General features: G+C 39.9%; 4 protein-coding genes, 1 long non-coding RNA gene and 28 other non-coding genes across 34 annotated transcripts in view; 7 read left to right on the top strand and 26 right to left on the bottom strand.

Annotated features, from left to right (window-relative positions):
• The window catches only part of LOC141340670 (uncharacterized), a 5,096-nt gene extending 2,966 nt beyond the window's left edge, over positions 1–2,130 (bottom strand). Inside the window, exon 1 of the mRNA XM_073845733.1 lies at positions 1,704–2,130. Within this exon, the coding sequence (XP_073701834.1) occupies positions 1,704–1,929 (226 nt within the window). The 5' untranslated portion in view covers positions 1,930–2,130. The remainder of the gene's footprint in view (positions 1–1,703) is intronic.
• Positions 2,131–6,522: 4,392 nt separating this feature from the next.
• LOC141340937 (uncharacterized) lies at positions 6,523–8,467 on the top strand. 2 transcript variants are annotated; one of them, XR_012356608.1, is made up of 7 exons: positions 6,523–6,653; positions 6,778–6,866; positions 7,239–7,310; positions 7,401–7,449; positions 7,609–7,647; positions 8,168–8,258; positions 8,363–8,467. It is a non-coding gene; the product is annotated as an uncharacterized lncRNA (long non-coding RNA). The 2 variants fall into 2 exon arrangements; XR_012356607.1 differs by having other exon boundaries at positions 6,546–6,866.
• A 28,701-nt stretch (positions 8,468–37,168) lies between these two features.
• Positions 37,169–110,983, bottom strand: LOC141322809 (uncharacterized). Its single transcript, XM_073833445.1, has 3 exons — positions 110,848–110,983; positions 38,033–39,301; positions 37,169–37,263 (listed from the first exon to the last, which is right to left on the bottom strand). Exons 1-3 carry the CDS (start codon positions 110,945–110,947, stop codon positions 37,169–37,171), a joined length of 1,464 nt encoding a protein of 487 aa, XP_073689546.1. The 5' UTR covers positions 110,948–110,983.
• Positions 68,336–68,425, bottom strand: trnar-ucu (transfer RNA arginine (anticodon UCU)). The gene is given in 2 exon segments: positions 68,336–68,371; positions 68,389–68,425. It is a non-coding gene; the product is annotated as a tRNA-Arg (tRNA).
• On the bottom strand, positions 69,025–69,098 carry trnat-agu (transfer RNA threonine (anticodon AGU)). Its single transcript has one exon. It is a non-coding gene; the product is annotated as a tRNA-Thr (tRNA).
• Positions 69,695–69,769, bottom strand: trnat-cgu (transfer RNA threonine (anticodon CGU)). Its single transcript has one exon. It is a non-coding gene; the product is annotated as a tRNA-Thr (tRNA).
• On the bottom strand, positions 69,925–70,014 carry trnar-ucu (transfer RNA arginine (anticodon UCU)). The gene is given in 2 exon segments: positions 69,925–69,960; positions 69,978–70,014. It is a non-coding gene; the product is annotated as a tRNA-Arg (tRNA).
• On the bottom strand, positions 70,603–70,676 carry trnat-agu (transfer RNA threonine (anticodon AGU)). The gene has a single exon. It is a non-coding gene; the product is annotated as a tRNA-Thr (tRNA).
• trnat-cgu (transfer RNA threonine (anticodon CGU)) lies at positions 71,752–71,825 on the bottom strand. The gene has a single exon. It is a non-coding gene; the product is annotated as a tRNA-Thr (tRNA).
• Positions 71,981–72,070, bottom strand: trnar-ucu (transfer RNA arginine (anticodon UCU)). The gene is given in 2 exon segments: positions 71,981–72,016; positions 72,034–72,070. It is a non-coding gene; the product is annotated as a tRNA-Arg (tRNA).
• trnat-agu (transfer RNA threonine (anticodon AGU)) lies at positions 72,670–72,743 on the bottom strand. The gene has a single exon. It is a non-coding gene; the product is annotated as a tRNA-Thr (tRNA).
• trnat-cgu (transfer RNA threonine (anticodon CGU)) lies at positions 73,340–73,413 on the bottom strand. The gene has a single exon. It is a non-coding gene; the product is annotated as a tRNA-Thr (tRNA).
• On the bottom strand, positions 75,356–75,429 carry trnat-agu (transfer RNA threonine (anticodon AGU)). Its single transcript has one exon. It is a non-coding gene; the product is annotated as a tRNA-Thr (tRNA).
• On the bottom strand, positions 76,026–76,099 carry trnat-ugu (transfer RNA threonine (anticodon UGU)). Its single transcript has one exon. It is a non-coding gene; the product is annotated as a tRNA-Thr (tRNA).
• Positions 76,255–76,344, bottom strand: trnar-ucu (transfer RNA arginine (anticodon UCU)). The gene is given in 2 exon segments: positions 76,255–76,290; positions 76,308–76,344. It is a non-coding gene; the product is annotated as a tRNA-Arg (tRNA).
• On the bottom strand, positions 76,944–77,017 carry trnat-agu (transfer RNA threonine (anticodon AGU)). Its single transcript has one exon. It is a non-coding gene; the product is annotated as a tRNA-Thr (tRNA).
• Positions 77,614–77,688, bottom strand: trnat-cgu (transfer RNA threonine (anticodon CGU)). The gene has a single exon. It is a non-coding gene; the product is annotated as a tRNA-Thr (tRNA).
• trnar-ucu (transfer RNA arginine (anticodon UCU)) lies at positions 77,844–77,933 on the bottom strand. The gene is given in 2 exon segments: positions 77,844–77,879; positions 77,897–77,933. It is a non-coding gene; the product is annotated as a tRNA-Arg (tRNA).
• trnat-agu (transfer RNA threonine (anticodon AGU)) lies at positions 78,522–78,595 on the bottom strand. The gene has a single exon. It is a non-coding gene; the product is annotated as a tRNA-Thr (tRNA).
• Positions 79,192–79,265, bottom strand: trnat-cgu (transfer RNA threonine (anticodon CGU)). The gene has a single exon. It is a non-coding gene; the product is annotated as a tRNA-Thr (tRNA).
• trnar-ucu (transfer RNA arginine (anticodon UCU)) lies at positions 79,421–79,510 on the bottom strand. The gene is given in 2 exon segments: positions 79,421–79,456; positions 79,474–79,510. It is a non-coding gene; the product is annotated as a tRNA-Arg (tRNA).
• On the bottom strand, positions 80,110–80,183 carry trnat-agu (transfer RNA threonine (anticodon AGU)). The gene has a single exon. It is a non-coding gene; the product is annotated as a tRNA-Thr (tRNA).
• LOC141284957 (U4 spliceosomal RNA) lies at positions 84,540–84,680 on the bottom strand. Its single transcript, XR_012338520.1, has one exon. It is a non-coding gene; the product is annotated as a U4 spliceosomal RNA (small nuclear RNA).
• trnan-guu (transfer RNA asparagine (anticodon GUU)) lies at positions 86,200–86,273 on the bottom strand. Its single transcript has one exon. It is a non-coding gene; the product is annotated as a tRNA-Asn (tRNA).
• Positions 87,394–87,534, bottom strand: LOC141284916 (U4 spliceosomal RNA). The gene has a single exon (XR_012338514.1). It is a non-coding gene; the product is annotated as a U4 spliceosomal RNA (small nuclear RNA).
• Positions 87,998–88,079, top strand: trnas-gcu (transfer RNA serine (anticodon GCU)). Its single transcript has one exon. It is a non-coding gene; the product is annotated as a tRNA-Ser (tRNA).
• trnaw-cca (transfer RNA tryptophan (anticodon CCA)) lies at positions 89,895–89,966 on the top strand. The gene has a single exon. It is a non-coding gene; the product is annotated as a tRNA-Trp (tRNA).
• Positions 90,484–90,570, bottom strand: trnay-aua (transfer RNA tyrosine (anticodon AUA)). Its single transcript is given in 2 exon segments — positions 90,484–90,519; positions 90,534–90,570. It is a non-coding gene; the product is annotated as a tRNA-Tyr (tRNA).
• Positions 91,136–91,207, top strand: trnaw-cca (transfer RNA tryptophan (anticodon CCA)). The gene has a single exon. It is a non-coding gene; the product is annotated as a tRNA-Trp (tRNA).
• trnaw-cca (transfer RNA tryptophan (anticodon CCA)) lies at positions 93,156–93,227 on the top strand. Its single transcript has one exon. It is a non-coding gene; the product is annotated as a tRNA-Trp (tRNA).
• Positions 94,373–94,444, top strand: trnaw-cca (transfer RNA tryptophan (anticodon CCA)). The gene has a single exon. It is a non-coding gene; the product is annotated as a tRNA-Trp (tRNA).
• A 1,606-nt stretch (positions 110,984–112,589) lies between the features above and the next one.
• LOC141340791 (uncharacterized) lies at positions 112,590–115,913 on the top strand. Its single transcript, XM_073845885.1, has 2 exons — positions 112,590–112,826; positions 113,983–115,913. Exons 1-2 carry the CDS (start codon positions 112,739–112,741, stop codon positions 114,672–114,674), a joined length of 780 nt encoding a protein of 259 aa, XP_073701986.1. The 5' UTR covers positions 112,590–112,738; the 3' UTR covers positions 114,675–115,913.
• Positions 115,914–122,198: 6,285 nt separating this feature from the next.
• On the bottom strand, positions 122,199–124,337 carry LOC141326144 (uncharacterized). Its single transcript, XM_073834856.1, has 3 exons — positions 124,072–124,337; positions 123,486–123,631; positions 122,199–123,347 (listed from the first exon to the last, which is right to left on the bottom strand). Exons 2-3 carry the CDS (start codon positions 123,525–123,527, stop codon positions 122,748–122,750), a joined length of 642 nt encoding a protein of 213 aa, XP_073690957.1. The 5' UTR covers positions 123,528–123,631; positions 124,072–124,337; the 3' UTR covers positions 122,199–122,747.
• Positions 124,338–144,179: the final 19,842 nt, after the last annotated feature.

Raw genomic sequence — 144,179 nt, 5'->3', positions numbered from 1 at the left:
TATAATGAATTCATAGTGCATTATAAAAAAAATGTATAGTATGTTGTATCATAAAACTGTTTTAATGTATTGTAATTTTTATTTATTTGCGGTTATAGCTTTTAAGCGTGTGATTATCTCCTCATAGTTATAACATAAGTCTCATATATTACCATGTTACACATGTCACTTTACTGGAAGCATACAAAGAGCACTTATAAGTATTAATAATAATAACAATAATAATATCTATCAAAGAGCCAAAAGTTAATGTATCAGATGAATGGATAACATGACACGTTTGTATTATTAGTTAGATTATTTTGATGGTACCCTTTAGACAGCTTTTGATAAGTAACTATTCAACTGCATGACAGCTAGCAATAATTATTATTAGTAGTATGCTAAATATATTCTAACACTGTATTTTAATGGTTCCCCAAAAGACAAAACTGATATGTAACTTTGCAAGTTTGTGAATCTTCTACCTAGCCAAACTTAACCTAAGTCGAATAATACTACTAATAAAGGAGTGTTAGTGTAGTTGGAAAGTTGCTTCTAGTCAGTAGACCAGGGGGCCTATCATAATAAAATGAAATATAATGTAAAAAAAAAAAAAAAAAAAAAAATTGTAATAGGATATAGTCCATTAAAAATTGCATAGATTTAATTAGCCGCCCATTGTGTCTAATAAATAATCATAATCTTAAAAGTTAGAACCCCAAATACTCAAGTACTTTAGTATACTGTAATTGTTATGATTATTTATGAGAACATATTATAAGATTTTTTTTTATGATGCATTCATTACAATGCCTTAGAAATACTTTATAATGTATTATAAATAGGGGCTTCATAGAAAATGTTACCAAAAATTCTGTGCAGAATTAGGGATGCACCGATATGTATCAGCCGATCACTTGCACGTTTTGTCAGTAAAGCCGGTTCTGTAATCAGCGGTAAATGCCATCAGGTGCGTGATTTCACGTTGAGCCGTATATACTACACACAGCCGTTGTTCACTGAGGAGCTGCGCACATTCACACTGATAATGAACATTTTTCGAATTTGCGCAGCTCGTCGGTAAACAACGGCTGTGTGTAGTATATACGGCTCAACGTGAAATCACGTACCTGATGGCATTTACCGCTGATTACAGAACCGGCTTTACTGACAAAACGTGCAAGTGATCGGCCAATACATATCGATGCATCCCTATGCAGAATTTAAATGTTTCTTACTAGATCTGGAAGTGCTTTTGCTGCCCCCCCTGCTGAAAAAACCAGCTAAAACCAGCCTAGGCTGGTTGGCTGGTCTTAGCTGGCTTAAGCTGGAAATGGCTGGTTTTAGCTGGTCTCCCAGCCTGGCCAGCCTGGTCAGGCTGGTTTTAGCTGGTGGTTTCCCAGCCTGACCAGCTAAGACCAGCCTGACCAGCCTGGCCAGGCTGGAAAAATGGCCAAAACCCCTCTAAAACCAGCCTGCCTCCCAGCTTTGACCAGCTAAAACCAGGCTGGTTGACCAGCTAAAACCAGCCAACCAGCCTAGGCTGGTTTTAGCTGGTTTTTTCACCAGGGCCATCTATAATTTAACAGACTGATCTGCTTTAAATGTTGTTTCTATTACAATTAACTAAATCTAAAGCAGCTTGAAACTCAGTATTAATAAAACTTTGAAATAATGTACAACAAACAGTCATTAAAGATGAATGAAGATTAAACACCAACCTCCTTGTTCCTCATGTTTTATTCTCAAATGTTCAGGTTCCTCTTGTTTTATTCTCAAAGGTTCTGGTTCCTCCTGTTTTATTCTCAAAGGTTCTGGTTCCTCCTGTTTTATTCTCAAAGGTTCTGGTTCCTCCTGTTTTATTCTCAAATGTTCAGGTTCCTCTTGTTTTATTCTCCAGGTTTCTAGTTCACTCATGTTCTCCTCACTCTCCACTTTAATAAACATCTTCACAGCAGCAGATCTCAGATCAGCAGATACTTCTCCAGATATTCCTGCTCGCTTCCAAACCTAGTCACAGCTGTGAAGATGAGAACATTACAGATATTTACTGACTGGATTCAAAAACTGTATTTTTTTCTGTTTACAGAAACTTTCTCACAGGCTGAACTAAAACAGAATCACAACAAAACAACAGAGAGCAGTGAAACTAATCTTCTTCTTCTTAGGTTTAATGGTGTTTGTCAAACAGAAGTGTGTGTTAGTGCCACCCGCTGGACTGGAGTGTGAAGCGCCGAAAGAAGGGAAAATATTACGGGGAAATGACTTTGTGCATACACAATGTGCGCTATTTAAAAAAAAAAAAAAAAAAAAAACGATCTGCACAAATAAATGAAAATGACTTAAAATTAAGACTCACATCATGGTATTTGATCAGCATCAACAGTCTTTGTCAGTGAATATTAAAGGAGAAAAAAAGAAAAAAATATGCTTTCCTACAATATACAAAAAAGTATTTAACCCACAATGCCCCAACCTCAGTCTACAGTTTAACTGAGTCCCTACAGGATGGACAAGTACAAAAACATTTGTTTCTAACTTTAGATTGAACAGAAAAATGTGTCTACCCTTGATGTCCTTTTGCCATCCTCTCTGCCATTCCTTTATTAAACTTGATGACCTTTTCAGCATCTTTATTGGCTAAAAACCATGGCAACATATTCAGCTGTTACTCCTCATCTTCCCTTTTTAACAGTGAACAGTTCAGTTAATAAATACAAGATACAATATCTGCTTTACAAACTCAATCTCTAGAAGTGCATTCATGTTACATAAGAGTTATGATTTTAGTGAAGTTACAAGTTTTGAAACCAAAATACCAATACCTGCAACATCCAGTTAGAGCTGTAGTAAACTCAGAAGAGAAGATCAGGAGACTGAGTGAATCTTCATCAGATCTTGATTGAGATGTTTCTGTGTGTCGCTGCAGTCATCCAGACTGACTAAACACTCAATCGCTGGAGTTTTAGACAGATTTCAGGATCGTCATTAGAAGATAAAATATGCAAAGGATGTAAGCAGTTACAGGGATTTGCCCAGATTTTCAGCGACTCTAATCCAATCAGCAAAACTATAGACTCATTATCACAGAGATCAGGGAAAGTCTCACCTTCAGCCTCTGCATTCATATTTAACTCCGATATTGATCAGAAACAAAGACACCAATTAAAGAAATGAGGCAGAAACATCAACAGCCAATAAAGACAAAAGATGACACCTACAATCATTTCACATTCATATTCACACACTCCTAAAGAGTAATATATTAATCTTAAAATTCAAATGCCAATTATCTTTCTGCTGAGTTTCTATTGCTCTTTCCTGAATGTATTTTGCAGTCATTATTCTTTAGACACATCTGTTTTAAATAACTATCAGCCAAATTCTGTGGTTTCTTTAACCTAAGGTACTAGAACCGTTTGTGTTTGGTATTTTCTAAGTATTTCTGAAAAATTTCAGTCAGGTTTTAAGTCCATTCATAGCACTGAGTCACTCCTGACTCTAATGATTTTACACAACTTGTATCTTGTAAATCATGAAAATCCAAATAATGTAGAATATCAAGATTTAATAAACATGCTCAAATCTAAATAACTTCCATTCATATTTTTCATGAATAGTAATGAAGTACTATGTATACTCACAGTTGACTAAGTTTAGGTATAAATAAAGACATTCATTTTCCTTTATAAAGAAACTTGAAGAATTAGGTTTATATAATCAATATTTGTACTTTCAAATAAGAAATATTTACTTTTTAACACAGGTACATTAAGCAATTTGTTAAGGCAAATGTATGATTGGATATTTATTATTTATTATCATTTCATTGTATCAATCTACGGAGCGGGAAACGAGGAGACGAGGAAACGCAGGAGTGAACTTAAAACAGTCTTTAACGGACAAACTAAAACACAACTCAGGAGTAAAACAGGAAGACATTCACTTGAAGGACGTAAGACATCGGAGGAGAAAACCACAAACAGAACAATATTAAATACTCAACTAAATGAATGAAAGACAAGACACTCCTGAAATCAATGGAAACAGGAACAGGAAAACCAAATATAGGCATTAGAAAACATCAGGGAAAACAAGGACAAGGAGAACATGGAAACAAAAACAAACACAAGGACAGTCCATAGGTGTGACAGTCATTACTGTTAAAGACACAATTATATTGGTTGAAATGAAATTATTGCCTAGGAAATTCAGGAAAAAGGTAAATGTTCAATTTTAAATGAATCTCTTTTGCTTCAGGTGTGTGTGAAAACAAATCTGTGATGCTCTCGATGTTCCTGCCTCTTTAATTGTTGTGATTGTTAATGCTAATGAACACTTGAGTTGTGTGTGAATGTCTTTCGCTGATCTCTGTGATCATGAGAGCTATAGTTAGAGTTTAGTATAGAACTGATCACATCCCTTGAATACTGTGTTTAAGCTTGTGGTCCATGAGCTTTGTCTTCATCTGTAAGAACGGCCTCCTGAAATCTGAGTAAACTCCAGTGATTGAGTGCTTTAGTCAGTCTGGATGACTGCAGCGACACACAGGACCAGCTCAAACAAGTCTCCTGATCTTCATTTTCCTGCAGGTGTCCCTGCTGAAAAAACCAGCATATGCTGGTTTTTTCAGCAGGGGTGTTAAAGGTATTTTGTTCTTTAAACATTTAACTTCACTAAAATCATAAAACTAATACAACATGGCATTTTTTCTGATAGATGTACTTCTAGTTAAAGTTTCTAATAAACAGTTTATTGTGTCTTGTATTTATTATCCAAACGTTTCACTGTTAATAAAAGAAGATATGGAGGGAACTGAATGTGTTGGCCTATTTTTTTTTTTTTTTGCCAATTAACGAAAATGAAAAGGTAATAATCAATTCCTTTACACTACAAAATTTTTTATTTAAAACAAAATTGCTTACATGAAAGCTTACAATAACATTACCACTAAAACCTTTGTAACAGTTACACAGCAGCATTAACTAGTTTTATGTGAACTTAATGGTACATCAACATAAAACAAAGTGTTATAAATGTACATTAAAAAAGAGAATAATACATTCACGAAGTTAGTAACTTTAGAAAAGCATCATCATATGAGTACGGAATTATATTCTATATACAACATTTCTATGATATATTTGTGATTTTAGAGAGCAGTGCACCAATGATAGGTGGCGACAATGCTCCTAAGGAATTGGTCGCCTTCAAACAAGAAGAAGAAGAAGAAGAAGTGCACCAATGGGACTTTTATTTTGCTCTGGTGACGTGACGTCATAAAGCTGCGCGCTCCTGTCTGTTGTGATTCACCTGAAGAAAGGTTTGTGGTTTTAAAGTTTTTAAACCAATGGATATTGTTGCATCAATTAAAGCGTTTTTACAAGCTATGTAAAATAAATCATAACTATTAAATCTAACGTTGTAATGCTTTATTTGCTGTTACTTAAGACGTTAGTAACAGAGAACCCAGGTAGCCAGCGGAATCGGGCCGATTGCGGCTGAGTGCCGGCTCACTCGGCTGTGTTCTGGCAGCGGCTCGCCAGGAGTGAGCCGGCTCTGGCCCAGCAATGGTTGCCGGATTTGGCTAGGCTTTGGATATGCGGATCTGGCCCGATTCTGGTTGAGAAACGGCACATTTAGACACATTCAGCCTGACTATGGGCCATAAGTGTAAGTCCCAAAAATGTCAAAAATTCAGGTTTTACTCCTTGTGTAAATATTTGGTCCCCACAATACAGATTAAAACACATAAACACTTAACTTAATTACAAAATTGCTAAAATATTTTTTTTTAACAAAATGCCTGAGATGTCAAATCTTTTCCCTGTCAATGTTATTTATTTAATTGTATTACTATTTTAAATAATATTCTATTATTTTTGTCAGGCCAACCATGGACTTTGTTTATAATTTAAAAATGTTCACTTCATCTAAATTATGACACTTTCATGTTGTTCTGCACCCCAAAAATAGAACCGTATATGTCTGTAACAGAGCTAATAAAATGCTTTCAACATGTTTCCCCTTTATAACACCATTTTCAGGCTTGATAATTATAATGTGGCATAATTGCAAAAACTTTTAGCAAAATTTGATTTGAAATGTTATAACCGTGATTTTATGGCCAAACACAAATCCAAAAGCAAAATTTAATGAGTAGTATGAACCAATAATTGACCTTCAGCTGACATCTTCTGGTTATGAAATAAGTGAGTGACACTGTTATGATATTTTATTAATAACTGATATGTTATATATTTAAAAATAATTGTACATACATTTTCTCTCTCTCTCTCTCTCTCTCTCTCTCTCTCTATATATATATATATATATATATATATATATATATATATGTGTGTATATATGTGTGTGTGTGTGTGTGTGTGTGTGTGTGTGTGTGTGTGTGTGTGTGTGTGTGTGTGTTTATTTATTTATTTTTTGGGGGGCCAGGGAAATATAACAAGGTATAATTAACTAAATGTACACCTCAGATGATAAAAATTAAATTAATAAAATTATTATAAATGTAACTTTGACTATTTTACGCCTCACGTGCGAAGCCCGCGAAGGAACCAGAGGCTATATAAGCTGCGATCAGTTCACATCACGCGCACAGCCGGACTCCCTTTGATTGAGTGGACATCGCTCGACGGAAGAGCTTTCTTCAGGTAAAGTATTTTTGTGTACATAAGTGTAAAATCAACGGACTGTTATTTAAATGTACAATATCTAAAACTACTGTTCACATAAACGAGTCTTTCCGTCTTTATTTTTTTATGGCCCGCTCTTCAGCACCGTTGACCGTTAATGCCGTTATCTGTATGACATCATTTGCGCAGATCTGCTAGAATTGAGAAAACCTCACATTCATGTCGGTCAAGGTAACGTTAGTTAAAAAATATATTAATTTTACAATTATCAACAATAACATTATCAGATTTAAGTTGTGTTGTCTCAGATTTGACATACAGCGAGAGAGAGAGAGAGCGCGCGCGTTCAGTGTGCGTCAGTGTCGCGCTCTCTCTCTCTCTCTCTCGCTGTATGTGAGATAGAGCGAGCAAGAGACAGAAAGACTTAACAAGCCAATGTAGCCTATCCTTATGAGAATAATAATTCTTTTTTTTTTTTAATAACGAATTACAATAAAAGTAAAACATTAGGCTTGCATATACAGGGAATAAAAGTCATATACAAGTAAAATAATTAATTTTAATAATGAAAACTATTTATTTTTCTTTCTTTTTTTTTGTCAGATTGTCATCCGATTGTTGTAAATGATCAACTCATTCTGCATCTTGGATTTGCCATGTTCAACACACTGATGAGTAAGTAATAACCTATTAAAAATCAATACATTTCAATTTGTACAGATATATGCATACCCCCCCCCCCCCCCCTTGTTTTTGTGTCAGTAGCAGCTGAACCCCAAAGGCTCCACAGCATTGAGCGCCTTTGGCTTTGCAGGTATATTTTTTTCAGCTGACTGTCAAACTAATTCACAATATTTGTATACAGCAGTTTTTATTCATGTATTCATTAGTGTTAGTGAATAGTGAAATAGTGTGCCTTTCTGCTGTACTTCTTCTAATCTTTTTGTGATTGCTTTTTCATATTTTTTGTCAGATTTGTCAAGATCATCTGAAAAAAGTGCATCTGTGCCATGTAAGTAATTTAATGTTATATTTTGCCATGTGTAAGTATATGGTTTATTTTAGGAAATTCAAATCAGACGGTCCATAATATCTTAAGATTAATTTTGTTGTACCAAGTCAGGGTGTTGTGAGTGTTTATTTTAAGTTTTACCGAAATTTTTACATGTTACATTTTAAATACTCTTATTATTTGTATAGCTGTAAACTGCATTGTTTCACAGGCTGTGATATTTGCCAATAAGTTAATTGCCAAGTAGTGACACACAGAGTGCCAGAACTTTTATAGGACTCTTTCTTTTTGTAATTTTTAAACTGTAAAATTGTATTAGGTTAAAATTAAATAATAAATTAAATATATTAAACATACATATTATTAAACATAATAAAGTCTGAAAAAAAGTGGTCTGAATAAGATGACTGTTTAATCACATAAAGTGATTTTTTTTTTTCAAAGCTTCATGTTTAAATAGGCAAACTTGTGCCCCATATGACTGACAATTTTCTTTTAAAAATATTTTCTGTAAATATAGCAGTGTGATGCAGAGAGAAACCGAGAAGTTTATAAGAGTGCCATAGTGGAAGAAGAGAGCATGTCCTACAACAAAAGAATTTCTTCCTAAGGTAAGCTCCAAATATTGTTACCATTCACCACCGAGATCACTGAGACCTGACTGACTATGTGTCCCCTCTTTATCTCTTTCTTTCATTTATTGTCTCTCCTTTAGGAAACCTTGAGGTCCTGATCGTTCTTAAAGTTTCTATAGTGTTTTTATGCATTTGTTGATGTTTTTATTTTTTCAATAATAAATTCAATAAACGTTTCTCGTACAGTATTTATATGGTGTCATTCTTACTTGGGGGCAGGGGTGAGAGTGAGTGGCATGTGTGTGTGTGATATTTGTGGAAAGAACATTTAAAAAAAAAAAAAAAACCTGGAGGAAATCATGAATAATACATTTTTATAGTTTTTAAGGAACCATTTAATTACATGAACAGTTACACCTATCCAAGTAGGCTATATACTTTAGCAAACAAGCTAATATTGCTTAAATTTCGTTATTAATTAAATAAATAGGTCTGTATTTCATATACATTTCCATTTGGAATCCAGACTCGGGCCAGCCTGCTAACTGTATAATGTATGCCGGCGTGATTGCGGCCCGATGCCGGCAGTTCCGGTTCAGTTTCGGCAGCCGGACACGGGCCAGTACCGGCTAACTGTATAATCTCTGCTGGCGCGATTGCGGGCCGATGCCGGCAGTGTCGGCTCAGTTTCGGCACCCGGACTCGGGCCAGTGTATTCGGGCCGATTCTGGCGCGTCATTCATTACCGGAATTCACAAGAGTCCGGCAACCGGATCCGGGCCGAGTCATTTCTTCCGGATTGCCGGATTTGGGCCAGTACTGGGCCAGATGTTTTTGGCTACCTGGGAATGTGCATCTCATTTTTCTCTCCATATCGTGAATCAATCGTGTGATGATAAGAAGTGAGAGGCTGCGTCCGAAATCGCCTACTCAATGAGTAGGTACTTAATTTCAATAAGTACTTACTCAACGAGCGCTAAAAGAGTACCTACTCAACAGCCAAATCTCGTTGAGTATGGATGCGTTCCGCCATGTTGACGTTATAATGTGACCTATGACGTTATAAAAAGCGCAACATGAAATGATATGAGCGACGGATTTAATTCATCTATCTGTAAACATTTTGATGTTGATGAAATTTGCTTATTTTGGATTGATTGAAGTTTTTATATTTTTAACAATACTAAAATGACTAAAACCCCCAAATTTGTTGTCTTGAATATGTTAATGGGCAAAATTGTGCAAAACTAGCTTAGATCTGATTTGTTTTCCTTTTTCTTGCTGAATTTCTGTCCTTTCATCCCTGAAACTTAAAATAATAATAAATAAATAACAAAAACAAATGCAATTTTTAATTCATTGCGATTTTATGAATATTCAAATATATTTAATATTTTTTTCTGTATCAAATCTTGTACTATGTACGCAAACCTTTTATAGTTATGTTTTCTGTCATGATTGTTCTTTGTTAAAGATACTTAAGTCTTTCCCTGAGTTTGTATGGAATTGTAAATTCTGCAGTAATAATAATACAAAAATTGGAGCGACAGCGACACCTCATGGCATCAGTAACATGACAACCCTACCTAGTACGCTCTCCTCCATGTTTACAACATCTGCACATAAGAGACGTCGATCAGTTGTTCAAAGATCTTACCTTTGGAGAAGACTGTTGATTTTACACTCGGAAAATTTAAGTATTACTATTTAGAAATTAAAATAACTTTAGAATGCATTGCTAGCCCACTCCAACACTTACCAACAATAATGATAAATGCTGACTAATAATTAATGATATTTTTAGTTAAACAAGCATAATGTTGTTGTTTTTTTCAATGAAATAATGAATAAATGCATACGCTTATGAAAATGTTATATTTTATTTACTGACAACATCAGGAAACATGAATAAATTAGTAAAATAATAAAAGTAACCATGAACATAAATAAATACACATGGAACAAAGCTTTATTAAACATATTGGTCTTCTAGTCTTTTTGATGAAGAGACCGCAGCAACATCTGGTCCAGATGAAACAAAGGGCAGGTGGAGTGATGGAGGGTCTCATCGATGGCACTAGACCATTTCCAGGATGCTGCTGTGGATTTCTCCTTTCTTACTGCACACACCAGTCTGCAGACATTTCAGATCATACAAAGATGCACAAATATAATACAAAAACTGTCATTTTAACAGCACAGAGTCATTAGATCTCTGTATTGGAAGTTACAAAATGATCAATCTTTATATTAAGTTTCAGATTTTACTTTTCCCCAAAAATGCTGCTGTCACCTTTCCTTTCAGGTCCTGCTCCACCACAAAACATCTGCAACAAAGTCACATAAATCAAGAATCAGAAAAGTTCTGTTATAGCTCTATTTGAAATGAATTTGAAGTTCAGTTAGGCCTACTATATGTATATGTGTTTATTTACATTACTTTCATTAATGTAAAGCAGTGACAGTGAATTCTCACATAACGTCCATCACTCACTCAGATGTTTTGTGTTGTGTGTTGCTCTAGTCTAGAACATTTTCCTGTCATTTGTTAAATAGACATTTATTAAACGTCTTTAAAATGTATATGTTTTATGTAAATCCGCTTTTAAAGACGTGCGTGTGCTACCTGAAGCTTAATGTTCGCTATACGTCATAAAACATGTTTTAACAGCGAAATCACAAATATACTATAGCATACTGTATAACATCTTGGCACCTTATGCAAATCAACAGTTTACGATAAAGTAGCTCAACAAATATGATTTTTAAGACAGGGAACCGTGTTTTGGTTGTAATACTCACATTTGTAAACACCCTCGTCGTGGTTCTCAATCACGTTCGATGATGACGTTTTGGCCTCCTGTGGACTCCTGGGATTGAAAAGTATCCATCGATGAAGACTTCAGAATCTGGGCTGAAGCAGTAGGACATCCGGGGATTTCTCGCCTACTCTTTTGTGAATACTGAGGTTTCGGACGTACTTCTTTCTTCACGTACTCTTTTTTTTCCTACTATATAGTAGTTAAGTAGGCATATTCGGACGCACTTTAAGTAGACGTACACCCGAATCTCGCGAGAATTAGTGCATTCGCCTACTAATTCTCGCCTACTCTTTTATAAATACTTAGGATTCGGACATACTTATTTGCTCGCCTACTGCTTTTCCCTACTAAATAGTAGAGAAGTAGGCGATTTCGGACGCAGCCTCAGACTCAGAATCCGAATCATTTGAATCAAATCATTTGTGAAATGATTCAGTGATTCGATTCAGCGGCACGCGGACTACAAACTACAACAACAAACACAAACGAGTGAATCACAACCGAGAATGATTTCAGGAGAGTGTAATATATTAGATATGACATGCAAATCAAAAATAACCTACCTAAATATGAACCTTCTTGGTAATTTTTTATATTTTATACATTTTATAAAGAAGTCTATTAACTCTCTGACTGTCTTACTAATGCACTACTGAACTAGGAGCTGATTGAGACGCACCCAGAGATTTAGTTTTCATTGATTTATTTTTATTTTTATTATTCTCATCTTAAACAGGACAAAGTGTACAAACACAGGAAAAACTCCTGGAGAATCAACAGAGATCCACGTGACACACTATTATAAAGATGGCGTTTATTAAAGAGGAGAGTGAAGACATGAAGATTGAAGAAACATTGAAACATGAAGAAACTGAGGAACAAAGAAAGATGGCGTTTATTAAAGATGAGCATGAAGACATGAAGATTGAAGAAACATTTAGAGTCAAACATGAAGATACTGAGGAACAAAGAAAGATGGCGTTTATTAAAGAGGAGAGTGAAGACATGAAGATTGAAGAAACATTTAGAGTCAAACATGAAGATACTGAGGAACAAACAGGTTGGTTTTCATTCTCAAAGCTGAATTCACTACAGAAATGCCACACGAGTGTAGAAATGTTAAGACATTTGACAGAAGTGTTGAGATCACATGACAAATACTAACGCTTCCTTCAATATCCTGCGTTCACACTGAGCATTTGTTTTCAATGCATTATGAGATCATGCATTTAAGTTGTAACAATAATATGGAATTAGCCTAAAAAAATTATATATTTTTCTGTAACATTAAACCCAATATCTGCTTCTAATATTAAAACCATTGATTTCTAGCACAAGGCTAATTATGCAAAAGTATCTAAGAAAATTATTTATGTGAAAGTTATTTGCACAAACCTTGAAATGTAAGTTATCACATTTAGCTACTGCATGCTGACTACATTTAGTCATTTAAAGTGTTTGATAAGCAAATAAAACAGCCAGTGGACACTAAAGCTACATCTAAATTAATCCGGATACAAAATTACATCCATCAATTTAATGTGATAAATACCACAGATACCGCATGCTTATTTATGTTAGAGCTAATGAAATTGAAATGAGAATATTGCTTGTAAATAAATAACTTGAACAACAAATTAATTTTTTTATTTTTTATTACATATAACTTTTTACTGTTTTCTACAAATGGATGATTGATTTAGCTGTCTAAAGGACAAGCGCATATCAAGTCTTAATGTCAAGCTCAGGGGGCTGTTTCTAAAAAGACACTCAGAAAAGCTGGAATTAAAGTCCAAAACATGATCTGAAATAATCTAACAAATCTATTGGGGTTAAAGTAGTACCATAAATGACCATTTCATTTATACAATCTCACTCATTTGACCCAGGTTCAGTGAGTCAAGATAATTTGATGTGCACGCTTATTCTTAAAGCAGTCCTTAATGTCGATTATAGATCAGATTGATCCACCATGGCAAATATATTTGTACTGTTAAATACATTTGAGATGTTGTTTTCCTCAGTGACAGACAGAGTGCAATATAATGGTAGCTCAGTTATTCTGAGGAAAACATACATTTTGCTAAAATATTTGTTGTTGGACATTAACTGCGACATGTATTATTATAAACCGTAATGTAAGTGCATTTTTATCATAGCAGTAAATGTAAATCAAATGTAAGCAGACTAATACAGTCCTAATTATTAGCTCAAATGAGTAAATGTCTGTTCCTCTTCCCAGTTAAAATGTAGGCTGGTTTCTATTATTTCTATTTAAATTTAGTGTTTTAAAAACTAGAGATAGAAGATACAGCTGTTATAAAACCACAGGTTCAATCTGGTAAAAATGTTTTTTTAGTTTTTAGGAGTTATTATTGGTAAGATGAAACCATCTTCTTACTGTATGGACATTGTCCCTTCACACTTTTATTTCACACTAAATATTTAGAGAATTATAAATAGCAGTCTCACCTCAGGTGTTGCACCACAGAATTTGAAACATGCAATAGTGGAACCATTGATTAAAAAGGCAAATTTGGACCTGTATCAAAACTGCCATTTTTTCCCAAAGTGTTAGAGAAGGTTGTATTAATACAACTGCTGTCTTTTCTATATTTACATGGGGTTCAGGAAGTGCTCCAGTCAGGTTTTAAATCCTTGTAAAAGTTTTTACTGACCTGTTATTAGCTACTGACTTTGGTAATTATGCTTTCCTCTTGCTTTTAGATCTTACAGTGGCATTTGACACTGTAGACCATAATATCTTGGTTTCTCAATTAGAAAATTGCATTGGTTTTAAGGGTACTGCATAGGAATGGTGTCCTCTTCAGCGTCATTCTCGTGTGGAGTTCCTCAAGATTCCATTCTTGGGCCTGTTCTGTTCTCTATATATTTGCTTCCTGTAGGGTCCATCTGTAGGAAGTCTGGCATCTCGTTTCATTTTTATGTAGATGATTCTCAGCTTTATCTGCCTTTGAAAAGGAAAGATGCAAAGTCGAAAGGACCATTGTTGGACTGTTTTCAAGAAATTTAAGCCTGGTTGACTCTAAATCTTTTTTAAAGTTTAATGAAGAAAAGAAAAGTTGTGGTATTTGGATCTAGGGGTGCTCGTGACTCTTCTGAGTTGGATCTTGGTGTTTTAAGATTATATGTGAAGCCCAATGTTAAAAATGTGGGTGTTATTATGGAGTGAAAACTGGGTATACAGGTTAATTCAGTAATTAAAGCTAGTTGTTTTCAGTTGAGGCAATTATCCAAAGTGAAGTCTTTTCTATCTTTAAGTGACTTTGAAAGCGTTATACATATGTTTAGGTATTAACCAGGCTTCTCTCACACATTTGCAGTTGGTACAGAATGCTGCTGCTCTTATGTTGACAGGAACACGAATGAGAACATATTACACCAATTCTGGCACCTCTCCATTGGTTTTCTGTTCATGTTATAATGGATTTTAATCGATTTTGGTTTTATTGTTTAAATCACTAAATGGACTAGCATATTCTGACTTAATACAGCTATACACTCCAACAAGAACATTTAGATCCACTGAGCATTTACTTTTGTTTCTTCCTCACATGAGGTAACAAACCGGGGGACCTAGTCTTAAAACTCATTTTTACTCGTTGGCTTTTAACAAAGTATGAGAGTTAAGTTTTTATGATTGTGTTGGACTCTTGTCTGTTTTATAGTGGTGTGAAAAAGTGTTGGCCCCCTTCCTGATTATTAATTTTTTCTTAAAGTTTGTCACACTTTAATATTTCAGGTCATCAAACAAATTTAAATATTAATCAAAGATAACACAAGATGCAGTTTATTATATCGCAAATATTGCGATTGCGATGCGATTTTCGATTTTTGCGTTCAATACTATTAAGTGCATAAAACAAAAATTATGAATAAAATATGTTGTTACTTTTACGACACAGAGGGTTAAAAAAACTAGAGGTCGACCGATATTGGTTTTTACCGATACCGATAGCTAGGTTGGACCACACTGGCCGATACCGATTAATTAACCGATAGTTTTTGAAAATGGATACTGAAAGGAAACTAAAATAGTGCTTTACTAGTTTTTAAAAAAGTACAAAACCATACTTTGTAAATTAATAAAAATATTAATATGAATTATATATTGATCATTAAAGTTATTTTATAGTTCATTAATGTTAAGAAAATAAATCTTTACATTTTAACAATATGTAAAATAGCAGTTTCTATGCTTTTTGTTTATATTTGTAATCTCTGTATGTCAGTACTGCCATCTTAAAATTAAGGTTCAATTTAATTAGATTTTATATTAAATTTAATTCGTGCAGAATTCACTTTATTTTTTTTATATATAAGCAGGCTACTTTTTAAAACAATAGACAGTAACATATGACAGTGGCTGCTTTAACAGGCTTCAATGAATGCAGATCTATTTCGATATATCAGATGTTTTGTCCTGCTCTTTAAACAAGTTTCATATAAAAGTATTAGAAAATGCAAGTGCATTTAACCGCATCTGCAATTGAGCTTTTTAGGATGAACAAACACAAAGAGAAAGTGAAAGTGAAAGTCTGTCAGTGCGTGAGTTTTGTGCATCTAATAGTACTAGTACTGCATTACAACCGGCAGAAATGAAGGCATATCTAAAGTAAAGCACTGCGGGTGGATGCACACACTGTCAAACAATCCGCACATGTCTCATAGTGCAAACTCTGTCCAATGAAGCCCGCCGCGTCTCTAGCGCGCACACGTGCCATATGCGGGAAAAAACACAAGCTCGTTGAAAAGAGGATAGCGATGCATCGGAGAATCCATTTTTCACCCACCCTTAATGAAACCGTGCAAAAGTGCAGCGCTTCGTTGTGCGGACAACTGGCAGCGCAGGTATCACACACACACAGGATGAGTCGCGTGTAGTTCAAGGGGAAGTCTAAAGGGGAAGTTTATTTAATCACCAAACCGGCAAATGTTTACTTAAAGAAAAGCGGCAAAGATTAGTTTAAAGAGATCAAACGAAACGAGAAAGGGTGATATATATTGTTGTAGCCATTTAAGAATTTTTTTCTGTTTTACATTGTTTAAATATTATTTGTTTATTACGAAAGAAGTTTTTCCTCATCTCTCTCTAAATTTGTTGCATTTTATTCCCTATAGGAGACAAAAATGGTACAGAAACATTAAGATCAGTCTGTGTATAGATATATGTAGATCCTAAACTCTGTCATTAAATTTCCTAGATTTTTTTTATTATTAATTGTATAATGGCCTGCCTAATCTCTGTAGGGCAGGGCTATTCAATTAGATCCATTTGAGGGCCGGATTATCGAACTGGAAATTTGAAGCAGGCCAAGGGGATGGGGGCCGTCCGGATCTTTTTCTAGGGGGCCTATACAATTACATTGAAATTCATATTCACTAATATGTACAAATATTACCAAAACCAACATCTATAAAAGGTTAAGGTGCTGTCTGTCAATCAATAATAAAAATCTAATTTTTTTGTAATTAATCATGAATAATCGCATATTTATATATTTATACTGTCATAATTTCACAATGAACCTCCAAATTAAGGTAGAAATAACACAATATTTTTAAATATGTGTTTAATAGCATCTTTTTTACCAAGTAGCCTATTATTAATGAAGTATTGATATCAATATTGCTACTGGTGTCTCTATTAAATTAATTTTCTCTCAGTTTTACATATTAAGTCCATTCAACATTAAAATAGAATTGAAAGCCCAACATTTAATAGGCTCTGAAATATATAACAGCTTTTATTTTAGGTGATTTTAAAACAATCCTCACATAAACTATCAATTGTATATGCATAAAATATACAGATTATTATTGCCATATACTGGTTATAATCGTTATTTTATGTTTTTAATTTGACATAAGTGTTTGTTTGCCATCAAGATAACATTCAAATTGGATCACAAGAGCTTTAAAGTGCTTAAAATGGTTGTGCAAAATGCTTGAAAGTCATTGAAAAGTGCTTGAATTTCTCTCTCAAAAGGTTGTGCAAACCCTGAAATCAATACTGTAATAACTGTCGACTTTGCTTAAGTTGGTGTGACTTCTGGTTGTCTGACATACCTCAGCGCTGTTTATAACAGAATTCTGAGCAGAATTTGAATGATTCTCACTGATCTTTCAGCAACCTTAATTCATTATGGGTGAATTCAAACACTTTTCACTGGATCTCGCAGCACTGTGCAGTAACAGTGTCGCGAAATCAACTTTGCTTCCCGATGCTGTTCTGAGCTTGGACAAGTGTGTTTGCGTTGCGGTCCGAGCTGATAAATTGTCCGCGCTGCGCGGCTCAAACATGGCGCGCTTTGGTTTCTCTTTCGCTTCGTTCGCCGTTATAATGTTTCTTATATGAAACAGAAATAGCAGCGCTTATGAGTTGAATAACGCGGTGGTCGCGCCATTGCGACCGCTCACAAAATTTAGTCGCACTGGCAGAAAAAAATGCGACCATTTGGTCGCATTTTTTTTCTGCCGGTGCGACTAAATTTTGTGAGCGGTCGCAATGGCGTGACCACCGCGTTATACAACTCATAAGCGCTGCTATTTCTGTTTCATATAAGAAACATTATAACGGCGAACGAAGCGAAAGAGAAACCAAAGCGCGCCACGTTTGAGCCGCGCAGCGCGGACAATTTATCAGCTCGGACCGCAACGCAAACACACTTGTCCAAGCTCAGAACAGCATCGGGAACCAAAGTTGATTTCGCGACACTGTTACTGCACAGTGCTGCGAGATCCAGTGAAAAGTGTTTGAATTCGCCCATAATGAATTAAGGTTGCTGAAAGATCAGTGAGAATCATTCAAATTCTGCTCAGAATTCTGTTATAAACAGCGCTGAGGTATGTCAGACAACCAGAAGTCACACCAACTTAAGCAAAGTCGGAAGTTATTACAGTATTGATTTCAGGGTTTGCACAACCTTTTGAGAGAGAAATTCAAGCACTTTTCAATGACTTTCAAGCATTTTGCACAACCATTTTAAGCACTTTAAAGCTCTTGTGATCCAATTTGAATGTTATCTTGATGGCCAAAATATACTTTGTGGTAGTGTTAATTTCGTCAGACAAGACGAGACGAAATATGTTCGTCAACTACCTTTTTTTCAGGACTAAGACGAGACGATGACAACACTGCACCACTGTCCAAAAACGCTGACTAAGACTAAATTAACATGCATTATTGTTGACGAAAAAAGACGAGACGAAAATGTTTTGCATAAAATAAAAACTAAGATAAAATCTCTCTTCATTTTCGTCTACAATCGTCTCTGCTTTTTCATCAGCTGTTACGGTTTAAAATATTCAAACTGCGCTTTGGCGCGCTGGCTGGCGCTGTGTTTTTAACCACATAATGCTTATTTTAGGTTTCAGACATTTAAATACACATAAGTACTAGTAAAAGGAGACATTTAAAGTTTGTAAAATACACACATAGGTCTATGGAAGCAGCAAATAACAATCTATTCAAATAGAATTTGCCGATGTGTTTTATTCATATCACATACACATAGGCTAAGTAACTAAAAAGTTCACTCTATTCCTCTTCTAGTTCACCAGCCACTTACTTGCATGTATTTCGGGAGAAACGGATGAATGTATATGTGCTGTAAATACGGCTGACAGTTCATGGCATGGTAAGTAAGTGTGTGAGTATTCTGGATAAAAAAGGAAAAACAAAATAAAAGCGATCTATCTGTCATAGTGTTATTTTGTCTGTGTTGTGACACGTGACAAGCTTGATGCATCGTCATGGAAACAATAAGTACGAACGTTCTAAAATAACGGTCGCTTAAAAAAAAACTCACTCTCAGGGGTTCGGTAGAATATTTTAAACTCACCACTGAAAGGGTTAATCATTTGTGAATGTGTCTCCTAAATCAGAAATAGGCTATATGTCGAATGTCACCTGACCAACCCCGGAAAACAGGTCTCATTGCTTCCGCTTGTCGGAATAATAAATAATGGCGATATCGACGGACTTTTAAGGTAATCAGTTAAACAAGCCAGCTGTTTATTGTGGACGTTTCATTCGATATTTATATATAAATGTTAGTGAAAAGAATAAAAATTTTAAACTTTTATATATCAATCCACATATGTGATGGACATTGGTTATGATCATTTTTAGTGTCTACTTTTAATGAATCTTGAGTAAATCATGTTCATATTTAAAGAGGGATATGCAAAACGCGTGAACCGGAAGCAACGAGACCTGTTTAGCAGAAAACGGAAGCCTGTTGGGCATAACCCCCATTGAAAACCAGACACGTTTAACATTTGCATTCAACAAAAATCATTCAACAAGTGTATTTTGTCAGGTAATTATGACATTTAACCAATGTTTGAGATATGTGAAACACTTTTTTACTGAAATGTGTATCAGTAATAATCTCAGTAATAATGTGTTATCTTAAAAAAAGACTACAATTTTTTGACTAAACCTAGACTAAAATATATTGAGTTATTTTTTGACTAAAACTAGACTAAATTTAAAAGACTTTTAGTCGACTAAAACTTGACTAAGATATCTTGAGTTTTCTTTTGACTAAAACTAGACTAAAATGACGAGACTTTTAGTCGACTAAAACTTGACTAACAAAAAAAGATATGTGAATGACTAAATATGACTAAAACTAACAAGGACATTTGGCACAAAACTAAGACTAAGACTAAATTAAAAACAGGTGACGAAATTAACACTACTTTGTGGTAAACAAACACTTATGTCAAATTAAAAACATAAAATAACGATTATAACCAGTATATGGCAATAATAATCTGTATATTTTATGCATATACAATTGATAGTTTATGTGAGGATTGTTTTAAAATCACCTAAAATAAAAGCTGTTATATATTTCAGAGCCTATTAAATGTTGGGCTTTCAATTCTACTGTAATGTTGAATGGACTTAATTAATATGTAAAACTGAGAGAAAATTCATTTAATAGAGACACCAGTAGCAATATTGATATCAATACTTCATTAATAATAGGCTACTTGGTAAAAAGATGCTATTAAACACATATTTAAAAATATTGTGTTATTTCTACCTTAATTAGGAGGTTCATTGTGAAATTATGACAGTATAAATATATAAATATGCGATTATTCATGATTAATTACAAAAAAATGAGATTTTTATTATTGATTGACAGACAGCACCTTAACCTTTTATAGATGTTGGTTTTGGTAATATTTGTACATATTAGTGAATATGAATTTCAATGTGATTGTATAGGCCCCCTAGAAAAAGATCCGGACGGCCCCCATCCCCTTGGCCCGCTTCAAATTTCCAGTTTGATAATCCGGCCCTCAAATGGATCTAATTGAATAGCCCTGAACTACACCATTAACCATCCTCTACAAGAGAGAACACAGAATAACTAATTAAACTCAATTAAGAAAAAAACACAGTAAGAACAAACAGAACCTATCACTTACTCTACTACTTCCTGTTTTAGCTAGTACAGATTGAGCTACACGTTTCCCTCTAGTGGCAAGTATGAACATGTCAAACAGAAAACTCTGACAAAACCTGTGACAGACAGTGACTGTTACAGTACTGGCTGAGAAGGATCAGGTTTGGACACCCTGGTATAGGCTCTAGAATACATGCTTTACATATCTACATGTTTTGATGTTAATTGTTTTGTGCCACTAAACTGGGGTTAATTTTTATTCCTTTTTTTCCACCTTAGACCTAACAGCGCTGAAAGAGGAGAGAGAAGATCTGAATGAATCTGAAGAGAAAGATCAGGTTTTTTGTTCCTTACAGTCTGAAAAGACTTCTAAACAAAAAAGAGCTCAAACTACAGGAACTAGGAGTTATTTTTCTTGCGTTCAGTGTGGAAAAAATTTCACTCAAAAAGGAAGCCTTAAAACGCATATGAGTATTCACACTGGAGAGAAGCCGTACACTTGCCAACAGTGTGGAAAGAGTTTCATCCTAAAAGGACACCTTAACAGACACATGATGATTCACATTGGAGAGAAGCCTCTTACCTGCCAACAGTGTGGAAAGAGTTTCATTCTAAAAGGATGCCTTAACAGACACATGATGATTCACACTGGAGAGAAGCCTTACACATCCAAACAGTGTGGAAAGAGTTTCACTCTAAGTGGAAACCTTGAAGTCCACCAGAAAATTCACACCATGGAGAGCCCTTTTACCTGCCAACAGTGTGGAAAGATTTTCACTTCAAAAGGAAGCCTTAACAGACACATGATAATTCACACTGGAGAGAAGCCTTACACATGCTCTCAATGTGGAAAGAGTTTCGCTCAAAGTGGAAACCTTAAAGTCCACCAGAAAACTCACACCATGGAGAGCCCTTTTACCTGCCAGTGGTGTGAAAAGAGTTTCAATGAAAAAGGAAGCCTTAACAGACACATGATGATTCACACTGGAGAGAAGCCTTACTCATGCAAACTGTGTGGAAAGAGTTTCAATGAAAAAGGAGCCCTTAAAAGGCACATGTTTGTTCATACTGGAGAGAAGCCTCACACATGCAAACAGTGTGGAAAAAGTTTTAGTCTAAAAGGAAGCCTTGAAAGGCACATGAAAATTCATAATAGAGAGAAGCCCAACAGATCCTCTTAGTGTAGAGTGAATTTAAAACAAAATGTATAGAATGGAACTTTCTCATTCAAATGTAAAGCATTATGTTTTGTCCATAGTACACTTTTAAGCTCAGTCCAACACAATATAGCTAGTTGACACGGTAATGCATAAAAGAGCAAGGAATAATATGGATGTGTTTGCTCTGTTTACAATGTAAACACTTAACATTTGTATCATGAATTGAAAAGAGATCTCACAGAAGGTGCAGATTTTGGTTGAAGCACAATAAAGGACATTGTTAGCATTTTTAACATCTACGTTTCGGGTTACAACTACAACCCTTGTTCCCTGATAAAGGGAAGGAGACACGAGGACATACAGAGACAGGCTCCTCCCTCCGTCATCTCCACCTTGGACTCTGTTCATCATCCTCCTCCCGGATATCCACTCTCCTCCTTCTGTTGTTCCATCAGTGCAAGGATGCGCATTCCAGAAGGGGGACGATATGCCAGGAATATGGACCTGTTTTTGTTTCTTTGTGCCCTTTTTTGGTCCCGTTCCTTTCCTTTAGTCCAGTTAGTCATTCTGTGCAGCCGTGTTCCCCAGTTACCCCATATATTAAAATCAAAGTCTGTGCATTCTGTCTCTGTTGGGTCTCTATCGTCCAATACGTCTGTCTTCCCTATTTCATTGTGTGGGTTACCCTGTGTCTTTGAACTATAATAAACTCTGTTCCTTTGATCTACGTTCCTGTCGTTCCTCCCAGCACAGTATCGTGACATCAGTGTGTTCAAGTATTGGAGCAATTTTATTAATCACTGTCACACCCCCCGTCAACCACAACACACTACACCACATCCAGCATTCAGTGCACTATAGCAATGCAATGGGCCTAGTAATGAGTTCAATTTGTGGTGTCCGAGACAATTTACTACTGCTCATGAAGAACACACTGCCAGATTGAAATACACAGAATGATGTCACAATGACAGAGTCATTAGCATAAAAAAGAATGTTTGAAATCTTTGATCATCAGTTGAAGCTTCTGAATGACTCTTGTGCAGTTTTAAGCCTCAGATTTCTCTCCTAAACACTCACTCTAGTAAAAGTTTTCTTCCCACTTACGAGGAAGCACTAGGGACCAGAAATAAATTCTAGGGCCGCCAAATTTTTTGGCTGGTTGGTGGGTGCAGGAGGCCCCTTTATGCTGGGTGTGGTGGAGTGTGTTGTGTTTGGTGGAGGGTGTGACACAGTCATTGACAAAAGAGGAGCGGAGCTGTATTCTCTCCAATCAAATGAACAGTAATGGTTTATAGCAAGGGTCCCCAAACTAAGGCCCGTGGGCCACATTAGCCGTGTTTCCACTATCGGGCCAAAAGTGGGCGTGCTAGTGCGTGCCAGAGCCAGTCGCGTTTCCACTGTCACTTCCGGGGCCTGATCGTGCCTCGTCGGTGCTTCCTCAGGGCCAATGGCCCGGGTTTTTCGGCCCGACGAAAACCTTGGGCCAAAGCGGGCCAGCCGGGGCTTGAGGCGTGGTCAAAGTGAAAGGCGGAGTGTGTCTGCGGTATGCGCATTTCGCTGTATTACTAATACAGGGCTCTTCTATGTATTTGGGCCGATGACAATATACAACGCCAGTTTGACGGCGTCTGCAGAAACAAAGACGTGATAAAATACATCGTTGCTGGACTCGCAAAGCTAAATATCCAGCGCACCACAATGCAAGTTCGAGACAAGTTGAAGAAATTGCGGGCGCACGGCGTAGTACAAAGCCATAAAAACGCACAATGGACAAAGCGGTGCCCAGAGAAGACACTTGCATTAGGCAGATATTATATGGAAATGCCGTTTTGATGGGCACATTACTTAAATGGTTATCTGATGGGGCACCTTTTGTGTCCTGTGTAAATCAGGTCCTATTCAGTAATCGTTACACTATTAACTGTTGTTACAGACAACTATGTGATGAAAACATTTAAATGCCTGTCTGATTGGTATCTACTCGTATATAAATTAGGAAAAATGCAAATAAGATCCTATAAAAATGAAAAAAGTTTATTTACATCGTCCAAAAAACCCCACAGAAACTCACCAATACACCTTGATAAATTGTTAACATACACTGTACCTGTACCTAAATAAAAGCATACAAAATTATACTAGAAGTACAACTGTGTAGTTATTTTTTGCAGTAGTGTGTAGATATGCAACATTTAGTTGAATGTAATACAAAGTTAGACGAAAGACTTGTGTGTTGTCGGTCATAAAAACAAAGCTTCTTTTCAAGTGATTTATTAATGTAATATATTACAAATATTGCTGCTGCATTAACAACTGTTGCAGAGCACTTCTTGCATCAGAACAGACATCACCAACATTAGACGTTTCTGCATTCGCTGTATCTGGCTTCCATGTCGCTTTATTGTTCTTTTTCGCCTTGCAGCTAATATAAGCTTTCGCCTTAAACGCTGCTGAGCCTCCGCCTTCGCATCTTGTTTTCGCTGCCTCATCTTCCACCAAGAAAACACCGAAAGGAGCAAACAGCCGCTTCGGCTCTCTTCCTTCGATAATCACACTACGGTGACTTACTTTCAATCTCCCCGCTGAAAGGGTAGAGGTTTCATGACGTTTGATTCAAAGAGGTGTGTAAAGGTCGGGCTTTAGGTTTGCGCAGCGAGGCTTCTGGCTCGATAGTGGAAACGCAGCTTACTTTTGGTCTTGGTGCTTGCGACTTGAGGCCATTGGCCCCGCCCGGCACGCTCTTAGCACTGGCTCGCACTGGCCCGACAGTGGAAAAGCGGCTATTGGGACCGGCCCTCTGAACAATGCCAGAGACATATTTTGAAAATGAAAAATGAAAATTAGAAGTTGTAAATATATGTTTTACTTTTATCATAATGATGTTTTATTAAATAAAGTTTGGGAGGAGCACGTTAGATACTTAGCCTAATTAACACAGCTGGAACGCACTAAAGTCAATCTACATCATGCATAAATACAGCTGACTTACCTCTACCCATTTGACGGATTATCAGCATTCGGTTTGCACCTTTTGCCATGACATCACAGATCTTTCTCAGTATTGACAGGTTTCATCGCGGTCTCTGCTTGACCAGCCACACACGCTCTCAACAAAGCCCTTAAAACGTAATCTCGGCCACACCGGCGTCACTTCCAAACTTCTTCCCCGGCATCCTCTTATCATCCGGCCGGGCCAACAATTCCTCCGATCGGAAAGTGGATAGTTTTTAAGCCTGAGGCAAACGCTGATCAATTCCGACGCACCGTCCTTGCGGAGAATAAACAAAGTGAATCCGTACGATCTTAGTTATTCGTTTCCCTTCAATAAGCCAACCTCACTCCTAAATCCACTCCAGCAGGGCAGTCAATATTTCCAGCAAAACTCGCAAAGCCCCGTACTCCCCTCGTTCGATACCACCATCGCCCCGCATTAGACCCGGCTCGTGCACTGGGTCTCACCGGCAGGCCTTCAACGATCCCGGGCCGCACCCCAGATCTCATCGCAACAAAGCCACTCGCTGCCCGCTTCGGCTCAACCATTTAACGTGGCTCTCCCGGCCACAGCATCGAATGCAGCTCTCGTAGCAGACACTATAGCCTGAAGACGTCTCTGCTCGAGGCACAGGTCATGTTGCAAATAAATTTTAGAAACAGTCGCAAAAAGGTAGGTCATTTTTTGCTAAAGGCTTATAAACGATGTTGTGACATAAAATGATGTTAATAATTTTTGTAACTAGGATTGAAGAAAACACAACAAATTACTCAGTTTCTGAATTGATATTTTTATTTATTTTTCTGCATTTTAAATTACACATTTCACTCAGATAATCTGACGAAAAAGATAGATAAATCTAAGTGTTTGCCTAAATGACTAATATATAGGCACAAACCACCAACCAAACAAAATAAATAAATAAAAAATAAAAATAAATAAATAAACAGAGCAAGTGCAACTAAGCACTTGTGATTTGCATATTGCAAGCACCTCTCTCCAAGTCTCTAGCGGATGTGCCACTAGGCTAGCTTTTCAACACTTATTACTTTGCATGGTTAAGAGGAAAATGTATGTCTTTTTAGCATCTTATTTTTAAAGCATGCCTGAAGTTGCAATAAATTTTTATATTTATAGGATATTTCACTAAATATGTTGCTATGTGCTTTGGAAAACACGTTGCTAAGGTAATTTAGAAGTTGCTAAATCTGGCAACAATTTGTCCAATTGGTAACACTACCATACTGCAAACATTCAATCTACCCGCCTCCAGCTGTACAGTGACACACCACACTGCCGCCTGCTCCACGACCTGCCTCATCCGGTCAGCCGTGTCATTACATTGTGTGGCTTACACACTGGACGCCACGGGAGCATGCTTAAGTCACACGCAGCACGCTACTTAATGCACCATGAAGACCTGGCGAAGAAGACGGCATGCGGAGTGTCGTTAAGGCTGGAGGCCGTGTTTTTGGTGAAGCCAGATTTTCCTGTGCGGTTGAGTCCCCGTTTTTTTTTTTGTGAAACCTTTCCTGGACTATCTTCTGGAAAGTGTGCCATTGGTTGTTCCCTTCAAGGAGAGTGGGAACGGACGTGGACTCCGGTACGTCATGCACGCCGTCACGTCTTACCTGATTGGTGCACTTGGGAGTTTGTACATGGCCAAGGAAGGATTAGGCGGATACACGAGCAGCTGGAGAGCTTTCGAGCTGGAGCTGGCATTGGAGATGCTGTTCTACGGGAAGGTCAGGGGCAGGTTAGCTGAACAGTATGCAGCAGCGCTTGGAGTGTGTCCCACCAGCCCTGACAGCATGACCAGGATGAGGGGGTTTCTTGGTATGGCCCCCCCCGGAAGTGCCAGCGTGGGGGAGTCCCCACCCCCGCTGGAAATCTGGATCAGCGACAAAGCCCAACAGGGAAGAGTTCAGCGTATATTTTCCCTGTCGGACTTTACCCAAGCTGGAATGCTGGTGTTGGGGGAGCAGCTCCTAAAGATCGTCCTCTCCAATTTGTATCTGCGCAATGACCAGTTGCCCATACACGTCCTAAAAGGCCCAGATCGGCCTATCGGCAACCTCGTTGGCTGCAGGAGTGTAAAGGAGTTCTGCCACGAGCTGTGTACGAGGAAAGGGTTTGGGTATCCCCATACCTTTGGACGTGCCTTGGAGATCGTACGCTCATTTAGCAAGGATCCTGAACCCTGTTTGTTCCTCGCTTTGTCTTCCCTAAAGTTCTTCCCGCATGTAAGGTACTGGGATGAGAGCAGGCACCTAAAAGCATCCTGGAACTTCAAAGATTTTGTGGAGCTGCACAAGGCATCAGAATTGCCCTCTGCTGCATCCCGTGCAGCAAGTCTTCTTGGAGATGTGTGCGCCAGGATGGAGCAGATGGAGCTCACATTTTCGAGGAACCTGAAGAAATACAAGTCCCAAGGCATGCCTTGGCTTGAAAGGTGTGTGGCATGCCTTCCAAAGGGCATGCCAAAAGAGCAAATGGTGACCGGTCTGGTGTTCCTAAGTTGCGTCGGCCTCGTAATGAACGGGGATTTTATCCACTTTGAGAGGCTGAGCAACTTAATCAGCAACCTGCCGGTCACACATAGGCACCTGCAGGAGTTGGGTGTGTTGTCAAACCTGCTTCTGCTCCAAAACCCCAAGGTGTGGAGGTTTCATGAGTCTGTGCCGTATAAGGTACAGGCAGTTGTGGCAGGTCCAACGTCCGGACCAGTGCAGCGCCGGCCGCGCACTGACTCCAACGCAGAAGAGAAGGAGCACCAGGTTGAAGAGGATGTGGAGGCAGAAGAGGAGCTGGTGACGGTCCTGAAAACAGCCACAGTTCCAGCTAATGTCACCACCCGCTGGTCAGACCAGGAAACTTCTTTTGTTGACCTTAATGAGAGGCTGTCGCATTCGAAGGCGTACGAAATGTACATGAAGCGTTGTCGGGAGAGCGGGATACCGGTCCGCACCCTGGAGTCCTTCAAGAGGAAGCGACGTTGATTGCTCATTCAAGAGGATTGAAGATTTTTTTTTTTGGTCACATGATGATAAAACAATTTATTTCTAAGGTGAAGATTTCATAATTTCATAAAGCCTCATAATGCAGAAGAGGATTTTTTTTTATGAAAATATCCATTTTTTGTTGACATTCCAAGGTGAAGTATTTTTTTATTTTTTTTTGGAAAACAAAGTATTTCTTTTTTGGAAAATCATGTGCCAAGTCACAAACTTGTATATAGTTGGAGCATTAAGAAAAAAAAAAAAAAAAAAATTTTAACCTAGCCTCTAACATTACAATTAATTTTGTAATGTTAGTGCCGGTCCCAAGCCCGGATAAATAGGGAGGGTTTTGAAGTATTTTTCAGGTCTTAGGAGATGAAGGGTCAATTTGAAACCGATTTTGTCACCCAAACTACACACTAAACATAACCATCTCAGACCAAAGGCTATTTCTTTTGGAGGGAAGGTCATTAGAAAATGAGAAATGCCATAGGTAGTAATCAGGAGGGGCGGGGGATTGGTGGGGGTGGTGTTGCCTACCCGCCCCACCTTCCCACAGCACCGCGGTTTTAAATGTGCTTTTATTCTAAGTTCACAAAGCTTAAACTTAAGAATGCAGCAATTTCTCGCGCAAGATCGTGCTTCCAGTCTTATCCATTCACATATGAATGTAAGTCCATGGAGCGAAGTGGCCTCCAGCTCCTGTAGCAATCACTACTGTGATGCTGCCTCTGCTAGCAGTGCAGGCTACACGAGTTCTTCAGGACTCCCATCCTGTGGCTTGCAACACAGGCACACATATCTCAGCCTTTTTCCTGCCACTACTAATAACCCCTTTTTTCTTTTCAGTGGCCTCCAACTCCTGTAGCAGACTGTAGAGCGTCAATGAGCTGACAATTGTTTTTGCATGTCAGTCAAGTCAAGTCACCTTTATTTATATAGCACTTGTAACAATACAGATTGTGTCAAAGCAACTGCACAGTATTTAAACAGAACAATAGTGTGTAAGTAATGCATTATTGTAGATAATCAATTTGTCACCGTGCGATTTCATTTTCATTTGAATAAATCACAATCAATTGAAATGACCACTTAATCTTTAATATTTGGCCATTTCTTCACAACAGACATGTTGAAATTGCAAATCCCTGGATTGCGGACATCAAATCTGCCATTCTCCCGAATTTATCATTACATTCAGTCATTTCACAAAATAACCTTCCAACCTACCCCGCCACCCAATACCCCCCCCCCACCCCCAGCCGTAGGTAGCATGAATTAAATGAGGGTTTAACATTAGCCAATCGGAGTGGCTACTAGCATAATTCTTGGGTAAGAAATGCCCTCTAGTCTATCTGTCAGCTTCGCATAACTCTGTTTCCAAGCATTTTCGGCAAAAAATCCTCTTGACGAATTCTCTCACAATAGTAGGACATTGATCGTGCAACCAATTTGTTAAATCATGGGTCTTCACACTGGCAAAAGTCGACATCACCTCAGCTTTTAAAGCTATGCCATCCATCCAGGACCATGGCACTTACTTAGGGTACGTTAACACAAGAAGCCTTTGTCATACACCTAACTTTCAGATGCAAGCAGCGAGGGCTGTCGCGATAACCGCAATATCGCAATACGGCGCTACTGACAAGCATAACAGCAGAGGAATGGAACAACTGCGATATTTGCATGTTTCTTTTTATGTAAGGTTTTGCCCTTCTCGCTTTACTCTTAATGCATGTGTACTGAATATTAATTTAGTAATAAGTTAGTAATGGTAACATAATGTATACTTGATTTGTACAGAGGCTCAGTAGATTTGCACTTAACAAGCCTAAACTGACAGCGAATGAAAGAGAGCGAGATCGACTGGGCATGTGCGATTATCTGTGTTTGTCCTTCAGGCTGAGTCAGATATATGTGTGAAACTAGCTTGTCTTGACCAAGTAAAGCGAAATCTCTGTCTTAGCGTCGATGCTCCGCCGGTCAGCTGATTATTTAAAAGTGGTGGTTAAAGTTAAAATTATTTCAACAGCATGTTTCATTACATCTCTCTTTGAATAAATGAGAGTTTTTGAACGTGTATGTAGTTGAATGAACGGTTTAAAGACTCATTTAAAAACAGTCCCTTGCCTCCATCTTGTGGCGTAACAATAAAACTGCACTAACTGACAGCTCTATAACACGTCCATAGATAATATATATATATTATGGCAGTAATACTGCACATCGCGCTATCGAGCCACTCAAAATTACCGCAAGGGAAATTCTTTTAACCGCGACAGCCCTACAAGCAGCACCAAGATTTTCTGACGTTATCAGAAGCGGCTTTTTGGATTTGTCAAACATTTTAGGTAAAGTAATCCTCAAAGCATCTACCCCATCAAATTGAGTATTGAACTCCCTGTCAGATGATGCTAGAGCGCCCCGGTGGTGCAAATTTGTTTCTCTTTCGACTCTCAACTACCAGCAAAACTTACCTGTCTGAAGCCGCGTGTATTAAACTCATGTCAGACACTGCTAGAGCCTTTCTGCTCGTAAATGTTTTACTTCAACTACAAAAAAAAACAAAAAAAAAACTTTCCATCCCTGACCTTTTCCTTCCTACGGTCGGCGAGGCATTCCAGTCAGATACCGTGAGCCTTGGTCTCCTGTCAGACACCCCAGGAACCTCCCGACCTCACAACTTTACCATTCTGTTGTAGGTTTCGGCGGGGCCCACCTGTTCGATGCCGTGAGCATTGGTCTCCCGTCAGACGCTGCAGGGGCCCCACGGCCAGACAATCTTACCTCTTCGACTCCACAGTTGGTGGGGCCTACCCGTTCGATGCCGTGAGCATTGGTCTCCGGTCGGACGCTGCAGGGGCCCACCTGTTCGTTGCCGTGAGCATTGGTCTCCCGTCAGACGCTGCAGGGGCCCCCCGGCCAGACAATCTTACCTCTTCGACTCCACAGTTGGTGGGGCCTACCCGTTAGATGTCGTGAGCATTGGTCTCCGGTCGGACGCTGCAGGGGCCCCCCGGCCATGTCATCCTTACTTTTCCACCCTACAGTCGGCAAGGCCTACCCGTCCGATCAAGAGCCATCGGATGCCGCGAGAGCCTAACCGAACTTGCAATTTTTTCCGTTCCGTCTACGCCGTGATTATTAAACTCCTGTCAAACGCTACAACAGCCTTCCTGTCAAGCAAATCTTGGCCCCTCAGTTCCGTATACCAGTTCCGTCTACCCATCTGATGCCTTGAGTATTGAACTCTGGTCGATTGCTGCTGCAAAAAAAAACCTTTCCATCCCTGACCTTCTGATGCCGTAAGCCTTGGCCTCCCGTCAGACACCACAGGAGCCTCCTGACCCCAACTTACCTTTCCGTCCCACGTCCGACGGTGAGCCTTGGTCTCCCGTCAGATGCGCAGGGGCCCCCAGGTCAGACAATCTAACCTTTTCGACACCACAGTCGGCGGGGCCTAGCCGTCCGATGCCGGGAGCATTGGTCTCCCGTCGGACGCCGCAGGGGCCCCCGCCCAGTCAACTTCACTTTTCTTCCCTACAGTCGGCAGGGCCTACCCGTCCGATCACGAGCCTTGGTCTCCCATCGGATGCCGCGAGAGCCTAGCAGACCTTGCAATTTTTTCCGTTCTGTCCGACGGTCGGCGAGACTCAAGCGTCCGATGCCACAAGTCTCCGCCTCCCGCCGAACACTATCCGAGCCCCTTCAGGCCAACTTCACATTTTTTCCCCCCACCTGGCGAGGCTTACCCATTCGAGGTTCTGAGTCCTGATCTCCCCTCGGATGTCGGCGAGAGCCCTCCCAGTCGGGTTTTCCTTTCTGCCTCCCCGGCCGGCGAGGCTTACCCGTCCGATGCCGCGAGCCTTGGTCTCCCGTCAGACGTCGGCGAGAGTTCTCCCGGTCGGGTTACTTACTTGGCGCCTGCAAGCGAGACTCATCCATGCGATGCCGTGAGCCTTGGTCTTCCATCGGATGTCGCGAGAGTCGCCCGCACCAGGCGTCACAAAATCTTTTTACCTGCCAAACCGAGAAGACCCACTCGTCTGACGTTCTGAGTCTTGATCTCCCGTTGGAGGCTTTATGGGTCCTCTCGGTCAGCACCAATAAGGGCCGATCGACCAGTAGAGCCCTCATGCCAACATCGTAAGCTGCTCCGGCCAAGGCAACCCGGGTTCTCCTGAACGGGTCCCAACCACGCTGCTCCTCCATCGGCCGGTAGGGCTCACCCGTTCCAACGCCGTGTGCTCCCGTTGAGTATCGGTTGAGCTCTCCCGACCGGACGCCCTAAATTCCGTAATCCATACCAGCAGCCGGTAGAGCCTTTCGACCCGATACCAAAAAACCTCTCCCATCAGAGTACGAAGGCTTTCCCGGCCGGCTAACCAAACATCTTCTCCCAAACAACAGCCCCCGCCAGATCTCAGCGCTTGGGGGGGGGGGGGGGTCCTTTGTCCGTCGGCTGTCCTACACTCCATTGCTTATTGGGGGGTACTCTAGGTTCGGGCCATTCCCGAGCTCGGAGCCCTTCCCTGGACAGCACACCAAACATGCTTTACATACTCCAGCTAAGTATATGTAAGTGGGAAATGATGTTTTATTAAACAAAGTTCGGGAGGAGCACGTCAGATACTTATTAACACAGCTGGAACTCACTCAAGTCAATCTACATCATGCATAAATACAGCTGACTTACCTCTACCCATTTGACGGATTATCAGCATCCCTCCACCACCCCATCTCCTCACTCCGAGTTCCTTCTACACATATACATGGGGGCGGGGGGGTACTCTAGGTTCGGGCCATTCCCGAGCTCGGAGCCCTTCCCTGGACAGCACGCCAAACATGCTTTACATACTCCAGCTAATTATATGTAAGTGGGAACTCGTGAAATTCATATTATAAATATCATCATTTGTAAATATTTGTAAAATACCATGAAAATGTTTTATCATTTTTTTCTTTATATATACTTTAATATATATTTCACCAAGAAAAAATATGACATATTTTTTATAGTTCATCTGTGTTTCCCTGTAGATATCAATGCACTTTTTGGATTGTAGACACAGAAGCGCGTGAACAGTAGCCTGTCTAATGCCAGACCACGTTATGACTTCGTCATGATTCGTGGTCTGGAACCACATATTCATTTTCTCGCATTTGAGGCGTGGTTTACGAATGCCCAGAGCCGTTTATTGGGCGATAAGAATGTCTATCAAATGCGCCTGTGCGTAGCTCATAGCCAATCGTTTCAATTATACCAGATGACGTATGTAGAGCGAACGCCAAAAGTTGCTCTTTATTCAAAACAAACTTGTATTCTAAACAACTTAACACTATACACCGTGTCTACACCGCGACAGTTGTCGCGCCGCAACAGCTGAAGTGTAATAGCTCAAAATCGTTCTAAGGCCCAGCATATTAGCGTTAAAATACACAATGTTCTTAACAGAAGCTCTAAATATGAAATTAAATTGAAACATACCTTACTTGAACTCTTTCATTTGATCCCGCAGTCTGTCTACACTGGGCGACAAGGCGACCGTTGCAAATCATTTAAACTTTGTGTGAGCACGTCATAAATAGAAGGCGGCAGCAGATTACTGTCGGGGATTTGCTGCCCCGCGCCGCATCCAGTGTAGACAGCATAATAGGTTCTAACGTCATTTGCCGCGTCGCATCCCGCCGCTCGCGTCCGGTGTAGACACGGTGTAAGGCTGCATCGAAAGATAACTTCGCGTCTGCTGCCATGCTGGATCCATAGTTATTTACAAACTGCTAAGGTGAGTCGCATAGAAGGCGTCATCGTCTTGCTGCTCCCTCCCCGTTCTGTGATTGGTTCCCTATCTTAGGTGAAAATTAGGTCCATGGTTTCCAGACTAGACTAGCAGCGTGAATAAATTTGCGGTGCGCAAGGCAGTATGGGGAAACCAAGGCTATGTGTACAGGACTTTTATTTTGATCTGGTGGTAATGTGACGTCATAAGGCTGAGGCGCGCTCCTGCATCAGTGTGTGCTTTCAGCTGAAGAAAGGTTTGTAGACTTAATCATTTAAAGTGTTTAAATTCATACATGTTCAGTCTATTTTATATGGTTTACAGGCGATTTAAACTTTATAATTATTGCGTGTAATATTGTAATATTTTATCTACTAATGAATAATTTTGTGAGTAAAGAACATCCACAGATCAGTCTGATTTCTCTATCTGTTAGTGATTCAGATCAGAAACACGAATTACAAACTCCGAGTCTCTTGAATCGGTTGATTCACAAAATGATTCACTGTTTCGAATCTCCGCTCACTGAGAGACCTGCTGCTCAAAACAGTGGAAATACAACGAGAACAAACTCAAACATGAGTAATGACAACTTTTACAAACAATAGCAAATGTTTGGTTGTTGTAATGACAACCTTTAAATACAACTGCAATTTTTAAAGTGTGTAATCGATTACAGTTTTTCTCAATTGCTTAAACACATTTCTTGAAATTATGCCTCTTATTTGCGAAACTCTAAACACAAATCCACAACTCCTAACTCATTTCCCCAAACTTCCTATATTGAGGTCAAAATGAAGCTCTCCACTCAAAACAATTCAATCTTTCTGAAAAACCAAACTTTGTTTTCAGACATGACACACAAATCCTCAAAAACACACACACTACAACACAGTTTTACACACTGATGAGATAAATTCAAAACAATACTACAAAAACAATACAAATAAAAAACTTTTCACATGATGAACACAACAAATCTATTCCTTTGCAAGTGTTTTATTCCTTAATTTAATGTACTGTAGAGTACAGTACAAAACAGCAAAAAACAACAAAATAATTATTCTGCCCAGCATCCTGTCTTTGGTCTGGGACAGGCCAAAGAACCTCTTCAGCATCACAGGCTAAATTAGCCCTGGCCAGGCAGCAGGGGTAAAATCCTCTTGCATGCCTGATCCAACCCTGGCACTCATCAACTAAAATATATGAGACTTGTCTTCTTGCCCTTGCTCTTCCTCTGTCTCTTCCATGTTGTTGTTGTCATTGTCCTTCTTCTCCTCCTCCTCTTCCTCTTTCACCTCCTACTCTTCCTCTTCAAAATTACACATTACTGTATGTGGGATATTGATTGAAAAAGACTGGATAGGATTCACAGTTACACTTGTACTAGTGGTCTGACAAAAAAAAAAAAAAAAAGCACACAACGTCATTGTGAAACAGAAAAAAAAAGAAATATGGGCACAAAGGTGAAAATAAAAATAAGAAAGTCCACTGTCAGAATTTGTAACTCCTGTGTTGTCCTCTGTCTATATGCTTTCCAATTGAAGGTTCATGAGATGTACCTTTGATCTATTTCAGAGAACTGCTTTATCATTGGTTGATCTATATTATCTTCATTAGTGAAAGTCAAGATTCACTTAAATAATTCATGGCAAATTTACAAAAAGTCTAATAGAAATGTGTAGAATATATGATTGACAGTTTAGGACAACTAGATCAAAAATTTTGCATTTAGGTAATGATTTATACGATGAGCTAATGGCTTGATGTTTTGAGGGGTAAGACTATTGCACAGAGAACTACAGTATATAAAACATTTTGAGCAACATGACAATAGCAACTGATAATGTAGGAAACTGCAGACAAATGTATATTTCATTTCTGATCTGAGAAATGCACCAAAGTGACTGAGAAAAACTTTTATCCTTTTATCTCCATCGAAGGTTCTGATTGGTGTGTGCTAAATTTTGACTCCTAGTGTTTCCAGTTGGGTAATTGTGTGCTAATTGAGCTCAAACTTCGCAGACTTGAGTGAACAATATTGAATGCTTGTGCTTTCTTAATGACCTCATGGTGTAAGCACTGAGAAATGTAGGGATTTGTGTGTAGAGTTTTGAAGTAACAGTTCACCAAATATAACTCATGTGTCAAAGCAGGGAATAGTGTTTATAGTTTAGGGAAATGGGTGTGCTTTTTCAAAAATGGCATTATAGTTTTGAAATTTTAGTTCAAAAGACTGGTTATAGTGTTTTAGCAATTGAGAAAAACTGTAAATGTAATATACTAATAAGTAAATGTTAATCAAAACGAAATATAAAGTTAAATGATTCTATTTAACAAACACTGAAACCTTTTAAGTCCAATAACTATCACTGTGACTCCCTTATTAGTGCACTGACTATTGAACAAGAGCGGATTGAGATGCACATAGAGATTTAATTTTTTTTTTAATTTTTTTTTATTTAATTACTCTCATCTTAAACAGGGCGTTTCCAAACAGAAATAAAATCCCGGTAGAGCAACTGAGATCCATGTGACACACTATTATAAAGATGGCATTTATTAAAGATTAGAATGAGGACATGAAGATTGAAGAAACATTCAGAGTCAAACATGAAGATACTGAGGAACAAACAGGTTTGTTTTTATTCTCAAAGCTGGACTATCCTATGGACTGTCCTGTACATCTTCTCGATTCATTTGCCTTTAGCAGGTGTTTTTTTGTACTCTGTTTGTCCTCCTGCAGCTTTCTTTTTCGAAAGAATTTCAGCTTCATTTTTTTTCTTAAAGTAATTTTAGTTCTCTGATTTAAAAACAGCATTTGTAGACTTGTGTCTCATTTAATATTTAAATGTTGATGTAAAAATTTTGCATGTACAGGTAGCTCAAGAGGGAAATGTATATAAATAATTAATTTATGACTAATTATGATTGCAATTATTTATATCAGCTGCCAGTATTAACTGTAGCAGAATTAAATATCACCATTGACTAATCTATTCGTCCAGCAATCAATCAGGTTAATTTCACAACAACTCTAAGCAATTATATTTTCTTGGCCGCAAAAAAGAACATTCTTACAGTATTAATGCCTTAGAGCATGTAGCTTGATCAGAAACATAAAGGGACATTAATTTACAAGGCAGAATCAGAACCTCATGTGTCCTTAATTAATAAAACTCCTGTGCACAAACAAACATACAATCACTCATACATGGAGGAAGGGCAAGTCAGATTGGATAAATGGAGCCATTAGAGAAACATGAAAAATGATGCTATGAGAAGAGTCACTTTACCACCTGAATGAAACCATCATTGCCATTTTACAACAGGGTTTACAAATTAAACTAAACCTCAATTACTATTTTTTTTATTTTTTTGTTAAATGTACAATAATTACATTGCCTTGGTCGTTGACGAGTGTTTGGATGTAGTCTGAGATGAAAGTCTTGATGGTTTTATGGTTTTGGACTTGGAATCACGTTTTTCTGGGTTTGAAGAGCGATGAGTTCCAAAGGTGTCCTCACTCTGTGGTGATTTGGAGTTTCTGTCAAGGTGGAAAGTGAAGAAGAATGATGAGAGATAGAGACCCAGCTGAAATCCTGTGATCTTTGGGGAATGAAAACACATAGCTGCAGGGCCTGGCACAGGCTTAGGGTTCTGGAGAGTTCTAGCTCATTTTCCTCATCTTCCTAGGAGTTTAAGGCATCCCAGGCGCAGGAGCATCGACTCTGAGGCTTATCAACCAGAAGATGGCAAGGTGATGAGATACGAGACTAAAAGAGCTGAGAAAAGCCAGGAGAACCGAGGCGAGTCACTGGGTGAAGCCCTTTTCTCTTATGGGGGTCACAGTTAGGAGATAAAGGTAATTGAGAGGCCAGGCTAGAAAGCCAATGGTGACTTTTGCTTTTGGAAGGAAAGTTTACAACTCTTTGTCTGTAAGCATGGTATTTGCATATGTACTGGGATTGGTTGTTCATGCAAAAACTACTAAAGATTCTTAAAACACTAATATGTTGCATAGGTATCAAAAGATAACATACACCTTTTAAATCATCAACAAATTCAATGAGACCAAACATCTTATTTGTGATGTTATACTACATAGTGATCATAACACATGCATAAAAACATTTTACAATACAAAAGACAAAATAAATGAACAGCAATAATATACACAATGATCTGAGAATTTGTGCGTTCATTCACAGAAAGTTTTTTTTTTTTTTTAAGAATTAATGAAAGAAGTCAGTTTCTATGGCAGTATGTGTCCTTTTTAGAGTATTAGTTGGGGAAAGTACATACTTTTGAGTCGTAAAGATTATCTAGTCTGGCAGAGGAGTCCTGGATGCCATAGTAAGACCATTTGTAGACATCATGTTGTGGATTGGGTGAAGGGGGTCTGTGATCATTTATTAATCAAATGAAAAATTGATTATTTGGTAAATCTAATGAACAACTTTGTCTAATTGGTCTGGACCCTACCTTGTTTTTTTATGAGCAACAAATATGCAACAAGAATGTCGGTAATTTACAACAGCTTCAGATGTCGGTCAACCAATCAGAATCAAGGACCGGAACTGTTTTATACATTTTGGTTCAAACTCTTTCCACACTGAGGAGATCTGTCAGCCTTCTCTCTATAGTGGATCTTTATGTGCTGGTCAAGGTGTCCTGATTGGCTGAAACTCTTTCCACACTGAGGAGATCTGTCAGCCTTCTCTCTATAGTGGATCTTTATGTGCTGGTCAAGGTGTCCTGATTGGCTGAAACTCTTTCCACACTGAGGAGATCTGTCAGCCTTCTCTCTATAGTGGATCTTTATGTGCTGGTCAAGGTGTCCTGATTGGCTGAAACTCTTTCCACACTGTTTGCATGTGTAAGGCTTCTCTCCAGTGTGAATTCTCATGTGCCTGTTAAGATTTCCTTTATGAGTGAAACTCTTTCCACACTGTTGGCAGGTCAAAAGGTTATCTATAATGTAAATTTTCTGGTGGACGTCAAGTTTTCCACTATGATCAAAACTCTTTCCAGACTGAGGGGATCGGTTAGACTTCTCTCTATTGTGGATCTTCATGTGCTTGTCAAGGTGTCCTCTCTGAATGAAACTCTTTCCACACTGGTTGCATGTGTAAGGCTTTTCTCCAGTGTGAACTCTCATGTGAATGTTAAGGTATCTTCTACTAGAGAAACTCTTTCCACATTGTTGGCAGGTAAAAAGGTTTTCCAACATGTGAATTCGCCTGTGGGCATAAAGGGTTTGTTCTCGATTGAAACATTTCCCACACAGATGGCAGATGAAGGGTTTCTTTCCAGTGTGAACTTTCATGTGGTTTGTAAGTTTTAACTTTATGCGGAAACTCTTTCCACACTGATTGCAGGCGTAAGGCCTCTCCCCAGGGTGAACTCTCAGGTGGACTCTAAAGTTTCCAGGATTACTGAAACTTCTTCCACACCGTTTGCAGATGAAACACTTCTCTTCTGTGTGAATTCTCATGTGCCTTTTCAGGTTTTTATTTTCACTGAAACTTTTTCCACACTGTTGGCAGATGAAAGGCTTCTCTCCTGTGTGAATTCTCATGTGCCCTTTAAGGGTTCCTTTGTGACTGAAACTCTTTCCACACTGATGGCAGATGAAACGCCTCTCTCCAGTGTGAATTTTCTTGTGGACTTTAAATTCTCCTTGTTCATTGAAACTCTTTCCACACTGTAAGCAAGTGAAAAAACTCCTAGTTCTTTTTTGTGTAGAAGTATTTTCTGACTCTAAGGAACAAAATGATTTTTCTCCAGTTATGATATTATGAAGATTCTCAGACTGATCCTTCTCTTCAGTTTCATTCAGTACTTCTCTCTCCTCTTTCAGTGCTGTTGGGCCTAAGGTGGGAAAACAAAGAATTAAATGTTAACCCCAGTTTAATGACACAAAGCGGTTAACACCAAAACATACTGTATGTAATGCATGTATGCCAGATCTCATAGTAGGCTGGTTTAAGCTGGCTGCTATGCAATTTATTCAATCTAATAATAGTTTAGGAAACCTAGATATAGACTGATCTCAATTATGATGTACCATTATTTGTGTCTTCTATGGGATCAAATGCAACAAATATAAGAAAGGTAAGGAAAATGGACAAACTCCCCACTCAACCATCAGATGAACAATTCATCACGCAATAATTCTTTCTTAGGTTTTATTAAGGGGCAGTGATGTTAGCCAATCACAAAAATCCCAAACACGTCCCCCCCCCCCCCAACACTGCATGTTTTTCATGTTTCTCTAATTAAGTAATGAATTAACTGGCTCAGTTGTGTTTGATCTGGCTCAGAGCTAAACTTTGAAGGATGGTAAATCTTTAGGAACAGGGTTGGGCACCCCTGCACCAAGACCTAAAATGGGTGACAAATGGTCAGACAAAGGAGAGATGCAAAATGTGCAGTGTTGGGGGCCTCCAGGAACATGGTTGGGAACCACTCTAGAACTGACCAAATGGAACGCATTGATATTACTTACCACTGAGTCTCTCCAACACAATTTTTTAATTTAATTATCACTTTAAACTAGTGGTGGGTATAGATTAATTTTTTTAATCTAAATTAATCTCACTCTAATCTTGGAATTAATCTAGATTAAAATGGCTAATTTGAATTCTGCCTAAGGTATTCAGAATATGTGTGCTACCCAAATAATGACTAAAACTAAGTCTTTGAGAATGGGTTTCTCAAGCCAGGTGGTGCATTAGACCAGGGGCTCATCTCCCGTTTCCAAACTGCATCACAAACTGCTCAATAAAGCTGTTCTATATCAATTTGTTGATGAAAATAAATTATGTTCAATAAGATGTACCTGTGTTTACTAACAAACTAACAAGGAAATAATTTTTACTACCTATTAGATTGTTTTTTTAACGTCTACACCTAACCAACCCTAAACTTAGCCCTTACTGTAATAAAAAAAACAGTATTATTGTTGTACAATGTGATAAAAATATACATCTATATACAGCATACTTTTATTTTGACAGGTTGCTGTGAAGTTTCTGTGTGTACAGTATGATATGATGCTAGTTTTATCAAATGAAACGGTAAAAGTGACAGACACAGCAGTTTTGGAGAGTGAGTTTATCTGTTCTTGTGAGATGCAAATTCCAAAAATTACTAGGAGCGTCACGTGTGTTTCAGTATGCGTGTAGTAAAAACGCGTCTCCACCATTCATACATACAGCTAGGCAAACGGAACATACCGGATTCATATTAAAACGGTCTTTTTGCATTTCAGTTTTCACAGACACTAGTCCATATCGCGATTTGAATTAAGGGACAGACCAACATTTGATTTATGAATCCAAAAATCAATGAATTTACGTGGCATTTGGCGCTAGTAGATTCGTTTTTTATGAATGGAGGACGCAATCCCGTCTGTGTTTTGGAGGAGACATAAACGCCCGACCATGTGGGGTATGGGTATTCTATAGTCTTTGGTATACATCAGCATTAAACTATCAAGGTGAAAGTCATCATAGTTTGCGTAGTAAAGACCAAGCTCCCAACCCAACTTTGACAATAGATTAACGGCGATATTTTTTTTTTATCGCCCGATAAGAGTCTCACGTTAACGCAGCACGTTAACGTCAATAACGGCCCACCACTACTTTAAACATAAAAGTAAATAGGAAACTCAAATAATAAAAAAAATTAATAAAAATCATAGACTACAGACAACTGTATTTAATGTTTTGTGCCCAAGATTTAATGATGTTGTTTTAAGATATATATTAAAACACTACAAATCTAAAATGAGTCTTTAAGGCACTAAATTAAAACTGAAGTAATAGAAAACAGCCTACATTTTAATGGACTATAACGTAATATAATACCAGAAAAGCTACAGGCAGGTGAGTTTTAATTAAGGTTGGAGCTGAAATCTTCAGGACGTTGGCTCTCCAGGACCAGAGTTCGTCTTCCCTGCTCTAGAGTAAAGCTCAAAGACAGGAGCAGCCTAACAGGGAGGGGAAAAAAAACTTTTAAAACCCGATATGACTGCGCACAGAGCTCACAGAGAAGAGTCCTTAGCTCTCAAATCAAGAGAACAATGCTCCATTCGAGACTGGTAGCTTTATCAGGCATTACATGCAGACTAAATGAAAATAGCATTGAAAATTTGAAAGCTCTTGGAGACAATGTTGTGTCTACAAGGTAGGATACATTTGAAAATGTGAAATCTGCACTTAATATTACCTTTTTGTTTAACTTAGAAAATCAACATTTGAAATAATTTGGATATTCAGAGAAAACAGGATTCTTGCTCATATTTTTATAACTCACAGCATGTTTCTGTATCAAAGAGTTTCTTAAATTGATCTCGATGTACAGTCTGTCAACGGCTGTGTTTCATTTAGAAGGATTCGACCTCCGGAGTTCGAAATCCCCCGGAGAATGCATCCTCTGTAGCAGGGGTCACCAACACGGTGCCCGCGGGTAATGAAGGTCCTCAAGGACCACATGAGTCGCCCGTAAATTAATTATTAATTATTACAAATTTCATAGTTAATAATTACTATTTAATTTTAAAAACCATATAACTAATGTTTTCTCGTGACCACCGTCTTACTACTAATATTCTAATCAATAATTTCTTTTAATTTTTAGTTGTAATTCATTTTAATTGGAGTAAAATGTTAATTCAATAAGAGCCTGATTAAAGAATTAAATATGGGTCTTTTATAAATTAGGTGTTTACTATACATAATAAAGTTCTTAAAGGGACAGTTTACCCAAAAATAAAAATTGTCATCATTTACTCAACATCGTGTAATTTCAATAATTTCAATCCTGTATGAACTTTTTTCTTCTGTGTAACAAAGGAAGATACTTTGAGAAATTCAAAACTTTTTTGTCTATAGAGTAGAAATCAAGGGTAACCAAATATGTTTGGTTACATTATACAAAATATCTTTTGTGTTCCACAGAAGAAAGTAAGCCATACAGTTTTGGAACGACAGGAGGATGATGATTTTTATTAATTAATGTTTTTTTATTACATAATTTATTAGCAACAAATTTCCTGCATTCTAGCTCAAAATCAATGCTGTACTGCATGCATTTCTCTGTGACAAAAATGTAATTAAGTTTGTTGCATTTGAATTCAGCAGTATTTATCATTATTTGTTTTAATCCTGTTTTATTCATTCATGTACTCCAATTAAAGACCCTATAACCCTGCTGAAATAAACAGCTTAAACCAGCCTTGGTTGGTTGGCCAGTTTAGGCTGGTAGTAGCTGGTTTTAGCTGGTCTTTTAGTTGGTGGTTTCCGAGCCTGACCAGCTAAGACCAGCCTGGCCAAGCTGTCATAGTGGTCAAAACCCTTCTAAAACCAGCCTGCTGACCAGCTAAAACCACCCAACCAGCACAGGCTGGTTTTAGCTGGGGGGTTTTTCACCAGGAAACCCAAGAAAACTTTCATGTGGAACTTGTGGGCCGGATGGGCTGAATTTGTCCAGGGCCGAATTTTAACCCCAGTCCAGCCCTGGGTACCTGTCTGATGACGTGAAAGACCCAACTGTCAAAACAATACAAAGAGGAACTGCGCTGCAAGAGCTGTGTGTCACTAACATGCTGAAACGCATGTAGTTTCACAGACAAATTGAAAAAAAAAATGTTTTACAAGGCAATTCGTATTTAAGCATTTTATGTATTATTTATTTATGTTTGTATTAGGCCTGTATAAAGAAAAGACTAAGAGAGATTATATTTTTTACAGGGCAATACGGTTTTGATATAAGATTTAGTTCAAACAGAAAGAGAATTTAAATAAATGTGTGATTTCTAAAAGCGCCTTGGGGGGGGGGGGGGTCCTCTTTTTGGATTCTCAGAATATGGTCACCCTAGCTAACTACCCACCAGGAAGTGCACTACGGACAGAAAAGGCCCGTGAGCTAAAGGCAGCTTTGGGTAAGCAACAGTCTTTTTTCACGAGGCCGGCGAAAAAGTCACAAAAAGCAACCGAAGCCTCGTTTAGAGCTACACATTTTGTTAAAAGGGTTTGTCAGTGGCTAGTGAAAATGGGACATTTTCCCCTTTTAAAACATTGAAGAATTGTGTTCAATTTAAAAGTGTTTTAAAAATGCCACAGATTTGGTCATTAATTCAAAATGTGACAAGATTTATTTAAAAATATGTAAGTTGATTTTTCTAACATTACATAATTGATAACTTTTTGAAACAACAGTTCATGATTTGTTAAAAGGGTTTGTCAGTGGCTAGTGAAAATGGGACATTTTTCCTATGAAATGATGTAAGTGATCATCTAAAAATAACAATTACTGATATTAAATTGCTGAATATTGATATCTGTTTCCCTCCTTTATTGTCATTGTTGCTAATAATTGTGAGAAATCATTTACGTGATTAGTGTCTTCACATAGATGAGTATTATTAATCATGTATAACTAAAGGCAAACTGAGCAAATTTGTTATTTCAGAAGAGCGTATCAAACTGGTAGCCCTTCGTATGACTCAGTACCCATGAAGTAGCTCTCAGTTTCAAAAAGGTTGGTGACCCCTGCTCTGTAGGATGTGTATACGAAGTGCCCTTAACCTTTAACAAAAACGAGACGGCCTTCGTAGGACGGAAGGAAAAAAAAAAGGACAGGTGGAAAATTAAACAGGATTTATCTCGTTGATATGCAAACAAATTTGGAGCATCGTTGCACTCTCACACTACTTAAATGAAGGAAAGTTATTTTTAAATTTGTAAAGAATTTGGGGGGGGAAAGCTTTTACTTGTTTTATTTTATTCAGTGTTTTAAGAGCTGCAGCATATATGTTAGAGAAAAAAATAGGAGGATAATAAGAACAAAGTTGATCTGTTTTTACCGATTTAAATGATAAACACCACATCTTTGCTTGTGTATACATCTGCCGGTGGCGGCATTTTTCAAACTAACGACAGTTGTTTACGTAAGGAATAATTGACGACGGGCCGTAGAATTCTTAGAAAATAATGCATTATTTTCGCAGAATTCTACGCCCCGAAGTCAATTATTCCGCTTATACTACAGTTACCACAGCTCAAGACATCGATCAAGTGATATATTTCAAGACATTTGTCCCGTTTTTATCCTTAAAACCCTATTGTGAGAAGGATTCATTTCTTACGCAGCTCATTCAACAGCTTCGTTGCTAGTTCCAAAACGTCATTTTAGAACTAGTAACGACGCTTGAGCCGTTAAAATAATGCCGTTAATAATGAAGTTTAGACAGACCGAAAGACAAGCAGACAGACGGAAAGAGTGAGGGAGAGAAACTAAGTGTATGACTTTACCTCTCTCACGTCTGTGTCTCTCAAGGGTGACTGGCAGCATCGTCTCTACTAACAGTTCAACTTTAAGTTAATTTTCTTCAAGACAACGCCATTGTTACCTCGTGTGTGAGAGCTGCCATGTCGTTTTTGAGTTGTTAATCGTCAGAGCAGTGCTAACAACATTAGCGCGAATGCTAACGCGAGTGCAAACTGTAACGTTATGTGTGTGCGTCTGTGAGGTGATAGTTGTGCTTTCCGTACATAATAAAACGTAATATATTGTGGAAAAAAAACATGGAAATAATCTGTCGTTTTTATCCAGATGTTTACTGTATTTATTAGTTTGGCCAGTGTCATTGTGGGTTTTAGTTATTTTGCTGTTTTGGGCTGTAAGGACCTTTGAAATAACTGAAATCGTATGGCGAAGTGATATAGACATGCACTGCGGTCTAAAGCTGCCTGGAACTACGTTCGCCGTGCGTTTCCCTGAATATAATGCACACCTCTAGAACGTTCGTCAGCCAATCAGATTCAAGCGTTTAATGGCCCTGTAGTATAAGGCGATGCAAAGAATTGTGGGATATCTGTAGTAGCAAAGGATACACCTCATTCTTTGCATTCGAAGGTCGCATTTGAAGTGTCCTACTGGGTTTTCTGAAATGAGACAACCTCGATGACGTATGCAGCCTTCGAATGCGACCTCCGGGGGGCGCATCCTTCTAAATGAGACACAGCTAACATTTGATCTTCATGATATTAAGTGCTACAAATCTACTTTAAAGACACAATGAACAGCAGCATGATTTGCTAAAGCAGCACTCTGTGGGCATTCAATCATATGTACGCTGCTGGTGTGGATCCAGTAAGTTTTCACTGCTAAATTATGGTAGCCTAATGTCATTTGTGGTCAACAATTTTTTTTAATTCATTTATTTACTTTATTATACTGCTATTATTTGAATTATATTTGTAATTTCTTTCTCTTTATTTATTTTATATATTGCTCATTCTTCTTTCCCTTTTTCCTATTTTCCCTCCTTTTTTATATTTTTATATATACAAGAAACAGAAGTGAACAACTAATAGATTACAATCTTACACCTCACATAATTACAACTAAATGTAACTTGTTTGTGTTTTTGTTTTGGCTTTTTTTATTGTCAGACTTGCTTTATATTGAGAGCACTGTTTGTAGACAGCGTGCAGTAGCTAAATACGATTACTCACATTTCAAGGTTTGCTTTGTGCAAAATTATTTTCTTAGAGACTTTTGCATATTTACCAAAGTGCTAGAAATCAATTGTTTTAAAATTAGAAGCAAATATCAGATTTAATTTTACAGAAAAAAAAAAAATGAAAAAAGCCAACCAATTAAAACCAACCTGTTTGTTCCTCAGTATCTTCATGTTTGACTCTTAATGTTTCTTCACTCTCCTCTTTAATAAACTCCATCTTTGTTTGTTCTTCAGTTTCTTCATGTTTGACTCTAAATGTTTCTTCACTCTCCTCTTTAATAAACGCCATAATAGTGTGTCAAACGAATCTCTGTTGATTCTCCAGGAGTTTTTCTGTGTTTGAACACTTTGTCCTGTTTAAGATGAGAATAATTAATAGAAAGAAAAATCAAAGCAAACTAAATCTCTATCTGTGTCTCAATCAGCTTCTAGTTCAGTAGTCAGTGCACTAGTAAGACAGTCAGAGACTCAATAGACTATTATATAAAATTGATCAAATATATACAAATTACACAAGGTTCAAATTTAGGTAGGCTATTTTTAATTTACATTTGGTATTCGATTAATTATCATATCTAATATATTACTCTTTCATGAGAACATTCTCGGTTGTGATTCACTCGTTTGTGTTTGTTGTTGTCGTTTGTAGTCCGCGTGCCGCTGAGTCGAATCACTGAATCATTTCACAAATGATTTGATTCAAATGATTCGGATTCTCAGTTTCTCTCATCACTTCTTTTCATCACACGTGTGATTCATGATAGAGAGAGAGAAATGAGACGCACATTCTCTGTTACTAAAGGCTAACGTCTTCAGTAACACTAAAGCATTACAACATCATATTTAATAAGGATGATTTATTTAACATAGCTTGTAAAACGCTTTAATTGATGCAACAATATCCATTGGTTTAAAAACTTTAAAAGCACAAACCTTTCTTCAGGTGAATCACAACAGACGAGGATCTCAGCGCATATTTATGACGTCACATCACCAGAGCAAAATAAAAGTCCCATTGGTGCACTGCTCTCTAGAATCACAAACACATAATAGAAATGTTGATTATAGAATCTAATTTCGTACCCATATGATGATGCTTTTCTAAAGTTACTAACATTGTAAATCTATTAATATTATTCTCCTTTTTTAATTTACATTTATAACACTTTGTTTTATGTTGATATACCTTGCCAAAAATATGCCAACATATTCAGTTCACTCAATATCTTCTTTTATTAAAAGCGAAAAGTTTAGGTAATAAATACAAGACACAATAAACAGTTTATTAGAAACTTTAACTAAAAGTACATCTTCAGGAAAAAAAAATGCCATGTTGTATTATAGTGTTATGATTTTAGTGAAGTTAAATGTTTTGAAAGCAAAATACCTTTAATGCACCTGCAGGAAAATGAAGATCAGGAGACTCTTGTTTGAGCTGGTCCTGTGTGTCGCTGCGGTCATCCAGACTGACTAAAACACTCAATCACTGGAGTTTTATTCAGGTTTCAGGAGGCCGTTCAGATGAAGACAAAGCTCTCAGATCACAAGCTTAAACACAGTATTCAAGGGATGTGATCAGTTCTATACTATTCTCTAACTATAGCACTGATGATCACATAGATCAGGGAAAGACATTCACACACTACTCAAGTGTTCATTAGCATTAACATTCACAACAATTAAAGAGGCAGAAACATCGAGAGCATCACATATTTGTATTCACACACACCAAAAGCAAAAGTAATTCATTTACAATTGAACATTTACCCTTTTGCTGAATTTCCTAGGCAATAATTTCAATTCAACCAATTTAATTGTGTCTTTAACTGTAATGATTTTCACACCTATGGACTGTCCTTGTGTTTGTTTTTGTTTCCATGAGCTCCTTGTCCTTGTTTTTCCTGATGTTCTCTAATGCACATATTTGGTTTTCCTGTTCCTGTTTCCATTGATTTCAGATATGTCTTGTCTTTCCTTTCGTTTAGTTGAGTATTTAACCCTCATGTGGTGTTCAAAATCCTATTACACCTATGGTGTTCCCGGTCAAAAATGACAGGCCCATGAAAAATAGCTTATAAATCAATCATTTAACCACATTTCCCCCCAATCTTGGATTCAATCTTTTTGTCAACTTGTTTTCTGTCAATTAAGACTGGTTTTATATTTCTATTTGCATCTAATTAATTGTGGGCCTCATTTATCTGAGAGTAGGCATCTCATTTTTTAAGTAAAAAAATAATTATTTTTGGATAATTTTGGAAATATTAAAAAAATATGAAAAAATATTGGTTCTGTTGATCACACTAGTCTACTTTAATGGTTCACCAGGAAGTTTGTTTTGAAAAACTTTTATTTTGTAAAAAATGGCACATAGTCACACTTGTGGTGTTCCCGGTCAAAAATGACAGGCCTATAAAAAATAGCTAATAAATCACTCATTTAACCACATTTTCACCCAATCTTGGATTCAATCTTTGTATCAACTTGTTTTCTTTCAATTAGGACTGGTTTTATATTTAATTTTCAAACAGTTCAATTGTAGCAGTCATTTATCCGAGCTTATGCACCTCAATTTTTGAGTGAAAAAAGCATTATTTGTTAATAATTTTGGCAATATTGAGAAAAATATTTAAAAAAACTGCACTGTTGATCACACTAGTCTACTTTAATGTTTAACTGAAATGATTTTATTTTGTATAAAATGGCACAGTGTCACACTTGTGGTGTTCCTGCCCAAAAATGACCGGCCATTAAAAAGTTAATGTAGAAGATCACAAAACACAGCACTTATATTTTGCAATGCTTTTATTTTGAGAAAAGGGGTGCACAGTAACACTTGTGCTGTTCCTTGACAAATCTAACCATTGTGACATACAAGAAAGAACACAAATCAAACACTTCTTTCAGTTTTCCAAATTATGAACTAACCAAAATGACAAACACCGGGTCTCTGTGTAAACTCATGCAAATGACTAACAAAAGCATTTTTAAGGTAACTTGCAATTGGTCATTTTGTGCCACTTATGCACATGACTGACAACAGCATAATCTATGTGCCTTGCAAATGTGCGCTCTGCATTTGAAACAGACAGTGCCTGTTTGCACATATTTTGGGGCACACAAAGTGCATCTCTTCCTTTTCTTTCCTCTGCCTGTGACAGTTGAAGGACCTGGTGCTGCTGTCGGTTCTGGTGTTTGTATGTCTCTCACCAATGTAGCAGAGGGCAGTGCTCGGGGTATGTGTTGGCGCCTCTGTATCAGGGGGGTCACCATGGATTTCCCCAGCTCTTCTAGGAACAGCCTCCTCTTAAAGGTTTTCCCCTCTTTCCACCCTGGATTCACCTCCATCCATGCTACAAACGCATTGTACGCTGACACATCGAGGATGTTAAAAAACAACACCATGGGCCATCGTAGCGTTTTTCTCTTGCAGGAGTATGTGCCAGTAACCTTAAAACACACACACACACACACACACGCACGCACGCACGCACGCACGCACACACACACGCACACACCCACAACACAATAATTATATTACCATATTAGAGAATTGTAATATTACATTATAAAACAATTAGGCAATAAACAAAAATTTAAAAAATAACATACCTTATCAAGGTTATCAACTCCCCCTTTGTTTTCGTTGTAGTACAGGATGGCTTCTGGTTTCTTGTCCTCCCTGGTACTCACAAGAGCATCTTTGTGGAGAGTTGACATCAATAGGACATTTTTCCTCTTCTTCGGGCAGTATGACACAAGTGCATGTGTGTCGGTGAAGGCGAACTTGGTGGAAAAAAGATCCCTTTTATGTTGGTCACTAGTGCAGGAGGAAGCTCCGTCTTGTTACTTCTGATTGTCCCCACCATGGTGTTTTTTTTTTCAGTAGCTCTTTGCCGAGATTATAGGAAGTGAAAAAATTATCGCATACTACTGTATGTCCTTGCAGACCTTCTGTCATATCAAGAACAACTCTCTGGCCCTGGTTCTTTTCTGGAACACCACTTGACGGTTTCCCTGTATAGACCTGCATATTCCATGCGTAGCTGCTTTTAGAGTCACACGCTGTCCAGAGCTTTTTCCCGTATTTGGCAGGTTTGTTGGGGATATACTGCTTGAATCCACATCTTCCTCTGAAAGCAACTAAGCGCTCATCTACGGAGACTACTGGACCTGGATTGTAGATGAGTGGCAGCCTCTCCACCCGTCTTGTCCCAGAGCTCTCGAATTGGAGCAAGCTTGTCGTTTTGATGGCGTTGAGGTCTTGTCTCTCTGTTGTCAAATCGGATCACCCGTGACAACATGTGAAATGTCTGTTGTGACATTATGGCTCGGAAAATTGCCCGACCTGTGTCTGCCTCCCATAAACTGTCGGATTCATTTCGGGATCTGTAGACCCCAGCCAGAATCAAGAGACCCATATATGCCTGGATGTCTGTTGAATCAACCATCTTCCAGTTATCTTTGAAGACTCTTCTCCCCTCCAAATTAGTCATGGATATGACTATGTTTTCAATTGGCTCCGTCACAAACAAGCTAAAGCATGATTTTATGTAATCAATTCGGCATATGGCATATCTTGTTAGCCCTGGCGTCTTCTTCATGACATTTTCAGCAGAAAACTTGCCGTGCCTCATAGGTGGGGACGAACACCAGTACAAATTTCCATCTTTTGACCAAAATGAAACGGTATCCTCAGCTGGGCCCTCATCACCAGAAGACTACTCCTCATCAGTTTCTTCAAGCTCCGTAGCCGATTCAGTGGTGCCTTCCTCTTCTGAAACATCTTCTTCTAAAACATCTTCACTGCGAGATGCATCCTGCATTTCCGCCTCCTCACTAGTTTCTGAATCAAAAATCTGATGAATAACATCATGTGCAGAGAGCTGCTTTGCCATTGTGCTGCCACAAATGAATGACAAGCAAGGTGCTGTCAGGCATTTATATGCCTGTGCTATTACATATTTGTAAATATCGTCTGGTTCTGTGTGAGAACATCACAGTTCCAAAACAAAATGTCATAATATTTTGTCTGGAAGGTGTGATGAAACAAGAACATGAAAGAGAGATTCTTTTGAAGCAGGGTCACTGCAGTCACAGCCAGTTTGTGCGTGAGTGTGAGTTTAGGTGTGTGAGAGTGTGTTCGAATGTGGCAATGTCAGATTGATGAATGGATATTAGATTAAAAAAAATTTATCACTGTGAAAAAGAATGTTTCTTTCAGAAAATAGTTTGTGTGTGTGTGTGGCAAACATGCATGCACATGTCCAATGGCTCTATGTCTGCAAGCACACATATACATATGTGAACATGATAAACATTCACTTTCAATGACCAGGAGCTCGGATAAATGACTCCTACAATTAAACAATTTGAAAATGAAATACAAAACCAGTCCTAATTGTCCTAATTGAAAGAAAACAAGTTGATAAAAAGATTGAATCAAATTTTTGGTGATAATATAGCATAACAAGTGATTTATAAGCTATTTTGTGTAGGCTGGTCATTTTTGACCGGGAACACCACAAGTGTGACTCTGTGTTATTTTGTACAAAATAAAAGCATTTCAAAAGAAATTCCCTGGTTAAACATTAAAGTAGACTTGTGTGATCAACAGTGCAAATTATTTTCATATTTTTCTCAATGTTGCCAAAATTATTAACAAATAATGCTTTTTTCACTCAAAAACTGAGGTGCATAAGCTCGGATAAATGACTCCTACAATTAAACCGTTTGAAAATTGAATACAAAACCAGTCCTAATTAAAAGAAAACAAGTTGATAAAAGGATTGAATCCAATTTTGGGGGATCATATAGCATAACGAGGGATTTATACGCTATTTTGTGTAGGCCTGTCATTTTTGACCGGGAACACCATAGGTGTAACAAGGTGAAAAAACAACACAAAAAAAAGTAAAAAAAAAATAAATAAATATGTGGACAAGTTGTTATAGTCTCTGTGAACAAAGTCACTAAGTTTCAGTTCAATGTGATTACATTAACTAGTATTTTCAGGAAAAAGAAAATCTTCTCCAGTCAAAAATGACATGAACACCACATGAGGGTTAAGAGTGATCTGTTTGTGGTTTTCTCCTCTGATGTCTTACGTCCTTCAAGTGAATGTCTTCCTCTTGTTCTCCTGAGTTGTGTTTTAGTTTGCCTGATAAAGACTGTTTTAAGTGCACTCATGCGTTTCCTCGTCTCCTCGTTTCCCGCTCCGTAGAGTTGTGAAATATGACAATGATAATGAAATGATTATAAATAGTAAATATCCAATCATAAATTTGCCTTAACAAATTGCTTAATGTACCTGTGTTAAAAGTAAATATTTCTTATTTGAAAGTACAAATATTGATTATATAAACCTAATTCTTCAAGATTCTTTATACATAAAGGCAAATGTATACGCCTTTATTTATACCCAAACTTAGTCAACTGTAAGTAGTACTTCATTACTATTTATGAAAAAGATGAATGAAAGATATTTAGATTATTTGCACATGTTTATTAAATCTTGATTAAGACCTGACTGAAATTTTCCAGAAGTACTTAGAAAATACCAAACACAAACTGTTCTAGTACCTTAGGTTAAAGAAACCACAGAATTTGGCTGATAGTTAATTAAAACAGATGTGTCTAAAGAATAATTAATGCAAAATACATTCAGGAAAGAGCATTAGAAACTCAGCAGAAAGATAAATGGCATTTTTTTAAATAAATATATTTAGTTGTAGGAGTGTGTGTACATGAATGTGAAATCATGGTAAGTGTCATCTTTTGTCTTTATTGGCTGTTGATGTTTCTGCCTGATTTCTTTAATTGGTGTCTTTGTTTCTGATCAATATCTGAGTTAAATATGAATGCAGAGGCTGAAGGTGAGACTTTCCCTGATCTCTGTGATAATGAGTCTATAGTTCTGCTGATTGGATTAGAGTCGCTGAAAATCTGGGCAAATTCCTGTAACTGCTTACATCCTTTGCATATTTTATCTTCTAATGACGATCCTGAAATCTGTCTAAAACTACAGTTGAGTGTTTAGTCAGTCAGGAGGACTGCAGCGACGCACAGTAACATCTCAATCAAGAGTCTCCCGATCTTCTCTTCTAAGTTTACTACAGGGGCCTGTTTCAATAAGGAGGTTCAACCACCTCTGAGTTTAAACTTGAACTCTGAATTCACTTACCCTGAGATGGGAAACTCTTGAGTTTTTGGTTTCTGAACAGCTGAACGGAGTTAGTTCAATCCACTCTGAGTAGGTTTATTAATAATTAGAATTTCAAAGGTAAAAACTGGCAGAATGGTAAGTTACTGAACTATTAATTTTCATGGTATCCCACAGGCAAAAAAAATAAATAATAAAAAAATAAATAAATAAGAAGAACAATAAAACAGCTAAACATGTAAGTAAACATAATTCAACCAGGTAAAGCTTTAAGCATAAAGGGTTCATGAGTGTAGGCTACATGATTTTACAAATATTTGACATTAAAATATGTCATATAAAAATATAATTCTGTGTCTAATTTCACTTTGCAGCAGCTTTTTCCACATAGTCTAATGCTCTGTCACATAATGAAATGTTTTCTAATCCAAACGGTTACGTTTCTTAATCAGAGTAATGAAATGAACATTTGACTCCTACTCAGCCAACAGCATGAAGGCTCGCAAAATGATGAAAAACAGATGAAGAGGAGATGGAAGTATTGGAAGAATATTAAAGAATATTAAAATCCAACATGAAAAAAAATTAAAGTTGCATTTGTGCGTTTATAGGGAAAAAAAAAGATAACCTAGTAAATTTAACAGCTGTGGTGGTGGTTATATATACACTACATATATATATATATATATATAAATATATATATATATATATATATATATATATTGAACTACCTTTTCAACTGCCATCTTTCCATTCCATACAGTAATCAGCTTCATATTCAATGGGTTTGTGCTCAGTAGGTAATGACACTAAAATTCTCTGAAAGAGCATTAGAGCAAGGCATACTTTCTTTACCGCTCTGAATACAGTGTTTGTACTAATGTGCTCAGACTACCATTTAAAAATGACACCGGTCAAATAAATATGCATGTGGATATGGCTAATCAAAATAATCCTATAATAAATACCAATCTTATGTATGAAAGGACATGCTGTTTTTGTCACTTTGACAGTGTCTGCATGATGAAAATATGTGCAATAAATTAATGCACCTAAAAATGCTTTTCTTACTTAGTATTATTGTTGTTTCCAATTAAAAAAAAAAAAAAAAAAATCTAATGATTCCTAAATCAAAAAGCATTTTTAAGAAAAATGTCTTTCTTTTTTCTGTCAAAAAGGTTTTTGAGAAAAACATTCCTGGATTTTTCTCCATATTTCGATGGGAGCCAACAGGTTGAAGGTCCAAAAATGCAGCTTCAAAGGACTCTACATGATCCCAGCCAAGGAATAAGGGTCACTGGAAACTTGTTAAGCCCTTTGAAAGCTGTATTGAAACTGAAATTTGAGCCTTCAACTCATTGGCTCTCATTGTAGTCCACTATATGGAGAAAAATCCTGGAATGTTTTCCTCAAAAACTTTTTTTTTTTTTACTTGAAGAAAGAACATCTTGGATTACATGGGGGTGAGTAAATTATCAGGAAATATTTTCTCTGGAAGTGAAGTTGTCTTAAGTTGAATATATATTTAATTAAACATTCTGATAAAACTGTTCTATGTTCTTCGACAGCACTAATAAATGTAATTGGGCTGTATTTTTTTAAAAAAAAAAGCTAAAAATGTAAAATGTACTTTTTAAATGGCATTTGTACAGACTTTGTAGTTTGTCTTTTAAATAAAACTGTTAATTCTCCACTTTAAGCATGCTTTGAAACTTTATTGAAGGTTTTTTATTGTAATAATTTGTAAAATAACAGTGTTTCTCTGTAGAACATTTAGTGCTTTCATTGTAATGATCTAGGTAAAATCTGTCAAATAAGGGTTTTACACTGTAAAAAACAAAACAGTCAAACCATTGGCAGCTACAGCTGCCAAACAAAAACCACAAAGTTAAAGTAATTTTTTAAAGGTTTAAAGGGGGGCACAACCAAAAAAGTTTGAGAACCACTGTCGTAGACACAGTGGCTGCGTCCGAAATCGCCTACTCATTGAGTAGGTACTTAATTTCAATAAGTACTTACTTAGCGAGCGCTAAAAGAGTACCTACTCAACAGCCAAATCTCGTTGAGTATGGATGCGTTCCGCCATGTTGACGTTATCATGTGACCTATGACGTTATAACAAGGGCAACATGAAATGATATGAGTGACGGATTTAATTCATCTATCTGTAAACATTTTGATGTTGATGAAATTTGCTTATTTTGGATTGATTGAAGTTTTTATATTTTTAACAATACTAAAATGACTAAAACCCCCAAATTTGTTGTCTTGAATATGTTAATGGGCAAAATTGTGCAAAACTAGCTTAGATCTGATTTGTTTTCCTTTTTCTTGCTGAATTTCTCTGTCCTTTCATCCCTGAAACTTAAAATAATAATAAATAAATAACAAAAACAAATGCAATTTTTAATTCATTGCGATTTTATGAATATTCAAATATATTTAATATTTTTTTCTGTATCTAATCTTGTACTATGTACGCAAACCTTTTATAGTTATGTTTTCTGTCATGATTGTTCTTTGTTAAAGATACTTAAGTCTTTCCCTGAGTTTGTATGGAATTATAAATTCTGCAGTAATAATAATACAAAAATTTGAGCGACAGCGACACCTCATGGCATCGGTAACATGACAACCATATTCCTCCATGTTTGCAACATCTGCACAAAAGAGACGTCGATCAGTTGCTCAAAGATCTTACCTTTGGAGAAGACTGTTGATTTTACACTCTGAAAATTTAAGTATTACTATTTAGAAATTAAAATAACTTTAGAATGCATTGCTAGCCCACTCCAACACTTACCAACAATAATAAAGATAAATGCTGACTAATAATTAATGATATTTTTAGATAAACAAGCATGATGTTGTTGTTGTTTTTTTCAATGAAGTAATGAATAAATGCATACGCTTATGAAAATGTTATATTTTATTTACTGACAACATCAGGAAACATGAATAAATTAGTAAAGTAATAAAAGGCACCATGAACATAAATAAATACACATGGAACAAAGCTTTATTAAACATATTGGTCTTTTAGTCTTTTTCTACTGAGGATGAAGAGACCGCAGCAACATCTGGTCCAGATGAGCAAAAGAGCAGGTGGAGTGATGGAGGGTCTCATTTCCAGGATGCTGCTATGGATTTCTCCTTTCTTACTGCACACCAGACTGCAGACATTACAGATCATACAAAGATGCACAAATATAATACAAAAGCTTTAATTTTAACAGCACAATGTAATTAGATCTCTTTATTGGAAGTTACAAATTGATCAATCTTTATATTAAGTTTTGGAGTTTACTTTTCCCCACAAATCTGCAGTCACCTTTCCTTTCAGGGGGGTGTTCCATAAAACAAGTTTGCCAAATAAGCACGGCTTATTTCAGTTAGTCTGACTTATTGTCACTTGATTTGGCTCAAAATAAGTCAGACTAACTGAAATAAGCATGATTTATTTGGTAAACTTGTTTTATGGAACACCCCCCAGGTCCTGCTCCACCACAAAAGATCTGCAACAAATGCACATAAATCAAGAATCAGAAAAGTTCTGTTATAGCTATATTTGAAATGAATTTGAAGTTCAGTTAGGTCTATTTACATTACTTACATTAATGTAAAGCAGTGACAGTGAACTCTCACATAACACCCATCACTCACTCAGATGTTTCGTGTTGTGATGTGCTCTAGAACATTTTCCTGTCATTTGTTAAATAGACATTTATTAAACGTCTTTAAAATGTATTTGTTTTATGTAAATCCGCTTTTGAAGACGTGCGTGTGCTACCCTGGTGCTACCTGAAGCTTAATGTTCGCTATACATCATAAAACATGTTAACAGCGAAATCACAAATAGATTATTCTGTATAACACCTTGGCACCTTATGCAAATCAACAGTTTACGATAAAGTAGCTCAAGAAATATGATTTTTAAGACAGGGAACCGTGTTTTGGTTGTAATACTCACATTTGTAAACACCCTCGTTGCGGTTCTCAATCACGTTCGATGATGAAGTTTTGGCCTCCTGTGGACTGCTGAGATTGAAAAGTGTGCATTGGATGAAGACTTCAGAATCTGGGCTGAAGCAGTAGGACATCTGGGGATTTCTCGCCTACTCTTTTAGGAATACTGAGGTTTCGGACGCACTTCTTTCTTCACGTACTCTTTTTTTCCTACTATATAGTAGGTAAGTGTCATGATCGGGGCTGTGGGTTTTCCCTCAGCCACCTGAGGTCGCTGTTTGCACTCACTCCTCTGATTCTTCACGTCTGTTTTGTCATTAGCACTGATCACCCACACCTGTTCACAATTACTATCAGGACTATAAGTATCATCTCCACTCACTCTGCATTCATGTCTGCATTGTCTCGTGTTTGGTATGTTCTATGTTCTCTGGATCTTTGACCGTGCTCTTGATTTTGTTATTTTGTGTTTAAGTTTACGTCCAGTTTGTGCCGTGTTGGCCTTTTGGTTTATGTTTATTTATTTGTTTATTATTAAATACTACTCACTCTGCATTTGGACCCAGACCTCATCCTTGTTAAACGTGACAGAATGCAGACATCCACAGTGGGTCCAGCGGGTGAGAGGTCTTTCGAGGCGGCGTCAGCCGCTCGCTTCGAGACCATCTACGCCTGTTTAGCGGCGATGGATGCCCTTAATGCTGAGGCGGCGCGGACACGCCCCTACTTTATGGCGAGGGCAGAAGCGTTTTTTCGAGGGAGGGCGTCCGCTCTCTCTGTTCCGGACGCGGCGGTGACCGCTCTCTCTGTTCCGGACGCGGCGGTGACCGCTCTCTCTGTTCCGGACGCGGCGGTGACCGCTCTCTCTGTTCCGGACGCGGCGGTGACCGCTCTCTCTGTTCCGGACGCGGCGGTGACCGCTCTCTCTGCTCCGGACGCGGCGGTGACCGCTCTCTCTGTTCCGGACACGGCGGTGACCGCGCTCTCTGTTCCGGACGCGCCGGTGACCGCGCTCTCTGTTCCGGACGCGGCGGTGACCGCTCTCTCTGCTCCTGACGCGGCGGTGACCGCTCTCTCTGCTCCTGACGCGGCGGTGACCGCTCTCTCTGTTCCGGACGCGGCGGTGACCGCTCTCTCTGCTCCTGACGCGGCGGTGACCGCTCTCTATGATCCGGACGCGCCGGTGACCGCTCTCTCTGTTCCGGACGCAGCGATGACCGCTCTCTCTGCTCCTGACGCGGCGGTGACCGCTCTCTATGATCCGGACGCGGCGGTGACCGCTCTCTCTGTTCCGGACGCAGCGGTGACCGTGCTCTCTGCTCCTGACGCGGCGGTGACCGTGCTCTCTGCTCCGGACGCGGCGGTGACCGCTCTCTCTGTTCCGGACGCAGCGGTGACCGTGCTCTCTGCTCCTGACGCGGCGGTGACCGTGCTCTCTGCTCCGGACGCGGCGGTGACCGCGCTCTCTGTTCTGGACGCGACGCGGCGGTGACCGCGCTCTCTGTTCCGGACGCGGCGGTGACCGCGCTCTCTGCTCCGGACGTGGCGGTGACCGTGCTCTCTGCTCCGGACGCGGCGGTGACCGCTCTCTCTGCTCCTGACGCGGCGGTGACCGCTCTCTATGATCCGGACGCGGCGGTGACCGCTCTCTCTGTTCCGGACGCAGCGGTGACCGTGCTCTCTGCTCCTGACGCGGCGGTGACCGTGCTCTCTGCTCCGGACGCGGCGGTGACCGCGCTCTCTGTTCTGGACGCGACGCGGCGGTGACCGCGCTCTCTGTTCCGGACGCGGCGGTGACCGCGCTCTCTGCTCCGGACGTGGCGGTGACCGTGCTCTCTGCTCCGGACGCGGCGGTGACCGCACTCTCTGTTCCGGACGCGGCGGTGACCGTGCTCTCTGCTCCTGACGCGGCGGTGACCGTGCTCTCTGCTCCGGACGCGGCGGTGACCGCGCTCTCTGTTCTGGACGCGGCGGTGACCGCGCTCTCTGTTCCGGACGCGGCGGTGACCGCGCTCTCTGCTCCGGACGCGGCGGTGACCGCTCTCTCTGCTCCTGACACGGCGGTGACCGCTCTCTATGATCCGGACGCGACGGTGACCGCTCTCTCTGTTCAGGACGCGGCGGTGACCGCTCTCTCTGCTCCTGACGCGGCGTTGACCGCTCTCTCTGTTCCGGCCGCGGCGGCTTCAGCTCACGTTCCTCTGGCGGGGGCGTCAGCTCACGTTCCTCTGGCGGCGGCGTCCGCTCACGTTCCTCTGGCGGCGAGGCCAGCTCACGTTCCTCTGGCGGCGAGGCCAGCTCACGTTCCTCTGGCGGCGTCCGCTGACGTCCCTCTGGCAGCGAGGCCAGCTCACGTTCCTCAGGCGGCAGCGTCCGCTGATGTTCTGCTGGCGGCGAGGCCAGCTCGCGTTCCTCTGGCGGTGAGGTCCGCTCACGTGACTCCGCTGCATGGGCCTGGCCCGCCATCCCTCCCCCTGATGCACCTTCCACCGTTCCTCCTCCCTCCAGAATTTTGGTTTTGGGAACGTCTGGAAGCCGTTCCCTAGAGAGGGGGTAATGTCATGATCGGGGCTGTGGGTTTTCCCTCAGCCACCTGAGGTCGCTGTTTGCACTCACTCCTCTGATTCTTCACGTCTGTTTTGTCATTAGCACTGATCACCCACACCTGTTCACAATTACTATCAGGACTATAAGTATCATCTCCACTCACTCTGCATTCATGTCTGCATTGTCTCGTGTATGGTATGTTCTATGTTCTCTGGATCTTTGACCGTGCTCTTGATTTTGTTATTTTGTGTTTAAGTTTACGTCCAGTTTGTGCCGTGTTGGCCTTTTGGTTTATGTTTATTTATTTGTTTATTATTAAATACTACTCACCCTGCATTTGGACCCAGACCTCATCCTTGTTAAACGTGACAGTAAGTAGGCATATTCGGACACACTTTAAGTATACGTACGCCCGAATCTCGCGAGAATTAGTGCATTCGCCTACTTATTCTCGCCTACTCTTTTATAAATACTTAGGATTCGGACATACTACTTCACTCGCCTATTGCTTTTCCCTACTATTTAGTAGAGAAGTAGGCGATTTCAGACGCAGCCATGACACAGACAAGAGAGAAACATGGTTGGTTGAGACAACACATAACATAGAGTCCATATTGGAGTGCCCTCTAGTGGGGCTGACAGGCACTCCGTAACAACTCTATATTTATCGAATTGTATAGCCTCTTCAAATTTGGCTCCCAAACTCTGGAATAGCCTTCCTGATAACGTTCGGGGTTCAGACACACTCTCTATGTTTGATTCTAGATTAAAGACTCATCTCTTTAGCCAAGCATTCACATAATGTATCTCATAACGTTGTACTTCAGTTACATCTGATCAAATGCACATCAACTTTCTTCAGCTTGGGCTAACCACATAATTTTTGCTAGCAGCTATGCTAGTTATTTGTTTCTCTTTTTCTGCCACAGGATTTCCAACCTGTGGTAACTAGGAATTACACAAGATTCTGTCTGGATTCATAATACCCGAGAAGAGATGATGCCCTCAGAGGACCGCCGATGATGCCAGCCTTGAAACAACATACAGCAGCACTACACAAATTTTCTACAAGTTTGATTGCAACACATTATCATTGCTATTAGTGTTCAATATTTGTTTTTTATAACACCATTACTGTTTTTAACATTTATATCACATGTACATCGACTTAACATACAGTAGTCACCACTAATAAGCTACTAAATATATTGTAGTAGCCTACATTTTTATACAGCTGCGATTTGTATTGTGAAAAGCGCTGTACAAATAAACTCGAATAGATTTTAGAAAAAAAAATTGGACCAAAGTTGGTTTGGTGCAGGGTACTTAGTTTTACAAAAATAAAGGTAGCTTAACAGCGTGAACAGGTATACATCTCTTGTATGTGTAGAACAGCATTGTGTAGAACAGTAATCAAAACATTTGTACATAAATTGAAATTTTATAATATTAATAATAAATGATTGTAAATATTTAATTACAATTACAGCATGACATTGCTAAATCATTCCTTAAAGGAGAACTCCGGTGTGATATTGACCTAAAGTGTATTGAATCATGATACCGCGTGTGAACGTACCTTGCATATCTCATCTCGTCTTGTCCACTGCTGTCCGAAATCTGGGGTCAGTTAGCCGATGCTCACAACAGCTTGTCAATGAGATCAATGGGGCATCGAAGCAGTCATGTAAATAAATCACTGTTTTACGCCATTTACGAGGCACAAAGTAGCGCCACACTTCATCGGTAGACTTCCAAGGGCCTCGACATTTAAAACGAGACATTGAGAACTCAGAAAAAGCACCGGTAGTTTATTTACGAGAAGATTTATACAGACAGTAAATGCAAGATGTAAAGCGAGCGCCGCCATCTTGAATGTAGTCACATTAAGTCGAGTGACGAGCAGGAAGGAACGTATCAGGTTTTCAACTTAACAGGTTGTAGTTTCCTTCCTGCTCGTCACTCGACTTAATGTGCAGGAAGGAACGTATCAGGTTTTCAACTTATCAGGTTGTAGTTTCCTTCCTGCTCATCACTCGACTTAACGTGACTACATTCAAGATGGCGGCGCTCGTTTAACATCCGGCAGTTACTGTCTGTATAAATCTTATCGTAAATAAACTACCGGTGCTTTTTCTGAGTTCTCAATGTCTCGTTTTAAATGTGGAGGCCCTTGGAAGTCTACCGATGAAGTGTGGCGCTACTTTGTGCCTCGTAAATGGCGTAAAACAGTGATTTATTTACATGACTGCTTCGATGCCCTATTGACTCTCATTGACAAGCTGTTGTGAGCATCGGCTAACTGACTCCAGATTTCGGACAGCAGTGGACAAGACGAGATGAGATATGCAAGGTACGTTCACACTCGGTATCATGATTCAATACACTTTAGGTCAATATCACACCGGAGTTCTCCTTTAATTATTGTACAGTATTATTTACAAGGTTGATATACATTATTTACACAGTTAACAGAACAAGTGCTGTAACATTTTTGTTACAGTTTTGTTGTAAGCAGGAGGGCGTCCACCAGCAGATGGCTTCCAGGGAGTGTGGTGTTCTTCCACAAGTTGGCGAACAAGATTTTCACTGAACTTTTGGTATGTCAGGCTAGAATCCTGCTTCACCTTATAAACGATGAATGCATTGTGAACTGCAAGGTCCTCAAAATGGAAGAACAGTTTCTTGTACCATTGCTAGTATAGCCAACAAAACTGTCCATCATGTCAACCTTATCCACAGCACCCATTTTCTTGTTGTAGTCCAGCACGCATTGGGGTTTCATTTTCTCATCTCCATCAGTGTGGTCTATCTTTCCAGAGGCAGGGTGTCTACAGGTTTGACCAAGTTAAATTTAAGACATTAAGACTTTTTAATACCATTTCAAAAAAAATTTAAGACCAAATTGAAAGTCCCGCAAAAGTCTAGCACAAAACTATGAAGATATTTTAAATTATTATTTTATTTAACTGATTATTCTTGGGAATTTTCAACAGAAAACACTATTCCAGAAGAAGAAATTATTTTCTATCCCATGACAAAGTCAAGGCTCTCACACACTTTGAAGCCAATGTAACAGTGTATCAAACACGGATTTTGAGTCATGGATTGGATCATTTTTCGGATCAGCAAAAAAAAAAAAAAAGTTAGTTTTTTCCTAATTACTGAATGCTTACTTTAGGTAGGCTACTTCTCATCCACAACAAAAACTACTATCTGAACTAAAGTTCAGTAACAAAACAAGAACAATTACACAAATGACAAGTGTAAATGAATACAACATAAAGTTAGTAATAAAATCAATAACACTAGTATTCAGGAGGGAAAATTTAATAATTAATTGTAAAATAACTAGTGTTTCTCAATGCAGGTATTTATAGGACGTTGTCTCGTTAAGGCCAAATGCATGAACCGAATACTGGCATGCATCTCTTTCTAAGCTGTTTCGGTTAACTGAAGACATAAACGACTGTTAAACAGAATACCAAAACGGGTATTAAGACATGACTTGGTATGTACGTTTCCGTTCAAATAGCAGTTAAAGAGGAATCAATCTGTGTGAATTGCGCCGCGCGCCTCTCTCTCCTCTCTCTCTCTCTGCGCGTGCTCGCGTCAGGTGTGTAAAATGTAAAAACATGTGCTAATTATAAACTTTTACTCTATGATGGTTAAACTTAACAGTTAATCTGCGAATCAAATGCGTGTAGTTGGGCGGAAACCCGCTAAATCTGGCAACGCTGAGGCATTGTCAAGCAAGCGCGTGTCTAGCAACAGAACAGATTTAGAACCTGCGCAGGAGATTCTCCTCAAAACGATAAACTTTTCCTTTTCAAAGTGTAAAAAATGTAAGACCCTTGGGTTTAGATTTAAGACAAATTAAGACATTTAAAGGCCTTATTTTAGGACAACGGAATTTAAGACTTTTTAAGGATCCGCGGCCACCCTGAGAGGGTGACATCTCTGCTGAGTGGACCGTTGTCAGCATGTGGATATCTCGTTTGTCATGCCACTTCACTGCCAGCATTTCTTTACAGCTTTTGAAGATTGTCTCCCCATTGGACATCTGGTCTTGGAAGCATGGCATGCCCTTTCTGTTGGCCCCTTACCGTTCCATAACCCCCAGTTTTGGCTCTCAGCAGGTGATGGAGGATTGAAGTACTTGTGTACCAATTGTCCATGTACAGTGTGTGCCCTTTCCCCAGATATGGCTTCAGCAGTGTCAACACAACTGAGCCAGACACACCAAGTCCTGGAGTATTTGTGATGTCTGTACTGGAGCCAGTGTAAACTATCACATTGTGGACGTACCCAGTCAGACCATCGCACAGCATGAAGAGCTTGATCCCGAACCTCTTCCTCTTTGATGGAATGTACTGCCGAAATCTAAGCCGGCCTTTCCACAGCAGCAGTGACTCGTCGATGCACAAGTCCCTGTGAGGAGCGAACATCTTTTCAAAAGTAGCCATTAGAGAGGTGAAAACACTTCTAATTTTATTCAGAGGATCTCTGAGGTTTGCTGTGGCATTGTTAGCAAAGTGGAGGGCCCTCAGTAACAGTTGGAAGAGATCCAGAGAAAAGAGAGTGGAGAAAAACGGCGTCTGTATTACTGGATCAGTTGTCCAGTAATCTTTCAAGGACCTTTTTCTTACCAGGCCCATAAGAATGACTGCTGCAAGAAATGTGTAAATTTCATTTACAGTTGTTTCTGACCATTTTGCCAGCTTCCCAGGGATAGTATCTGACTCTTTAAGCTGATGTGCATACCTGTTGGTCTCCTCCACCACTTGCTCATTCATAAACAGTCTGAAACATTCTGCCTCAGAAGGATTTTTCACACAACCTTGAACACCTGCGGCAGAGTTGTCAAAGTCCAGGTCTGGTGGAGAGAATGGATCTGATGTCCAGGTTGGAAAAAAGTCCTCCACAACAGCGCCCTCACTGGCAGGGCCGGCATTGTCAGGGATCGCCGGCAACTCAGAACGATCACAGTCTGTAAGGTTTTCCGGGAGGTGAGCTTCTTCATCACTGTCTGAGAGCTGCCGGATTCAGCGTCCGAGTGGAAAAGAATGTCCAAAATCTCATCACGAGTAAGTTTTCTTTCCATTTTTACTTTGAAGTAATGTGGTCGGCATTGAGGAGAGACGTCACAACCCGCCAATCAATCCCGCAAAAAAACATCCCCGCGTACTCTGTCATAATGCATAGTGATGCCGTCAGCTGTCAAGGAAGCTATGTTTTTTTTATAGTATAGTAATATGTAAACAATAGCCTGAACTATAGTTATGTGATGCATCATGTGACAGTGTTTCATTGATATATTTGACTTATATGCCCCATAAAATAAAAAACATAAAATAAGCACATTGTGAGCGTGTAAACACTGTTTGAGTAAACGTATATGACAGCTGCTCATCAAAACAAACTGTGAGCATAGGATGCCTGTGTTTCATTAATAAATTAGCATTATTGTGCTAATATGCACTATGAACTTTTGTTGTGGTGCTTCTTAGACGGTCTGAGTGTTCGTGACAATAAGCACATTGTGAGCGTGTAACATTTACATTATTGTGGTTATATGCTCTGTAATCTTGTGTCTGGTTCTTCTGTGACGATTTGTATATGATATAAAATAAAAGCTCAAGTGCCTATAAACACTGTTTGAGTAGCTAGTTGTGCAGATATATGAACAGCCTTTATCACGCTTGCCTCTCTGTGTTGGCATAAGAGGCCGATTTGAAATTTTGAATTTGTCAGTTGCGTGACGTCACAGAACGTTCTAAATCCCATATGTAGGACCGTACTCCCAGGGGCACAGAAATTAGAATCCCGTTTGTGGGACCGTACAGCGTGACGTCACAGAACGTTCTAAATCCCATATGTAGGACCGTACTCCCAGGGGCACAGAAATTAGAATCCCGTTTGTGGGACCGTACCGCTCAAAGGGTTAAGGCTGTAGGCTCCAAGGACATTGTTTGTTGCAACCTTGCGCAACATTTTGTTCACAGACGCACCTGGGTTTATTCCCCCAAGGGACTGAAGGTAGTTATTCTGATTAAAATAAAGAAAGGAAGAAAGAAAGAAAAAGAAAGACTGTTATTTATAATAAAAGAACATGACAGCATGACAATATAGGTTTCACAGACGAGGCTTTTATTAAGCCAGGATTAAATTCAGATATTGTCTTGTGGACTATATAAACATCTGTTATGTGAAAAAGCTTTAGGGAAAAATTTAGTTCCTATTATTTTTTGCATTATTAATATTTTGCGGATTCGGTTAGGTATAAGCCTATGTTAAGGTTTCTTAGAAAACAAACAAACAACAAGAGTGCAAAATGCAGAATAGCTATTAGAGTTGAACATAACTGGATAAAAGTGGCCTATGACGGGTTGAAATGCAGGGCTATAATATGTCTTTTAAAAGTGGAACATGGATATATAACGGGTGTACTGTGAAAAAAGTTTTATATTCTTGGTATTGTTTCCTAAGGTTTCCAGGGATGTATTACCATCTTGGCCCTTTTTTCTTTGTTTTCCAATTCTCTGTCAAGGATCTGCAGTTCCTCCACAGTTTGGCACGGTCCATTTTCCAGGAATTCCACGTCTTCCTCTGTCACAGTCACAGCTACAGTAGCCAGTATTGGTCTCTGCATAGCCAGGATGTCTTGCTGGTTCTCAACAGTCTCTTGGCGCTTTTTTAAGACTTTTGTGCGATAGTCTGTTAAGTAATATTGCAGATTGCTCCTTGACTGTACAATATTATTTTAAATAATGTGAAGAACAAAACTTGACTTACTCTTTGTTGCTGAGTTAGAATATTGAGGCTCTTCAATCAGGAGCTGCAAAGCAGCTGTGGCATTAAAACTAAATTTTACTCTAACTAGAAAAATAATTACAATAAATATAATATGGTGAATTTTAGTAAAATACCTTCAAGGGGTCATGATATGCTTGGCAGTTGGGACTCCAGCAGGGATTCATCTGCTGCACAAAAAATATCCACATAGACTAGGCATTTTCCACACTGGTTTTCAAAGTCCACTCTTCTGCAGAGTTTAACTCCCTAATCTAGCACACCTGATTAAGATAATCAAGGTTGATTAACTGAATGAATGAGGGCAAATTCCAAATGGAAGTGCACATCCCTACGCCCTACTCCCTCCAAAGGGCAGATCCCTTTGAAGTGAGTTCTTTTAAGGGAGTAGGGCATTTCTGTCTCTTTTAACCGTTTGGAACTCCCTTGGCGAAGGGAATGACTGACGAAATGTTACCTTGACAACGCTGCGCAAACGTGATCACTAACGGAAATCACTTCCGTGAAGTGACCATGGAATGTTCCCTTCGCTAACGGCCTTCTGGAAGGGCCCTTCGTGAAGGGATTAAGTTGCTCACTTTCGTTTGGAACGTCCCTACAAATGGCGTCCCCTTCTAGAAGTGCCCTTGAAGGGCGCAAAATAGCCGTTTGGAATTCGCCCTGAAATTCACTGATAATTGAAGGAAGGTGAGTTTGATCAAGGTTGGAGCTAAACTGGTTTGACCCAATCTCACATTATTTGAATTGTGTGATATTGTGTCCTAAAGAAGTACATGGATGAAAGACTAGAATTTATGTCCTCTCTCTTTTACAAAATTTTGAGGATTGGATTTGAGAACCACTGTATTATATGCTTTTTTTAAACACACACACACACACACACACACACACACACAATCCCTTCTCTATCTCATTCACACACACACACACACACACACACACACACACACACACACACACACACACACACACACACACACACACACACACACACAATACCTTCTCTATCTCATTCACACACACACACACACACACACACACACACACACACACACACACACACACACACACACACTTAACCTAATTCACATTTTATAGGTTTCTGCAGTTTGGGAGCTCGTTGGAGTTGATTTAACTGCTCTGCTGAAAGAAAACTGCTGAAACCATCCTCGGCTGATTCGCTGGTTTTAGCTGGTCAACCAGCCTGGTTTTAGCCTGGTTTTGGCCACTTTCCCAGCTTGGCCAGGCTAGTCTTAGCTGGTCAGACCGGGAGACCACCAGCTAAAACCAGCCTGGGAGACCAGCTAAAACCAGCTACTTCTATCTTAAACCAGCTAAGACCAGCCAACCAGCCTAGGCTGGTTTTAGCTGTTTTTCTCAGCAGGGCGGACCATTACCTGAAACTGCGCGAGGCTTTCAATACATCTTCACAGCTACAGACTACTTCTCAAATTGGGTTGAGGCCTTTCCTTAAAAAAAAACAGCTGCTTAAGGATTAAACTGGGTTATAGCCTAAAAACGTACTACAAACAAAAAGGTATCTGTTTCTTCTGGAAGACCAGAAATTTGATCAACATCATAATATATACAAATAGATAATATATACAAATAGATGAATTAAACCTGTCGCTCATATCTTTTAAATTGTTGCTCTTGTTTTAACGTCGTAGATCACATGATAACGCCATCATGGCGGATCGCATTCATACTCGACGAGATTTGGCTGTAGAGTAGGTACTCTTTTAGTGCTTGTTAAGTACCTACTTATTGAAATTAAGTACCTACTCATTAAGTATGCGATTTCGGATGCAGCCAGTGTCTACAAATTTCTACTCCCTGAGGGCAACTCTGCACAGTATGAGAGTTACAAGAAAGCCAAAAGCCACGACTCTGGTGGGACTCGAACCCACAACCTTTGAATGGCCTCATCTGGCAGTCTAGAAGTCCAATGCACTATCCATTGCGCCACAGAGCCCTGTAGGTATGCCAGGCTGGGCCACTGAGCCCTTTTCTTACAGATTTGTGCCTGTCCAGCTCGGCTGAGTGGCACGCTGTGTGGGCAGAAAGACAGGTCCTCAGGTCTTTGCACAATTTAGGCATGGCTCAAAAACAGAGTCTCGTCGGGATCTCCCATCCAACAACGAGGCCAGAGAGAGCCACTGATGGAAAGGCACCGCTGGGATGCGCTTTGACCAGCTAAGCCACGGCGCCTCCTTGGTGGGACCAGTTAGCCTAGGATCCTATCCTTCAAAAGCAGGTGAGAGGGTAGTTTTGCAAGGGAAACCGCCCGCTGTCCTCGAGCTTCTATGTGTCTCCATTCGCCGTCCATTCGCCGTAAAGCACGACGTTGGCTGTATTGTGGCGCGCAACCAGAGGCATTGCTCGGATTCAAACCCAGGCTGACCTTCCGGGTCTGTGGCCGTCCAACGGTAAGAGAGCGCGTTCTCTCTCTGCAGGACGGACAGGCCCTCGGGTCTCTGCACAATTGCAGTGTCCAGTGTCGTTTGAAAGGCAGAGGCACTGTAAGGGCCTCAGGTCCAAGGGAGGGCAAAAAGGTCCAAGCTGCCATTTGCAAGGCACCGCTGGGATTCGAACCCAGGATCTCCTGTTTACTAGACAGGCACTTTAACCAACTAAGCCACGGCGCCAACCCGCATGTTAACTGTGGGGATGGCGTCTTAGACGATGCATGAATAAACACTTCGTACGTCCTGCTGCCTCCACTTGATGCAAGACAGTGATTGCCATACCTCACTGAATTGGTTCTTGGGCATGTTTTGCTACCTTTTAAATATGATTGACCTTTTCTTTAAATCAATTTACGCTGAGAACAAGAGGCCTCCAAATGGTTTCTGCTGTCCGATTGCAACATTGCGCATGATGGGCTTAACAAAATAGTAAAAAGCACGACTCGAGCTCCTCTGTGTCCCCATTTGCCGTCCATTTTTTTGGTAAACACAAGCTCGGCTGTACTGTGGCGCGCTACCAAAGGCATCGCTGGGATTCGAACGCAGGATCTCCTGTTTACTAGACTAGCCGGGCAGCACGTTCGCCCTCCGGGAGGGCGACTCAGACGATCCAGGCTTCCAGAGAATAGGCCAGGGGTTGGCTGACCGGGCGCTGGACAGCTTTAAGGCGTTTGCCGACAACTGAGTCGGGGTGGTTTGCAAAATTAACCACTCGCTATCCCTGTTTGCAGGTCGCTTTTGAAAAGCTTACGCTTGCTGGACTGGAAAATCGTCCAAGGCACCGCTGGGATTTGAACTCCAGGATCTCCTGTTTACGAGACAGGCACTTTAACCAACTAAGCCACGGCGCCAAACCGCATGCAAGGCTGTCGGAAGGGTTACTCCAAGGGTCAAAACATCCAGAGGCTGGCCAGGTGCTGGTACGCATAAAAGAGAATGTCTACAAATTTCTACTCCCTGAGGGCAACTCTGCACAGTATGAGAGTTACAAGAAAGCCAAAAGCCACGACTCTGGTGGGACTCGAACCCACAACCTTTGAATGGCCTCATCTGTCAGTCTAGAAGTCCAATGCGCTATCCATTGCGCCACAGAGCCCTGTAGGTATGCCAGGCTGGGCCACTGAGCCCTTTTCTTACAGATTTGTGCCTGTCCAGCTCGGCTGAGTGGCACGCTGTGTGGGCAGAAAGACAGGTCCTCAGGTCTTTGCACAATTTAGGCATGGCTCAAAAACAGAGTCTCGTCGGGATCTCCCATCCAACAACGAGGCCAGAGAGAGCCACTGATGGAAAGGCACCGCTGGGATGCGCTTTGACCAGCTAAGCCACGGCGCCTCCTTGGTGGGACCAGTTAGCCTAAAATCCTATCCTTCAAAAGCAGGTGAGAGGGTAGTTTTGCAAGGGAAACCGCCCGGTGTCCTCGAGCGTCTATGTGTCTCCATTCGCCGTAAAGCACGACGTTGGCTGTATTGTGGCGCGCAACCAGAGGCATTGCTCGGATTCAAACCCAGGCTGACCTTCCGGGTCTGTGGCCGTCCAACGGTAAGAGAGCGCGTTCTCTCTCTGCAGGACGGACAGGCCCTCGGGTCTCTGCACAATTGCAGTGTCCAGTGTCGTTTGAAAGGCAGAGGCACTGTAAGGGCCTCAGGTCCAAGGGAGGGCAAAAAGGTCCAAGCTGCCATTTGCAAGGCACCGCCGGGATTCGAACCCAGGATCTCCTGTTTACTAGACAGACGCTTTAACCAACTAAGCCACGGCGCCAACCCGCATGCTTACTGTGGGGATGGCGTCTTAGACGATGCATGAATAAACACTTCGTACGTCCTGCTGCCTCCACTTGATACAAGACAGTGATTGCCATACCTCACTGAATTGGTTCTTGGGCATGTTTTGCTACCTTTTAAATATGATTGACCTTTTCTTTAAATCAATTTACGCTGAGAACAAGAGGCCTCCAAATGGTTTCTGCTGTCCGATTGCAACATTGCGCATGATGGGCTTAACAAAATGGTAAAAAGCACGACTCGAGCTCCTCTGTGTCCCCATTTGCCGTCCATTTTTTTGGTAAACACAAGCTCGGCTGTACTGTGGCGCGCTACCAAAGGCATCGCTGGGATTCGAACGCAGGATCTCCTGTTTACTAGACTAGCCGGGCAGCACGTTCGCCCTCCGGGAGGGTGACTCAGACGATCCAGGCTTCCAGAGAATAGGCCAGGGGTTGGCTGACCGGGCGCTGGACAGCTTTAAGGCGTTTGCCGACAACTGAGTCGGGGTGGTTTGCAAAATTAACCACTCGCTATCCCTGTTTGCAGGTCGCTTTTGAAAAGCTTACGCTTGCTGGACTGGGGTCCGTTCTTCGTACCTCGCTAACTAAGTTAGCTGGATTTGATTGTTGACGATTTTGCGTGATCTTGGATCGCTCGGTTCTTCGAAGCTCATCCGGGACTTGCTGTCATAGCAACAGGTGCGCCAGTTTAAACCTGCTCTGGAGCAGGTTTATTTCATGTAAACAGGATTTAGGCTGCGGTACCTGTCGGGTTATGATTGGTTGAAATGGCGAGGTCACATCTGATTGGTTAAAGAGCACGACTATATATATATATATATATATATATATATATATATAGCCTATATATCAGAGGTTCCAAAAAATATTTGGCAGCACAACTGTTGATATTATCCAACATTGATCATTCTAATGATAAATCAGCATATTAGAATGATTTCTGAAGGATCATGTGACACTTAAGACTGGAGTAACAGCTGATAAAAATTCAGCTTTTCATCACAGGAATAAAGGTACGAAGAACGGACCCCTGGACTGGAAAATCGTCCAAGGCACCGCTGGGATTTGAACCCAGGATCTCCTGTTTACGAGACAGGCACTTTAACCAACTAAGCCACGGCGCCATACCGCATGCAATGCTGTCGGAAGGGTTACTCCAAGGGTTAAAACATCCAGAGGCTGGCCAGGTGCTGGTACGCATAAAAGAGAATGTCTACAAATTTCTACTCCCTGAGGGCAACTCTGCACAGTATGAGAGTTACAAGAAAGCCAAAAGCCACGACTCTGGTGGGACTCGAACCCACAACCTTTGAATGGCCTCATCTGGCAGTCTAGAAGTCCAATGCGCTATCCATTGCGCCACAGAGCCCTGTAGGTATGCCAGGCTGGGCCACTGAGCCCTTTTCTTACAGATTTGTGCCTGTCCAGCTCGGCTGAGTGGCACGCTGTGTGGGCAGAAAGACAGGTCCTCAGGTCTTTGCACAATTTAGGCATGGCTCAAAAACAGAGTCTCGTCGGGATCTCCCATCCAACAACGAGGCCAGAGAGAGCCACTGATGGAAAGGCACCGCTGGGATGCGCTTTGACCAGCTAAGCCACGGCGCCTCCTTGGTGGGACCAGTTAGCCTAGGATCCTATCCTTCAAAAGCAGGTGAGAGGGTAGTTTTGCAAGGGAAACCGCCCGCTGTCCTCGAGCTTCTATGTGTCTCCATTCGCCGTCCATTCGCCGTAAAGCACGACGTTGGCTGTATTGTGGCGCGCAACCAGAGGCATTGCTCGGATTCAAACCCAGGCTGACCTTCCGGGTCTGTGGCCGTCCAACGGTAAGAGAGCGCGTTCTCTCTCTGCAGGACGGACAGGCCCTCGGGTCTCTGCACAATGGCAGTGTCCAGTGTCGTTTGAAAGGCAGAGGCACTGTAAGGGCCTCAGGTCCAAGGGAGGGCAAAAAGATCCAAGCTGCCATTTGCAAGGCACCGCTGGGATTCGAACCCAGGATCTCCTGTTTACTAGACAGGCGCTTTAACCAACTAAGCCAAGGCGCCAACCCGCATACTAACTGTGGGGATGGCGTTTTAGACGATGCATGAATAAACACTTCGTACGTCCTGCTGCCTCCACTTGATGCAAGACAGTGATTGCCATACCTCACTGAATTGGTTCTTGGGCATGTTTTGCTACCTTTTAAATATGATTGACCTTTTCTTTAAATCAATTTACGCTGAGAACAAGAGGCCTCCAAATGGTTTCTGCTGTCCGATTGCAACATTGCGCATGATGGGCTTAACAAAATGGTAAAAAGCACGACTCGAGCTCCTCTGTGTCCCCATTTGCCGTCCATTTTTTTGGTAAACACAAGCTCGGCTGTACTGTGGCGCGCTACCAAAGGCATCGCTGGGATTCGAACGCAGGATCTCCTGTTTACTAGACTAGCCGGGCAGCACGTTCGCCCTCCGGGAGGGCGACTCAGACGATCCAGGCTTCCAGAGAATAGGCCAGGGGTTGGCTGACCGGGCGCTGGACAGCTTTAAGGCGTTTGCCGACAACTGAGTCGGGGTGGTTTGCAAAATTAACCACTCGCTATCCCTGTTTGCAGGTCGCTTTTGAAAAGCTTACGCTTGCTGGACTGGAAAATCGTCCAAGGCACCGCTGGGATTTGAACCCAGGATCTCCTGTTTACGAGACAGGCACTTTAACCAACTAAGCCACGGCGCCAAACCGCATGCAAGGCTGTCGGAAGGGTTACTCCAAGGGTCAAAACATCCAGAGGCTGGCCAGGTGCTGGTACGCATAAAAGAGAATGTCTACAAATTTCTACTCCCTGAGGGCAACTCTGCACAGTATGAGAGTTACAAGAAAGCCAAAAGCCACGACTCTGGTGGGACTCGAACCCACAACCTTTGAATGGCCTCATCTGGCAGTCTAGGGCCCGGTTTTTCAAAATGTTTAATCCGGACAAAATTGATCCGGATTTAGTAATCCTTTTTTTTGCGATCCGTGATCACGTAATCCAGCTTACTTTTGAGCCAGTTTTTCAAAGCAACATCGGATTGGATCAATCTGATCCGGATAGGAACTTTTCAGGATCACCAAATCTGGATAACCAGTGCTCAAACAGGATAGTAAATCACAATGTAGAACTATAGATATGTAAAGAGCAACAAGTAGAATAGCCAGTGTCGGGTCAATATAAGTTTATTTTTATTTGAAATGAAAACACACCCATTTAAAAAAAAAACTAAAAACAAGAAAAAAAACCCACCCCATCCTCTTCCAGCAGTCCGCTCATCTGAGACCTACAACACAAACACTGTACAGTGAGGATATTTATAAGTTTCAAATATAGATGTATTGAATAAAAAAAAAGACTTAATGTCAAATAATAATTTCAAAAATCAGTGATTGCCATTCTTTGCATATTTTTGGTTATTAATCATTGCATGCATCACTAATAAATATTCTAAAAACAAAAAATATTTCCGATTGTGATGAAAATATATATCAATTAGTGACAGAATAAAATTTATTGTTTTTGGTAAATTTTGACAGCTGTTTGGGGGATTATTTTATGAGGCCAAACTCTTTCTACTTTGCTGTAGGCCTATACTGAAAGGCTGAATACATTAAAGCCTACCTAATCACTGTAGCCTGACGGATGAACAAATAAAATTAAAACCTTATGAATAAATAGGATATCTTGTAAGATACTGCATGATCCAAATATAGTATTATTTCATACATTTTTAAAGTTTTCATTACATTTTGGGCATGAAATCCACGCTGAATCCACCCTTCTGATGGGATCAGTTTAATCCAGATTTTTTGGATCAAAGTGATCCAAATCCTACAAAAAAGTTCTGAAAAACCCAAACTAAAGGTTTTATCTGGATCAAAACCAAGATTGGATTACATGATCTAATCCGATTATGTAATCCATTTTTTCTTTTGAAAAACCCATTTTCAAGATTTGATCCAATCCGTTATCCAAAATCCTAGTGGATTACTTTTGAAAAACTGGGCCTAGAAGTCCAATGCGCTATCCATTGCGCCACAGAGCCCTGTAGGTATGCCAGGCTGGGCCACTGAGCCCTTTTCTTACAGATTTGTGCCTGTCCAGCTCGGCTGAGTGGCACGCTGTGTGGGCAGAAAGACAGGTCCTCAGGTCTATGCACAATTTAGGCATGGCTCAAAAACAGAGTCTCGTCGGGATCTCCCATCCAACAACGAGGCCAGAGAGAGCCACTGATGGAAAGGCACCGCTGGGATGCGCTTTGACCAGCTAAGCCACGGCGCCTCCTTGGTGGGACCAGTTAGCCTAGGATCCTATCCTTCAAAAGCAGGTGAGAGGGTAGTTTTGCAAGGGAAACCGCCCGCTGTCCTCGAGCTTCTATGTGTCTCCATTCGCCGTCCATTCGCCGTAAAGCACGACGTTGGCTGTATTGTGGCGCGCAACCAGAGGCATTGCTCGGATTCAAACCCAGGCTGACCTTCCGGGTCTGTGGCCGTCCAACGGTAAGAGAGCGCGTTCTCTCTCTGCAGGACGGACAGGCCCTCGGGTCTCTGCACAATGGCTGTGTCCAGTGTCGTTTGAAAGGCAGAGGCACTGTAAGGGCCTCAGGTCCAAGGGAGGGCAAAAAGGTCCAAGATGCCATTTGCAAGGCACCGCTGGGATTCGAACCCAGGATCTCCTGTTTACTAGACAGGCGCTTTAACCAACTAAGCCACGGCGCCAACCCGCATGCTAACTGTGGGGATGGCGTCTTAGACGATGCATGAATAAACACTTCGTACGTCCTGCTGCCTCCACTTGATGCAAGACAGTGATTGCCATACCTCACTGAATTGGTTCTTGGGCATGTTTTGCTACCTTTTAAATATGATTGACCTTTTCTTTAAATCAATTTACGCTGAGAACAAGAGGCCTCCAAATGGTTTCTGCTGTCCGATTGTAACATTGCGCATGATGGGCTTAACAAAATGGTAAAAAGCACGACTCGAGCTCCTCTTTGTCCCCATTTGCCGTCCATTTTTTTGGTAAACACAAGCTCGGCTGTACTGTGGCGCGCTACCAAAGGCATCGCTGGGATTCGAACGCAGGATCTCCTGTTTACTAGACTAGCCGGGCAGCACGTTCGCCCTCCGGGAGGGCGACTCAGACGATCCAGGCTTCCAGAGAATAGGCCAGGGGTTGGCTGACCGGGCGCTGGACAGCTTTAAGGCGTTTGCCGACAACTGAGTCGGGGTGGTTTGCAAAATTAACCACTCGCTATCCCTGTTTGCAGGTCGCTTTTGAAAAGCTTACGCTTGCTGGACTGGAAAATCGTCCAAGGTACCGCTGGGATTTGAACCCAGGATCTCCTGTTTACAAGACAGGCACTTTAACCAACTAAGCCACGGCGCCAAACCGCATGCAAGGCTGTCGGAAGGGTTACTCCAAGGGTCAAAACATCCAGAGGCTGGCCAGGTGCTGGTACGCATAAAAGAGAATGTCTACAAATTTCTACTCCCTGAGGGCAACTCTGCACAGTATGAGAGTTACAAGAAAGCCAAAAGCCACGACTCTGGTGGGACTCGAACCCACAACCTTTGAATGGCCTCATCTGGCAGTCTAGAAGTCCAATGCGCTATCCATTGCGCCACAGAGCCCTGTAGCTATGCCAGGCTGGGCCACTGAGCCCTTTTCTTACAGATTTGTGCCTGTCCAGCTCGGCTGAGTGGCACGCTGTGTGGGCAGAAAGACAGGTCCTCAGGTCTTTGCACAATTTAGGCATGGCTCAAAAACAGAGTCTCGTCGGGATCTCCCATCCAACAACGAGGCCAGAGAGAGCCACTGATGGAAAGGCACCGCTGGGATGCGCTTTGACCAGCTAAGCCACGGCGCCTCCTTGGTGGGACCAGTTAGCCTAGGATCCTATCCTTCAAAAGCAGGTGAGAGGGTAGTTTTGCAAGGGAAACCGCCCGCTGTCCTCGAGCTTCTATGTGTCTCCATTCGCCGTCCATTCGCCGTAAAGCACGACGTTGGCTGTATTGTGGCGCGCAACCAGAGGCATTGCTCGGATTCAAACCCAGGCTGACCTTCCGGGTCTGTGGCCGTCCAACGGTAAGAGAGCGCGTTCTCTCTCTGCAGGACGGACAGGCCCTCGGGTCTCTGCACAATTGCAGTGTCCAGTGTCGTTTGAAAGGCAGAGGCACTGTAAGGGCCTCAGGTCCAAGGGAGGGCAAAAAGGTCCAAGCTGCCATTTGCAAGGCACCGCTGGGATTCGAACCCAGGATCTCCTGTTTACTAGACAGGCACTTTAACCAACTAAGCCACGGCGCCAACCCGCATGTTAACTGTGGGGATGGCGTCTTAGACGATGCATGAATAAACACTTCGTACGTCCTGCTGCCTCCACTTGATGCAAGACAGTGATTGCCATACCTCACTGAATTGGTTCTTGGGCATGTTTTGCTACCTTTTAAATATGATTGACCTTTTCTTTAAATCAATTTACGCTGAGAACAAGAGGCCTCCAAATGGTTTCTGCTGTCCGATTGCAACATTGCGCATGATGGGCTTAACAAAATGGTAAAAAGCACGACTCGAGCTCCTCTGTGTCCCCATTTGCCGTCCATTTTTTTGGTAAACACAAGCTCGGCTGTACTGTGGCGCGCTACCAAAGGCATCGCTGGGATTCGAACGCAGGATCTCCTGTTTACTAGACTAGCCGGGCAGCACGTTCGCCCTCCGGGAGGGCGACTCAGACGATCCAGGCTTCCAGAGAATAGGCCAGGGGTTGGCTGACCGGGCGCTGGACAGCTTTAAGGCGTTTGCCGACAACTGAGTCGGGGTGGTTTGCAAAATTAACCACTCGCTATCCCTGTTTGCAGGTCGCTTTTGAAAAGCTTACGCTTGCTGGACTGGAAAATCGTCCAAGGCACCGCTGGGATTTGAACTCCAGGATCTCCTGTTTACGAGACAGGCACTTTAACCAACTAAGCCACGGCGCCAAACCGCATGCAAGGCTGTCGGAAGGGTTACTCCAAGGGTCAAAACATCCAGAGGCTGGCCAGGTGCTGGTACGCATAAAAGAGAATGTCTACAAATTTCTACTCCCTGAGGGCAACTCTGCACAGTATGAGAGTTACAAGAAAGCCAAAAGCCACGACTCTGGTGGGACTCGAACCCACAACCTTTGCATGGCCTCATCTGGCAGTCTAGAAGTCCAATGCGCTATCCATTGCGCCACAGAGCCCTGTAGGTATGCCAGGCTGGGCCACTGAGCCCTTTTCTTACAGATTTGTGCCTGTCCAGCTCGGCTGAGTGGCACGCTGTGTGGGCAGAAAGACAGGTCCTCAGGTCTTTGCACAATTTAGGCATGGCTCAAAAACAGAGTCTCGTCGGGATCTCCCATCCAACAACGAGGCCAGAGAGAGCCACTGATGGAAAGGCACCGCTGGGATGCGCTTTGACCAGCTAAGCCACGGCGCCTCCTTGGTGGGACCAGTTAGCCTAGGATCCTATCCTTCAAAAGCAGGTGAGAGGGTAGTTTTGCAAGGGAAACCGCCCGGTGTCCTCGAGCGTCTATGTGTCTCCATTCGCCGTAAAGCACGACGTTGGCTGTATTGTGGCGCGCAACCAGAGGCATTGCTCGGATTCAAACCCAGGCTGACCTTCCGGGTCTGTGGCCGTCCAACGGTAAGAGAGCGCGTTCTCTCTCTGCAGGACGGACAGGCCCTCGGGTCTCTGCACAATTGCAGTGTCCAGTGTCGTTTGAAAGGCAGAGGCACTGTAAGGGCCTCAGGTCCAAGGGAGGGCAAAAAGGTCCAAGCTGCCATTTGCAAGGCACCGCCGGGATTCAAACCCAGGATCTCCTGTTTACTAGACAGGCGCTTTAACCAACTAAGCCACGGCGCCAACCCGCATGCTTACTGTGGGGATGGCGTCTTAGACGATGCATGAATAAACACTTCGTACGTCCTGCTGCCTCCACTTGATACAAGACAGTGATTGCCATACCTCACTGAATTGGTTCTTGGGCATGTTTTGCTACCTTTTAAATATGATTGACCTTTTCTTTAAATCAATTTACGCTGAGAACAAGAGGCCTCCAAATGGTTTCTGCTGTCCGATTGCAACATTGCGCAAGATGGGCTTAACAAAATGGTAAAAAGCACGACTCGAGCTCCTCTGTGTCCCCATTTGCCGTCCATTTTTTTGGTAAACACAAGCTCGGCTGTACTGTGGCGCGCTACCAAAGGCATCACTGGGATTCGAACGCAGGATCTCCTGTTTACTAGACTAGCCGGGCAGCACGTTCGCCCTCCGGGAGGGCGACTCAGACGATCCAGGCTTCCAGAGAATAGGCCAGGGGTTGGCTGACCGGGCGCTGGACAGCTTTAAGGCGTTTGCCGACAACTGAGTCGGGGTGGTTTGCAAAATTAACCACTCGCTATCCCTGTTTGCAGGTCGCTTTTGAAAAGCTTACGCTTGCTGGACTGGAAAATCGTCCAAGGCACCGCTGGGATTTGAACCCAGGATCTCCTGTTTACGAGACAGGCACTTTAACCAACTAAGCCACGGCGCCAAACCGCATGCAAGGCTGTCGGAAGGGTTACTCCAAGGGTCAAAACATCCAGAGGCTGGCCAGGTGCTGGTACGCATAAAAGAGAATGTCTACAAATTTCTACTCCCTGAGGGCAACTCTGCACAGTATGAGAGTTACAAGAAAGCCAAAAGCTACGACTCTGGTGGGACTCGAACCCACAACCTTTGAATGGCCTCATCTGTCAGTCTAGAAGTCCAATGCGCTATCCATTGCGCCACAGAGCCCTGTAGGTATGCCAGGCTGGGCCACTGAGCCCTTTTCTTACAGATTTGTGCCTGTCCAGCTCGGCTGAGTGGCACGCTGTGTGGGCAGAAAGACAGGTCCTCAGGTCTTTGCACAATTTAGGCATGGCTCAAAAACAGAGTCTTGTCGGGATCTCCCATCCAACAACGAGGCCAGAGAGAGCCACTGATGGAAAGGCACCGCTGGGATGCGCTTTGACCAGCTAAGCCACGGCGCCTCCTTGGTGGGACCAGTTAGCCTAGGATCCTATCCTTCAAAAGCAGGTGAGAGGGTAGTTTTGCAAGGGAAACCGCCCGCTGTCCTCGAGCTTCTATGTGTCTCCATTCGCCGTCCATTCGCCGTAAAGCACGACGTTGGCTGTATTGTGGCGCGCAACCAGAGGCATTGCTCGGATTCAAACCCAGGCTGACCTTCCGGGTCTGTGGCCGTCCAACGGTAAGAGAGCGCGTTCTCTCTCTGCAGGACGGACAGGCCCTCGGGTCTCTGCACAATTGCAGTGTCCAGTGTCGTTTGAAAGGCAGAGGCACTGTAAGGGCCTCAGGTCCAAGGGAGGGCAAAAAGGTCCAAGCTGCCATTTGCAAGGCACCGCTGGGATTCGAACCCAGGATCTCCTGTTTACTAGACAGGCGCTTTAACCAACTAAGCCACGGCGCCAACCCGCATGCTAACTGTGGGGATGGTGTCTTAGACGATGCATGAATAAACACTTCGTACGTCCTGCTGCCTCCACTTGATGCAAGACAGTGATTGCCATACCTCACTGAATTGGTTCTTGGGCATGTTTTGCTACCTTTTAAATATGATTGACCTTTTCTTTAAATCAATTTACGCTGAGAACAAGAGGCCTCCAAATGGTTTCTGCTGTCCGATTGCAACATTGCGCATGATGGAAGCTGGGGAACAATAGTCTGTTAAGGGGGGGGGGGAGAAAAGGAAGGGGGGGGGAGAAAAGGAAGGAGGGGGGAGAAGAGGGGGAAAAGAGAAAAAGAAAGAAAAGAGAGAGAGAAAAGGAAAAAATGAGGAGAAAAGAAGTGAAAGGGAATTTTATCTCTTTGTCCTTTATAGCAATGTTTTTGGAGTGTATATTTACAATAAATTATCTGAAAAAAAAATGTTTTCTCTATTTTCCTGTACATTTATATGGGGGTAAGGATGATCACAAGCTTCCCAGTTCATATTACAGTGTTGCCATACATTGAAGTGTTTACTGAATGTTTTATTTATCAGTAATTATCACATAAATAATGTCCAAATGAATGAAATCAATTTTGAAATGACAAATTAATATTTTATTAGATTTATATTACTGATTATTGATATTTTATTCAAAGTTTTTGCACTTTAAATATATTTTCGGCTGTAGTTATGTTCTAAAACTTACAGTACAAAAAATTGTACATTTATGTATTAAATCATCCCCAAATTTATCAACATTTTTAAAAGGGCGTATAACTGTTTAATGATACTGTAACAATGACAAACAAAAAGAGTTATTTGATCATGACCAAACTTTTATTTTTCAATCAGTCAAAGCCAATTATTCATTATTCTTTTTTTTTTTTTTTTACATTTTTATTCTTGTAGTTATGTTGCATGTGCAGAAAACAGAATATTACCTCTTAATAATAATTTGCAAGTGCAAAAGAACAGAAAACAGAACTATACATATAAACAAAACCGTCCAATGTCCATGGCTCTTGTGCATTAACTGCAAGTGAAAAGAACAGAAAGCACAAAACAATACAAATGAATAAAACTTTAAAATATTAATGACTCCTGTCCTGTGCATGTTTTGCAAGTACTAAAGAACAGAAAACCAAACTATACTATTAAATAAAACTGTCTTAATGTCCATGGCACTAGTGCATTCATTGCAAGTTCAAAAGAACAGAAAGCAGAAAACAATGCACATAAATAAAACTTTATCCCCTTTCTTTTTTGGACTCTTATGGATGGCACAGAGCTTGAAATGGTCTCTATCAGGAGACAACAATCTGGCCACTGGGCACGTGGGGCAGTGGTGGTGGATGTATGCCTCTTCACGCTCTCCACCCCCGAAATCCAGCAGGTTCTGCCAACTATATTGCTCACCTAAGCAGAGAGAGCATATAATACATGGCAAATGAGAAAACAAAACAAGTGGTAGTGTTAACATATGACAGGTCAAGAAGAGAAACTGACCTGATGGTTGGTGAGAGCCAGAGATGGCTGATTCCTGAGCTCCACAAGATACTCTGCAAGGCCGTCCACTTTGTCCAGCACACCAGCACTAGCCAAAGCCTGTGAGAAAAATACAACAAAAAGAAAAAAAATTAAATCAACAACATTATGAGTACAGTGAAGTGGGACAAAAAACCCAAAACAAATAAATATATATATTTTTCTAGATGTTTTTTTTTTTGTCAACTTCAGACAAAAAGCAACAGGTCAGCACAAATTATTATGTTTTCCCTAGAAATTTTACAGTATTACATAAAACATAATTACATACATACATTAAACGAGACATTTACATACCACAGACTCGTCAGGGGATGCTGAGGCACCTGGCGTGAAGGAGGCATCAGGCTGAGTGGAGGACAGAGAGAAGCTTGGGTCATCAGTAAGACTCGACTCAGTAATGTCAAGTGTTTGGTCCACCCTGAAGCCCTCGTCTTCTTCATCCTCACCTTAATCCACATCCTCCAGCATGTTCTCTGTCTCTTCTGAGTCAGGGTCCACTACCAGGGGCTGTCCAGTCTGACGCAGGAGGTAGTCAACACCAAGCAGCTCTCCTATGAAAAAAATAATAATAAAAGAAAACACACAAATACAGGATCAGTCAAAAGTTTGGACACATTACTATTTTTAAAGTTTTTGAAAGAAGTGTCTTATGCTCATCAGTCCTGCATTTATTAAATAAAAAATATAAAAAACATTAATAATATTATAAAATGTTAATACAGTTTAAATTTACAGTTACATGTACTTTAAATTTTTTTTGTCATCAACGCTGAATAAATTTAGCAATCATTTTAGAAATCAGTAAAAAGTTATATTAAGAACAGCATTAGAAATCAAATATGAAATCTTCTGTAACGATACACAGTACTGTTCAAAAAAATTTTTTTTAAAGAAATTAATTCTGTTGTTTTTAACTTTTTATTCATCAATGAATTCTGCAAAACGTATCACAGTTTTCATTAAAAAATAAATACAAATATGCAGTACAAATTATATTGCTGTTTTTTCTGTATTTTGGATCAAATAAATGCAGGCTGAATGAGCAAAAGACACTTCTTTCAAAAACATTAAACACAGTCATGTGTAAATATGTTTGACAAATAATGTACACATTCATATTCTACAATGAGATACAGGTAACTTTACCTTCTGGCAGAGGTTGTACAACTTCTGCTGCCGTGGTGCTGGTCTGTTGCCTCCAGAAGGACAAAACCCCAGAGCTGGCAAAAGTCCTCAACCTGGCCATCCACTCGCCATCACCCATGACCTTGTGGCAATTATGCATAATTTACTGTTATTACTATAGTAAATACATATAGCATGTATTAATCACAATGTGAAATAAAGTGCATTGTTAGTTAATCACATTAAATGTTAATTAGAAATGATAATGTCTACAACTACACATATTTTTTAAATCCAAATCAAACTTTAAATAGAATAGATGTGTTTACTATGCAAAACTACAGGCAAATGGTGTTTTATATATGTAAGATTATAGGTTAATCATGGAAACAAAACATGATTACTACACTTTCACTAAAGTAAAAGCATGGTAAATTACTTGATTATTTATATTAAGACTGTGTTTACACTTAAAGAACGGGTAAACTGAGTTTAATAAGTACGATTACAGGCACAATTATGTTTAATATGTGAGATTTTAGGCAAGTCATGAAAAGAAAACATGATTACTATACTTTCACTATAGTAAAACCATGGTAAATGACGACAAACACAAGCACAACGTTTTTTGTTGTTGCTGTTCATTCAGATTTTCATTCATAGTAAGACTGTGTTCATACAGTTGTAATCGATCAGCCAAAAACACAACATGGTTACTACGATTCACTATAGTAAAAACAAGGTAAATTGTCATAAGGGATGACTGCACTTACAGCTGAAACGCGTTTTTTCCCCCATTTAAATCGAACTTAAGAACGTGTAAATAGATTTTAGAAAGTTAGATTTCATTTAAACTGTTTCATTATGGGCAATTCGCGAGTCAAAAGTTTGTGAACGCCAAACACGGATGAACGACGGACGGAAACGTAACGAGTTACCAATTGAGAACATTGTAAACAGAGAGGAAGAAAGTAGAAAACATGTATTACTTACTTTGAAAAGTTATCCTATATTCCGTTCGTCTGATTTTTGCCTCCAATGCTTTGGACAGCGTATGGTTGAGATGTGATTTTCCACCAATTTGGGGCACCTTTCTTAAGGAATTCTAGGATGATTTCATGGGAAATGGCAAACTGCTGTAGCGTTTGGCTAACCGGCCAAAGCTACAAAGGATGTACCGGTGCCCCGTCGTCCGAGCAGAATCCACATTCGGTCGTAATCGGAGGTTACTACTAACGTTCGATTGTGTCTCATAGGGAGTTTGACGCAGGGCCTCAGTGGAAAACAGGCCCCCACGGCGGCTGAAACAAAAGACGAAGAAGGCATCCACATGCACATGGTTCAGGAGTGTTAAACAAAGAAACCACGCAAGATGACGAGGTGGTCCAGCGGGTAAGGCGGTGGAAGGCTAATACATTGTGCTCGACATGCACTGGAAGCTTTAGCGCCACTGAGAGCCCACCGGACCAGACAGGCCCAACCTGTTTACGATGGGTAACGGTGAGCTGTAATTGCGCTGCAGTTTAATGATACCCGTCTTGAGGACATATTTACAAAACAACAAGCCTTCTGGCTCTGGTGCTCAATCATCAGCAGACACCTTTTCGACGAGAAACAAAACCTAAACGAAACAAGGCTATTTTTTCTCAACAATACTCTAAGCCTCCAGAGAGGCTAGCAAAAATTGCCAAAGCTGACTGTATTTCAAGTCATCCTGGCGGGGTATTGGGTAAAGCTTTCAACCAGCAATGATCGCGCCTCGGATAAACCTCATAGGCTACAATATTGCCTCTGCGAAAGAATGCCGGCAACGGTCGTGACCTTTGCAGGCACCTACGTGGATGTGAACCGACAAGGTGGTAGCAAGCTTTAAACTGCCGCACAAACAGTCTCCTGGCACGGGTTGCTGCACCGTGTTTCTACGGAACAGATTAGAGGTGTGTAAAAGACGGCTCATTCACTATTCCCTCTGTGCTCAAAACAGCCTGCTGAAAGCACAGCAGCAGCAGCTGAAAAGGTCCGCAGCATGGCCTCTCTCAGTCAGCAAGGGGGCGGGGAGGCCGAGTGGTTAAGGCGATGGACTGCTAATCCCATCCTTGTCGTTCGGTTCCTTTAGCACTGGACCATAATCTAGGTCCTGGGGACCCCATGCTGAACTTTTTGTGTGTCCTCCTTATCTAACACACTCAGTTCAGTTCTTTGAGTTCTCTACTAATGAGCTGATGATCTCAATCGCGAGTGCTAAATAAAAGACGCCACGTAGGCGATGGACTGCTAATCCATTGTGCTCTGCACGCGTGGGTTCGAATCCCATCCTCGTCGTTCGGTACATTTAGCAGTGATCCTCGGTCCTGGGGACCCCACTCTGCAATTTTTGTGTGTCTTCCCTATCTGACACACTCAGTTCAGTTCACTGAGCGCTCTACTGATGAGCTGGTGGTCTGAATCGGGAGGGTTAAACAAAAGGACCGCGCAAAACGAAAGGTGGTCGAGTGGTTAAGGCGATGCAAGGCTAGCCCGTTGTGCTCGGCACGCCTTGGTTTGTGTGGGTTCGAATCCCATCCTCTTCATTTGATGCTTTAGCACCACTGAGAGCCCACCGGAACAGACAGGCCCAACCTGTTTACGATGGGTAGCGGCGAGCTGTGATTGTGCTGTAGTTTATTGATACCTGCCGCAAAGTCTTGAGAACATATTGACAAAACAACGAGTCTTCTGGCTCCGGCACGCTATGATCGGTGGACACCTCTTTGACGAGGACCAACAACCAGCCACGCCAATAAAAGGAAACAAAACGAAGCAAGACTATCTTTCTCAACAAGCCTCCAGAGAGACTGGCAAAAATTGCCGATGCTGACTGTATTTCAAGTCATCCCGGTGGGGTATTGGGTATTGACTTTGTGGCAACATGGAACTTTTGCATCTACATTAATATTAGTCTGTTTCTTCTTATTCTGAGGTCACCGTAGCCACCAGATCCATTCTGTATTCCGATCTGATGGTCACTACAGTCCCCCGGTTCCAGTCCGTACCAAGAGCAGATGGTGGATCAGCACCTTCAGCCGAATTTTAGCGGATACTATGTCAACTAGATGAGCCCCAGAGACAGATCATCAGTAAAGAAGGCATCCACATGCCACAGCAAACTACTCGAGCTGGTGAAAATGTTCACCAAATGCCCGCCGCTGAGTTCTTTTAAAACAAGCCAGCTTATTGAAGGTGCACAAGATAAACGCCCTGAGAAAGCTGTGCCTCGCAACCCTAAGAATGGCATAGGCGTTAGTGGACACCTGACGCGCGTGCAAAACTCCAGCATTTCACACGTCCCTGGGTGGGCTCGAACCACCAACCTTTCGGTTAACAGCCGAACGCGCTAACCGATTGCGCCACAGAGACAGCCGCTGTTGCTTGCTGCCGCCGGATCACCGGTGTAAAAGCAAGGGTTAGGGTTAGTGATAGGGATTAATATTGCTCGCACTAACAGCGACATCTGTTTTGAAAGATGTTTCCGGAGCTCGCAAAATCCACTCAGCCTGCGCGGCGAATGGGCACGCTGGAGCCCGCCACCCTTTTGGGAAGAAAGAGAGTCAACAGAGCGGCTCGAACCCACGACTCTGAGATTAAGAGTCTCATGTTCTACCGACTGAGCTAGCCGGGCTGGTCGTTGGCTTCTTCACCGGGTCGGACCCAGTTTTCATCAGCCCCCAAATTACACAGGCGAAACGGAGGCTCTCGCGTTGTGCGAGACTGTCGAGCCCTCCCCTTGGGTAGGGCTTAGAGCAGGCTTAGAGTTTTCTTCTGTCGGTTTTGACCCAATCTGTTTTTGGGAAGCGCAGTTTGACCCAGCAGTGCGGGCCAACAACACGTTCTGTTTTGCCGCGTGAAGGCGGGTCAATGCTTTGGACAGCGTATGGTTGAGATGTGATTTTCCACCAATTTGGGGAACCTTTCTTAAGGAAATCAAGGATGATTTCATGGGAAATGGCAAACTGCTGTAGCGTTTGGCTAACAAGCCAAAGCTACAAAGGATGTACCGGTGCCCCGTCGTCCGAGCAGAATCCACATTCGGCCATAATCGGAGGTTACTACTAACGTTCAATTGTGTCTCATAGGGAGTTTGACGCAGGGCCTCAGTGGAAAACAGGCCCTCGGCGGCTGAAACAAAAGACGAAGAAGGCATCCACATGCACATGGTTCAGGAGTGTTAAACAAAGAAACCACGCAAGATGACGAGGTGGTCCAGCGGGTAAGGCGGTGGAAGGCTAATACATTGTGCTCGACATGCACTGGAAGCTTTAGCGCCACTGAGAGCCCACCGGACCAGACAGGCCCAACCTGTTTACGATGGGTAACGGTGAGCTGTAATTGCGCTGCAGTTAAATGATACCCGTCTTGAGGACATATTTACAAAACAACAAGCCTTCTGGCTCTGGCGCTCAATCATCAGCAGACACCTTTTCGACGAGAAACAAAACCTAAACGAAACAAGGCTATTTTTTCTCAACAATACTCTAAGCCTCCAGAGAGGCTAGCAAAAATTGCCAAAGCTGACTGTATTTCAAGTCATCCTGGCGGGGTATTGGGTAAAGTTTTCAACCAGCAATGATCGCGCCTCGGATAAACCTCATAGGCTACAATATTGCCTCTGTGAAAGAATGCCGGCGACGGTCGTGACCTTTGCAGGCACCTACGTGGATGTGAACCGACAAGGTGGTAGCAAGCTTTAAACTGCCGCACAAACAGTCTCCTGGCACGGGTTGCTGCACCGTGTTTCTACGGAACAGATTAGAGGTGTGTAAAAGACGGCTCATTCACTATTCCCTCTGTGCTCAAAACAGCCTGCTGAAAGCACAGCAGCAGCAGCTGAAAAGGTCCGCAGCATGGCCTCTCTCAGTCAGCAAGGGGGCGGGGAGGCCGAGTGGTTAAGGCGATGGACTGCTAATCCCATCCTTGTCGTTCGGTTCCTTTAGCACTGGACCATAATCTAGGTCCTGGGGACCCCATGCTGAACTTTTTGTGTGTCCTCCTTATCTAACACACTCAGTTCAGTTCTTTGAGTTCTCTACTAATGAGCTGATGATCTCAATCGGGAGTGCTAAATAAAAGACGCCACATAATGCGACGAGGTGGCCGAGTGGTTAAGGCGATGGACTGCTAATCCATTGTGCTCTGCACGCGTGGGTTCGAATCCCATCCTCGTCGTTCGGTACATTTAGCAGTGGTCCTGGGGACCCCACTCTGCAATTTTTGTGTGTCTTCCCTATCTGACACACTCAGTTCAGTTCACTGAGCGCTCTACTGATGAGCTGGTGGTCTGAATCGGGAGTGTTAAACAAAAGGACCGCGCAAAACGAAAGGTGGTCGAGTGGTTAAGGCGATGCAAGGCTAGCCCGTTGTGCTCGGCACGCATTGGTTTGTGTGGGTTCGAATCCCATCCTCTTCATTTGATGCTTTAGCACCACTGAGAGCCCACCGGAACAGACAGGCCCAACCTGTTTACGATGGGTAGCGGCGAGCTGTGATTGTGCTGTAGTTTATTGATACCTGCCGCAAAGTCTTGAGAACATATTGACAAAACAACGAGTCTTCTGGCTCCGGCACGCTATGATCGGTGGACACCTCTTTGACGAGGACCAACAACCAGCCACGCCAATAAAAGGAAACAAAACGAAGCAAGACTATCTTTCTCAACAAGCCTCCAGAGAGACTGGCAAAAATTGCCGATGCTGACTGTATTTCAAGTCATCCCGGTGGGGTATTGGGTATTGACTTTGTGGCAACATGGAACTTTTGCATCTACATTAATATTAGTCTGTTTCTTCTTATTCTGAGGTCACCGTAGCCACCAGATCCATTCTGTATTCCGATCTGATGGTCACTACAGTCCCCCGGTTCCAGTCCGTACCAAGAGCAGATGGTGGATCAGCACCTTCAGCCGAATGTCAGTGGATACTATGTCAACTAGATGAGCCCCAGAGACAGATCATCAGTAAAGAAGGCATCCACATGCCACAGCAAACTACTCGAGCTGGTGAAAATGTTCACCAAATGCCCGCCGCTGAGTTCTTTTAAAACAAGCCAGCTTATTGAAGGTGCACAAGATAAACGCCCTGAGAAAGCTGTGCCTCGCAACCCTAAGAATGGCATAGGCGTTAGTGGACACATGACGCGCGTGCAAAACTCCGGCATTTCACACGTCCCTGGGTGGGCTCGAACCTAAGGATAACCAATGTATCATCTACAGTCCTCCGCTCTACCAGCTGAGCTATCGAAGGCAGGATGACAAAAGGTGGCTTAAGCAGGAAACACCAGATAGGTTTGTGGTGTCTTGGGGTACAACGGTAGCTTGGCTGAATCCAGATCAGACGGTTGCATGTTCCAATCACATCAGTTGATCTCTTCTTGACATCCATAGTATAAAGTCTACAGCCCTTTACCGTGACTGATTTGCAAATTGAATCAAAGCAATTAAGCAAGGAACGCCAACTTGTTTTCTCGACCTCGTGGCCGCGACAGAGTGCGCCTGACCCCGGATCGGGAGGTTGCGTGTTCCAATTATGTTGAGGTCAAGCGAACTGTTCTTGACTTTGTGAGTGTAAAGACTAGCGGATTTGCATAGTTTATCAAAGTGCTTTAGCATGAAACACTAAATAATTTTTCCGCTATCTTGTAGTGCAACGGTAGAGTGTCTGGCTCCAAATCACCTTGAGGTCAGACGATCTGTTTTTGATCTCCTGAGTATGAAGTCCAACATCAAGAGTGTTCCTTGAGCACCGTATATTTACTGATTTGCATTCTGTGTCAAGGCGGTTAAGCAAAATACATCACCTCTGGGTTCAGGACCTCGTGGCGCAACGGTAGCGCGTCTGGCCCCAAATCACCTTGAGGTCAGACGATCTGTTTTTGATCTCCTGAGTATGAAGTCAAACATCAAGAATGTTCCTTGAGCACCGTATATTTACTGATTTGCATTCTGTGTCAAGGTGGTTAAGCAAAATACATCACCTCTGGGTTCAGGACCTCGTGGCGCAACGGTAGCGCGTCTGACTCCAGATCAGAAGGTTGCGTGTTCAAATCACGTCGGGGTCATGTGATTTCTTGTTGACTTCTAATGTGAAAAGAAGTCCTGTCGTTGTGTGCTGCAGTGGTTTCCAATCCCACCACTCTGTATGTCTCCCTTATTAAACACACCTGATTAAGATCATTAGCTAGTTAGGAGAGAGCTCCATGAGCTCATCTGGGTGTGTCAGAAAAAGGAGACAGACAAAAATGCAGGGCCGCGTCTTCCAGAGTCATCGTAAACTTAAGTTGATTGCAACTCTATTGGTTTCAATACGTCTACGTTGTATGAAGGATTGCAACGCTTTTGGGAAACACAGCCCAGAGCAGGGGGTCCCCAGGATCAGGATTGAAAATCACCAGTGTACTGTGATAGATTTGTGTCTTGACCTGTTATTTTTATTAAGCCTGAGATCTCATGTAATAACCATTCCTGTCATTGTGTACTGTGACAGATCTGCCTCTTGACGTGTTGCTTTTGCATATCTTGCCCTGCAATCTCTGAAGAAATCATGGAAACATCTACATGCCGAATTCAAAAGCCAACTCCTTCGAGCCGGAATTGAACCAGCGACCTAAGGATAGCCAATGTATCATCTATAGTCCTCCACTCTACCAGCTGAGCTATCGAAAGCAGGATGACAAAAGGTGGCTTAAGCAGAAAACACCAGATAGGTTTGTGGTGTCTTGGGGTACAACGGTAGCTTGGCTGAATCCAGATCAGACGGTTGCATGTTCCAATCACATCAGTTGATCTCTTCTTGACATCCATAGTATAAAGTCTACAGCCCTTTACCGTGACTGATTTGCAAATTGAATCAAAGCAATTAAGCAAGGAACGCCGACTTGTTTTCTCGACCTCGTGGCCGCGACAGAGTGCGCCTGACCCCGGATCGGGAGGTTGCGTGTTCCAATTATGTTGAGGTCAAGCGAACTGTTCTTGACTTTGTGAGTGTAAAGACTAGCGGATTTGCATAGTTTATCAAAGTGCTTTAGCATGAAACACTAAATAATTTTTCCGCTATCTTGTAGTGCAACGGTAGAGTGTCTGGCTCCAAATCACCTTGAGGTCAGACGATCTGTTTTTTATCTCCTGAGTATAAAGTCCAACATCAAGAGTGTTCCTTGAGCACCGTATATTTACTGATTTGCATTCTGTGTCAAAGGGGTTAAGCAAAATACATCACCTCTGGGTTCAGGACCTCGTGGCGCAAAGGTAGCGTGTCTGACTCCAGATCAGAAGGTTGCGTGTTCAAATCACGTCGGGGTCATGCGATTTCTTGTTGACTTCTAATGTGAAAAGAGGTCCTGTCATTGTGTGCTGCAGTGGTTTCCAATCCCACCACTCTCTATGTCTCCCTTATTAAACACACCTGATTCAGATCATTAGCTCGTTAGGAGAGAGCTCCACGAACTCATCTGGTTGTGTCAGAAAAAGGAGACAGACAAAATATGCAGGGCCGCGTTTTCCAGAGTCATCGTAACCCTAAGTTGATTGTAACTCTATTGGTTTCAATGCGTCTACGTTGTATTAAGGATTGCAATGCTTTTGGGAAACACAGCCCAGAGCAGGGGGTCACCTGCGGTGATGCACTTAAAAAAAAAAAGCCCCTTAATTAATAGCGTTTTCATTGTGTTAGAATGACCATAAAACTGATATGACAGCTTGGATATGTTTTGTTTTTTAAAAATATTTATTCATTAGATTCATTTACATAATAATTGTTATGAAATACTTAAAAGTAAAGCACACAAATGTTCACTCTAAAAAAGTTAATGTCAGTCAAAATGTCTGGTATGATCAAGTTTACCAGACAAAATTTCATATAATTTTGGTGTTTATTATGCACTGTAACATGCATGCAAATTTTTGAGCTACATATATAGGCTAATAGGCTAGTTGACACTAGTTGATAAAATGTGTTGTTGTTGTTATTATTATTATTATTATTATTATTTTGGTCAAACATTGGGAAATAAATTTGCGATATTATGTTTAATCGATAAGCAATTAGGAGATATATTTTGCTGAGTATGCTATTGTCCTGGAATCATGGCTGGTTTTGTCCTGTCTAAAACCGCCAGTAGGTGGGAGCCCAACCCTGTCATAAATGAAAGATTAATTTAAAACACAGATTCATAAAATGTCGCCTGTTTTTTTTTTTTTTTTACTGGATAAATTTTTGAGCCCTCAATTTTACCGGAAATACTATGTGTAGACTGCGTGCTGAGTTTTTAACTAAACCGTCCAGTCCAGTAGAAGGCAGAATATCGTCTTTTACGTTGAATACCCATTTACGAAATGGAAGCACTAGCCGTAGTCAATGCAGTGAGAAGAAAAGTTTTATCAATCAAACGCAATTTTCATCGTGGAAACTGTAATTCTTATCATTTGAGTGTGATTGACTCATTGCTTAACAATGTCCAAAGAATCGGTCAAGATAACCCAGAGAAAAACAGTGAACTCCTTGAAAGCCTAAGGATACTACAGACAGCCATGACTTCGAGGCATCAGTAAGCGCCTTCCACCGCTGCTCCGCTCATACGAACAGGTTTATTATTGATATACTATATAGTGCACAACTTGTTTTAAAGAATACGCATGGATTTCTAAAGTAATACTTTACTGTAGAACCTAGAAGATAAATTAATTTATGTATAAAGGAGAGTAATACATCCAGTGGTCGAAATGGCTACAATTCACATGGGAAACTTTTGCTTTTGATGTGGGTGGTGGGGGGTGGGGACAAAGAAGTTCATCAAAGTTGTTCTAAGACATCACGGGGTATTGTTTTGGTTTTAGGACAACTTTGATCCACTTCAAATGTTTATATATGTATGTGTGTGTCTGTGTGTGTGTGTGTGTGTGTGTGTGTGTGTGTGTATATATATATATATTTATATAAAATAACTACGTAATGATAACTTGTGTTCCTAATTTAAAATGTAGGAGCATGGTCAAAAATATAAAAGCACATTCTGAGCAATGACAAAAACTATTATGAGGCAATATTTGATTCCTTTAAGTGATCTTTAGGGACACCTTTGTAAAGACATTTTTTTAACCTGTTAGCATTTAAAACACAAGACCTGCCATCCTTCAGAGCACTCTCCAAAACTGTGCCTCCTCTAAAACACCCAAATACAGCGGCTGAGAGCTTTACTGATTTGCATTCTGTGTCAAGGTGGTTAAGCAAAATACATCACCTCTGGGTTCAGGACCTCGTGGCGCAACGGTAGCGCGTCTGACTCCAGATCAGAAGGTTGCGTGTTCAAATCACGTCGGGGTCATGTGATTTCTTGTTGACTTCTAATGTGAAAAGAAGTCCTGTCGTTGTGTGCTGCAGTGGTTTCCAATCCCACCACTCTGTATGTCTCCCTTATTAAACACACCTGATTAAGATCATTAGCTAGTTAGGAGAGAGCTCCATGAGCTCATCTGGGTGTGTCAGAAAAAGGAGACAGACAAAAATGCAGGGCCGCGTCTTCCAGAGTCATCGTAAACTTAAGTTGATTGCAACTCTATTGGTTTCAATACGTCTACGTTGTATGAAGGATTGCAACGCTTTTGGGAAACACAGCCCAGAGCAGGGGGTCCCCAGGATCAGGATTGAAAATCACCAGTGTACTGTGATAGATTTGTGTCTTGACCTGTTATTTTTATTAAGCCTGAGATCTCATGATCTCATGTGATCTGCCTCTTGACGTGTTGCTTTTGCATATCTTGCCCTGCAATCTCTGAAGAAATCATGGAAACATCTACGTGCCGAATTCAAAAGCCAGCTCCTTCGAGCCGGAATCGAACCAGTGACCTAAGGATAGCCAATGTATCATCTACAGTCCTCCACTCTACCAGCTGAGCTATCGAAGGCAGGATGACAAAAGGTGGCTTAAGCAGAAAACACCAGATAGGTTTGTGGTGTCTTGGGGTACAACGGTAGCTTGGCTGAATCCAGATCAGACGGTTGCATGTTCCAATCACATCAGTTGATCTCTTCTTGACATCCATAGTATAAAGTCTACAGCCCTTTACCGTGACTGATTTGCAAATTGAATCAAAGCAATTAAGCAAGGAACGCCGACTTGTTTTCTCGACCTCGTGGCCGCGACAGAGTGCGCCTGACCCCGGATCGGGAGGTTGCGTGTTCCAATTATGTTGAGGTCAAGCGAACTGTTCTTGACTTTGTGAGTGTAAAGACTAGCGGATTTGCATAGTTTATCAAAGTGCTTTAGCATGAAACACTAAATAATTTTTCCGCTATCTTGTAGTGCAACGGTAGAGTGTCTGGCTCCAAATCACCTTGAGGTCAGACGATCTGTTTTTTATCTCCTGAGTATAAAGTCCAACATCAAGAGTGTTCCTTGAGCACCGTATATTTACTGATTTGCATTCTGTGTCAAAGGGGTTAAGCAAAATACATCACCTCTGGGTTCAGGACCTCGTGGCGCAAAGGTAGCGCGTCTGACTCCAGATCAGAAGGTTGCGTGTTCAAATCACGTCGGGGTCATGCGATTTCTTGTTGACTTCTAATGTGAAAAGAGGTCCTGTCATTGTGTGCTGCAGTGGTTTCCAATCCCACCACTCTCTATGTCTCCCTTATTAAACACACCTGATTCAGATCATTAGCTCGTTAGGAGAGAGCTCCACGAACTCATCTGGTTGTGTCAGAAAAAGGAGACAGACAAAATATGCAGGGCCGCGTTTTCCAGAGTCATCGTAACCCTAAGTTGATTGTAACTCTATTGGTTTCAATGCGTCTACGTTGTATTAAGGATTGCAATGCTTTTGGGAAACACAGCCCAGAGCAGGGGGTCACCTGCGGTGATGCACTTAAAAAAAAAAGCCCCTTAATTAATAGCGTTTTCATTGTGTTAGAATGACCATAAAACTGATATGACAGCTTGGATATGTTTTGTTTTTTAAAAATATTTATTCATTAGATTCATTTACATAATAATTGTTATGAAATACTTAAAAGTAAAGCACACAAATGTTCACTCTAAAAAAGTTAATGTCAGTCAAAATGTCTGGTATGATCAAGTTTACCAGACAAAATTTCATATAATTTTGGTGTTTATTATGCACTGTAACATGCATGCAAATTTTTGAGCTACATATATAGGCTAATAGGCTAGTTGACACTAGTTGATAAAATGTGTTGTTGTTGTTATTATTATTATTATTATTATTATTTTGGTCAAACATTGGGAAATAAATTTGCGATATTATGTTTAATCGATAAGCAATTAGGAGATATATTTTGCTGAGTATGCTATTGTCCTGGAATCATGGCTGGTTTTGTCCTGTCTAAAACCGCCAGTAGGTGGGAGCCCAACCCTGTCATAAATGAAAGATTAATTTAAAACACAGATTCATAAAATGTCGCCTGTTTTTTTTTTTTTTTTACTGGATAAATTTTTGAGCCCTCAATTTTACCGGAAATACTATGTGTAGACTGCGTGCTGAGTTTTTAACTAAACCGTCCAGTCCAGTAGAAGGCGGAATATCGTCTTTTACGTTGAATACCCATTTACGAAATGGAAGCACTAGCCGTAGTCAATGCAGTGAGAAGAAAAGTTTTATCAATCAAACGCAATTTTCATCGTGGAAACTGTAATTCTTATCATTTGAGTGTGATTGACTCATTGCTTAACAATGTCCAAAGAATCGGTCAAGATAACCCAGAGAAAAACAGTGAACTCCTTGAAAGCCTAAGGATACTACAGACAGCCATGACTTCGAGGCATCAGTAAGCGCCTTCCACCGCTGCTCCGCTCATACGAACAGGTTTATTATTGATATACTATATAGTGCACAACTTGTTTTAAAGAATACGCATGGATTTCTAAAGTAATACTTTACTGTAGAACCTAGAAGATAAATTAATTTATGTATAAAGGAGAGTAATACATCCAGTGGTCGAAATGGCTACAATTCACATGGGAAACTTTTGCTTTTGATGTGGGTGGTGGGGGGTGGGGACAAAGAAGTTCATCAAAGTTGTTCTAAGACAACACGGGGTATTGTTTTGGTTTTAGGACAACTTTGATCCACTTCAAATGTTTATATATGTATGTGTGTGTCTGTGTGTGTGTGTGTGTGTGTGTGTGTGTGTGTGTATATATATATATATATATATATATATATATATATAAAATAACTACGTAATGATAACTTGTGTTCCTAATTTAAAATGTAGGAGCATGGTCAAAAATATAAAAGCACATTCTGAGCAATGACAAAAACTATTATGAGGCAATATTTGATTCCTTTAAGTGATCTTTAGGGACACCTTTGTAAAGACATTTTTTTAACCTGTTAGCATTTAAAACACAAGACCTGCCATCCTTCAGAGCACTCTCCAAAACTATGCCTCCTCTAAAACACCCAAATACAGCGGCTGAGAGCTTACCATACTACAACAAATGCAGATAGTAAAAACACCAGCAAATCACTGTTCAATGTTACAAATCAATGTTACAAATCACGGAAACGCTTTCCATCACTTCTTTAGTTATGTCTTGAATACAGCATTAGCTCATGGTTTGAGTAAAGATAAGTCAGTCTTACACCTTCCAAAAGTCGTATTCAAATAAAATATATTCTAGATAAGCTTTACCGAATGATTGTTGTTAAAATGGGAAGAGACTTTTAATTAGCATAAAATGTGTTTCTGGATTAATTCACCAAACATATTGATATAAAAATCAAGATGTAAATAAACAGTTTTAGAACATTTAGCCTTATTTCTGAATATGTAGATCTAAACACAAAACATGTTACATATACAGGTCCTTTTCCAAAAATTAGCATATTGTGATAAAGTTCATTATTTTCTGTAATGTACTGATAAACATTAGACTTTCATATATTTTAGATTCATTACACACAACTGAAGTAGTTCAAGCCTTTTATTGTTTTAATATTGATGATTTTGGGCATACAGCTCATGAAAACCCAAAATTCCTATCTCAAAAAATTAGCATATCATGAAAAGGTTCTCTAAACAAGCTATTAACCTAATCATCTGAATCAACTAATTAACTCTAAACACCTGCAAAAGATTCCTGAGGCTTTTAAAAACTCCCAGCCTGGTTCATTACTCAAAACCGCAATCATGGGTAAGACATCCGACCTGACTGCTGTCCAGAAGGCCATCATTGACAACCTCAAGCAAGAGGGTAAGACACAGAAAGAAATTTCTGAACGAATAGGCTGTTCCCAGAGTGCTGTATCAAGGCACCTCAGTGGGAAGTCTGTGGGAAGGAAAAAGTGTGGCAGAAAACGCTGCACAACGAGAAGAGGTGACCGGACTCTGAGGAAGATTGTGGAGAAGGACCGATTCCAGACCTTGGGGGACCTGTGGAAGCAGTGGACTGAGTCTGGAGTAGAAACATCCAGAGCCACCGTGTACAGGCGTGTTCAGGAAATGGGCTACAGGTGCCGCATTCCCCAGGTCAAGCCACTTTTGAACCAGAAACAGCGGCAGAAGCGCCTGACCTGGGCTACAGAGAATCAGCACTGTACTGTTGCTCAAATTTTGCATGTCATTCGGAAATCAAGGTGCCAGAGTCTGGAGGAAGACTGGGGAGAGGGAAATGCCAAAATGCCTGAAGTCCAGTGTCAAGTACCCACAGTCAGTGATGGTCTGGGGTGCCATGTCAGCTGCTGGTGTTGGTCCACTGTGTTTTATCAAGGGCAGGGTCAATGCAGCTAGCTATCAGGAGATTTTGGAGCACTTCATGCTTCCATCTGCTGAAAAGCTTTATGGAGATGAAGATTTCATTTTTCAGCACGACCTGGCACCTGCTCACAGTGCCAAAACCACTGGTAAATGGTTTACTGACCATGGTATTACTGTGCTCAATTGGCCTGCCAACTCTCCTGACCTGAACCCCATAGAGAATCTGTGGGATATTGTGAAGAGAAAGTTGAGAGACGCAAGACCCAACACTCTGGATGAGCTTAAGGCCGCTATTGAAGCATCCTGGGCCTCCATAACACCTCAGCAGTGTCACAGGCTGATAGCCTCCATGCCACGCCGCATTGAAGCAGTCATTTCTGCAAAAGGATTCCCGACCAAGTATTGAGTGCATTACTGAACATAATTATTTGAAGGTTGAATTTTTTGAGATAGGAATTTTGGGTTTTCATGAGCTGTATGCCCAAAATCATCATTATTAAAACAATAAAAGGCTTGAACTACTTCAGTTGTGTGTAATGAATCTAAAATATATGAAAGTCTAATGTTTATCAGTACATTACAGAAAATAATGAACTTTATCACAATATGCTAATTTTTGGAAAAGGACCTGTAGTTATATTTTAATAAAAATCAGTCATTTGCCATCTTTACGTGAAATATTTAGCATTTTTCCTGGTATCATGCTGTGATTTTTCTAAACCTATACAACCAATAAAGTACAAGATTCAACTCAAGACGTGAAACAACACATCAGACAAACTTTATTTCAAGGTTAGTCTTTTTCTTTAAAAAAACAAAACAAAAAAACAATTACTTTAACACACACATTTAATAAATATATACAAACTATATATTGTCCAATGTCAAATACTTTCAAACCTTTTAATTAAAAAAAATCTAGTACTTGTTTGATTCTCCATAAGCTGAGCAACAGCTGCGCTAAATTAAAGTGTTTGAATTTAGCTATTATATATAATATATAATATATTATTGATTTATTCATATAGTTTACAAGTGTTTTAATGCATTTTGTCTCTTTAAAGATGTTCCTCTGTTTCGAACAAAGTCCCTGATGTTCTGAGGCGTTCGACTATGCAAGATACGTCTCTCTGCTTTTTTGCAGGAATGACATTCCTTCAGTGTGGCGAGATGGCCCTTCAGTATATGGGTTTTGAAGTGCCTGAATACTGCTTGCTCCTCCAGTTTGGTCCAAGGCCTTTTTACAAAGCCTGTCCTGATACACGCTGAAAAGAACCAAACAAAAACAAGATCAAATGTCGAAAAAAGATATGAGAATATGAAAAATGTCATTATAGACTTCTTATCTGGATCTAGCCAATTATGGGTTTTGAAAAATAAACAAAATTGTTTAGTGTCATTTCAAACGGTTAAAACTTCACTACATACCAGAAGTGTCATCTTGCTCAGGCTCATCTTCACACGAGTCTTCACTGTCACTACTGTTGTTCATTTCTGCAAATTCTACATGAGGGAGACAAATGCCATAAAATATGAAATCAGAGGCTGAATTTTATTTTGGAAAATGGGTGAACTTACCCCCAATTTTTTTAGGGTATGTCTAAAAACTCCCAACTCATTTTCTTCTCCAACATCGCTGTTTCCCCCCATTTTTTTGTAAAGGGAGTTTGATCTTCTTTGCATGTTCACTTTGTAAACAATGGGTCTGTACTTTTGTAGCAGTGTAGGGTGATTTTGAAGTTGGAGGAGAAAATAAGATGGGAATTTTTCGACATCATGAGTGCACAGTGCACGGCAGAGATAGACAAGACGAACATTTGATGTTAAAAAGTACATAAATGTTAATTTTTTTAGGAAATGACAGATCCTTCTTTCTCAGCTGGGATTGTTTAGAGTCATTTGAAGCTGCATTTGAAATGCATTTTGGACACACACAGACACCATTGAAGACCACTATATGGAGATAATTCCTGAAATGTTTTCCTCAAAAAACATAATTTCTTCACGACTAAAGAAAGAAAGACATGAACATCTTGGATGACAACGGGGTGAGTAAATTATCTGTAAATATTTGTTCTGGAAGTGAACTACTCCTTTAAATATTATAAAAATGTAAATACCTTGGATTTCATCGAGAGATCGTCCTTGAAGTTCTGTAATGTTGCCTCTTTCTAATGCTAGGAGCATTGTAGACATTTTTGCGGTTGGAAGGGTTGCAGCTGGCAGTCTATAAAACTTTCGATGAACTCTTATATCATGCCCCAAATAATCAGCAAGCTGGTCCATTTCATTATTTTTCAGATTTAGTATCTGTGATGTTGTCGCCACTTGTTTTCGTAGTTGAGTTGACCTCAGGTATTCGGGATGCCTGGCTCCAGATTCCTGTGCAAACTTTCGAATACAGTCATGACCTCTGAAAAATGACAGACTTTTTGGTACTGCAAACAAGAATCCATTGTCATCAAAGACCTTGCAATCTTTTCTCTTTTCTACAAGCAGCTGGAGTGCTTTTACAAGATCTGATGTCAACAAAACAGCAACTTTTCTGTCTTTTTTCCCCTTGAATTCAACCCTACTTAAGTAGGAACATAGTCGTTTTTCAAAGTTTGACAGTCCGAATTCAGGAAGAACTGGTGAGGCATCTCTTTCAAGAAAATGTTTCAACTGCATTTTGGAAACTTCTCCAGGCTGTCGTCGATTGAAAAGAATGACTCTAGTGAGAGTGACTCTGGCAAGGTCAGAATAGTTCTGAATTGTAGAAGATTTTTCTAGGTTTTTGTAGGCTGAATCCGAAGCACTTTCAAGATGTTTAATCAACTTTTGCATGTCTTTGGTCAGCGGCAGATTCACTTTCTTCTTGTATTTCTTTTCTTTTGCAGACATCCTTGCAGTGCAAGACACACACTCTGTCCACTTTGCCCGGTACAGTGTTTGGAATTGTTCTGTACAGTCGCTGAGCTCCTTATTTCCAGCAATGATTGCATTGCCCCGGATGATGGAGCTGACTTGCAGTAAGTGCCGTCCGATCTTTAATGCTAAACTTGGTGCTCTAAATGTCTTTTCATCCTTGCTAAATCCTGCTAGCTCTTTTGCAGCTTGAACAGCAGCCATAAAATTCTCTGGCTTTATGGCATCCTCCAAGGTAGTAATGGAAGTGTTCTTTCGAATGCTTATCAAAAATCTGCCAAGGTCACAAATGTTTTGGCGTATATATCCATGCCTTGATAAGTCACGTCCATGTTTATTGTAGAGAGATTGGGCAAACTGTAAAAGACATGGGTCATGTTGAACCACACTTACAATTTCATCATCTCTCATTCTTCTGATGAGTTTTAAGACGTCATCCGATACGGTACCTGAAAATGCAGCCTTGGCCACTGCAGCAAGACCCAGTACTCTCTTTGTGCATTGATCATTTTCGTGACGTTCTCTTTTGGCTGAGCATGTTTTCATGTGCCTCCAGAGTTCCTCACGAACAAACATCCCATGGCAATAAAGACAGTACTCATACTTGTTGGAGTCCTGTTTTACAGAAAAACGTTTTACTTTCAGGACACCCGTTCCTTTCTTCAGGACATCGTTGTTGTGCATGAAGTTGCCTTTGTTTCGCAATGCCTGGAGCAATTCCTTTCTTTTTCTGGAGTGAGCTGGGAAACTGAGTGCTTGTGCAATTTCGGCGTCTTCATTTTCATGCACTTTAAAATGTCGAGCTATTTTGTTTTGTGCTTTTCCACAAAGAAAACAAAAATTTTGACCACCTTTGGATACAGTGGTTATGTCATGCGAAAACGAGACTGAATCACTTGGTGTATCCCTTGCTTCAGTAACACTATTGGGGCTTGAGTCATTCGAAGAGGACAGATTTTGAATAAATGAATCTTCTGGTGTACCATTTAGGCTAGATGAATCCAGAGAGCTCTCTGTAATGTTGCTGACAGGGATTTCTAAATCAATTTCTATGTCTGAGTTCAAGTCAGATCCTGATTCAGGCACAAACTCTTCACCTGACATCATTTCTTCTTTACTGCTTTCAGGTAAATCCTGTAAAAAAATAAATTGCAGGCAGCATTATTAGTTTAATCTTTTACTATTAGTGATGGACTGTGTACAGGTGCGAGTACTTTTCAGAAATTTAGTTTAGAAACGCATTTAAAATCCATTTTCTTTAAAGTGAAAATTGGGTCATGTTGAACCACACTTACAATTTCATCATCTCTCATACTTCTGATGAGTTTTAAGACGCCATCCGATACGGTACCTGAAAATGCAGTCTTGGCCACTGCAGCAAGACCCAGTACTCTCTTTGTGTATTGATCATTTTCGTGACGTTCTCTTTTGGCTGAGCATCTTTTCATGTGCCTCCAGAGTTCCTCACGAACAAACATCCCATGGCAATAAAGACAGTACTCATACTTGTTGGAGTCCTGTTTTACAGAAAAACGTTTTACTTTCAGGACACCCGTTCCTTTCTTCAGGACATCGTTGTTGTGCATGAAGTTGCCTTTGTTTCGCAATGCCTGAAGCAATTCCTTTCTTTTTCTGGAGTGAGCTGGGAAACTGAGTGCTTGTGCAATTTCGGCGTCTTCATTTTCATGCACTTTAAGATGTCGAGCTATTTTGTTTTGTGCTTTTCCACAAACAAAACAAAAATTTTGACCACCTTTGGATACAGTGGTTATGTCATGCGAAAACGAGACTGAATCACTTGGTGTATCCCTTGCTTCAGTAACACTATTGGGGCTTGAGTCGTTCGAAGAGGACAGATTCTGAATAAATGAATCTTCTGGTGTACCATTTAGGCTGGATGAATCCAGAGAGCTCTCTGTAATGTTGTCTGAGTTCAAGTCAGATCCTGATTCAGGCACAAACTCTTCACCTGACATCAATTCTTCTTTACTGCTTTCAGGTAAGTCCTGTAAAAAATAAATTGCAGGCATTATTATTAGTTTAATCTTTTACTATTGGTGACAGACTGTGTACAGGTGCGAGTACTTTTCAGAAATTTAGTTTAGAATTTTTTTTTTAAATATTCCACAGGTAGGTGCCTAAATAATTGTAAAATTTTTTCCTGAAAAAATATCCTGGATTCTACCAATCAAAATAATGACCGTTTATGCTGAAGTCTTGAAAGCACTAATCTGTCATGTCTGTCTAATCCAGGGGTGCTCAACCCTGTTCCTGGAGATCTACCTTCCTGCAGAGTTTAGTTCCAACCCTGATCAAACACACCTGTCTGTAATTATCAAGTGCTCCTTCAGATCCTAATTATTTGGTTCAGGTGTGTTTGATCAGGGTTGGAGCTGAACTCTGCAGGAAAGTCCTATTAGTTTTACTTTAACATTTTAACATTTACTTCAGAGAAGTCATTAAATGTCCAGCTAATTAGACAAATAGTAAAAATAGCTCACTAAAAGTTAATTATGTTAATTTACGCATATTGTATGAACAAATGTCAAAGAGATATTTTTTTTAAAGCTACATTATGCGCAATTTAAAATTTAGAAATTTAAAAAATTTGAAAATTGGTTTTGTTTGAGTTTAATACATCTGGGCCCGTATTCACAAAACATTTTATCTTAGAACTAAGAGTTCTCCTAAACAGCAGTGAAAGTTTTTAGCTAAGAGTTTTCTCTTAAACCCTATTTACAAAGCTACTGAGACAAACATTTACTAAGGAATAGAGAGAAATCTTAAGCTAAGAGTAAGTATCGGGGTTGACCTCGTTACTATGAATGATGTCAGCATGCTTATTAACTATGCGCACAGTGATTGGCTGATAGGGGAGGGGTTTCTGTCAGAGATACATTCATAGAAACATTGTATTGTCATATTCAAATAAAAGTGAAAAAAAAGGTAGCCATATTCAAATAAAGATTTTAAAATGCAGGTTAAGTTTCACTAATTAAACAAGTATATGTTCAGATAATTGTCAGCGTCTTACAATTAGAGGACATACATATAAACAACCTTTTAATAAACAGAGTAGAAAAATCATGGCTGATAATAATACATGCAAACGTAAAAGAAAACCAAACTGGATGCAAGAACAGCTTCTTGTCCAACTTGCTAATGAAAACAAGGATATAATCAAAGGAAAATTTGTAGTTGAGATAACCTCCTAAACCAAAAAAAAAAAGATGCGTGGGAAAACAAATGTGTGCAAATAAATGCAGCATGTTTCTAAACTGTTTACGTTCTTAGGCAGACTGTGGGCAACATCCTTTCCAGCCCTGCTGGAAAAAACAACAACAACAACAACAACAACAACAACAACAACAACAACAAAAAAAAACAATAGAAACCATCACAGAATTTAAAGTGCTTTTACTGGGTGTAATAGGATTTGTACTGGTTTTAATTAGGGTTGGGTACCGAAACCCATGTGACCGGTATGTACCTGACCGAAACAGAAAGCGAATTTCGGTGCCCCATTTCGATGCCACTTAAGTGCCTGAACTGTCGATTGAAATATTTGTTTTCTGGTGCTATGATACGAATGTAGAAGCATTAATTCATCAACATGCATGATCGCTAGTTAAATATAAATACTGCATTCATGGGGTATCAGAATGATCGGAAAAAATATTTCCTGAATGAGAAAACTCACATGAATGTCTGAAAGCTTTGATGATACAAATCCAAGACATCTTTGTAGTTACTATCCAGTTTCACATTTCTAACTAAAAGCACAAATCACCAGGAAATGAAACCATCCAATAAGCGTGTGAATGTAGCAACTATAGTTACACTTGCTCTGACTGCAGCAGGTGGTTTTGCTGTTAGCTTAGCTAGCTACATTAAACACGCTTAACTTAAAATGCCAAAAACGAAACATTCTAAAGTGTGGCTATATTTCACGAGAAATGATTCAGACACTGCGACGAGCAGCAAATGTTTTACAGCAGTTGCGTGTGAAGGGGAAAACGCATCAAACCTAATGAAACATTTGATGGTATGTGGAATAAACTTGAAAGCAGAGGGATGCACCGTGTTTGACAGTTTGTATCAGCTGGAGATGTGTCATAGTTTGCCAGAGACGGCAATTGTGTGATGCGATGTAGGAAAACCCAACACATGGTGAAATTTTACCTTTTTTAGGTATGAAAGCTGAGTTCAGGCCCCTTTCAAAAACTTTTATTTTTTACATAACCTACATTATGGCTATCTTAGGTTGGCTGATAGCGATGATTTTCTGGAATGGGACACAAATCATGCAAATGAAGTGTTCAGGTGTAGCAACCTGCCCCAATTCACAAATCCTAATCCAATCATCATAACTGCTCAAAGACTGGGGAGAGGCACCAAGAGCCATTACAAACTAAAGGTGAACATCTCAGTCATCTGGCTCATTTGACTTACAAAGAGAACAGGAACATCTTGCTACAAACTCTGTTTAAGAGAATCATTTATCTTACGTCATCATATTTGCCTTAAATGTCAAATACAATGTACTTTACCTTAGTATTTCATGTGATGCTATGTCAGAACATAAAATCAGCATATTTTAAACAGATTCTTAAATCCCACAGTTGGAAAAATAATGTGTTAAATGTTACTTACATGCACACTCTTTTCGTGGAAACAGCATGAATTCCACACATCAGAGTACACTGTATAAAAAAAATTGCATTCATATTAATAAACAAAGGATTACTTATTAGAATTGATTTTACTTTTTTATTGTTATAAAATAAGCATAGCCATCTCATAGTCATACCTCAAACATTTACATTTACATTACATTTACATTTATTCATTTAGCCGACGCTTTTATCCAAAGCGACTTACAATTGGGAATACAACAAGTGATTCATCCTAAGGAGGCAGATCAACATAGGAAGTGTTCAAAAATACCATATATCAGGCGTTGTTAGAAGAGTGCAGGCTAGAAGGAGAAGATCAAGAAAGAGAGGAAAAACAGGCTAGAAGGGAGGATATTTTTTTTTTTTTTTTTTTTTTTTTTTTTTTTTTTATTGAGTCAGATAGTGTCGAAAAAGATGGGTTTTCAGCAGTCGTTTGAAAGCTGTTAAGGAGTCTGCATTCCGGATAGGGGTGGGAAGATCATTCCACCAGGCAGGAACGTTGAACGAGAATGTTCTGGACAGTGATTTCATGCCTCTCTGTGGTGGTACAATGAGGCGTCTTTCACTAGAGGATCTCAGTCTTCTGGAAGGAGTGTAGATGTGTAGTAGTGAATGGAGGTAGGCAGGTGATGATCCGGTGGCTGTCCTATAGGCCAGCATCAGTGTCTTGAATTTGATGCGTGCTGTAACCGGTAGCCAGTGCAGGGATATGAAGAGAGGTGTAACATGGGCCTTTTTGGGCTCGTTGAAGACCAGTCGTGCTGCTGCATTCTGAATCATTTGTAGAGGCTTGATTGTACATGCTGGAAGACCAGCTAAAAGAGCATTGCAGTAGTCCAGCCTGGAAATGACCAGGGCCTGGACGAGGAGTTGTGTAGCATGCTCTGTTAGGAAGGGCCTGATCTTTCTGATGTTGTACAATGCAAACCTGCAAGATCGAGCGGTCTTAGCTATGTGGTCTTTAAAAGTCAGTTGGTTGTCAAAGATAACACCCAGATTTCTGGCTGAAGTTGATGGGGTAATTGTTGATGAACCTAACTGGATGGAGAAGTCATGCTGTAGAGATGGAGTGGCAGGAAAGATAAGGAGTTCCGTCTTTGCTAGATTGAGCTGTAGATGGTGTTCCTTCATCCATGCAGAGATATCCGCTAGGCAACCTGAGATCCGTGCAGCTACCGATGGATCGTCTGGTTTGAAAGAAAGATAGAGCTGTGTGTCATCAGCATAGCAATGGTAGGAGAAGCCATGTGCCTGTATGATGGGGCCCAGAGATGTAGTGTATATGGAGAAGAGGAGAGGTCCAAGAACTGAACCCTGAGGAACCCCAGTGACCAGTTGATGAGTTTTGGATACCTCGCCTCCCCAGGCCACTCTGAAAGACCTACCAGAGAGGTAGGATTTGAACCAGCGAAGTGAAGTCCCTGTAATACCCAGCATTGAGAGGGTGGACAGGAGGATCTGGTGATTCACAGTGTCAAAAGCTGCAGATAGGTCCAGCAAGATGAGTACCGATGATTTGGACTCAGCTTTTGCCGTCCGCAAGGCTTCAGTGACAGACAGTAGCGCAGTCTCAGTTGAATGGCCGCTTCTGAACCCTGATTGGTTAGAGTCCAGTAGATTGTTCTGTGAGAGGAATAAGGATAGCTGGTTGAAAACAGCCCGTTCCAGTGTTTTTGCTATGAATGGAAGGAGGGAGACAGGTCTGTAGTTGTCTATGAGTGAGGAGTTAAGTGTAGGTTTTTTGAGCAGTGGGGTTACCCGGGCCTGCTTAAATGTAGTGGGAAAAGTGCCTGTGAGAAGAGATGTGTTGATGATGTGTGTGAGCGCCGGTAGGATTGTAGGGGAGATTGCTTGGAGAAGGTGTGAGGGGATAGGATCTAAAGGACATGTCGTCGGATGGCTGGAGAGGAAAAGTTTGGTTACTTCTGCCTCCGAGCAAGGACAGAAGGAGAAGTGGGGGGTTCCAGCCGTGATTGTGGTCAATTTTAGTTCCTGTATGTGTGGAGCTGAGAACTTATTATTGATCGATGTAGTTTTGTCTGTAAAAAATGTGGCGAAATCATCAGCTGTTATAGAAGTTGTGGGAGGTGGTGGAGGGGGACAAAGCAGTGTATTAAATGTTTTGAAAAGGTTGCGTGCGTCCGGGGAATTGTTGATCCTGTTGTGGAAGTATGAAGATTTGGCTGTATGTACTTGGGTAGCGAAAGATGAGAGCATAGACCGATACATACTGAGGTCGGATGGATCCTTAGATTTGTGCCATTTTCTCTCAGCTGCCCTAAGTTTGGAACGATGCTCACGAAGAACATCGGATAACCAAGGGGTTGTCGGAGCAGATCGTGCTGGCCTGGAGGAGAGAGGGCATATAGCATCTAGACAGGAGGTAATAGTGGAGCATAAGGTGTCAGTTGCTGCATTAGTGTCCAGGGATGAGAAGTGAGTAGGAGAGGGAAGGGAGGAGGATACTAAAGAAGAAAGATGGGAGTGTGAGAGAGAGCGTAGGTTTCTTCTAAAAGTAACAGGTAGAGGGGTTGGGAGTGCACAAGTAGCAAGATGTAGGTCAAATGTAATGAAGAAGTGGTCAGAGATGTGTAGGGGTTTGACCACAATATTGTCTGAAATACAATTTCGCATGTAAATGAGATCAAGTTGGTTGCCAGATTTATGAGTGCATGTAGTGATAACACGTTGTAGATCAAATGAAGCTAGAAGTGAATTGAAGTCAGCAGCATAGGGTTTGTCAAGGTGAATGTTGAGGTCCCCAAAGACTAGAAGTGGGCTGCCATCCTCTGGAAACGAGGACAGCAGCCCATCCAGCTCTTCTAAGAAGATGCCAAGTTGAGTAGGAGGGCGGTAGATTACCACAATGTGGAGTTCGATAGGAGATGTTACAGTGATTGTATGAGATTCAAATGAACTATAATTGCATAGAGGAGAATGGGTTGAGTATTTCCAGTTGTTAGAAATAAGAAGTCCCGTCCCCCCACCCCTTCCAGTCTGACGAGGGGTGTGAGAGAAGGAAAAGTTATTAGAAAGAGCAGCTGGGGTTGCAGAGTCTTCTGGACGAATCCAGGTCTCAGTCAAGCCTAGAATGCTCAAACCAGATTGCACAGAAAATGCTGAAATGAAGTCAGATTTGTTGACAGCTGATTGACAGTTCCAGAGTCCAACCGTGAAAGAGAAAGGTTCAGTGGAAGAAGTGTCGATAGGACGCAGGTTAGAAATATTGCGTCGACGTGTGCGTGTGATATTAGTGCGGTGTGAAGAGACCACCGGAATGAGTTGGAAACACATGATAGAGGAGGACAGAAAGAAGAGTGAAATAAAGGAGAGGAGTACTTAAGTGCGTTGTCGGTGTCGTTGCTCGGAGAAGTCGCGCAGGAAAAGTCGCAGTCTTTACTCTCGTCGGTCTTCAAAGTCGCGCAGGAAAAGTCGCAGTCTTTACTCTCGTCGGTCTTCAAAGTCGCGCAGGAAAAGTCGCAGTCTTTACTCTCGTCGGTCTTCACGCGAGGAGGCTGAACGCTTCCGCTGACGCTTCAGCGTCAGCTGTTCTGACGCAGTTAAATAGACAACCAAACAGTGCTTCAATGATAAAAGCTAGGGACGCCTCCTAGGCTCAGTGAGCCGCGAATGTCTCGCCCGCACGCAAAATGGCTCAATCGAAACTCAAAAAGCAACAGCTTCGCACTTGTAATAGCTCCAGAAGGGAACGATATGACAAAAACAAAAGCTTCCCTTGGCCGTACGCTCAGTTATCAATTTTAATGATTGCAATAAAAACTAGAATTTAAAGCAAAAACAATCGCAGGACAAATAACAGAAGAACACTCCTTTTCTAACAGTGAATAGATGTAAATAAAACAAACGAATAATTAAATAGAACAACAGAGTACTTTAAGAAGCAGCTCAAAATTAATATTAACGAATAAGTGAATAGAAACTACAGAGTGCGTTTTAGAAGCAGCTCAAATTTAATATTAACCAATAAGTAAATAGAAACTACAGAGTGCGTTTTAGAAGCAGCTCAAATTTAATATTAACCAATAAGTAAATAGAAACTACAGAGTGCGTTTTAGAAGCAGCTCAAATTTAATATTAACCAATAAGTAAATAGAAACTACAGAGTGCGTTTTAGAAGCAGCTCAAATTTAATATTAACCAATAAGTAAATAGAAACTACAGAGTGCGTTTTAGAAGCAGCTCAAATTTAATATTAACGAATAAGTGAATAGAAACTACAGAGTGCTTAAGAGAACAGCGGCTTAAAATTAATACTTAGGAATAAGTAATTAAACAGAAACGACAAAGTGCTTTTAGCAGCAACTCTAAGTAACGACCGCCTAGTGAAATAGTATTAAAGTAGACACTTACGCGCCGTCGTTCTTTCTCGTCTGAGGACTGAACTCACTTTCCCGCAGTATGGAAAGTAAGCAAACTATTTAAGCAGTATTCTCGCTAGCCACGCCTCCTAGGCTCAGTGAGCCGCGAATGTCTCGCCCGCACGCAAAATGGCTCAATCGAAACTCAAAAAGCAACAGCTTCGCACTTGTAATAGCTCCAGAAGGGAACGATATGACAAAAACAAAAGCTTCCCTTGGCCGTACGCTCAGTTATCAATTTTAATGATTGCAATAAAAACTAGAATTTAAAGCAAAAACAATCGCAGGACAAATAACAGAAGAACACTCCTTTTCTAACAGTGAATAGATGTAAATAAAACAAACGAATAATTAAATAGAACAACAATTTAAGGTCTCTCACACTTGAAAAAATTAACACTGGGTAATTCTGAACCATGGAATCATGGAAAATCTTATTTTACATTTCACATCATTCACAATTTACCTCAAGAGTGAACAATGAACCCTGGTCATTCATAATCTGGTGTGTCACACTGTACAGTCTTAATCCCTGGATAACTATTATTTGCATTCTTTCAGTGTAATCAGTAATGAATAAATAAACACAAAACTATATTTATTTTTTGACCATTGAAAATAGGTAGGATACTAAATTTGGAGCTGCGGTTAGATCTCAATATCTCTGAGATCAAACACTATCAAGTTCCCAGAAGCTAAGTTTCTTAAGAACCAGAATATAAAATTATATTAATACTTCTTGAGTTGCAAACGCATAAATTTATGAGACTCAAGCAGGTATGTTCAACAACATACAATTCTAATTGCAACATTATTTCTTATACGGACATTGTTCTTTAAATAAAATAAGCATCAGCTGTATACAAAGTGACCAACATTTGGTTTTCAACCACTGAAAATGGGTAACATTCAACAATCTGGACACGGAGCCTCATTGAGATCCCCGTATCTCTGGGACTGAATGATGGCGGGCCTTGAAAATTAAGATTCCAAAAGAAAAGTTTATTAACAACTAGAAACTAAAACCATACTGCAATATCTTTAATAATTCTTGAGTTATAGGCACCAAACTTTGGAAAAAGAATATTTATGGCACTATATGGTATATTCAATGCATTTGTCTTAACAGAAAGAAATGAGATACATCTCTAGTTTTACCATTATTTGTTTTTCAGACATTCCTCTTTAATAAAACCCACATTCTTCAAAAATACAGACTGAATATAGACATTTTAATAACAATCAAATGAGAATGAAAACCAACCGGTTTGTTCCTCTGTATCTTCTTGTTTCAGACTGAACACTTCTGCAATCCTTATGTCGTCAATCTTCACGTCTTCACTCTCCTCTTTAACTAACGCCATCTCTATAGTGTCACATGGATCTGAGTGGCTTTACCAGGAGATTTTTCTGTTTAGTGTAATGATTAAAATGAGAAAAAATGAACCGATAGAAATGGGTGCATTACAATCAGTTCCCTAGTTCAGTAGTCAGCACACTGCTAATGAAGTCAGTCTAATGGCCTTAAATGAACTAATGCATTAATTAATATTATATATACATTATATATTTATATTTCACAAAAAAAAGGTTGCTGGGTTTTTGTATCATTTGCTAGGGCTGTTTGAAAATGTGCAAAACAGGGCACTGAGACACTTCTTTTGGATACTAATGGATATAGAAGTGTCCTAATAACAAAAGCAAACCCATAAAAATAAAAAAATCAGATCAAAACTAATAAAAAATAGATATGCTGTTCAGATCTCATGCCAGAATATACAAGTACACACACATTAAAAAATTTACAATTCTGTTTCAGAGAAAGAGCAACTGTGATCTATTTTCAGATGAAAACACTGTAATGTTTCTTTCACAGGATTCTCACTCTCTTTTTTTTTTTTTTAAAAAGTGCACATTAACATTTAATAAAGCATTAGAATCTAGCATTAAACAATAATTAAGCTATTGTACATCGTTAGCATTGACTACAAAACTTTTAAAGCTCAAACACAGACCTTTCTTCAACAGAATCACATCAAATGCAGGAGCGCAGCGCAGCCTTATGACGTCACACCAATACGCCAAAATAAAAGTCCTGTTCAACACAAAAGTCAGAAGTGCTGGAAAATTTATATGCAACAAAAGTAAACCACTTAAACAAAAAAGAGCATGTATTCAGAGTTTAATTTCTTTTTTAAAACACGTTTAAAGGTATGTTGTCTAGTTGTGCACTGAAAATAACTGCTAATGAAAGATTAGCAACTAGTATTTAAGAATCTGTCTAAAAGGCAGTAAATAAAACTGTAACATCTGTTTTGAAAAGGACTTTTATTTTGGCGTGGTGATGTGACGTCATAAGGCTGCGCCGTGCTCGTGCATCTGTTGTGATTCTGCTGAAGAAAGGTTTAACCATTCACATTTTTTAAGTCAACGCTAACTTTGTAAAATGGTTTAATTGTTGTTCACGGTTATACTTAAATGTTCTAATCTGACGTTAATGCACGTTATTTGTGAGAGCAAAGCACATCAGCAAATGAATGAAAGATAAGCTGCATCTTATTTCACTAAATCTGTGAAAGAAACATGAGAGCGTTTTTATCTGAATATAAATTACAGTTGCACGTTTTGTGAAAACGATACATTTATATTTTTCTTCTGGCATGAGATGTGAACATTTCCAAATTATTTTTTAATAGTTTTGATGTCTGTGGATTTGTTTTTGTCGTTAGAAAAGGGAGCTTTTTGAAATTGCTTGTTAGTTTAAAGAGTTGCTTTCACGGATTAAACACTCAAATAAGCACATTCTGCTCAAAACTGTACATGCAACAAGAACAAACAAACAATTCTTACAAACCAACTGCAAATAATGTTAATTAAGTTTATCTAATGACTAAATTACAGATAATTTTGTACCTTTGTCTGTATGTGTATAATTAGTAGTTCAGTATTTCAGGCCATTGACTATTACTGTGAGTGACTCCATTAGCAGTGTGCTGACTACTGAACTAGGAACTGATTGAGAAGCACACAGAGATTTAGTCTGGACTGGATCTATTTTTCTTTTCTTTTTCATTTTAATCATTACAGTATCGAACTACACAGAAAAAAAAAGCTCCTGGTGAAGCAACTCAGATGCACGTGACACTATTATAGAGATGGCGTTGGTTAAAGAGGAGAGTGAAGACGTGAAGATTGAAGACATAAGGATTGCAGAAGTGTTCAGTCTGAAACAAGAAGATGCAGGTTGGTTTTCATTCTCATTTGATTGTTATTAAAATGTCAGTTTCTATATTCAGTGTATATTTTTAAAGAATGTCACGTGAGTTTCCTAATTTAAGTGGTTTTATTGGACATGGAGCCTCATGTGTACAGACATGTTAAGATCACATGACCAGACAAATACTAATCTTCAAGTACAGCTGAGAAAACACTTCTTCTGTTCGTTATTGTCATACATTCGGTAAGGAATAATGCACAGCTGTACTTTAAACGATTTTAATGGAGGCGACCCAACGCAAAGTCCATTAGAATTATTTAATGCAAAGTTAGCTGTCCATCATCCCGCTTAATACCATGGTCATTTGCCAGTTAAAGCTGTTATTGTTGTTTGCAGCACAGCTGTGCTATATTGGGACACCATGAATATAAACTAAAATGTGCTTTTAACATACTTTCTCTGTATTTAAAAAAATATATATTTAGTTAACGCTTATAGTACACTTGAGCCCATCTTTCATTCATTAGGACACTTAAGCACTTTTTAATTAAAAGCACATTTTAGTTCATATTCACGGTTTATGAGTGTGATTCTAAGTTTATCTTAAGAAGTACTCTCCTTGTGCAAGAGAGAATAACCCTTAAGTAAGGGTTACAAGTAGAAGTCGACCGATGTTTTGGTTTTGCCGATTAATCAGCACCAATAGTTCACTGACAAAACTATTGTTTATCGGCAAAAATCCATACCGATAGTTTTTTTTTTCTGTTCCAGCAGTGGTTTAGAGCAGTGGTTCTCAACTCCAGTCCTCGGGGCCCACTCCTCTGCACATTTTGTATGTCTCCCTCGTTTAACACACCTGATTCAGGTCATCAGTTCATTAGGAGAAAGATCCATGACCTAAACTGAAAGATTCAGAAACATACAAAATGTGCAGAGCAGTGGGCCTCGAGGACTGGAGTTGAGAATCACTGGTTTAGAGACATGACACTGCGTGCTGCACAGAGCGGGACACTTCAAAGGCAGATTTAAAACATCGACAACAAAACTGTGTGCACAGTATGCTGTCGTGCATGTTTTCACGTCATTACTAAGCAATACATTTGTTGACTGCCTTATCTTGGTTTTGATGTCAGTTTCTTTGTGCCATTAAACTGCTTTTGCATTTGTTTTTGTTTTTTCTAGACCTGATTGAGGAGAGTCAAGAGCTGAAGGATATGGAAGAGAAAGAGCAGAATGAGAAAGATCATTTAAAAATTAGAGAAAAGAAGATAAAATCTAACAGGGTTTTTACCTGCCATCACTGTGGAAAGAGTTTTAATCGAAAACGACATCTTAAGGTCCACATAAGTGTTCACACTGGAGAGAAGCCCTACACCTGCCAACAGTGTGGAAAGAGTTTTGCTCAAAAAGGAACCCTTGTAGTCCATTCGAGAACTCACACTGGAGAGAGACTATTTTTCTGTAAACAGTGTGGAAAAAGTTTCACTCAAAAAGGAAACCTTGATGTCCACATAAGGAGTCACACAGGAGAAAAGCCTTACACTTGCTCTCAATGTGGACAGAGTTTTACACAGAAAAACAACCTCAATTGCCACATGAGCATTCACAGTGGGGAGAACTTGTTCACCTGCCAACAGTGTGGAAAGAATTTCATTCAAAAACTAAACCTTAAAGTCCACATGAGGATTCACACCGGAGAAACACATTTTATCTGTAATCAGTGTGGAAAAGGTTTTACTCAAAAAGGAAATCTTGAAGTCCACATGAGAATTCACACTGGAGAAAAGCCTTTTATTTGCTCACAGTGTGGACAAAATTTTGCACATAAAAGCAACCTTAAACGCCATATGAGAACTCACAGTGGAAAGAGCTAGTTCTAATGCCAACAGTGTGGAAACAATTTCATTCACAAACAAAACCTTAACGTCCACATGAGGATTCACACTTGAGAAAGACATTTTTTTTTTTATTGATTCATATATGCACATCTAAGTTAACGTTGACACCACTGCTGAATGTGAGCCAAATCTGATTGTCCACCTACATGACCCTTTCTTTTATTTGCATCATTCGTCTTTTTTATACATTATCTTGAGGCTTCATCTGACCATCTCCTTTGCTTAGAAGCATTTATATTTACAATTAGTCATTTAGCGGACACTTTTATCCAAAGCAACTTAAAAAAATGACAACAGAATCAATCAAACCAACAACAAAGCCATAGCTTGTAAGTGCTATTATTATTTTTTACAATAATAAATAATAATAGTTATATAAATACAAAGAAAAGTAGATAGAATAGGCAACAAATATAGAACACATTTGTGGTAGACTAATTCGTGTATCATTCGTCTATTCGTGTTTTTTTTTGTTTTTTTTGTTTTTTTTTTATATTGAAAGAAGAAACATGAGAAATAGCTCAGAGAAGGCACAACAACTTGCTCTGGAAGTTTAGTTGGTTTTATTTGACATCAATTAATACCCAATATTAATGAAATAAACTCAGCAAAAACAAAGTTATGACTTCTGTGTATTAACACTATGGTCTGCACTTGACAGTGCACTTTGTCTACTGTTCTGGGCTGTGTTTGTGTGGTTGTTTGATAAGAATAAGATTAAATGTATTGGCAATAAACACATTAATTAATCAATACTGATCCTAGGGGTTTTTACTTAAAGTAGTCAAGACGATTTCATTTATATAATGCACATTTACATTTTTGTATTGTTCTTAAGTTTAAAAAATTAGATGAGAATACTAATATTTAAAATCTCTTTTAAGATTTTAAGCACCTCGGCCAGGATGAGTACCCACATAGGTTGCAACGGTATTACAATAACATTTGTATTTTGATTCTTCATATAATAGGTCACAGATCAAAGATTTAAAAGTACACATTGACACCAAACTTCATAAAGTATCTTCATTTCATTTTGTGAAGTTTTACAATCACTAGGTGCGGCAAACCATAAAGCTTTAGTTTGTACAGACTGTGTGATGTGATTGTAAAGAATAAGTTTCTGTGATGTTAGAGTGAATCAGACAGTGATAAAGTGATCAGAACTGCACCAAACTAAACAACCATTAAACCAGAGATCCTTTCATGTAGCTCCACCACACTTCACTTTTTTAAAAATAAGCAAATAAAGTGATAGACATAAAGACACAAAAAATACATGTACAAAGGAAATGCAGTTAAAGTTAAAGAAGAAAAAAAGGCACAGCATAATAGAGGAGGCTCCTCCACACTTCTTAAAGGTGCCATAGAATGCATTGAGAGAATATTTTAAATTGTTCTCTGATATCTACATAGAAGGTATATGTCATAGGAAAGGGCAAAAAATCTCCAGAAATGGTTTTACAGGTCCATTTACAACCCTAGAATTTGTCCCTAGAATGAAATGCTCTGTTATTGCCTTATTTGGAAGTTTCATGAATATTAATGAGCCCTGCTCTGATTGGCTGTTTCACAGAACTGCTCGTCTCAATAGCTCACACATGGATACAAATATATATATTAGGGACGGGACTCGATTAAAAATTTTAATCTAATTAATTAGAGGCTTTGTAATTAATTAATTGAAATTAATCGCATTTTAATCGCATGTAAATATTTGACCTGAGAACAGTGAGAATTAAGATTTTTACATGGATTTTTAGTATACCATTGAATAATGACTGAATACATAAGCTTAAGCAACAAAATATTGTTTATTTTTGTTCAACCAAGTCCAACAGACCAGTGCAATATTGCCATTAAAAGTGTAGCAAGAAGCACGTTCTTTAACGAGTCTTTCCTTCCGAGAACTCTGCTCTTGTGTTTGCTTAATTATGCATTTAAACTTTAATGACCAAACCTATCATTATAAATGTTGCTGCACATGGAATATAACGCGGATAACATTTAAAAAATAGTTTTTATCAGGTTACACACTGATTATTTATCACTCAAACCCCTTTCTCTACCTGTCCGTTGGTCGCGTATATCCTCCATGTTTGTAGTTTTTTAACACTTTTTATGCGTGTTTGTAGTTCTAATCGAATCCTCGTTCACGGCGCAGTGTGTTGCGGGCAATATAAGCAGTTAAGAGTGTGCATTGATCGTTAAGTAGTAGACCATCCGGGAATCTTTGGAATACTTTTTAAACATACTACGATTTGGGACATACAATACTATTTAGGACGGACGTCTTTGGCTTGTCTGAACACTAGTTTGTGCTCCAGTATAATCGGTCCGCCAAATCTCATCTAGTGAGAAACGTTCCGCGGTGCAAAACGTATTGCGATTAAAATGCGTTAAAAAATTAACGCGTTATTTTTGTGTAATTAATTAATCTAAATTAATGCGTTAAAGTCCCGGCCCTAATATATATATAATTAGGAGCTCTCGCCGCTTTCAATATGCGGTTTGTTGAATCTGCCGTTTTGAGTCGCGTACATTTTAGTACTGATTACTGTGATGCATGTGCTCTGTGTAACGTTATCATGCAGAGGGAGTGCTTTTGACCACAGAAGTTCAGCTGCTTGTCTGTGATTCTCAAGATCTGTAAATCATTCGCCATTATCAGAGCAGTTATTTCTCCATCATTCCCCATCATCAGCGCAATCATCTCTCTGTTTATGTGGTAAGTGAAATCCTATGTATTGCCATGTAACAAGCTAGCGCTAGCATTAAGCTAGCCGTGTCCCTTTAGTGGCTTGCCTTGTTTTACAGATGTGCTGACGTTACCAATGATTTAGCAATGCAAATGTTGGATGTCACGGTACACACATCCGCTGTGTTCTCATGTCTCGTGATCTGTGTGTTTGTGAGTGTTGTACGTCATGCTCGTCAGCGCAGCTGCCAATCGGTCCCACACCAGGTGCTGCTCATGATCTCAGCCTACATATACTCTCCGCATTCTCTCTTCCTTTGTCAGATGATTCACCCCGGACCTTGGCTGTGTGTTGTTTGGTGAAGCCTTGGCGGAGCAGGCAGAGCATGAAGCCTTGGCGGAGCAGGCAGAGCGTGAAGCCTTGGCGGAGCAGGCAGAGCGTGAAGCCTTGGCGGTGCAGGCAGAGCAGGAAGCCATGGCGGAGCAGGAAGCGTTGGCGGAGCAGGCAGAGCAGGAAGCCTCGGCGGAGCAGGCAGAGCAGGAAGCCTTGGCGGAGCAGGCAGAGCAGGAAGCCTTGGCGGAGCAGGCAGAGCAGGAAGCCTTGGCGGAGCAGGCAGAGCGTGAGGTTCATAAAAGTGTGTCACGCCCTTGGGAGGTTCTGCCGTGATCGCCACCTCCTTGGACGGTTCTGCAGCTGGTGCTGCCAGCTCTGGAGGCACTGGCGCAGCAGACTCATGGTCAAACGAGGCCTCTGGAGTAGACTCGTGGACAGACGAGGCCTCTGTAGCACAGTGTGCAGCCCACACACTCAAAATGGCGATGGCCATCACAGGCAGCGGAGTGGATAGAGGGAGACACCGCCGGGCTATTGGGTGCAGGGACCACCGGGATGCCAGCAGCTCTCACTGACATCATTGGTGGGTCCATCACACTTGCAATCATGACATGACAAGGCTCTGAAGGATAAGGTGAGGCATGGTGTGGCTCTGGCAGATCAGGCGAGGTATGGCGTGACTCTAGTGTGGCGGCCATCTTGTGAGCTGGCTCTGGAAGGGCAACCATGACAGATGTAGACTCTGGAGCAGCAGCCATTTTGTGAACAGACTCTGGGATGGCAGCCATTTTGGGTGCAGACTCTGGGATGGTGGCAGGCATGGCGTGAGCAGGCCCTGAAGCAGCAGACATGATGTGAGCTGACTGTGGCTTGGCAGACGTGACGTGAACAATACCAGACATGACGGTGGGGACGTGAAAGCACTGTTGTGTTGTGGGTACTGTGTGGTGGCAGGGTTTAGTGTTGTGCCGATAGACGATAGTATCGTGTATCGACGATAGTCAGAGATATCGCCTGTTGCTGATGCCTTTGACGATAGTTAGACGATTATTATTTTTATCCGTCAACAAAGAACTTAACTTTAGCAATGCAGCACAGAGAGTCTGTTCTAGGATGCTTCAGAAACTTGCCGCGGTATAAACACACGCATAGAGAGGCCACAGCGCCTTAACGCACCTCGTGCAGTGAAAATGGGAGATTTTCATCATACAGTACGGTGGTAGATTCTAAAGGGAGTGTTATATTATATTAGCATTGCAGTCATTAGGATAACAGAGGTAGTAAAACCTGGTTCAGGCTGAATTAATTACGATGTATCATAATCAGTCTGTATATAGTAAACATAAACATTTATCTCAGTAACGTCTATAGGCGTTAATTAGAATTACGATGCGATCAGATGGCGCTAAAAATACGCACGTGAATTACACGCGCATCACTTCTCTGCATTCAATATGAACTGAACTACAACATCACCTGATGACAACGGTCAGACATACAGCGGTAACATACTCGCAATATGACGGGTAAAGAAAGATTCATTCATTTACATTCTGGCACGCACATTTACAGCTCACTCACTGACGATAGCAGAGAATGAAACCGAAAGTAACTTGAACAACTCCGGCAGATAGCGCTCTGTACACGCACAACTTAATCAAATGCCAAAAGAAAGTCTACCTTTACAAAACGAATAAGGAATTTAGTACATAGATAATTAATTAAATTAGCACGATAGTATCGTGTATCGGCGATCTCTCAGGCTGACGATAGGGCGATATGAAAATTGAGCATATCGCCCAACACTAGCAGGGTTCTTCATCCACAATCCCCACAGTAAACGAGGAACCACTCAAACGAAGTGCGAAATCAATATATTGTTCAAGAGTCCAGTGCGGTATGTGCCGTGGCAGTAAATGAGAAATAGCATTAGATAGTCCAAAACGGAAAAAGTCCTTTAGTGCAACATCATTAAATTCTACCTGGTAGCACAGGTCACAAAATTCTGCCACAAAATCCTCAATCGAATGATTCTCTTGACGTAGTCCAAGGAGAGCAACTGCTGGGTTCATGTTTGGGTCACGTATTCTGTAACAAGTAGTCCACTGAACGATGAGATGTGATGATGAACCCAAGTGCAGTTTAATGAAACAGTGAAATAATCCAGAAATCCCAACAAAAAAATGATAATCCAAACAATGACTTGACTTGACTTGACTTGAAAAGACTGAACAGACTTGGCATGAACTTGACTTGACTTGACTTGACATGACTTGACTTGACAACAGAACTCACCAACAGCAGGTTAACAACATTAATACGTGACCAGGACCATACAAACACAAGGGCTATTTATACAGACAATGAGGGACACATGACAAGAATCAACCAATGAAAAACAAGGAACAAGACCATAGCAACAAATCAGAGCAAGACACATGGAACTAGGGAACCAATGATAGTTATACACAAGGGCAAGGGAAGCAAGACACCACAGCATATAACCATTACATAATAAAAGACATGAAAACCCCAAAACAAAACTCCACGTGACATATATAAAAAAATAATTAAAAAAAATCTTAAATAAGCTATTTCCTCTATTGACATCCATCCATCCATTCAAAAAAAACATGTCTTTATAAGCGCACGGTTAGCAAAGCTGTTAACGTTACGCTAAAGGTTGCAGAGTGCAGTGCATTTGGCGTCAACTGAAGTCATCTCAGAAACCGATGTCTAAAAATGTGCAAGTTTTTCAAAGTATGTAAGACCCATCCAGTTAAATATGTTAACCTCCACTCTTTTTTTCGTTAGTTCATAAAAATATAATGAAATAAGGAAAATGCATATCTGCAAACACACATAAACCCAATATCACGTCTACTTTAATTGCTGTACCAAACTTTAGATAGCAAAAATACCACACTTAAAGACATCAGTGGCACAATATTAAGTTACTGCAGCCCTGTCACTAAGTTTGTATTTACTTTGTCTAAGTTACTGTGAATATTGTATTTATAAAATTCAGATATAACCTCTGTCAAATCAAACTGAACAATAAAGAAACCAGGTTAGATTGAAACTGTCACGGATTGGCCAGGCTCCACACCCTCTGTCACGCCCAGATCACCGTCACCTGAGTTTTGATCACCATCACCTGCACGCCATCATCACCGCCACGCATAAATCAGCACGCCACACACCACTCACTGTCCACGTGACATATATAAAAAAAAAATTAAAAAAAAAAATCTTAAATAAGCTATTTCCTCTATTGACATCCATCCATCCATTCCAAAAAAACATGTCTTTATAAGCGCACGGTTAGCAAAGCTGTTAACGTTACGCTAAAGGTTGCAGAGTGCAGTGCATTTGGCGTCAACTGAAGTCATCTCAGAAACCGATGTCTAAAAATGTGCAAGTTTTTCAAAGTATGTAAGACCCATCCAGTTAAATATGTTAACCTCCACTCTTTTTTTCGTTAGTTCATAAAAATATAATGAAATAAGGAAAATGCATATCTGCAAACACACATAAACCAAATATCACGTCTACTTTAATTGCTGTACCAAACTTTAGATAGCAAAAATACCACACTTAAAGACATCAGTGGCACAATATTAAGTTACTGCAGCCCTGTAACTAATTTTGTATTTACTTTGTCTAAGTTACTGTGAATATTGTATTTATAAAATTCAGATATAACCTCTGTCAAATCAAACTGAACAATAAAGAAACCAGGTTAGATGGAAACTGTCACGGATTGGCCAGGCTCCACACCCTCTGTCACGCCCAGATCACCGTCACCTGAGTTTTGATCACCATCACCTGCACGCCATCATCACCGCCACGCATAAATCAGCACGCCACACACCACTCACTGTCCGGGCTCGTTCCCACGAAAGCGGACTGTAGTGTCTCTCTTCCCAAGAGTTTCGCTATAATATCGTTACCTGAAATTACTTACCTGAATTCTGTCTCGTTCCAGTCTTCCAAGTTTCCAGTCTTCCAAGTTCCAGTCTTCCAAGTTCCAGTCTTCCAAGTTCCAGTCTTCCAAGTCCCAATCTTCCAAGTTCCAGTCTTCCGAATCGCCATCTCCAAGTTTGCCAGCGTCAGCTCTAAGTGGTGTGTGCCATAAGTCTGTGTCCACTCCGTCCACGGGATCGGCCATTCAATCCCCGCTGCACGAATCCTGCAAGAAAGAATACATCCCGATTCAATACCCGGCTCATTCAACTCCTATCCTCTCAACGTCTGCCATACTCACCAGTCTCAGGGTCTTCTTACATCTCCGGCATTGCTGCGTTCAATAAACATATATATCTGTTGCACTTACCTTGCTGTCCTGTCTGCTTCCTAACAGAAACTCATTTATTAACAACTTCAAGTTATCGTCAACTTATTGGCAGTTTATACACACACAGCGTTTAATAAATCATATGACTACTACCAGTGAAAACCGTTTTATTCAGCTGCCATTAAACAAAAAGAATGCTTAATAGCTGAAGAAAACCGCACTTAGCTAAATTACAAAAGGACACAGACTACAATAATACAATAAAAAAATAATTAATAATATGCAAATATGCAACTTAACAAACGGCTAATTGGCAAATTAGCGATTCACAAAAAGAGATCGAAAATTTAGTGAAAACCATTAACGTAGGCAACGCAAGCATTTCAACAAAAACTTAGCGATGTAGATAAAACGGAGAACAGAGTTCAGGTAACAGTATAACAGTACACTATGGAATAACAATTTGTGCTAGAAACATGTAGCAACTTCATTTTTTTTTACATTACCTACTCAACAACAGTTGCCGGTTCGTCAACCAAAGTTCCTTGCTGAACGTCCCAATTAAACGCTTCAGCAGCTTCAACAACTTCCCAATCTTCCACAGTTTCTCCGGCTTCACCTTGGTCCCCACGATTTTGTGAAGGTGGCTGAATTATGCTGGTGATCAAGGAATCATTATTAATGCACACTTCCAGCTCTGGCCTATTAAGGAAATGCTTCTCAATGGTTTCCACCTCGTTCGGTGTATAGACGACTATAGACGTATATCGCCAAGAAAGCGATTAGACAGCAATCGGTCACAGTCAGCGAGTGATCTTGCTGGTCTGCTGTGAAAACGATGGTTCCTCCATAGGTTGACCTGTAGACCGATGACCGCTGCAGCAGGTTACACACACTACATCTGTGTGTAATGGGAGTTAGCAGAAATGTCGTTTTGAATACCGTGGCACCTCGGGCAGCGATATCGGGTTCTGATTTGAACCCGGAGACCAAACCATGCAAAGTGGTGGAAGAAGCGCCGTTTTCGGGATCTTCACTATCGCCATCAGGAACGTCCAGTGCGGTTATCTCCATGACTTGGGTAGATGGAGTTGTTGCTGTTAAAATAATGTCTCCTTGGATGTGTCTCTTTGCCAGGATGGAGAATGAGTAGGACTTGGAAACGTGGACCTGGGGAATCAGGCTGTCCCACAAGGTAAGCTTGATTTCCCCTGTGGTGTCAGCGACCCATATTTCCTTCAGCTCACATTCCTCCTCTTTAACCAAGACGATCTTACTCGCGGCAGCACGGGGCAGGACCTTAGCTTCCAGCTCGCCTACCTGTAAGCATAAAAAAAATATATATATATATATATATATATATATATATATATATACACCTGTTGAGTAGATTGTATAACTTAGGCCTCTTTGCCAATATTTTTTCCCCAAATAGAATATATGAAATAGCATACTGACATTTTGTCTCGGCCCTAGTGCTTTGATGGCAGCTTTATCCATCCTTATACTGCCTGAAGGTGTTATCCGGAAGAACGGTATGGTCACAACATCCAGGTTTGTTGCTTTAGAGCAGACCACATCAAATCCGTCTGGATCGGAGAAGCCTGCAGGACGAAAAAAATTTCTAGGTTAGTTTATAATTAAAATTAATATGACTTAAATAGGGATGCACCGAAACGTATCGGCCGAAATGCTTGCGTGTTTTGTCAGTAAAGCCGGTTCTGTAATTAGCGGTAAATGCCATCAGGTGCATGATTTCACATTGGGGCGTATATACTACACACAGCCGTTGTTCACTGACGAGCTGCGCTAATTCACACTGATAATGAACATGGATTTGCGAAGCTCGTCAGTGAACAACAGCTGTGTGTAGTATATACGGCTCAACGTGAAAACACGCACCTAATGCATTTCGCATTTCGGCCAATACGTTTCGTTGCATCCCTAGACTTAAACATCCAAATTGAAAGGTACCAAAATTTTTACTATAAAATACATTTAAAAAATCCCTTAAATTAATACAGTAGCGTACAGTTACACTTACTGAGGCTGTGGCAAACGTTCTTCAGCTTCACTGCTGTACCGTTCTTAGAAGCTTGCGAAAATGCGGTTAGTTTGTCCAGTGAAAAACTTACAACTTTATGATATTCGTGTCTTCCGCTCTTTATCACAGCTGTGAAGTGCTTGTTGTTCTTTTCAGTTTTTTTGCTGGAGACACGATATGTAGGTAACCTTTTATCGTGCAATCCTCCACTCTCCGCGCTTTCGCAGGGCTGGCCATGGTTATGACGTTCATTGTACAGGATCCAGCCGATTTAACAGTGAACTTCCACCACTTTCCAAAACATAACGGCATCCGTGCGCAGGGGCTTCTCAAGATCCAGAGGACAGGGTTTTCCGTAACTCCGCATACAGAGGTATGCAGGAGACATTTCACGAATGATCTTATCCGTACTACTGCTAGGGTTAAACAGATTTTAGCTGCAAGTGCTGTGTCATCGTTGTTTGAATGGAATGGCTACACGAAAAGCAAGATGCGGGCTGGCGTTTGGGAGCGCTGCACTCGTCCCACATCAAGTCCATGCAGTGTACTACAGTGTACACTGTAGTATATACAGAGATGGAGGTGGTGGGGCAGCATGGAAGGACAGGTCCCTCTTAGCTGTTGCTGGTTGCTGGTAGGACATAGGACTTCCAGCTTGAACTGGGCCAACCAGAGGAATTTCACAGCTGATGCCCATGCTGCAGATCATCTGTGCCTCAGCTGTGGAGAAGTTCTTATAGGCTTCTGTCACCTAGGCATGTAATAAATCTTAATTATCATACCATAAACTCTTCCCATTTTTTCAATGTAGTGTTGTGCATGGCCTCACAACACTAAAAATAGCTTTGTAATCGAAAACCCTTCTGTAAACAGCTCCTCATAAAATTGTGAAATACATGTATATAAATTTAAGTTGAGATCATATTATAATGTCTTTTAGAATTTGATCCTGTTACCCCTACCTGAAGGACAGAGAGATCAGGTAAATCCCCACTCAGGCCTTGTGAAACAAAAAACTTTACATATGTGCCATACACATTTTCATTCAAACATTCATGCAGGACACTGTAATAAATCTACAATGTTCAGGTTTTACCTTATGCCCTCTTTTGTTCCTCCACACTTTGGTTTTGCAGATAGCACAGCCATCTTATCCACAGGTCCTGGTTTTATACCCTATCAAATAACACAAGATATATCTCAGAAAATATCACCAACACGTATATAATGAGTGTGCAACAGATAGATATGCCTTTTATTGTCACTTACCAAAGTTCTGGGCTTGTCCCATTGTTGTTCTCCCTCAGTACAGCTTAGCATAGGGGGGACCACAGGTACCTTCAGCTGAGAATAATGTGCAGACTGGAAAAGTAAGGCTACACAGTGGTTACATAAAGCTGCTCCAGCCACACATGTGCACCTGTGATGCACCAGCTCCACCGGACTGAAATCTTTCAGGAACAACTGTTAAAGTAAAATGTCATTGGTAGTATTTATTAAACTTGGCTTACGTCATTGTTTAATCATTCTTTTAGACACAGTCTGGGTTTATGTTAATCATTCCTATCTCTAATAGCCACTGAGGAAATATACATTTGAGTATTTTGGCTTAATATATCCAATGCACTACATCAATATTATGCCTTATACCTACAACAGCAGCTTACACCTTAAAAAAATTACTGAGTTTAGGTAAAACACATGAATAATTAGTAACAGGAATGATAAGATGCATATGGAACTGATGAGAAAAATATGAATCAGTACGCAATAACCAGTGGGAATCAGCTAAGTAAACTTACCAGCCTCCTCTAACCACTGTTTTCATCTAGCTGCATCCCCAGGAACATCAGGAAACCTGAGATATAATAATTTACCGTACTGATAACAACATTACAGATTGAACATGAACGCATGCAGTAACCCAGTGGGTTATTTTAACCGTTATTTTCATTGTGAGCACATTTTAGAGTTAGCCTACATTAAAATGTATGATCTTGCAAGGTCCCCAAGAACATCGGGAAACCTGGGTTTCTCAAGCAACCGCTGCTGTCTTATCTATTCTGGCTTCACCAGACACTCAAACTGTGAGGCTTCTCAGCTTTCTTCTTGGACCTGTAACACAGCGCCCTGACAACAACTTCACACGTGCCCTGATCTTTGTCTGACACTGAGAGAGACACAAAGTTGACTGAGTTTGAACAACAAGAAATACGAAACAAACACAAAGCTTAAACATAGCACGTCACCAACGTTAACTGGCTCGTTAACGAATTGTGATTTTAAAAGTAATTAGGTAAATTACTCAGGTTAATTTGTACTCAAGTACAAGTAAAATTACAGACTTAAAATTGTACTCATGAAAGTACAAATACCCAAAAAATTTACTTAATTACAGTAACGTGAGTAGTTGTAATTCATTACTTCCACCACTGATTTTATCAGTCACAAATCCAGGTCAAGTGGCAGCCAAAATGCAGATAAAGCTAAAGGGAACAATTCCCATGCATCTTCATCCACAGACACTGGAATCAAAGCGGTAGGGAGGCTTTTCGAGACTTTCGGTGTCCCAATACAGCCAGAATGTGTGCCAAGTGAGCATGATGCGTCTAGCATCCCAGGCCCTTCGAACCTCGAGGAAACTTTTAACTGCAGTTGCGACCCAGCACCAGACATCACCGCTTCTGCCAGCTCTGATGATGGCGCTGCGTTTACACCGACTGAACTGGAGGAAGAAGTCAGGCACGTAAGTTAACATTTTTTTTACTAATGAAATATTTCTTTCATGGGCATATCCGCATGTTGTTAGAAAGAAAAAAAGTGGTATTGTTAGCAAATTGTTTGGTATTAAATCGTTAATAGTATTTATTATTATTAACTTAATTACCACTTGCCTAATAAATAAATACATACAGATACATGGATGTATAAACCATGAATTTTGTCATAATAGTACTGTAATAATGTAATAGTTCTTTCCGTTCAAGTCATGACGTTTTCAGTTCTGTTCCTTTATATTTTTACTGCTTTTCAAATACATAATTTTTTTAAATTCCAAATTCATAATGCTGTCTCCTCCAAATAATCTCCTATCTGATTGATTTGTTGCATGGTATATACTGAACAATAAATTAATGTACACTAAACAGGATATTTCTACAACCAAGGCCACTCAAAAAAAGTGTATGGGCACTGTTGCACTTTATTGCATTATAGTAGATTTATTAAGCTATATTTAAAACTAAATAAATAATACAGTCTTGAAATAATTTATTTCATTTCCAGCAAGAAGAAGATGATGCAAATGATGAGTCTGAAGTCGATCAACTGAGAAGGCAAGCTGCTTCCTTTGTACTGACTTCAAGAGTGAGGTGAGAGTTTATGATGTAAAATATTGGCGATAAACCATAGGCTTACCTTCTGTTTCCTAATTGTGTATGACTTCCTTTAAATTATTTGTTAATTATTGCTTTTTCTTTAGCGGGCTGTCAGTGACATAATTTCTGGGGTGCAGCAGTATCAAGCCTCACTGTTGGACTGCCTTCGAAGCCAAATTACAGATGCCATTCAGAGACAGTCGGGAGTCACTGATCAACTAATGAGTGAAGTGCTGGATGTTTTTAATAATTTTGAAGACCCTTTTGACACTGTTTCCACTACATATATGCAAGATGCAACACTAAAAAAGCAGTTCATGGTAGTTGAAGCACTGCATCTTTGAGGAAAAAGGGAGCCTCTCAAGCTCTAACAATAAAAGCTAAATTTCTTTAGTGCGAAGTTTGGAACAACTGCTTTCACATCCAATGGTTCTAGCAATGTTTGACAGTGGCCCAAGACAGAGCAAGGATGGATTTTTCTATGACATTATTGATGGGGATATTTACAAGTCACATCCACTCTTCTCTGTGAGACCCAATGCCCTGCAGCTTATCCTGTATACTGATGAGATCGAACTCTGCAATCCTCTTGGTTCTCATGCCTCAAAAAACAAACTTCTTATGGTGTACTACACATTGGGCAATATAAATCCAAAACAAAGGTCTAAGTTAGCTGCCATCCGTCTACTTGCTATTGCTAAATCAAGTGACATCTCTCAGTGTGGTGTAGATGTAATTTTGCAGAGAATACATGAAGATTTGAATTTGTTGTATAATGGTGTGAACATCAAAACTGCTAAGGGGGAGAGAACAGTATATGGTGCAGTAGTTTCTCTCTGTGGTGACACCCTGGCTCAGCATGAGCTAACAGGCTTTAAAGAGGGAGTTGGGTTTGCATTCAGCAAATGCCGACACTGTGAGTGTAATTTCGAAGACATGCAAGTTTACTTTGATTCAGACAATTTTGTCAAACGATCTTTAGATAGACATGTCAGACAATGTAATGAAATTGAGAGGGCTGCTACAGACTTTTTACAGTTTTTCTCAATTGCTAAAACACTATAACCAGTCTTTTGAACTAAAATTTCAAAACTATAACGCCATTTTTGAAAAAGCACACCCATTTCCCTAAACTATAAACACTATTCCCTGCTTTGACACATGAGTTATATTTGGTGAACTGTTACTTCTAAACTCTACACACAAATCCCTACATTTCTCAGTGCTTACACCATGTGCTCATTTAGAAAGCACAAGCATTCAATATTGTTCACTCAAGTCTGCGAAGTTTGAGCTCAATTAGCACACAATTACCCAACTGGAAACACTAGGAGTCAAAATTTAGCACACACCAATCAGAACCTTCGATGGAGATAAAAGGATAAAAGTTTTTCTCAGTCACTTCGGTGCATTTCTCAGATCAGAAATGAAATATACATTTGTCTGCAGTTTCCTACATTATCAGTTGCTATTGTCATGTTGCTCAAAATGTATTATATACTGTAGTTCTCTGTGCAATAGTCTTACCCCTCAAAACATCAAGTCACTAGCTCATCGTATAAATCATTACCTAAATGCAAAATTTTGATCTAGTTGTCCTAAACTGTCAATCATATATTCTACACATTTCTATTAGACTTTTTGTAAATTTGCCATGAATTATTCAAGTGAATCTTGACTTTCACTAATGAAGATAATATAGATCAACCAATGATTACAGTAAGCAGTTCTCTGAAATAGATCAAAGGTACATCTCATGAACCTTCCATTGGAAAGCATATAGACAGAGGACAACACCGGAGTTAAAAATTCTGACAGTGGACTTTCTTATTTTTATTTTCACCTTTGTGCCCATATTTCTTTTTTTTCTGTTTCACAATGACGCTGTGTGCTTTTATTTTATTTTTTTTATTTTTTGTCAGACCACTAGTACAAGTGTAACTGTGAATCCTATCCAGTCTTTTTCAATCAATATCCCACATACAGTAATGTGTAATTTTGAAGAGGAAGAGTAGGAGGTGAAAGAGGAAGAGGAGGAGGAGAAGGAGAACGATGACGACAACAGCATGGAAGAGACAGAGGAAGAGCAAGGGCAAGAAGACAAGTCTCATATATTTTAGTTGATGAGTGCCAGGGCTAATTTAGCCTGTAATGCTGAAGAGGTTCTTTGGCCTGTCCCAGACCAAAGACAGGATGCTGGGCAGAATAATGATTTTGTTGTTTTTTGCTGTTTTGTACTGTACTCTACAGTACATTAAATTAAGGAATAAAACACGTGCAAAGGAATAGATTTGTTGTGTTCATCATGTGAAACGTTTTTTATTTGTATTGTTTTTGTAGTATTGTTTTAAATTTATCTCATCAGTGTGTAAAACTGTGTTGTAGTGTGTGTGTTTTTGAGGATTTGTGTGTCATGCCTGAAAGCAAAGTTTAGTTTTTCAGCAAGATTGAATTGTTTTGAGTAGAGAGCTTCATTTTGACCTCAATATAGGAAGTTTGGGGAAATGAGTTAGGAGTTGTGGATTTGTGTTTAGAGTTTCGCAAATAAGAGGCACAATTTCAAGAAATGTGTTTAAGCAATTGAGAAAAACTGTAAGAAACAGTTTAAGAACTACTTATGGAATTAATAGGAAAAGCAAACTGATTGAATTTCCAGCCTTTGATCTCATCAGGCAAACTCCACAGGATATTATGCATGTGATATTAGAAGGAGTGGCACCACTGGAAGTCAAAACTGTACTGAAACATCTTGTGCTGTCAGGGCAACTGGAAAAAGTTGCTTGAGCTAAGTGGCAACAAGTACTCGTGTCAGAAGTCAGTGATCGTAACCAATGTAATTGAAGGTGTTCCTGTATTTGGGCTCATAAAAGACATATACATTGCAAATTCTTCATTGTATTGCTTTGAATGTCAGGTTTATAATAGAGCGGGTTTCAGTTGTGATTTTGCATCTTATGAAATTGAGGTTCCAAACCTTGCTCAAGCCACTGAGATAGTGGATGCAGATAAAATTGTGGATTATACATCATATTATACAGTCAGTTGTAAGAACCGTACCTACATTCCTCTCAAGTGTTATCTGGGCGATGTGTGTGAGATTTACAAGGGCACCACTGACTACTAATTTACAGAAAAACAAAGAAAAGTGGAGCCATTAAGCAAAAATGTGGTTTAAGCATCTTGTTTTATTTATTTTACATTGTAGTCCCCATTTCACAAAATGTCTGCATGGATTTATTAGAAAATGTAAGGGTCCTAATGCTAATTTACGTACATTTGGTTTCTGTTGTACAGGAAAAAAATAACGGCACACGTTCAATTGTTGAGATTTACGCTGGACACTGTTTTGTCTACAAGAACTTCCAATAGAAATGTACATTGTCAGCATCAAATAAAGTGTAATGCTTCTCTGATTTGCAGTTTTGGTTCTCATTTGGTTCAAAAGTGAAGTAATGTAAAATATCTAAAAATAAATATATTTCAATTACTTCATAAAAATATAATTAAAATTGTGTCAGGAGTCCTAAATAGTGTTTTCCTAAAATAAGAAACAATTTTTTCTTAAAATAGGAAAATTTGACTTGAAATGTCTTGTTTCAGGATAGAGTGTGTTAAAATATAATGCTCACTTTAAAAAGTTACTTATTTCATTGAAAAAAATCATTAAAATTAGCATTTTTTTCTAAGTAAGAAAATTCAAGTCCAATTTTCTTGAAACAAGCAAAATAATCTTTTACATTTAATTCTAGGCTAGTTAATTTATCTTGGAAGAAAAAAAAACAAGATTTATTGGCTAATTTTAAGATTTTTTGGCTTGTCAAGATTTCATTTTTTGCAGTGTGTGTGAGTGTGTGAATGAGCTGCAGGTGTGAGCAGTGATGAGTCCAGTGGCTTGTGGGGAATGAAGTCCGTGATGAGTGGTGCAAGAGTTTGTGATCCCAGGGAGACGGAGGCTCACATCGTGACAATAATCATATCTATGGGAAGCTTTAAATTATTACTTAACGAAATAAAACAAATTGAAAACAAAAACTATTTCATGGTAAAATTAATTTCTCTTTAAAGGCGCGTCCAAAAAGAGATCTTGCGACACTAACTCTGATTACACTAGTTTATTAATGAATAATTCAGATTTGTCCTTACTCTTTCCCTGACACATTCATTGTTATTTATATTTGCCGGTGCTTTGTGGCAAGTTTCAGCCTATTGTGTGGGCTTGAACGCAAATCTCTTCCAGCTGCGCTTAAGAACACTAAATCCCATCTGAACCGGTCTTTAATGTGAAACCGAAAGTAAAGCTTTGTGTTGTTTCCACCAGCGCAGCCTTTTTTTTTCTTCACCATAATTGATGAATGTCTAAAATATAAAAATAAGGAGAAGCCTGAAACAGGCCCGATGCCGGCCTGAACAATGACATGAAAATTATATATAGCTATGCATTGTTGGATGGGTCGCTGTATGTGATGCAACCAGAGACTTAAAATAATAAAGAGACTTGACTTGGACTCTAGCTCAGAGACTTGAGACTTGACTTGGACTCTAGCTCAGAGACTTGTGAGTATCTCTGGTGTGAGGTGACAATGGCACATACAAAATTTGGTGCAAATATCTCAAAGCTTTGCAGAGATACAGCCTCAGATGCAGTTTGGCATCTGTCCAGTAAATTCATTGATGTGCTAAACAAAAACAGTTTTGTATGCCTACACAAAATCCATAACTTATTGTCAGCATGGTCTGAAGATGATCCGAGTCAAATTTGGTGCAAATGGGAGTTGAAAAAAAGTAGGTTTTCAACATGATTCAAAATGGCAGATAGGAAGATTGGCCAATTTTGGCATAATTGGTATCAATGTTCTCAGCATGACCCAAGGAATAGTTTGAGATTTTGAGGTAGTTTGAGAGTTTGAGTTTTAGTACGGTAAGCCATTTTCTTCAGAAGTTTTTAGCAATTTTCCAAATTTCTTTGTAACTTAAAAGACTTTTCGAGTACTGTCAGGGCATAGTGCCAAAGACACATGACAAGTTTCATAAGGATATGTCAAAGCGTTTGTAAAATATAGCATTTTATATAACACACATATAACACAATTCAAAATGGCTGACAGCGAAAATGACTGATATGGAAAAATTGGATATGGTTCGCCTCAGCACGTTTCTCCGAATCTAACGAGATCAGTTTTAAATTTTTTTAGCCAAACCATTTAGAAGTTAAAAGCAGAAATACAAATTTTTTGCATCCCCTTGACCACTAGGTGGCATTGTGACGAAACACTGCAGGTAGACTGAGGTCATGGTGTGTATAACACACCAAGTTTGGTCTCAATCCACCAAACCTTTGCGGAGATATAGCCTTGCATCCATTTTTCCATGCTTTTCATAGTTTGTTTGCAAGTTATTAGAGAATGGTTTAAAGGTCCCATATTGTCAAAATCGAAATTTCCTGGCTTTTTTCATGATAAGTGAGGTCTAGGGGCTATGTAACTACCATATAAGTTTCAAAACAGTATAAGAAAACGCTGTTCAGTTTATTGATGTCGAAACCGTATACATATCTATGGTCGAAACTACATCATTACACAAGCTTCCGAACAACGTTAATATAAGAGACCAGTGGCACGTCAACTTCAGCCTCTTTCACACAGCCATTCCGGAAAATAGACGGATAATTTGTCCCATGATTTGTTCCGGAATTGTTTAATTTGGTTCATTCATTGTTGTTTTCCGGAATCTTTGCGTGCTTTACACACAACCCGTAAAGACATGTGACGTTTGGATGTAAGATCTAATGCGAAGTTTCACTAAACTGAAACTAACCTGAACAATCTGTGCTTCAGCGCTGATAGTGAGGAGCTCCCTGATCGCTGCTTCATTCCACTTTGCACGTATTTTTCCGTCGTGAAGAGTCACAGGGTAACATGCATCATCACTACAACACTGCCTTTATGGCATTTGGTTCTGGCTTTTGTTCAGACAGCACTCGTTCCCCGTAGTTTTCCGGAATCAGCGTGCATTGTGAAAGGGGCTTTACTAAAGCAACAGTTACGTAGCTACTGCATTCGGTGTTTGAAAAAGAAAGAAACATTAACGAACATTCTGAAATATCCTGTTGAGTATCAGCAGGCTAGGCTCTCTCTATGGCTCTGGGGCTGGGCTACAGCCTACATGACCGTAGTTACTTGTGGTTTGCCTGGCTGTGCGTCACTCAGGAAACAACAGGCCAATCAGAAGAGAGGCTAATGAATATTAATTAGAAGGGCCAAAATCGACCTGTTCTTGACAGAGCTCCTAAAAAAGGAGCTGTAAAAATATATTGAGAAGGATTTTGACACTTTTAGCGCAAATATATATTCTTAAGGACATCAACAACTAAAATAAACCTCCAGAAATGTGTACAATATGGGACCTTTAACTAATCAACTTGAATTCCATAACTTTTTGCCAGCACGGTCTTAAGATGATCTGAGTCAATTTTGGGGAAAATCAAATTGTCTAGGAGGAGCTTGAAAAAGTAGGTTTTACAAACAATTAAAAATAGAAAAAAAATTAACTTTATGATTTTTAAATGTTGGTGTTCATTAGACTTGACATGAGCCAAGGATTGAGAAAAAAAAAAAAAAAAAACTATTTTGACTTTGTGGCCCCTGGTAAACAGAGCAATTCCAAGAGGGCCCTTGCAATACTGAGGAAGATAATTTTTCACTATGCATGCAATTTTAATGCCATGACTTAAGGAAATTTATAGGTCCTGATTTAGGACCTTTTCATAGCCTTATAATGTGCACTTTCATTTCTTACCTGTTCATTGTGTGCAGTCATATTTACAGCCTTTTCAGTAAATTTTCGGGCTTGAAAAGCCAGGTCCAGACTATGTTGAGCTTCATAAAAAGCCTCTGCGGTTTCCTGACGGTGGCACATATGCCGGCGCACAGTTAACATCTCTTTTTCATCTAACTGTCTGCCGACCTAGGAAAAATAATAATGACATTAAAATGGTCATAAAATGGAGAATCAAAATGTTCTTGTTATTTACACACAAGACATTTTTCTACAATGAATTTCAGAACTCAAAACTAACACCCCAGTAAAAAATACTAATTATACTTTTCTACCCTTCTGAAATGCCTGGATTTGAAATTGGGAGAATCATGATGTTACACTCCCCTTTTTTTTCTTCAAAATTTAGATCATTTTTATCAAAATTTCATGGCCCCCAGAATAATTTGTTGTATGAATAGCTGCAAAAACAATTTATTAAAATAAAGAACAGAGTTTCTGCTTTAAAAAAGTTCTTCTAGCTTCATGCATTCCTTTTTTATTAAAAAATTGATGTAGGTCATTAAAGAAAACATTTTGTACAAAAAGCTGAGAAAATAAAAAATTATATCCTGATCAGATACTGAATGATAATCAAAACACAGATCTAGTTCAATGGTTTTTTCTTCATGGACCCCCCAAATCCATATATGACCTCCCGCCAAATAAATGAATATATATCCACATATACACACATGATATATATATACATATGCGGTATTAACGCCATATATATATATATTTATATATATATATATATATATACAGTTAGCGCGCATCCTTGAATCTTACTGGACAAGAGAGTTTTTCTGTCAGTATTTCACCTGCGTGTTCTAGGCGAGCTGTCAGTCAGTGCAGTTTCATTGTTACGCCACAAGATGGAGGCAAGAGACTATCTTTGAGTGAGTCTTCACCGTTCATTCAACTACACGTTCAAAAACGCTTATTTATTCAAAGTGAGACGTAATGAAACACGATGTTGGAATAATTTTAACTTTAATTGCCACTTGTAAAGGCTCAGCTGACTAGCAGAGCGTCGATGCTAAGACAGATTTCACTTTCCTTGGACATGACAAGCTAGTTTGACATACATACCTGACTCGATCTGAAAGACAGACGCAGGTAATCGCACAAGCTCAGTCGATCTCTCTCTCTCTCTCTCATTCGTTGTCTGTTAGGCTTGTTAAGTGCATATCTACTGAGCCTCATAATAAACACATTATGTTATCATTACTAACTTATTACTAATTTGATATTCAGCACACAGGCATTAAGTGAGAAGGGCAAAACCTTAGGAAAAAAGAAAACAACGGTTGCGGTATTGCGATATTGCGGTTATCGCGACAACCCTAGTAGGTGTATGTGTGTCAAAGTCGACAATCAATAGAAGACTTCACCAGAGTAAATACAGAGGGTTCACCACAAGATGTAAACCATTGGTGAGCCTCAAAAACAGGAAGCCCAGATTAGAGTTTTCCAAACGACATCAAAAAAAGCCTTCACAGTTCTGGAACAACATCCTATGGACAGATGAGACCAAGATCAACTTGTACCAGAGTGATGAGAAGAGAAGAGTATGGAGAAGGAAAGGAACTGCTCGTGATCCTAAGCATACCACTTAGGGGTGTAATGATATTACAAACCGAACTGAAATATCGTGATACACAAAGCACGATATGTATCGCGAAACTCTTGTGGCGTACCGCTGTACTCTCACGCCCCCAGGTGACGATTGTTGAGGTTGACGTCACTTGTCTCTAACTAATTTAACCAATTTAAACACATCTTTATTTTATCACATTTGATTACATTTTATTAGTAATGATGAGCTTTTGTTCAAAATTTTGTTTTAAATATTATATTCTAAAGTTAGTATTTTCCAAGTGCATGTCATGTCATGTGACTTGAGTGAGCGATCACACTCGGTTACTACTGTATATGCAGGATGGCTGCTTCGCATAGTATGGAGTTTGCAGATCCCCCAGACACATTTATGTTGCCTGTGTGGGAACATTTTGGTTTTCCAGTGGAGTACAGGAATGGAATTTGTGTCGTAGACAAAGCGCACACTATCTGTCGTAACTGTTTCACGAAACTTACTTGTACGACAGGAAACACTTCGGTAACACTTTCTATGAAGCCCCTATTTATAATACATTGTACGGGTATTTCTAAGGCATTATAATGAATGCATAATGCATTATAAAAAACCTTATAATACGTTATATCATCTCATGAATAATCATAACAACAATTATAATACATTATAATGCTTGAGTATTTGAAGTTATAACTTTAAAGATTATGATTATTTATAACACACAATGGACGCCATGTTAAATCTACTTCATTTATAATGGACTATATCAAATTACATTTATTTTTTACATTTTTACATATTTTGAAGGTCCACTTAGTCTACAGTATTTACTATAAGCTTAAACTTTCCAAATGCAGTACATGTCAACTAACACTCCTTACTTAGATGTACGTGTACTTGCAAAGTTATTTATACAATCAAAATAATCAAACTGATAATACAAATGTGTCATATTACACACTCATCTGATCTGATACCTGATCTTACGGTTCTTTGGGAAATATTATTATAATTACTTATAAGTGGGCTTTGTATGCTTTAAGTAAAGTGACATGAGTAAAATGGCGAGATATGAGACTTATAATACGTTATGACTATGATTAGGTGATCAAACTCTTAAAAGCTATAAACACAAATAAGTAAAAATTATAATACATTAAAACTGTTCTTATGAATATTCATGAGATAATATAACATATTATAAGGGTTTTTATAATGTATTATGCATTCATTATAATGCCTTAAGAATACCTTTATAATGTATTATAAATACGGGCTTCATAGAAAGTGTTACCAACACTTCTAATATGCAAGCGCATCTCCGGAGACATCACCCCAACATTGATATCAGTGGCACACGTAAGAAGTCTCAAAAACAGGAAACCTTTCCCACTGCCTTTAGAATGAAACTACAAGCTAAAGCCGAGCGTGCTCAAACAATCACAAAGGCAAAAGGTGTTTTCATGGTATTAGATATGCGGCTGTTTTCCATTGTTGAGAAAGACGGATTCACACATTTGCTAAGTGTGTTGGAGCCCAGATACCAATTACCGAGCTGACCGCATTTCAGTCAGAATGTGCTGCCTCAACTTTACAGCGAAGTAAGAGCAAAACTAGTTGAGGACCTGAGCAATGTAAAATTCATTGCTTTAACTACCGATGGATGGACCTCCCGTGCAACGCAGACTTTCATGACGATCAAAGCACACAACATTACAGACAACTGGGTCATTAAAAATATCGTTCCGCAGACACGCGCTGTCTATGAAAGCCACACAAGTGATCATCTGTCGGAAATACTACATGCAGCTGTAGCAGAGTGGAAAATCGAAAGAGAAAATGCCACTATTCCTGTGAAGACAGATAACGCTAAAAATATTGTTAATGCAGTTAAAGTAGCCGGATTTTCACCAAATATTTGCTGTTTCGCGCATACAGTTAATCTGGCTTCACAGAAGGGAATGGGCGTTAACCAGATGTCGCGGCTTTTAGGCAGAGTAAGAAAGGTGGTCACTTTTTCCATCGTAGCACTACTGCTGCAGCAGTTCTTAAGGACAAACGAGATGCTCCAACTGCCTCCACATAAGCTGATTCAGGATGTTTCCACCAGGTGGAACTCCAGCTATGAGATGCTTGAGCATTACCTTGAACAGCAGGCTGCTGTTTTCTCTGCACTCACAGACAGAAGCATAAAGAGAAACATTAAGGACATTATTACTCTGTCTGACGAAAGATGTAAAATAAGCTGAGGACATCATCCAGGTTCTTAAACCCATGAAAATGGTTACAACTCTGTTGAGCACAGAACAGCTGCCAACCGATTCAATGATAATGCCACTGAAACACACCATCCTGGAATCTATGAAAGTGAGTGACACAGATACAACAGTTGTTAAAGATGTCAAACATGGCATTGTGTCCGACTTCATCAACAGATACCCAGAATCTGACTCAATACTTGTGCAGTTTCTCCATATGAGCACTGCACTTGATCCACGCTTTAAATCTCTGCCCTTTCTTGATGAGACCATGCGCAGCAACATCTTTAAAAGCCTGATGGAGAAGATTCTGGAGTACCATCCCCAGCAGGTATTATTATTATTATTATTATTTTAATCCAAACTTATTTTTTACATTTCATTTTACTTGTACTATTTAGTTTCACACAAAACTGCAATGTATTTTACTGGTGAATATGTCATGTAAAAACCACTTTACAAACACAGTATATGTATATTTTTTCATTAATTTAAACAGCAACCTATCCATCTAAATGAAAACTTAGATAATCAAAAATCAGCATCACTATGTTTGTTTTTCGTAGTTCTATTAGCAGTATTAACTTGAAACTATTTTGTGGCTTTGTCCTTGCTAGGCCCAGGTCTCAGAGGAGCAGTTAGATATGGCATCCATCAGTAGTGATCCTTCAGCCAAAAAGGCACCAATCTCTGAACTGTTTGAAAAGTTATTTCCAGTGGAGCCGAGCACTCCTACACCCAAGTCTCCATCTCAAATAGTGAAAGATGAGGTTGCGTGTTATAGGCAAGTGCCAACTCTTCCAGTGGAGTCAAATCCACTTGCATGGTGGAAGGACAACGAGAGCCAGTTTTCTCATGTAGCCAAGTTGGCTAATTGCTACCTTGGAGTCCCAGCAACATCTGTCCCCAGTGAGACGGTGTTCTCTACAGCGGGGGACATTGTTACAGCACAGAGATCAAACCTCTCACCTAAGAATGTGGACATTATGGTGTTTTTGAACAAGAACTTAAATCTTAATTGGATATTCCAAATGTCCTTAAAGAGGACAAGCCTGTTTATCTTTCAGCAGTCTACACTGCAGTTATTTACTTAATTTTAGTTTACTTAGTTAAGATGGCTGCACTAAAGAGGTTTGTTTTTTCCTGACTAGCCTATATTGGAGGTATTTATTACATTTTTGTTGTTTACTCAGGTATCCTGACTGTACTAAAAATGTGATGGCAAGGTTAATAAAGAAAAAGTTTAGTTGTTCTTGTTATTAAGTGAATCTATTTTTCCTTAGCATTGCTGTTAAGATGACATCAACCCTAACCCCACAGCAAACAGAAACCGAAACGTACCGAACCGTGGCTCCAAAACCGTGAACCGAACCGAATCGTGCCTTTGGTGTATCATAACAACCCCTCATCAGTGAAGCATGGTGGTGGTAGTGTCATGGCGTGGGCATGTATGTTGTATTCCAGTGGAACTGGTTCTCTTGTATTTATTGATGATGTGACTGCTGACAAAAGCAGCAGGATGAATTCTGAAGTGTTTCGGGCAATATTATCTGCTAATATTCAAAAGGGAAAGAAGTGGAATGTTATGCAATGCCAAGTCAATCACCTGATCTGAATCTGATTGAGCATGCATTTCACTTTCTGAAGACAAAACTAAAGGGAAAATTCCCCAAGAACAAGCAGGAACTGAAGACAGTTGCAGTAGAGGCCTGGCAGAGCATCACCAGGGATTAAACCCAGCGCCTGGTGATGTCTTTGCATTCCAGACTTCAGGCTGTAATTGACTGCAAATGATTTGCAACCAAGTATTAAAAAAAAAGTGAATGTCTGATTTATGATTATTTTTCTGTCCCAACAAGTAGGAGGCAGATATACAAACTGTTGTAATTTTTACACCGTTCACCTAAATACCCTCAAATTAAAGCTGACAGTCTTGTTCGTTTAATTTCAAATCCATTGTGGTGGTGTATAGAGCCAAAAATGTTAGAATAGTGTAGATGTCCCAATATATATGGACCTGACTGTATATATATCCTGTATATCTATATTTCTTGAATACAAAGTCTATATTTCTTGCCTTTAGCTACAACAAGATTAACAAGATTTAATTAACTATATAGGCATGCTTGTTTTTTATAGACAGGGAGGATGAAATCTAAGTACTAAGTGATATAGATGCCAACAACAATACTTACATATGTGCTCAGGCTTGTCCTTATAATAGAGAAGGTTGGTGCCCCAGGAAGGCCAAATCTTCTCCAGCACTCCTGGAAGCACTGTAACAGGTTATTGCATTGCCCACCCGTTTTGCTAAAAAAGAATTATTTGAGCTGCCACCAGGCAGTATTGGCCTCATCTTTGAAAATTGAACAAATAAATCATACTCCTCTGGGAGTAAGGCAATCTGCGCCTGTCCGAATGTTGCCGATGTTTTGTGTTCATCCACCTATGAAGATGGGGGAAACAACAAATACACAAGTAAAATAGTAAAAACACTTGTAGAGAACAAAAAGAGATTTTATTTTTTTTTATTTTTTTGGAGTTGGCTGACTTACCGTTACCAGGCAAAGGCCCTCTTTATTTTTAAGGGGATTCATGACAGCCGCTGCAGTAAGGTTGTCTGCAACCCCCTTTCTGTGCCCTGAATTGCAAATTATAATTCCAGCTAAAAGACCATAAACCCTTTCCACAGATTTGCAGCAACGTGTTGCCTTCAGATTTTCTGCAAAACAAAAGTAATTGATAAAGAAGGAGTCATTAGTTAACCATTGGTAAATAGTTAATTAATCATTTATAATGCATTACTCCCACGTAAATAAACATTTGTAAGCAGTTCATAAATACAGCTATAAGTGCTCTATTCTTGTTTTATAAGCATCTGTATAATATGCTTAATAATTGTGTTTTCATTCTTTATTAAGGATCAGTTAATCATTTCTAAATTAAGCATTACATTATTTACAAACCGGTTAGTTAGTAGTTGTAAGTGGTTCAGGAGTTCATTTAGAAAGTGTTAATAAACTATTTGAATGCACATTTATACATCATATTATTCAGACATATATTAACAGTTAGTCTGTGTGTTAATAAATGCTTTAATAACACATTCATACTGTAACTCATAATTAATTCAGGCAGTTATAAAGCATTTACTAGCTGTCAGTTAATGGTTTTTGTGAGCTCATCTAAAGTGAGGACTATTTATGCCTCGTAAAGTGTTTACAAAAGTCGTTCTCCTGTTCTGGCTATATCTTTTTTAGCGTAGCTTAGCATAGATCATTGCATACTACACAGCAAAAAGGCCAGAGTTAAATTAACTCTCCAGGGAGTTTATATGATTCCACTCTCAAAAGTGTCAAGTGTTAAAATCAGAGTTAAATTAACACTGAAGCAGAGTTAAAGTTAATGAGATAATTAGTGATTAACGAAGTGATGATTGATCATTATTGGAGACACCTGATGTTAACAAGCAGAATCGCCAAAGGAGAAAACCACATTTTTTAAGCAACCATTGTAGTGGTCAGTGTTTGCATTAGTTGGGCTCTTGACCCTTATATCATTAACATTAGATCTTGCTGGGCTGCTTTATTTGAGGAATAACAACCAGGCAAGCCAAGACCACAAGTCATTAGGAGGTGATGGTTATGTTTTAATGTAATCATTGCTTGACCTGAATCATTGAACTCAATTTAGAATCAAGTCTCTGAGTTATTTTCCATTATAAGATCTGTAACTCGGAGATAAGCTTCTAAAAGAGTTCAGTCTATTAACTGTTGTATATATTTAGTCTCATGAGTCCACAACAAACAAACCTCTCCATCTTTTTTTAAAATATATTCTGGAAGAATTTCTCATAAGTCAAAATTGGGTTGTTTAGACAAACACAAACATCAAGAACCAGCGTATGAATCTCAGGAACGGTGACAAACGACGTGTTCAGATAAACAGATCAACTCTGAACTCTCATAATTTATCCATACCGCAATGCATGATGGGAGTCATGGATGAGTCCTGATTGGCTACAATACAATTTTTGATGGTCACCGTTGTTGTGGTTCTCACACTGATTCTTCATGTCTGTGTGTCTTATCTACTTTATTTTCTTTTTGTCTAGACTTTGATCAAAATACTTTTTTTTTTTTTTTACATATCTGTCTGATTAAAGATGTGGTTCTCATTCATAGAGTCTATGTAACCAGTGATAAAAAACATAGTCTAATATTTCACAAAGAATTATTGAAAACCTGGTTGCCTTTTGTCTGGCTGTTATAACACTGCTACAGCAGCCAAACAAGATGAGATTTTACAAACGTTAAGTTCAAGAGCCCAACTAATGCAAACACTGACCACTGTAATGGTTTCTTAAAAAATGTGATTTTCTCCTTTGGTGATTGTGCTTGTTAACATCAGGTGTCTTCAATAATGATCAATCATCACTTAATTAATCACTAATTATCTCATTGACTTTAACTCTGCTTCAGTGTTAATTTAACTCTCTGATTTTAACACTTAACACTTTTGAGAGTGGACTCATATAAACTCCCTGGAGAGTTAATTTAACTCTGGCCTTTTTGCTGTGTACATGAAAGGATCTCTGGTTTAATGGTTGTTTAGTTTGGTGCAGTTCTGATCACTTTATCACTGTCTGATTCACTCTAACATCACAGAAACTTATTCTTTACAATCACATCACACAGTCTGTACAAACTAAAGCTTTATGGTTTGCCGCACCTAGTGATTGTAAAACTTCACAAAATGAAATGAAGATACTTTATGAAGTTTGGTGTCAATGTGTACTTTTAAATCTTTGATCTGTGACCTATTATATGAAGAATCAAAATACAAATGTTATTGTAATACCGTTGCAACCTATGTGGGTACTCATCCTGGCCGAGGTGCTTAAAATCTTAAAAGAGATTTTAAATATTAGTATTCTCATCTAATTTTTTAAACTTAAGAACAATACAAAAATGTAAATGTGCATTATATAAATGAAATCGTCTTGACTACTTTAAGTAAAAACCCCTAGGATCAGTATTGATTAATTAATGTGTTTATTGCCAATACATTTAATCTTATTCTTATCAAACAACCACACAAACACAGCCCAGAACAGTAGACAAAGTGCACTGTCAAGTGCAGACCATAGTGTTAATACACAGAAGTCATAACTTTGTTTTTGCTGAGTTTATTTCATTAATATTGGGTATTAATTGATGTCAAATAAAACCAACTAAACTTCCAGAGCAAGTTGTTGTGCCTTCTCTGAGCTATTTCTCATGTTTCTTCTTTCAATATAAAAAAAAAAAAAAAAAAAAACGAATAGACGAATGATACACGGATTAGTCTACCACAAATGTGTTCTATATTTGTTGCCTATTCTATCTACTTTTCTTTGTATTTATATAACTATTATTATTTATTATTGTAAAAAATAATAATAGCACTTACAAGCTATGGCTTTGTTGTTGGTTTGATTGATTCTGTTGTCATTTTTTTAAGTTGCTTTGGATAAAAGTGTCCGCTAAATGACTAATTGTAAATATAAATGCTTCTAAGCAAAGGAGATGGTCAGATGAAGCCTCAAGATAATGTATAAAAAAGACGAATGATGCAAATAAAAGAAAGGGTCATGTAGGTGGACAATCAGATTTGGCTCACATTCAGCAGTGGTGTCAACGTTAACTTAGATGTGCATATATGAATCAATAAAAAAAAAAATGTCTTTCTCAAGTGTGAATCCTCATGTGGACGTTAAGGTTTTGTTTGTGAATGAAATTGTTTCCACACTGTTGGCATTAGAACTAGCTCTTTCCACTGTGAGTTCTCATATGGCGTTTAAGGTTGCTTTTATGTGCAAAATTTTGTCCACACTGTGAGCAAATAAAAGGCTTTTCTCCAGTGTGAATTCTCATGTGGACTTCAAGATTTCCTTTTTGAGTAAAACCTTTTCCACACTGATTACAGATAAAATGTGTTTCTCCGGTGTGAATCCTCATGTGGACTTTAAGGTTTAGTTTTTGAATGAAATTCTTTCCACACTGTTGGCAGGTGAACAAG

Source organism: Garra rufa, chromosome 1 (genome assembly GCF_049309525.1).
Source record: "Garra rufa chromosome 1, GarRuf1.0, whole genome shotgun sequence".
In the NCBI taxonomy this organism is placed as follows: domain Eukaryota; kingdom Metazoa; phylum Chordata; class Actinopteri; order Cypriniformes; family Cyprinidae; genus Garra; species Garra rufa.
Note: the sequence above shows the minus strand (reverse complement) of the source record. Positions and strands in the feature narration are given on the sequence as shown.

What these genes read in the sequence shown, in the direction of transcription:
- LOC141322809 (XM_073833445.1), bottom strand. Translation starts at nt 110,947, where the DNA reads ATGGCGTTAGTTAAAGAGGAGAGTGAAGACGTGAAGATTGACGACATA. An exon ending in AGATACAGAGGAACAAACCG is followed by an intron (nt 39,302 to 110,847) that starts GTTGGTTTTCAT and finishes TTCCCACCTTAG; the next exon opens with GCCCAACAGCACTGAAAGAG. An exon ending in ATCTCCTCAGTGTGGAAAGA is followed by an intron (nt 37,264 to 38,032) that starts GTTTGAACCAAA and finishes GACCCCCATAAG; the next exon opens with AGAAAAGGGCTTCACCCAGT.
- LOC141340791 (XM_073845885.1), top strand. Translation starts at nt 112,739, where the DNA reads ATGGCGTTGGTTAAAGAGGAGAGTGAAGACGTGAAGATTGAAGACATA. An exon ending in TCTGAAACAAGAAGATGCAG is followed by an intron (nt 112,827 to 113,982) that starts GTTGGTTTTCAT and finishes TGTTTTTTCTAG; the next exon opens with ACCTGATTGAGGAGAGTCAA.
- LOC141326144 (XM_073834856.1), bottom strand. Translation starts at nt 123,527, where the DNA reads ATGGATAAAGCTGCCATCAAAGCACTAGGGCCGAGACAAAAT. An exon ending in CACTAGGGCCGAGACAAAAT is followed by an intron (nt 123,348 to 123,485) that starts GTCAGTATGCTA and finishes TTATGCTTACAG; the next exon opens with GTAGGCGAGCTGGAAGCTAA.